Here is a 143,102-nt window from a genome sequence, read left to right on the forward strand (position 1 = left end):
GCATCATGGCAATCCAATATATTTCCAAAGCTTACAGTTCACTTCTAATTTGTCCTAAAAATGGAAGGCCAAAATTATTTGGAAATCAATGAAGTCAAGAACAAATGTCCTTTTGATCTTGCAGGGAGGAAGGAATGCAGCTACCAAAGGTGGACATTACAAGGGAATACCACTAGAAAAAGCTATCTGAACTACTTAATCTAAATATGTTTGTTGCCCATTACTTGTAAGACTAAACTGCTAGTGATAGTTTGAAGTCTTCAAATGGATAATGACTTGAACTTAACAGATGCTTGAACTTGCAGGGTGCTACTAAAAGAAATACTTTAAAAATTAAAAGCTAAAGTAGTAAAAATTTTAGGACCACAATTAGGATCTTGTTAAAACTGAAGCATTTTGCTGTGACTTTCAGTGAAAGCAGAAACAAACATTTTTGTTTCTTCTCGTGATTACTAAGTTGCTGGTACTGTAACATTGATTAAATTAACCCTGACAGTGCAACCCTCATGCTTAAATTGTTCTAAAACTACTTCCAGTTTTTTCCTTCCAATAATTTCAATAAATTATTAGAGGAAAAAAATACATAGATATTTAGAGGGCAAATACTTTTGAAAAACCGTTTTACAACCAGTACCACAAAATCATGGATTCAGTGCAGCAGGTTTTCTGTCTGTCACCTAAAAGAAGTTTGTTAGTTCCAGAGTCTGCCATGACTAAGAGCTGTCGTTCCTTATCAAGTTCAGCTCTGAAAGCCCAAAGCTCAGAAAAGACAAGGTGACTGTCTTGCTAGAAAAGTCCCTGAGGGCATTTGGGTGAATATCAGACTCTGAAGGGCAGCTTAGTTCCTCTAGACGAGTTGCTTCTCTCAGGCCTGCTTTTCCAGGGGTTAGCATGGATCTGCTCACTGAGAGCTTCATAGCAGATAGAAACATCCTTCCAAGAGTCAATCAGAGATTTTAAACAAAAACATGACAATATAACTTAGAGGAGCTCTTGGCAGAACTCAGCAGCTTGGTGTCATTTGAGTATTTGGATGAAGATGTCTGTTGACGTGCAAGCAGAGCAGAAACAGCTGCCAAGACAAGGTTTGGGCAAATCTCCTGTAGGTACATCCTGCAAGACATCTCAGAGTGGGTAATCATTTCAAGTGCATTTTGACTTGGCGAGAAGAAAAGAACAAAAGCAACATGGAAGACTTTTAGCCTACAATAAATTTGTATAGGACATTGAGAGACCAAGAGAAACAATGGAAACAGACATGTTAGAAATGGGTATCTGTTCAGGGCAGTAGTGGGGGGTTTGAGATTTGTTTTGTTTTGTTTTGTTTTGTTTTGTTTTGTTTTGTTTTGTGGGGGTTGTGGTGGTTTTGGGTGTGTGTGTTTTGTTTTCACACACTCCTTGAGGAGACATGGCTTACTTGGCAATGCTGTCTTTGCTTCTTTTATCTGGTCATTGCACCCATAGTAGCTTTCGAAATTACAGCTGTTTTCAAGCAAATTTGAAATATACTTCAATTCCCATGAACTCTGTGGCACTTACATGCTGGAGATTTATTCAAAATAGTGTCCCAACGAAAAGCAGGCAGGATACACCTGGTTCCTTGGAATAAGGGTGAGGTTCTTGAGGGGAGTAAGGCTTGGTAGGGGGAGTGAAGGATACAAATTCATAGTAAAGTTTCATTACTTCTGCTCTTTATAAATTAATTTATTTTTCTTTGGAGAAAATTTAACTTTCTTAAATTTTGTGCAGCAGCTGGGAAGGAAACATGCAAACTTGTAAGATCACATCCTTTATGTTATAAAGAGATTGCCTCATGAATACTTAGAAATATTTTATTTTCTGCAAATTCAATTTTGGATTATTGGGATGGACATTTCTTGAAATAAAATTTTGAGAGATACAAACTATAGTGAGCCATATTATTACTAAAGTCAAAAGGTTCTTGAAATTTTTATCCATTAACTAGTTCTAAATTGATTATCATATTTTTATAGCCTTAGTACAAGTTTCCAGAAGCCACAGCTGGTTTTTATCTAGAATATAGAAAGGTAGGATTGCCTATGTATGAAGGGACCCTGAAGGATCATCTGGTCCAGCCTTTCATAGGAAACAGGGCATAGATGAGATTATTTGCAACCTGTCCCACCACATCTTGAAAACCTCCAGTGATGGAGAGTCTCCAATGTCTCTGGAGAGGTGGGTCAGTGACTGATTGTTCTCACTGGCCTAAAATGTGAGATTACTTTAAATTATTAATAATGTGTTTTACATACCAAGAAGATCTTTCAAGGTATTAGATTAATTTATTCCCTCTAGTTAAAGAATGATTAGCTAAGTCTAATTATCCCAGTTATTATAAAGTTTAATAAAACTGTTAAATCCACAGAAGTCTGCATTTATGATTCCCTGAATTCAAAAGTATTATATGAAAAGTAATTTATTTCATGAGTTGGAAGATTTATTATTTCTTTAGAAAGGCTTGAGGAAAGCACAGAGGATTTGAAATAAAGACAAGCATGCATTACATGTTGGTAATACAATTATGTTTACACAGCTTATTAAAGAGATGCCATAATGGCTGTTTTCAGCAAGTGTAGAGTAATTGGCTTGAGTAGCCACTTGATGTCATCCCGATGCAGCAAAATTTGTCTAAAAACCATTTAAAACCTTTGATTCAAAGAGAATTATTGTTTTGGTGAACTTGGCTCATCTACATCATTAAAGTTTTTTAAAATTCTCTGCTAACCTTAGTTTTTCTTTTCTTTTTTAAAAAAATATTTATTTTTATTTTCCCTGTGGTCATGGAGAATCTGTTTAAGAGGCCTTATGAAAAAATGCTTAGTATCTTTTTTTTTCTTTGACTTTAGATAGCTGTAAATTTTTCAAGAAAATGTGACTCACTTATCTCTCATGTAACTATGTTGATATCTACAGTTAGGTTGATTTGTCTCAAATATTCTATCAACGTTATATGGAAAATGTGTAGGAAATCTTCCAAGACTTTGAGTGATAGTTTTACCTCCAAGATCATTCAGCTGTGCTATGTCACCTCTGTCCTTTTTCTCTGAAGAACGATAAACTTTACAAGGACAGTTATATTTTTTTCCAGGAAAAGTTGTTTAATGCTTTGTTTTTGGCATCCAGCTTGATTTAAAGGAGCAGAAGGTCTCACTTGGTCACTCTGCTCTTTTTTCTGGTGAGGAGAGGAGAGCAAAGAAGAGATAAACTTCAGATAAACTTCATAGGATTCAGAACAAAATTTTATATGGACTTTTTCAGAATTAATTTTCTCTGATACTTTTATCAGAATAAAATATCCCTGATCTCTCAGTGTCTTTCTCCTACCACCATTTCTCCTTCCACCTAGGTTGATACCCTAGATAACCTAATTTTCTACAATTTTTCTGACTTCCTAAGACTTGCTCTTTCCTTTTAACTATTTTTAAGTTCTTTATCCTTTCACCATTCTGTGGCTGCTTGGCCTGCATTTCCTATTACACAAGTGTCAGCATTTTCCCACACTACTCCCCTGGAGTTGTAAAATATTTGTTTTGACAGACTGCCTCTTTGTTCTCATGATTATATTTACAAGAGTTTACATGTTTGTGCTGTCATTTGAAACTTTCACAGATTCTACAGCCCATTGTGTAATCTAGAAGATTATTTACAGTCCGTAAACTGGCACAAGAACATCTTGGTTTTCAAATTGGAGGAATGAACAAGTGTGTGCACAAGCTCACTGGCAATGTGAGAAACCCTGTGTAAGAAACTGTTCCTGCAGTTTCTGTCCATGTTTGTGATGCCAGAGCCTTTCCTGGCAGCTGCCTCAGGAAGATAAAGCTGAGACTGAAAGCATCCAGGTAGGTGTTAAGAAGGTGATGAAGGGTACAGTAGAACTCCTATAGGAACAAAGAGTGATTGAAAAGAGCAAGGATAATTCAGTCTGAATAAGGTGAATAATAGGAATTTGATTGAAGTGAGAAGATTAGTAGGAAATGACTACTGTCTTCCTTTTAGCTCTATCTCAACGTATGAAGTAAGGAGATAAAGTGAAATTAAAGGATAAAGGATTTCTTTTTCCTGGAATATAATCATTCATTGGCATTTGCTGTTTCAGAGGACATGGAAGCAAGTCAGGGGCGATTGTAGCAGACTTTTAAGGGTTCATTAACAGCAATTAGTAATTTTTTTGTTCCTTTGAGTAGTTTGAAGAATGGACAAAACAGATACAGGTTTAAAACCAAGGACCTTGGGCATGATGGCAAATAAAAACGGGCAGTGTATGAATTAAAGAGAATATAGTCTACTTGAACTCCCACAATTTTTTATGGCCACAACCACATTTTTGGTTGCCAGAGTGAGACAATATGGTTGTTTTCATCTAAGTTTATATATAAACAATTTTCATTTGCTCTTCTCATTGATAGCAATTTGGGTAAGATTCATCTACTTGAACTTCAGCACTTTCAGTGCATGTATTTGTAAATGTTAACTCTTATGTGTATTTCAGTGAATGGCAACAGACACCTTTAAAATAGGTCAGATGAGCTGTGTTCTATAAGTGAATATTTCTCCCCCTGCTGCATATTACTTCTAATTGAAAAAAAAATCAGACAATACTCTACATGCAGGTAGCTACAATGTAAGCATGAATATTTAGGCTCAATGAATGTTATATTGATCACTGCTCACAGCTGCTCACAACTGTATTTCATAGTTGCAGTCTTGCAAAAGATTAAGAGAGATTATCTATAAGAGAGCTTCTACTTGGTGTCTCCATTCCATAAATTCTTTTATATTCCCACCTGAGAAGCTGCTATTACAAAATCACACACTTTTTATTATCCTTGCAGATATGTATGGATTCATTCCTCTATTTATATTACAAAGTTGTAAATGAAACTATTTTTGGCTTGCTAAGATCATTATGCACAAGACTTGGCTTTTTCGTATTTTTCAGAGTTAGGGAATAGTAGGTTTAAATGATGTAAAGTCTCTGTGACTTTCCAGTTTCTGCTAGTCCACATGGAATTCTTATCTTGTAATAGTCTGCATTACTCAATTTTATAGAATATATCTCTGCTCCCTCAGACAATACCTTATATTTTTTTAGATTGGATCTCTTTTTACACAGCAGCCCTTTTCTGTCTCCTGATCATGAAGGGAAACTCAGAATAGATGCAGATGCAATTTGATACTCTGTGTTTCACCTGAATGGAAGAGCAGATGAGAATCTGCCTTCCAACAGGGGCAGATAGGCACCTACCAGGGCATTTTCAGTGTCACCTGGGTCACATTACGTCAGACATGAGTAGTAACTTAGCTGCTTTAGGTTTTGTGTGTGCCTGGCTGCCTCATCATCTTGGATGATTCCTCTCCACTCTGCTCCCATGCAATAGGGGCGCTGCATTTTCTGAGTGTTCCATAATGCCTCATGTGTGCTGGCAGGACAGAGCTCACTTAGGGCACTGCTCTGTTCTTCTCACTGAGGTCCTACAGAAAAGCTCTGGGATTCAGAGAGCTTTAAGTGACTTCTCCAAGACTGCACAGAAAACAGAAGTCTTGCTTCTGCAGAATCGCTGCAATTAATGCTGTCAGAGCTGAATGGCTCTTAACTGTGTGTGGATGGTTATTACTTTGTTATTGCAGGATTTTGCAAGCATTGATGCATCTTAAATTTAACCTTTTCTATACTTCAGTAGTTTCAAATTACTTTTATCTATTAAGCACAAAAGTTTAAAAAGTTGGCATATGTAAACTTGGTTAATTTAAGCATTTAGATGACTTTAAACAGTCAAAATTTATATGTCCTGGATGAATAGAAATGTGAAATTAGATAAGATTTCTCAGTTATAAAAGAGAATGAAAGCAGAGAATGACAAATTGATGTATGAGAAGCAATATATGAGATGTGCCAGATAAATTATCTTCTGATATGTTAATGAATCGCAGATAGAGAAGTTCACAATATAATGATTTATTGAGATTTTAATAAAGTAAATTAAAAATTGAAAGGTGATCTCAATGAAAGAATCCCCAGGAATCTTTTGAAAAAATAATTAGGAATTTGAGCTTTTAAAAAGGCTTTTTATAGTCATAGACCTTTATACTCACATATAACACATTTGCATTTTAAATAGATGCATCTGAAAAATCTACTGATGCTACACTTCTCCTTATATTTACATGGAAATAATGAATTTTAAAATACTTATTTAGAAATATGTTTTGCATACTTGCACACACTAAAAAACCAACCATATTTAGTGCCAGATTGTTTTTGACCACCCAGAAAATCCTGCAGGCCTGTTTTACAATGACAAGTAAAGATAAAACACAGACAGATGTAAAAAATATTTGAACAAATAATGTATTTGTGAGTAAGACTTCGTTTTAGTTAAACCAACACAGGTAAGATTTCTTCAAAGAAAACCAATTCTCTAGTGCTCTTTTTTCTGTTTTGCTTGCACACAACACAAGCAACTATGTGGAAAAAAACCCAAACTATTGTTGTGTCAGGAGAAAGTAATTGTAGCTGTCAGTTCAGCCTGCTAGCCATTCTAATTAACTGGGTGAAACTTGTACAGCCAAGATATATATTTAAAATCCAAGAACATCCACCATGGCTTTATTTCTTCCAAAAAATATTCTTCATGTCTCAGCATCTGATTCAACATGTTTGGCTGTTAATGTCCATATATCATTTTCTATATTAAAAGCATATTTTATGAAATAAATTTATTTGCAAGATAGTTCCTACAATACAGAATATTTCCAAACCCATCAGTATTCTAATTACATTACAGCAAGTATTTAAACACTGATTAATCTTGAGAAGTAAAAATCATCTTCTATATCTACAAACAACAATATAATGGATGAGATTGAACACATTCAAATAATATATTTACAAAAAATGCATGAGAAATACTACCCCACTAGATTTAATCTAGCAAATGTTCTCATTATATGATATGTAATTTTTTTCATTACTGTTTAACTTATTATTTCTTTTCTCTTTTAAATTTAAGATCTATTTAACATTTGTTGATTCAACTCCCAGCATCAAAGTAAATCTGCATAATTTTAACTTTTTCAACATGAAATCTAGCACCACTTTATATTCCCCGTGTACAACAGGAATGCTTTAAACTTTGACTTTTACTTTGGGGGTTTGAAATTTCTCTCAGTGCAGAAGTTTTTTTGAATGTCTGCTTTTGGAGTAAAGAAATGCATTACGTTTTCCACTCTCCTTTTTCAGGCGTTCCCAGTAGTTTGATATTCTACCCCCCCACCCCCAGTATTGAAAGATATGGATCCATTGCATTTGAGAAGTTTGAAAGAGACTTTATTTTCTGTTCCATTTTTCTTTGTTGTGTGATAGCAGAAGATCAGGTTGATAAACCACCACAGGTACCCCACTGCAGAGAGCAGGCTCCCTGTCCCTGGGGAGGTTTTGCCCACAGCAGAGGTGCTGGCTCAGTGGTGCTGTTCTGTCAGCACAGTCCAGGAAGATGTTTAGGGAATAACTGTCCTGGTGTTTGTAGCTGGTGCAGAATTCCCTACATAAAGGGTGCTAATGGTCATTCACATCAAAAGAGGCATTGCCTGCAAAAGGAGTGTGGCTTTTTAATTTTTATTAAAAATTCTGTAACATCATGTAAAGAAGTTTTACCAGCAGAACTTGCCTTTGCTTTTTGCAACATTTTCCCTGGTTATGCATCCAATTTAAGTACCGTAGAAGGAAGTCACAGTAAATTAACAGCTGGCTGGCATGCTTGGAGCTTTGAGGAGAAAACTACTCCTTCCTTTTTACAAAAAGCTTGGGAAAAGAATGCAGTTGGTCTTCAGTTACTTGGTTGCAGTGACTGAGGTAAGGGTAAACTGAAATAGATGAGAATTGGATGGAGGAGAGATTAGGATCTACAAGCAAACACTGCTGGCTTCCAAAGACTAGAAGGAAACCTCACACTGTAATGTTCTACAAAGTGTCACAGTACAGGTATTTGGCTGAGGATAAACTAAAAAATTATCATGAAATTGTTGCTTGCCAGCTGTTTAAAATAATTGGTCTCTCATTTGTTGATGGGCTTTTAAATGCAAACTCAATGTCGTTCTCATCCATAACAGAACTACTAACTTCTGGGTATTACTCATCAAGAAAACTCACCCATGATGGCTATCAAATCAAACATTTATTAAATGATGCAATTTATACTTCATTCCCATACACAGGATGCCTGACAGTACTGGAGCATTAATACAGCCCTAATCAGGTTTAACTCCTTTATTATATAAATATATAGCAAAGATGCATGACTGAGTAATAGCAAAATCCACATGAAATGTGCATAATCCAAAGAACTCTATAGGGCAGAGACTGAAATTTTTGAGCTTCTGTTCCGTTGAACATATCTTTTTAAAGAATAACATGTCTCATTGCAAGGGGAAAAAAAAGAATGTAAGGAATATGTATCACTGGCTATTATCAACAAAAGAGTATATTCTGTAGATAACAAAAAATTTTCTGTTTACAGAGCTGGATCTAAATGTTGTAAATTCCCACCATGACCCAAATTTAGATTTAATTAGCAGAAGAATTTGACTTTGAATTATGCCATATAGCATAAAATAAAACATGGAACTGATGAGTAGGTGATGGCCCCTGTGATTTATAGCTGTTTACCTGACAACCTTTTGCATTATCTCTCTCTGCTACTGCAGATCCAGTTAGTTCTCCAGCTGATAAGCTAGAAATAGGAAGTGTGTGATCAATCTCTCTCTTACTTTGCCAAACCCCCATGTTTGAAGTTCAAGTATCAAGGTAATTGCGCCTTTTTTCGAGCTATTGGAAATTATGAAATATATTAGTGCAAGTATCTTGCCTTACTCTTTTTTAATTAAAGTATATGCTTATGGTTTTGGGCCATAGAAAGAGAAAAGCATGGAAATATGACTCTAGAACACCCTGCAGTCTAAAACAATAGAGGGTTATATCAAACTGACGAGCATAAAGAAATCTGTGATTTTTCTTTCAGTCTTGCATTTCTTTGGGACTGGTTTCATTTCCTAAGATACCTGGGATGGCAAGTGGTGCCAGAATATTTCTGAACCTAGTTATTTTCTTGCCTGTTTTTGCATTGTGTCTCACAGGGATCTGGTTTGGTTCCTGTGCTTATGTGGAAAGCACAATCTGACTTATTGAGAGTTTGAGAGGAAGATGGCCTGGGTTACCATTAGCATGATTTATATCCAGCTGCAACCAAACAAGATTTGCAATTGCTTTCCATTTATACAACTGAAGCCTGTGATCTAAATGTGAGATCAGCTGAGAAAAATCCCCGCAGATTTACCATGTGTGGTGGTTTGGGCAGGAGTTCTGGAGAAGGTGTTGTTCCCCTGGCTGTGCAGGTTCTGTCCCTGAGGCTGTGCAGGCTCTGTGCAGCTCCTGACCAGAGCACTGCAGCCAGCTGGGAACTTGATGGCAATGGCAGTGAGACCATGCTGGCTTTGAATTCCCTGATGAGCATCAGGATGCATATCTTTGCGAAGTGGCAGACAGATTAATGAAATACATGTGGCACTTTGGGCAACTTGTATAAATGATGTGCTGCCTGCAGCTGGTTCACCGTGAAATTTGATTGTTGTGAGGAGAGATCAGCAGAAGGGAGCGCGACTCCTCACGATGTTTTGCTTTCTGCCTCGGCTGCCTGGTAGCCCAAGGTTTAAGATTTTTTTGTGTTAATATTTAAAGTCCCAAGAGGATTGCATCCCAAGTGCATTTTTGAGCTTTTGATGGCCTGCATTCCATTTCAATCTTGCTGGTTAGGAGGGAGAGGTTTGGGGCCTGAGGGCTCTATGAAATGAACCAGCTGAGAGCATACAGTATCTTTCTCTCTGGAGTACTGGCTGTGTGGAATTTTTTCCCTCCGGACCTCAAATGTGTGATAAATTTAGTGTATTTAAAAATATGTTTGCCACCTAAGTTTTGCATTACAATATTATTAGTTGTAATTATTTAACTGTTAGTATTTATGATTTAAAGTAGCAGACTAAGGAAGAAAGGCTGTGGGAATATCCTAGTCTTATTAGAGTCACCACTCTCCCTTGGACATTGGTTATGAAATATTATTAATTTGGCATTTTCAGCTTACTTTCCAGCACTTTTAAGGATCTCTAAGAGGCTTCTATGATTGCTTATTTTAAATCATAAGATATTAAATACTTCAGAAAAATAATATTTTTATGCTCTTCATGTGTAAAACCCACAAAAGGCAGCTGCTAAACATGCTGAGACTCTTTCTAGTGGTACCTTTATTACTCCATCTGTATTTCATCTGACTGTCATAACTACAAGAGGAGTAAATCCAAATTCATCCCCACATCCAGTGAAATTCTGACAGGTTTACTTAACTTGAGCAGAGTATAGTTGTACCTGAGGTCCTACTGAAGACACAGGTAGTGTGAATAAAACATCAGAATATAGCACATCCAAATCAGGGGTCCAGATCTGCAACTTCAGCTCAGGTGTTTTGTCTGTAACAAGTAGGATTTTTTTTCCTGGTCAAAGGCACAGAATCAGGCTCCCATTTGTTTTGTTTATTTTGATCTTCCTATCAATAAGGTATTGGAAATGCTAGAACATTTATTCAGACTTCTCTATTGCTTTTACTTTTAGCATTGTATTACACTATATAGAAATTGGTTAGATACAGTCTTGTAAAATGTTTCAAGCAGTACGTCACATAAGGCAATTATGTAAAGTTTGTTGGTTGCTTTTGCCCAGTTTATTGCCACTAAAAGAGCACTGCTGCCCTGTATTTCCTTCATATTCAAAGAGATCTAAATGACCATCAGTGGACAGCAAAGAAATAGTAACTGAATACAACTTTGAATCAACAGTAATGAAAAAACTCTTTTAGTTATTCAGATGTAACATTTTCTAAAGTAAAACAAATCTGTTTAAAATTATTTCTTTCTGTTATTGTTAGCATTGAAAATACTATATTTATTTTACGAACTGGTGGCTTAATCAGCACTGAAGGCATGTTGGGAAGTGTTAGAATATATTCTGTCATTTGGCTCAGCTTTAGGCAATTATACATGTAAATATAATTACTATGGTATTCTTTTTTAAAACATATTAGTCTCAAGTTTGTGATGAATGAATCTGCAACGTGTTTTCTCGACACCTTTTTGAAGTGAATTAATCCAATATTAATTTATTTTAGATGTGCCAGAAGCATCATCCTATTACTAATAAGTCGAAATAGACAGCAGGAAATGCAGGTCCCTTCCCAGCATTGCCAGAATGCATCTCTGTGTGTATCCAGCAATCTGGGTGATGTGTTGACAGAATGAGGCCAGAGATGCAAATAAAGGAATTCTCCCCCCTCCTCTCCTTGCAGTTTATTGCTTGTCATTGACTAACTCAGTGACTAGAATTTCTACAGAAAAATCAAACTAAGAGAGGAACAGCTTCTCTATTAGCATTACTATCAAATGTTTAATTCGTGTTTTAGGCGATAAGAGTATTTATGTTTCAAAAAAAGCAGCTATTTAATTTGGTTTATCAGCTGCCTAAGGCTGAAGTAGGATTCTCCAGGTATATAAATTTCAGGCTGGATTCTTAACACAAATTAGAGTAGTTTTACTGCAGTTGCTGTAGTGGACTGTCATCAGTGTCACTTTACATTAGTGGAACATGACTCCAAATGCTTCTCTTAAACACTCTTTTTTAAAATGGAAGGTGATTTTTTATACCTATTCTCCCAAAATATCTTTAATTATGCTACTATGTGTGGTAGAGTTAGTTATTTTGTCTTAATCTCTTGCAAGTTTCTAATCTGATTCCCTGACATACTAACGCAGCACAGAGACAAAATAAATTTATTTTTGCAAACCATAGCGTATGTTTCAGCTTTTACTGCTCTCAGATCAGGAAAGCTCAATTTAGGATCAAAACTATTTATATATATAAAAAACTATATAAAAGAAAAAAACTATATAAAAGAAAAGTCAGAATTCATTAATAAATGAAAAAAGTCCCCAACAACAATGCAATCAAGCACTGAGAGAATTTATAGATAGAGAAAATCAAAGATAGTGGGTGACTGGCAGGAAAATTGCATTTATGTGAAAAAAGGATTCTGGGTTTTAGTATGAAAGTGAGGTAACATAATCCTGTTGCCTTTGATCATAATACACAAATGATCAGGATAGGGAGTCATGCAAGCATATATAACTGTACCCAATTTTTATTTGATAAAAAGGAGTCATGGGCAAAGTACTCTAAGAAGACAGATAACAAGCTTCTGTATTTTCTGGCTCATTGTATCCTTTCTGTAGGTACAGAAAGCCAGATTAGTATATTTTATTCATGCTCACTTGGGTAACTTTGTTTATCCAGAATAGTTACCATCTGTGAAAAACAGTGCTTTGGACAAAAATAGAGGAGGATATAAAATCTAGTTAAAAAAAAAAATAGGGCTTCCAAATTTAGTTAGCTGTTACCTATGGAACACATACTTCAATTTGGCAAAAATCTGTCCTGTAGGTGATTTGAGGGGTAAAAAATCACTCATTTCCACACAAGCACTCTACCAAACAGAAAAGGATTTTTCTCAGATTGAAGCCTGAACCTCTGTTTGGTGGAAGGGGGAAACCACTCTTCCCAAGCTCTCAAAAACTGTTCCATGCAGACATTTGGCTGCTGAAGCAGCCCTGCTCTCTCTAATCAGGAACACACAGCTTGGTAAGATTCAGCAGGTACCCATTTTAAATGACTATAGTTATATTTCATATACCATTTTTCCCACTCATCTGGAAGTGTGAGACTTGGCTATCCTCGTGCCTAATCTTTGTATTTTTAATGCAAATGATGCATATTGTGAACTGTACCCATATAACATTGAAATCAGCTGGCAAAAAGGGTATTTCCTATGAAAATATATTTTCAAGGGAGAGATGAGAGGGTGCAGTGCAAGGCATAAAGATACTAAATGGGAAATGAATGATGTTCTGGTGCTGCTCAAGATGTTGTAACTTTTGAATAGTAATATCTTATTTAGGTCACTGAAACCAAAGTATTTTTAACTTCTTGGATGAAATTGAATTTTAAAATTCCATGTTTGTTATTAAAAATGTAGAGGAGGATTTTACACTCACACACACATACACACACACACACAATTAAAGGAAACTAAAACACAGAGAAAGTTTATTTTTTGAAAGTATGAAAGGCAGTTTTCTCGAGCCCTGTTCTGGTTTGCTTCCTGTGCATAAGTAAGCCCTAAGTATATAATCCACTGGCTGTTTTCTCCTCAGACAATCTCTGCATCTGTTTTATTCATTTTGTCATTGTGTACACCTGACAAAGAGCTTCAATCACATAAACATTGGTTGCCTGGGAAACACATAATTAATACGACAAATAAGTTACAGATAGCTCATATATAACTGTTACCTCTGGTCTGGTATGCCTTCAGCAGCATCAGTTTAGAGCACAGCTGTAGATTCTGCCTGTTTTTGTTTTAGACTCAGTGTATTTTGTAAGCTGTGTATGATGCATGTGTGTAACTACAGCATATGTTGTTTATGAGCCCTTAATCTTTCGTCACTTGAGGCAGCAGTGCCCTCCCGCAGTTTGCAGAGCTCCAGCTGCATCGCTTGTCTGGAATTGTAGATTTGTATCGCGGCTGAGTATAGAAAAGGTATCTTCAATCTTCTCATGACAGCTGCACAGCACTTTTCTAGGCTGACAGTCCTTGTCAAATCAACAAGAAAGCTGCTGCAGCTAGCGCTGCTGATTTTCCACAAGGCAGTTTAGAATGACCAACATTTGGTGAGGACAATTGTTACTTCCCATCCAATTTACCATAGCATCACTGTAGAATTTCACCCAAGGTGAAATAGGCACAATATCCTCAACCTGTCCTACAGCACTGTAGTACTCTCTAATAAGGAGAAGTATAGTGTTTTGAAAATGTATATTAACGTATATTCCTAATAGCCTAATGATGCTAAATTTCACTCAGGCATGTAGGATACCTACCTAAATCCCTGAAATGGCATCTTACTTAATCCTGTGCATTGTCATACCAGGCCAATCATAATTTTTATTTCTAACTGTGCCATATTGTATCAACAAATACTTAGCAGAAGAGGGCCTTCAGCTCAGCTTTTATCGTGTCCTAGTTGTCCTTGTCTTATTTTCTCCTATTGCAAATTTGGGTGGCACATCCCTAATAGAAACTTTATGATGGATTAAAAAGGAAACCTTATCCAGTCTAAGTAGCAAAGGGAATGGGTCCTTAATTACCTTCCCTTTAGTTATTGTCACCTGATTTATATCTGTAAGCCAGTGCTTTAGAGTGACAATGTGTGTAGTGTAATATTTTTCAGAATAAGAAAAAATGTAACATGGTTGTTTTATGTAATGAAGAGAGAGAAATACAGAGCGACTGTTAAACTATTATCTGTCCCTATATAGAAATGTTTTTCCCTGAGAACTGTAGTAAATTGAAGTAATATTCTTAATTCTGGCATGATAACTCTCTACTTTTATTGCAGGACAACTCAAACCATCTTTTTATCTCAGAAGAAACAGTACAAAACTAAGAGAAATGGCCTTTGAGAGAAAGACTGTACCTCTGGTTAAGAGTTTACATGAAAGTATTTTTTTTAACACTTACTGAGAGGTTTTTGTAATGACACTGAAAAAATATACAAAGAGAAAACATAAAACTATATTGCATCAGAAAATAGACCTCACAATACCTGTTCCATGGGCTAATATAGGAGAGTCTGCATTTTGCATCACATCTATTTTCACAGAAAACTATTATTTTTATCAGTCTGGTTTAATCTGTTGTATTTTCCCTAAGCAGCAGATTCACCTTCAAGGACTAATTTATACATTGCAGTTCTGTTAGAGTCTTGGTTTCCAAAATGTTTTCAGGAATTGTGGTAAGCTCATGTCACTGTTAATTAACCTTAAAGGCAAGACAATACAATTCCTCTGTAATCACAGAATAATACTACAGTCTTTTTAGCTACTGTTGGTTCTAACTTTTAAATTAGTTACACAAAACAGCAAAACAATTTATAAAGTCACATTGAAACTTGAAATAGCCAAAATGGAAACTATTTGGCCAGTAAGTAAACATTGCTCATTAACTGCTGGTAATGATTAATGTGTTAGGCAAATTATTGCAGATTTTATTTCCAATGTGTCTCTCCATTTCTATGACAAAATTCAAGCTTTTGAAGGAAATGAAGACCAAATCCATAAGGATAGAAAGTAATAATCTACAGTAGTATAATACTTACTTTAGTAATTTAAATATTTCTTTCTCTGTAGGGAAGAGTTACTGTACAATTCTTACTATGGGGGTGAGTCTCTCCTTTCCTGTTTTTATTTTCCTGTTAAATTGTGTAAGTAAACTGATAAATCATACTTTTGGTTTTGACCACATAGATTAAACAAGAAATTATAGGGATTATAAAAATATTGAAATTTTTGTCCAACTCATGAAAGCATCTGTATTGACAAAATAAAATATCAGTCAAATTCAATAGAAACAACTTATTTTTAAAATTTCTTTTTGATGTGCATGAAGACAGAAAACTCCTTATGTGGATATGCTTCCCTGCAGTAGTCAATCTGATAGGTCTTCAACAGATAATCTTCATTGGATTATCAGTTTTGTATCAAGAGGGTAGTGAAGGAGCTGATATGGAGCAGCATGCAATGATGTGTGTGGCCTCTAAAATCCCCCACAATAAAAAAATCTGATGACATTCCCAAGGGAACCCCTTTAACAATTATCCTTTAAGAGAAACTCTAAATGCTCAGCTTTCAAGGCCAAGTTGTGAAAGACCAGAAGCCAAGGTCCAAGGCCTTTGAGCAGCTGGATAGAGGGAATAGAGCAGAAAAATCCAACCCTTTTCCTGGTAAAATAATGGGTTAGGGTACAACTTCTTGGAGGAACTTCTTTGTTTCTTTCCCATTAGTAAAGTACTAGGAGTTTTGGGCAAAATCATAGCTTTTAAGTTTCCCAGTAATTTCCTTTAGGTATTATAGTTAGTACATATAGTCCAAATTAAAAAAAAATAAGATATTAGATTAATCTAGATATTAAGTATGTGCTGCTTATCATGGCTAAACTGATCCAGTTACAGCTGCTTGATGTGGTTAATTCTCTGTAATATTAGACCAAAGCAACCATAACTATGGCAATTTTGCTAAAAAAGGAAAGGAACAGTATTTAAAGTGAAAACTTAGTGGAAGGTAAAACATCAAAAAGCTGGTCAAATCATCATAAATTCTGCAGTAGTCTTGCACATGTAATTATATCATCTGTTCCAGATGCTCCCAAAAACCTTTGAAACAACCATGACTTCTTTAAGGGACCTTTCCGCATGAAATTTACTTTTGCAAACACCTTTTTAGCATCAGATAATGAGATGAAAGTTCTTTGATGACCAATGTAGAAAAAATTCATTTCTAAGTTGTGTAAATTCATGAGATATATGTAATTTTTTTAATTGAGACCTGTCTTGTTAATAACATCTTCTTACTGATTGTAAACCTGCAGTTCTTACCAAAAAAAACCTGACTAGTTTTGAATTCCAAGTGTCAAAAACGGAGTACTTTTTATTTCAACATTACTCAAGTACAGCTCAGTGGATTTTCCATTAAGTTGATCTGATTCCCTTCCTGAGCATGAGGGAAGGAGGGTTTTCTTAAAGAATGCAAGAATGGAAAAGGTCAGGATGGCATGAGAGAGTATTTTTAAGACCACAAAATGAGAAACTGATTGAAAGTTTGCAATGTAAAATTGCAGTCTAACCTCTGTTATGCAGAGGTAAAATTGTGTGGGTTTTGACCATTTACCAAAACAAAACTTATGATGCAAATCTTGATTTACATAAAACCAAACCAAACCCACCAACCACTAACCCAGATTATGTTATGCTTAATATACTTCTCATACTAGTAAACTCTAAAATGATCATTAAATTCATTCCATCAACTCTGTTCCTCCTGAAATGCTGAGCAGGAATGAGGAGTGATAACAAATCAAATAGATATATGCATCACTAATCCATACAGCTCAACTTTCCTTGAAATGTAAATTCCAGAAAGGGACTTGCATTTTCAAAGATGCATACAGCTTCTGCTAACTGGTGCTCCTGCATTCAGCTCATTTAAAGATTAGCTGTAAACTTCAGAGAAGAAAGAGAAAGATTTGATGCCTGCAAGCATAAATATAGAAAGACATTAGAATTTTCTCCCTTCCTTTTTCTTGGAAGACTACGAAATTTAATGTGGCATATAGATATGTGAATTCCTCAATTATTAGCATCTACCTGAAACTTTTGTTAAAGTATACATTGTTTTCTAATTTTGTTATTGTAAGAAAAAAAATTAAAAGAAGGAAAAAGAAAAAGAGAGTTTCAGAATGTATAGAAATAGAAAGTGATTTATTTCTGTCCGATATAAGCTACACTTATGTTGCTCCCTTTGACAATGTATTTCTGAAATGAGTGGACTAGAAGGGCTTTTGTAGATCACTGAGATTGCATCAATCAGAAAGAGCCAGCCATGGTAGACAATATTGGGAATCTGGATTTGGGTGTTCTGTTATCAGACAAAAGTGTTGTGTCCAAAAAATAGATTTATTCTGATAAAGAATCACACTGTTAATTCAGAGTTCAGAAATTTTCTGGTTTAGCTTTTTACTTGACTAAAGAAAAAGAAGATACTGTTAGACTGCACAACTGTTATTGCAGTTTTCCTATCCAATGTTCTTGTAGAGATGGTAGAAGACAAGAATAAACATCCTGTTCTTGACTTATTTGAAACAAATATATTTGTATTTCCACAGATTTCTATTGACATTATACTTCTTAGTGCCTAAATTGGACCAATATTAATGATTAAGAAGCCAAAATCTCGGAAAATGTGACAGAAGTAAAAGAAAAATTTGAGACATCTATAGATACCAGAGATGTAATAAAAAACCCCATACTTCAAAAAGGTAATTTCAGAGATTAATTATATGCTAATTAAAATAATTTTCTCTTATATATACATATGCAAGTAGTGGAACAGATAAAGAATAAGATCTATTATATTTTTTTAACACTGTATATTTATTGAGAGAATATTTGATGGAGGCTATTTCCACATAATCTGAGTCTGATTCTCTCCAGATTCAGAGGAATGCTGCTACCTGCCTAAGTAGCCCACTCATAAAGTATTAGATAAAAATCAGCCCTGCAATACTTACCTTTTAGCCTGGGAAGTGGAAGATTCCCACGGTAGGAACACACACTCCTCTGGGCTGAGCAGTGCTCAGGCAGAAGGACACAGATGCAGGACCCTCAGCAGGGTTCGATGGAATTTGATGCTTAGAGTTGATTTTCTTCTTTGGTATTGATATATCATAAAATGTTTACATGCAAAAGCAGAAAAGATCAGCATAATAACATTTAAAAAAATTACAAATAAAATCCTAATGCAGGGCTATAGATGGGTGTGGTTCTTCTGTGTAACCTCTGCCATAGTAAGCATACTGAACACTGTGTCTGAGATATGTAACAAAAAATGAGGTTATTTTAACGTTGAGAGTATCCCATGGTCTGCATTAGAAATGGCAAAATAAAGCTGCACCATGCTTCAGGGGGCAAGCAAATAATTTTTTTTTTTTTTTTACGAGAATCAATGTGCCAATGGAGATATATAAACCAAAGTCAGGAGAACAATAGAATAGTCACAGAGTACAAACATAATTCATATGGTAGTACTAAGAGCCTTTCCATTCAAGAGCAAAGTGACATAATTAATATAATCAAATATGTGTACAATTGCTCATATTAATAATTTTTTGGCTTTTTTTTTTTTTTTAGTGTATAGAGTATCAGTGTTCCTGGGATATTTTAATTTCTTTACATTCAGAACTCTCATGTAAACCTTCTTCAAAAAGTTCAGATTTTTACTTTGGAGATTTTTCTTTTAAACCCAAGATAGTAAGGGTATGGTTTAATACTAATGATATACAGACAGGTAGTTTCTAATTCACCTATTCAAAATTACAGGTGAAATAGATTCCTTCTATTATTAATTGATTAAGTACTTCAGCATATTAAAGAGGATGAATTATTTATTGGAGCTACTATGTATGCCCCTGTTTTAACATACAATTTAAACTTATTTCATGAAAAATTCTAGAAATCAACACCACTATCATGTGGGATATAAAAAATACTAAGAACAAAAAATACAGAACAGTTAGAATAATAACATTTCCAATATTTACATTTTTTACAGTTAGATGCATTTTCCCAAAGCAGCAGAAATCTTGTAGAGATACATCTTTGCTAAGTCTGCTGAAGTTAATATATTTGCATGATGAAAGATCAGAATATGACTCCCAGTACTCATACAAATACATAAAACCGATTTTTCCCCACATAAAGAGTATCACTTCAATGACTCAACAGATGTGTTTTTCCAATGAAGCATATAACCAGTATGTTAATTCTCACAATACGAGTCTTTACAGTTTAGAAAGGTATGTCTGAAAGTTTGTCTCAGGCCCTTTTTAAGAAACGTTGACTCCAAATGTGTTAATGCCAGTCAAAGGAATGATTAACCATCCTGTAAAATTTTGCATTGTGCTCTCTGAAGTAAGAATACAGTTGCTCTAAAACAGTGCTGTTAACAAGAGGATGGGGACGCCCTTTGGATTCATGTAAACATCTCTCCCTCCCATCACTTCTAATGCAGTAGAATCCCTTGGTTTGGTTAAAATAAAAATTAGAAGACATAATTCGGGAAGGAAGATTTAGAAATCTTTCAACTTTTTGTAATTCAGGAAGAGGGTCCTTGATTAAAGTATTGCCATCCACTATGTGAATCTGATCCAAACTGAAATGCTTAAGCCACTTTTCCATATGAACATCATATAGACTTCTCTGAATAGCTTTGTATTTGGTATTAAGCACTCCATTCTTAATAACAATATCTTCAAAGAGCTGAACAGGCTTGTGGCTTTCTATTCTGTTGTAATACACTTGGGTATAGTCAGATATAACTCTCTCAGTGGGATCTCTTAGAATGAGCAGCAGTTTAATGGAGCTATTCATGTCATGAATTCTTCCTGGAGCCTGTGGTGATGTAAAATAGCCTGGTGTTTTCTCAATTGTAATTTGATTTCCATAAGAAAATGGCATCAGATTTCTATACCAGTCTATTCCTTTCACGTAATTTTCATCCCAGTCAAAGAAGTGGACTTCTGTAGCTGCTACCACAATATTGGGATGGATATCCAACATTTCCAGCAAAGCCCTTGTCCCTCCTTTGCGAACGCCTATGATGATTGTCTGAGGTATTTGTCTGCTCGTGCCAGGAGGTCTCACCTGTGCTGAATAGTGCTCACTTTTATTGCTGAATAATCCCACTTGTGACTTCAGTGTTTCCAGCAGTGCCCCATTCTCAGAGGGAGCACCCCGAGCATGAGTCAGCAGAAGATAAGCTGACACCAGTAGGAAGGCCATGTGGAGAGCAATAATTATTTCAAGATAATGTTTTGCTTGACTAAGGAAAGAGTAGGTGAGGCTCCTCTTGAGATGGTTGGCAGAACCTGTGGTAAGCACACAGCAAATTTCTGAAGCATCTGCAAAATAAAATGAGACAAGTCAGTGTTTCTAAACTCATCGTCAGTTGAAAATTCAACGCAAAATTCAATTCACCTATCTAATTTGTGATCCCAGTAGAAAATTTATAGGGAAGTTATTTGCTTTTCCTGACTTTATTTCAGAAGGGGAAAAAAAAGACACGTGTTGGGGTTTTTTTGTTCTTACTGTGAGTGACCAAGGATGGAAACTAACCTTTCAACAGCTTTTATTTCCTCTAAGAAGAAGATTGTAATTGTTTACCTGATTTTAAATTGCTGACCATTTGTTGCTTGCTTTGATTTTCCTAATTATCTTCCATATATATTACATATTTCTCTTGTTATAAATATTGTACCCACTATGATGATAATAATTCCAGAGAATGCTTGAATGTCAACACCTTTCCTCAAATTCCCTGCTAGAATAGTATATTCTTATATAAATAACAGACCTGGATGATGGTGCCACCATTTGGGTCCTAGCGAGCTATGGATCACACAAAAATAATTCTGCTTAATTAAACACTGTAAACAAATCACAGGTATAGGCAAAGTTTTGGAATTTGAGCCCTTTAGAGCAGAAAACTAACTGTGTCAGAGAAAGAGTAAAGTGGCTAAGTTGGATCAGTGTGGGAAAAAATAAATTATTCAGGGTGGATGGATTCTTTGCAACTATCCAAGTGTTGTGATGTGTCGTTGCATAAGTGTTGGAAAAATCTTGGCAAAAATCAGATCTTCAGACAGCATTCTGCAGTTCCTCCAAAGAGACATCCAGATGCTTTCTGGGCACTCAGATTTCTGCAGGGAGCAAGCCTGCCTGAAGCTGAATAGCTTCTTTTACTCAATGCACATTGCATATGATCATTTTAAGAAGTGGCAAATGTTAAATATCTTCAAAATTTGAAAAAACTTCAGATTCACAGGTATGTGCATGGGCACATGTGAGTGAAAGAAAACTCCTCTGTAATTGTGTAATTGTGGTACTAACATTTTAAATCTCTAGGTAACTCTTGTATATAATGTTTGAAACATATTGCTTACAGATCTCCCATCACTACAGCAGTAATAAAAAATTCAGATCAATGCATTGCCTGCATGGAACTACTGTGCTTGGATTGCCTGTCTCTAAGTCTGAAAATCCTACAGGACTAATTCCCATTGAGAGGATTCTTGAGTTTCACTCAATTTCTGAGCAATTATAGGATTTTAAGATTTGTAGGATATATCTGCATTCTTGTTTTGTTTAAAATGCAGCATGCAAAAACAAGCCATTACGTACAGTGAAGCAGCAGTCATTCAAAAAACAATAACCATTTTTGGAATAATTTTGAATTATGGCTCATATTTTAAAGTAGTCTCAGAAATGTTGCAACCTTAGCTCCTTCTCCAGGGCTCACTGTCTCTTTCTTTTTCTTAATATACTGGTCACAGTACTTCATCTCTTAGAAACAACCTTAGAAAACACAGCCAATTCCCATTTGTCATGGCCCTGAGGAGCATTCAATATTTCTATTTAAAAATTGTTTACTTTGACTCTTACTTTACAGGCTTAAAGATTTTAGATTTTTGATAATAACAGTCTAGGCAATGCAGCAGATTCATTAAATCTCCTTTCTAAATCATCTTAAAACCTTCTCCAGCTTCTTGGATATTTAGGGAATGACTTTTGTCAGCCTCAATGAGCACTAAACTCTCAGATATATAGCAAATATAAGCTCAAAAATTGTCATTTAAAAATTAAACTGTGACCTTTAGTGAGGAAATCTGTGGAGTGCATTCCCTGTTATGTCCAAGCAAGACTTAAAGGGCAACTGCCTCTTCAAAAGGAGAGAGTTTCAACTAGGAAAAGTGAATATACAATTACTAAATATTGGAAAAGTCTAAGTACAAATTTGCTTTGTAATGACAGACTGGAACTGTTCTCCTATACAAACTTGAAAGGAAGTTTCAGTTTAAAGATCACATTTTTTTTACTAAGAACTTCATATGAAAGTTCTAGTTGAAGTTCCCAAGAGCAAGGAATGCAAGAATTTTTATGGGAATTACAGGAAGGAAGAACAGGTATCTTCATACCAAAACCATTTATAGTTACTCTTCCTTTGGATGGCAAGTTTGGGAAGTGCTAACCGTGCTGTTTAGAACTGCCAAGGAATTAAAATACATTCTGGTATAAGGGCAGCTAATACTGGTTTTGGAAATCTCCATAGGATGCACAGCATGAAGTTTGAAGCATCACACCCAGGATGATTTCTGAAATGCCAGCCTTCAAAGAAGGGACTCTGCTTTAACAACTTCAAGCCAAATTTTTCATGATTCACAAGGTTCCTGAAGAGCTCAGTCTGAGGAAAGGCAGAGTTATGCACAAGATGGTTTCAGAAGTAGAGATGTATGACAGTGGGGCAGCTCTCCAGACTGTGATGGCAGCAGGCTGGGATTTGGGAGTGGGAACCAAGGGAGCAGTTATCCTTCTTTTAGCCTGTTCAGAAATCCCAGTGTTAGTTTACCCTCTGTTCTTCTTCATTGTTAAATTAAGATTCTTTCAGAAAGACTGAGGGCTTGTTTCTGTTAAAGTCTTAGCATTTTTCCCAACTTACCTCTTTCATGCTAATACAGCATGATATACATTGTAAATGCACTTACACAACTATACATTAAATTACAAGTGCTTTGAACTAAGACAAGACCGGCCTTTAATGTCTGCCAAGCAAGGAATTACTTAAAAATACCAAGATGGCAACACAGAGTTCATTATCTGATTTAAATTCTGAAACTATCCCATTTTAAAACAGTTTCATTTTTGTCAGTTTCATGAACTGGTTCTTGACAGGTATTTTAGGCAAATTTATTTAACCAGAAACAAAACTATTTTTAGATTTTTTGAGAATAAATATTCTTGAGACTAACTAGGTCAACAGCTTAAATTGAAAAAATAGAAAGGAAGAGGGAAAAAGCAGGAATTTCTCTGAAATAAACTAAAACCAGAGAAAAAAAGAAACAGAAGTATTTCATACTGCTACTCTGCAGTAATATAGACAGAGATGTGCTCTTTCTAGATCTGGTGAGAAATGAAAAAATTCTCAAATTCACTTTTTTTATTTTGTTTAAAAAATTCAAACACATTAATATTATTTTATCCCTAATTAACTGGATTTTCTCATTTCATGCACCTAAGAATCAGGTGCAAACACTGAAACCCAAAGAAGACTGTAAGCTGAATGAGAAAGTAATTTATCACTGAGGAAAGATAGGTCTTCCAAAATATTCTCAGGTTCACTTGTGTGAGTGCGAGTCTGTTCAATTTACCATCTGAAACCAGCAGTTTTCTGTAAAACACACTTAGAAAGCAGGTAGAAGAAGAGATTCTACATTTTCTATGGACTGAAGGGTTGTCTAAAAAATAATAATGTTAGTTTAACCAGTTTTCAAATTAATTCATTGTTTTACAAATTTCTTAGAATCATTGCTCGGAAAAACCTTACCCAGGAAATACTACAGAAAAAATCAAATTCAGAATGTGCTGTAAAACTGGTGCTGAAATAGATCAAAATTGCCTTTGGGAGCAATTCTATCAGAACAATGATCCAGCTTAGGCCCAAGATATTTGACTGATTTCAGTGAAGCTCTAAGATGTTAGATCCTGTCATTAGGTAATAATTGCTACATAAATGTAAAGGTTTTAAAGAAGATTTATCATACATAATTGTAATGTTACTTGAATAATTTTTATGTTGTTGCTTTTTTATTCCTTTATGCAATTATGTGTACATTTTTAGAAGATATTAACTGCTTTTTATAATGAAAACAATATATTTTACATTGGTGCACTGCACCAATGAAGAATCTGAAAGTATTCTCATGAAATAAACCCCACAACACATTATCAGAATTACAGAGCCTTATTATTGTTTTCCCCTATTATTTGGTAGTGTTGGTGCTGTTCAGTAGCATAAGGAACATCAACATATATGATACTTATTAAGCAGAGATGAAATTCAAAAATGAATTCATGCTGCAGAAAGAACTAATTAAGTAAATAATACCTCAGGCTGCTGTTTGTTTTACTTTTTTAAAACCTTAGAAGAGACTGGAGAAGCTGTTATGCTGGCTGAAAAATCATTTTAATATTACAGAAATGAGCTAAAGACCCTTTACTGCTGCACTCTAAAAACTCCTAAGCAGCTTATGATTTATCTTGCTTTGGGGTAAAGTACAAAATCATAGGGTAAACCTAAATATATTATTATTACTGAATTGTAATATTATTAGTTCCTAATAATACTTCCCACTGCCTGTAATGTTTTTCATTGGAGAATTTTGAAGCACTCTGTGTTAATGAACTGCCTGCACCTTATTAAGGCCCCATTCTCACCTTACAGGAAATTGCAACTGACCAATGTATAGATCCAGTTCAGGAGTGCAAACGCTTTGGAAAGTCAGGTTAATGTGATCAGCTCAAGGCCATGTGGCAGGTTTATAGTCCAGCCAAGAATAAAAACCCCAGGGCTTCTAATTCTCCATCCAATTCCCCTTCCAATTCCAGCATTGTGCCATTCCACAGCAGCCTCTCACAACCCTTATGATAACCTATAGTTGAATTACAGACTGAACTGAAAAGAAAAGTGGTTCCTCAGTCTTTCAGCACAACACTCACGTATTTTGTGGAATAAAGCTGTTTCTTCCCACTTGCTCCTCGCAAAAAAAAAAAAAAAAGAAAAAGAAAAAAATGGAATCAAGTACAAACTCAGGATTTTGTTGTTTCAAGGTATTTGTGCATAAATACTTCTGTTGGTGACTAAAAAATGGATCAAGAGGAGGTGATCAAAGCAAGTATAACCAAACACCAATTTTTGTCTTGATTTTTAAAAATTTATCTGATTCAAAAAAGAGTACTATTTTTCCTGTTAATTCCTGTTACACATGAACTCATCCCAACACAAAGATCAATCACTGAGAAGAGTACAATTCAAATATGTTGCTGGCACAACAAACGTGTAACAGCTCAATTATATCTATAATTAAGAACATCTTTAATAGTGACAATATAGAAAAGCTATTGGAGCTTAAATGTACTCACAACCAAAAGTCATATAAGGTGAACTGTTTCAGAAATTTTTTGAAGGACAATCATACTGTGGTGACAGTTACTGTGGCTAGCACAGGTCTTTCTTGTGAGAACATTTTGCTGTGTTTTATAAACAAAGATAAAGTCTGGATGTTTTTCAAACACTGTCTCGAGACTTGGACAGTTCAGGCCTGGCCAATTAGGCCTAGGGGGAGGTTTCTGGCTGACCAGTCTGGGCGACCTCTGAAAAGTCTATATAGATATGGAAATCAAAATAATAAATGCCTTTTCTTGCTACACTGAGAACTGGAATCCTTTTCTCTGCTAGCGGCTCAACAGCGACAAGTTACATCACTGCAAAATATCAATATACAGACTGGCTTATGTAATAAATAATTCTAAACAACAACAATATAATTCTAAAAATTTTCAAATATCTGAGATTAGGCTGGTGACTTTCCTTCAGTAAAACTATAGTTAGCTGCATAGCATAATAAATGTAAATCTGCACTCAGTATGGCTTATACATTTTTTAAAAACAGGCAAATGAATTATCCAGGGCATATAGGACACATTGCTTAATAGAATCCAGTATCAAGGTATTCAAATCCAATAAAGCAATGACTAATTCTATTAATTCTAAGCACTAAATATTAGAAGTAATACTATCATCAAAAGTCCTCTTCATAATACCTAGATTCTTATTTATAGTATAATTTGTGAAATAATGGACATTTTAAAATACTTGGCACATGTTCAATGGTTGAACAGAAAAGTATCCTCTTTAATATTAAATGAAAGGCTCACAGTTCAGCTACTTCTATCCACCACATGTGAGATTTGCCTAGGCAGAGTTCAGGAGACAGTGAGAGTACATTTCTGAGTGTGAAAAATGTTTAAAATATTTGAGAAGTTTCCTGAGTAAAAACAATTTTGAGTAAGTCTTAATTTTGTTACAAACAGTGCAATTACTTTAGGTTTATGTTAGAATGAGATCAATTAGGTGCAATTGAATAGTTTTAGAGCTGTGTCCCAGAAGTGAGATTTGATTCAGAAGAATCCCAAATTAACTATTCCATGAAACTAAAGACTGTGTGGGAAAGGACAGTTATCCCAGAACAAGGTAACCCTTTATAGGGCATTGAACTTTTCTGTGACAATTTCACTCTGTGCTCCATTCCCAGACTAAGTGTAATAATAACATTTGCATTGTTGTTTCTGGGCTTTATCAGGATCAGGTAGGAGAGGTCACTCAGATCCCATGAATATCCAGGGATGGACATGAAGAACATCTCCCACCTGTAACCATGGAAAAATGTCTGCTACCAACTGGAGAAAGCAAGAAAGGGCAAGAGGAGTGAAATATGACCCTGCAGTTTTGTCACAGAGCTACAAGCTGAGCTCCAGTGACCTCTTTTCACACGAGGAACAGAGGACCAAGTATGAAAAGGAGCACAGACTCAGAGTCAAACAAATATTGCAGCAGTTCATATTGCTGATAATGAACCTTAAGGGTCTTGTAGGCACCTAAGAATTTTGTTCACTTTCATCTTACTCAGACTATGGACATATTTTTATTAGGGAGATGCACAAAGAATTCCTAAATGAGGTAGTACCTAAAAACCCATGATCCCACAGATTGTCTAGAAATGCTTCCTTACTGTTGTAACACCTTTCTGTGTAATAAAAAGGTTTAAAGGTTTCTCTTTAAGCATCAACACAAAAATATATGTTAGAACAAAGAAAGACAAAGACGTTAACATTTTAAAGTCCTAATATCAGCAGTGAATTTATTTGTGTCAACCTTTTCTAATGATATTGCAGTTTTATAACAGCCAACAGTTACTACCATACAGGAATAAAAAAAGGAATAAAAAAGAAAATAGCTGTTTGGTGAGTACAGATTGAAGCTGCAATGTAACAGCAAGTGGCTGCAGGCTTCTACCAGGTACACAGACTGTAAGGGATTGAGAGGAAAGCTAAGAATGGTTAGCATAAACTATAAACACCGTTAAATCATTGGCAGGTGATATTAGCAGATAGGAATTTTGAAAAAAGTTTGCTTCCCTAAGGCTAACATTACATTTCCTAATTCCTTTTTCTGATAACGCAAGATAGGAAATTGCTTGATGGTAATATGACTGCAAATATGTAGCAGTACAGTAATACATACAGTATAAACACACAAATAAATTTCTGAGCTAAATAAACCTTCTGCAGCTGTAGTTTACACATTTACATTTTATGGTATCTTTGAAAAATATCGTACTCAAACCATCCACATAAAAGTCACAGAATTACAATTTCATAAAGGTCTTTAATATGTTTAGTCCATAAAGCCAGGTACATTCTAAGGATACTTCTAAATAGACATAAATAAAATTCTGTTTCTATTAAAATGTAAAGAGTGGATAGTGGTCAGATTAGCACAGATGAGATGGCCAATTTTATTTGTCTAATCACTCTACTTATCACATTGGCATATTTCAAATGGAATTGCATTACCATTTTGTTGAATTAAACTTACACCTCTAATAGTTAATTAAGCATCTGGATTAATATAAATTGAAGTAAAAAAGATGCCATGCCAGTTCTTCAGCCAAATAGCCATGAAATTATAAAGGTGTAAGATGTACTGATGTGTGGCTGATAAGTAGCTTTTATGGATATTTCTACGATACAGCAATAAGGTTAAACTTCAGCCTCTCTACCTCTGATATGATTAATTGAATATTATTAACTTTCCCACACTCATTGTCACAAAGAGCACCTTAATGCTCACTGATGTTTAGGAAATAAAGTTAGAATTCGATGCAGAAGATTTATGAGAGATCTGTCTTTCAAAGGAAAAGATTCCTCAGAGGGTCAGAGGTGGCAAGAGAAGTATTCAGTAGGGATGAGGACAGCTTAACTCTGTGGCACAAACCAGCAGATTCCTACAGGACATCCAGGTCAAATAGCTGACTGTAAAACTTGTTCTGCTCTTGTAAAGAGCACATATTCTTGGTATTATAACAAAAACACACCCAAAAAATCACACACACAAACCCCCACCTTGAATGCTGTCCAACAGTGAGATATCTCAGATGAGCCAAGGTCAATCTCTTACCCTCCCTTTATTTCTTTTTTAATAACTTTTCTGAGGCTCTGGCATTAGTCCCAGGGAAGTAGTGATATGATGTTGACTGATAAGAATTGCTCTGTGGGGCCCTATATAAATGCAGTATATCCCCATTATACAAGGCATGAAGCAAACTGATCCTTCCCCTGGTAAAAAGTCCTGCTATCCAACAATCAGCAGCTTGGAGATGTCCTAATGGCAAATGCAAACAAGTAAGAGAAGGATCCAACTTCTTGGCTCAGGGTTACACTCGAAAGCACAGATCTAAATTGAGCTGGGAATTCACCCAAAATAAAACAAAGCAGCTAAAAGGACTATCAGAGTTGAAATCTTTTGGCCTTGTAAAGGATGACTGAACAAAATTTAAGAAAAATAACAGCTCAGGAGCAATTTTTTCTTGAAAGAGTGACTGCAGAACAGAGGATGTGAGAGGATATAAAGAAGCAGAAAGCACTAATCAATGAGGGACTTAAGACTGAAAGTTTAATTTTCAAATTTTGCGTACTGGCATAGGCCTCGATAAAAGACAAGATCAAGATAAGGATCAGAGAAAAACAGGGTGAGGATGAATGTTCAGTAAAATAATGGGATTTACGAAACTAAGAAACATACTAAATGCACACTGAGTTTACATATGCTGAGAAACTTGGGGCACCATGGAATCCAAAATTATACAAAAAGGACCTCACAGTCCATTTTTCTCAAAGTAAACAAACATGTACAGCCTGTAATAAGAGACTCCAGAAAGCAACTGCTTAGCAATTCTGAACACTGACTAATAAATATATCAGTAAAATACGTAAAAATAAATTAGCAAAATAAATATATTAGCCAAAACTCTGTTTTACACTGGTTAACAAACTGCTCCTAATAAAGAAGGTAAATATACTGCAGTACAGAACATGCAAATGTATTGGAAAAGAAACAAATAGATAATGCTTTTTTTAATAGAATCTCAATGCCTTCATAACATGTCCATCATGAAGCTATGTCATGTTCAGCCCAGCAAATAGCTGTAGAGATACAGGAATAAAAGGAATTTAGGAACATTTGAAAATGCCTGGTAAGTGGAGTACAACACATAAAACAGCCCAATGTGTGACACTCACGCGTGTCTCGCACTGCTCCTCAGGCTGGCACTGGGAGGCAAGGATGACAGCCTGAAAACATGGAGTGAGTGAAAAGCAGATTATTTTCTGGCTATTATGGAAAAGCAGATATCTTTGCTCCTTACCAAACCTGTTTCCACTGCCAAAGTATCTCATTAAAATACAGTAAAAAGTACTCACCACTCCAAACGGTCTGAGAACAGATAACTAACACCAAACAATTCTAATGCTTTTCTCCAGGACTTATGAGATTTAGTGGAGTCCCATCGGACTGTCTTTTGCACTTAGAAAAGCTCCTATGCAGTGAAAAATTTTCAAACTTTGATATACAGACTGAACCATGTAGGCATGTCAGTAGTCCATCCAAAGATATACACACACATGTCAAAAACCTTTACACTTCAGTGGAAAACCAAGCAACTCCCTCTCCTCTTTCCCCCCAGTCCAGACATTTATGACAACTTCCCAACAACAACCTCTGCATCTACAAGTTTAAGGTGTCCTCACAAAAAACACTTCTGTTGTGACACCACTGCACCAAATAGCTCGGTTAATTCAAGCAGAACATGTTCCTCACCATAAAGCATCACTTCTGCCCCACAGCTCAGTGTCATGGTGCACCCAGACAAGGCTTCCACATTTTTCCTTTAATGCTGCTTCACTTCAAATCAGTTACAACTTCTCAGAAAGGCTCTTTGATGGCTGGGAGTGCCCATGGCAATTTTTTGGTGCCTTTAAGCTCTGTCAATTCTCACCTAAGTCTTTAAGATAAAATCGTATTTAGGAATCATCACATACATTTCGGATGTGGACTTTATGACTTCAAATTTGTGAGACTTGTGACAAATGGTGAGGGTTTGTCACATTAGAGACTCTGACTAGAAAAAGCACAATACACGTTGTTGGAGACAAAATAAGAGTATGGTAAGATTAGCTCTCAGATTCAAATATTCTGTTTACTGATTATGATAATAAAATTTATTAGTAGTAATTTTTTATTTGAAATTATAGTACAAATTTGGAAAACATCTGTTGCACCTAGGTATGTTATCATGACCTTTTCATATTTTTCTCCTTAAATCTGGATGATCTCTTCAGTACTCAGGTACTTGGTAAGGTGCAAGAAACATCTATAGCAGAGAAAGGGGAAGAGGTAGGGAAAGGCTCTGATATATTCTCATCATTAACTGCATATTAATTAGAGCAATAAAGAGCTAGAATGTTCAAAGTCATTCTCTTAAAACTGGGTAGGCTCTACAACACATGCACTTTCATTTATTCTAAATTCCTTGATTTCAGCTACTCAAGGAGATAACAGTGTGACAGCAGATTGGTCTCACAGTGCCACAACAAATGGACATTTCCCCAAGGACCAACACTTCAACATAGCACAGAGGACAAAGGTACCTCCATTATCTTACAGTCTCCCTCTCCCTCTCCCTCTCAGTATCCTTCTCAAATAAAAAAGAAAAAACCTTCAAAGGACACAATTTTGTTATTCTAGTTCCAGACTGGCAAAAGAGCTGCAGTCTTTCTGTAGGAGGAGGTGATCATTTTTGTGATCCTTAATTCCCATTGCCTAGCTGCAATTAATTTTTTCTTAGTATATAGCTTATGACCCACACATTCTGTACTGTTCTAGTCCATTTAATTTTTTCCTCAGGAAATTGAAAAAAAGAAAAGTTGATGACCAGTACTCATTTCTCTTTTCCCTGTTCTCCATTACCTGAAAAACACTGTCATATAAAGGAAAGATGTAGATGCTGGTGTGTGGTGGATTTTTGTGCATCCTGACCCTTGTTTATTTGCCCCATAAACACCTTTAGCAGTCCCTATGGATGGTGCAATAGAAAAGAAAATAATTATCTACCTGTACCTTTTATTCTGACTACACCTTTTCCCCTTTTGAATGCATTCTGAGTTTTTGCAGTGTTAACAGGGTATTATTAGCAGTTTTTCTGCAGCATCCTTCATCAGTGTCTTAGCAGTTACTTTAAACATTTTGAGGAATAAATATCAACATGTGAATACCAGTTAATTTGCAAGTTCAGCGGGATTCATAGATAAAAAACAGAAAGTGAAGCACCAAACCAGCACTTTCCAATCAGACTGCCTAAAAACAATAAATTCAGAACAATGTTCTGGTGACATTTTTCACAGTGGATAGGAGTTTACTCCTTTAATAAAATGGAGATGGAGTTGATAGTGCTGAAGCTAAGACTAGAGAGCCTTAATCCACTACATAAATTGTGGTGCAATTTTTGAAGATATTGAGCACCTGAGGGGTTTTTTTGCATGTTAGGATGGCTGAGAACTCTGCTGAAGGTTTTCTGTTTTCAGGCACTGATACAACAATTTTTCAACTCAGCAACATGGAAGAAACATATGCCAGTATGTGCAGAAATTCTCTGGCAGACATTTGCAGCCTCCCTCTTTGTAGCTGATGGTGTGTCCAAACCTTGTCCCATTTCATAAAAACTTTTATATTTTGAAAAACCTCATTCACACACAGTAGTTCAGAAAGACTAATATGAAAATTAGCTAGGGAAAGAGGATCTCTGGTGGAATCTCCAAATTGCTTGTACAACCTATCCATCCTGCTGCTCTCAGGGTTCTGTACCTCACTGTTTGGCCATTGCCACATACAATGGTTAGAAAGCACAGTCATAATAATATTTCCCCTGAGCCCAGTTTGTGAGAAATGTGTATTTCTATTTAAAGCAACATCATGTTCGATTTTGTGACAATAAAGGATGTTTTTTCTGCATTCTGATTGGGAGTGTTCATTCCTCTTACCTTAAATATGTGCTCACAGGGGAAAATAAATCTGGATCTGAAATTTAATTTGTAACTATAAAATATGGAATAGTTATTTCTGTTTATAGCATACTAAAAAAGGTAGTGCAAGTACACAGTATAAGCTACTGGTTATTGATGCCAGCTCTGTTTTAAAGCAATGGTAATAGCTTTTCCTCTCAAGGGAGGACAGTATTTCTTCTGCAAACTATAAATCGTATATATTATTTTACATTTTGAATGCTGAATTTTCATCTTAGATTTGTAGTTTGACATCTCTTAGCTGAAATATTTTCACACGTATTTCCCACTTATTCTTAATGGCATCTATCAATTTCAAGCAAAAAGAACATTAATATTAAGAGCAGGTTAAATTTCTTCTGGAAAGTTTTTTATCCAGGGAGGTGACATGGATGTATTTGGAAAATTATTACACCTAGTAATACTTTAAGAGGAATTATAGTCAAAAGAAAAAGCCACTGTGAGTTTATAGCTAATAAACAGCTTAGAGGAAATTCTTGAGATCAGAACTGAGATGCTGGGATTAAACAATATTGAAGTGTCAGTGTGTGAGAAATAAAGGGTTCAATTACTGAAGGTGAAAGAGTCTTAATTGCTACACTATGGAGCTTACCAAAATTATATAAGAAATTGGGCCATAGTATGTCAAAAAATCATAAAATAAAGCTATTTCCTCTGACATTTAAAAAATAGAGTGGATATAACTGTCATTCAGAGTCTGGAAATATTTCAGTCAAATATGAAAGTACCAGGAGAAATAAATCATGAGGTCCAACCTATTTCATAAAACATCATGATCTGCTGTGTATGTATGAGTATACAAGAGAAATTGCATCTGAAGTACTTTAAATTATAACATGTAACCATCTTCTACTAAAAGCATCGCAAAACCAGTGGTGAAAGAGGAAAGTAGGGAAAGCAATGGAAGTGATGAAAAGCAAAAAGTGAAACATTTGTAGGAAAAACCAGGTTGTTCATTGTTTTAGTGAGCAGGGTTAGGTTCCATGCTTGTGCAAACACACACATACATACATTGCACACAGAGAAGTAAAGAACAGACAGTAATAGAAAATAATATAGTCAAATTTAAGAATTTAATATATTTGGGTTTATGAACAATGCAGCTGATGCTGATAAATGTGGATTATGAAAGTGCATTGCAAATAGATAAATGTGTGTACACTGGAAACATGTTCAGGATCAAATGTTCGAATGCAGAGGAACTTAAATTTGTTACAACATAACAAACCTTAAGAAAATTTGGATTCTACTCTAGTGCAGGCATGAAGGGAGGCAAAAGTGGCTAAGGATGGTATTGAAGTAGATGCAAGTGGAAATTTAATTTATTGAACTTCAGATTCTGCCTTTTCTTGTGGGGACTGGATCAAACATAGCTTGGACAGTTAAGCCATAACAAAGTGGATTTTGAATTTACAGTTGATTACATACTTTCCAAATAGAGCAACTTACTCAGACTCTGTGATTATTTGCATGGGGACTTAATGCTCCGCAGCTAATGTGTTTTAAAGCTTACACCTCAGCTTTCTCACAGTAATTTCCCCTTGAAGACAAACCTTGAGAGTGAAATTTTTCAGAACAATTTATGCTGGTCTCATTCTAGTCCCACAGAAGTCAGTCATAGAATCCTTTACTTAGTGGCAAAGTGATGAAAATTTTGAAACATTCCCCTCTCTTCCTCATCTTGTGCTTTTGGGAATTGTGTTTCTCCCCTTGCAGTGATATTACAAAGGCAAATTCAAAAACCTTGAATGTCTAGGTGATAGAAGAATAGAGGAAACCATAAAATAAATTCCTTAAGATTGAAATGCTGAGTTGCATTGCTACAGCTGAACAATAAAGGAAACATAAACCACAATGCATGTTCAGAAATATATCCAGGTTTTCTGGAGAGATTTTAAATTACAGAGCTGACAAACTACCAAGCAAAATCAGCCCACATATTGAAAGATAACAATTTTAAACCTATGAAAAATACTAAAAATTCACGGTCATTGATATAAATTGAGAGAAATTGCACTGAAATAAGAAAGAAAATGGAAAGAAGCTATGATATGCTAAAATTAAATCTATTTATTTGGATTATAGCCCACTCCCATATGAACAAATATTCTATTTTGCTGAGCAAATTTCTACCCTGCTTTTAGATTCCATTGATCATGCCAGTAAGATAGCATGGGGTAAAAAACAGATTGACAAAGTTTATTTGTCCTTCTGACAAAGTACTTCACTATTAGTTTCAGGGTGGAAAAGCAAAGAGTCAATGTGGATTAAAAAAATAGCTCAGAAAGCAAAGTGTAGGAATGCACAGGAAATCCTCAGCATCCAGTTAATTCACAACCTTGCACCAGGCATCTCTGTAGGAAAAGATACAGGCTGAGAATTTCAAAGGAATCCAAGGAGCTCCAGTTGCTTATTCCTTTGAAATTTGAATTTCAGACTAGAGATGGACACCTAGATCCCCCAGACTTCCTGAAAAGCCTTACCCTTAGGATTCTTCGTGAAGCATTCAAAAATCTCAATGAGAACTTCGGTTTGATGCACTGAAGTGGACAAAACCCAGCACATTATTGGTATGCCAATGCAGTAGGAGAAAATTACAGTACAATTTTAATGTATTTTGGTAAACTCATGGTTCAGAGTGACTAGAACAGTGTTTCATTCTGGTCAATCTCTCTCAGAAGGAAGAGGGAGTTCAGAGGTGTCTGTCAACAGAAGATTGCAAGCATAAATAATGTATTAATATAAGGAGATAGTGAAAAAATGCAGAGTCTGTGCTTTGACTGCTACGTTAGATAAATGAACTAAGATAACCTTTGCTCATTCCCTCACAAGTTCACAAAACATATTTCAGTGAAACAAAAAGGCAACAAAATTAAAACTGACAAAGTTATATGCTCTGAACAACACACAATTAATCTAGGAGTGTCATTGCCACTAAATATTACAGCTGATCTATGTAATGTGAACAAAAGGAAAGCAACCGCCAACAGAGAAAAAGAGCATTTTGAGTTATATTTCAAAATAGAGTATTTAGTTTCTTATATAAAAATATATTGTAAGAATAGGTTTAACAAGAGCGCCAGGTGAAACAGAGATCGATTTGAGAAAATTGCATTTCTAGTTTCATAATAACTAGGAGGTATATAATACAGAAATATGTAGCAACTTACTCATGATGCTTTTCAAAGAAATTTCACATAAATAAGTCTAAATTATTTTAATGTATTTGGATGTGTTGGTTTATTGAGTTCTGTGGAAAGAGGGGGAGAGAAAAATCTCCATTTCTGACTAAATGACAATAGTTTTCACTCTCATCACTCAAAGTCCAGTTTTTGTCTTTCGCTAATTTAGTAAAGGCTAGGAAATATACAATTAGAGCATTCAGTCTAACATTGATATTGAAAATAGGAGCAAATTTGGATTTACAGCAGACAAGGAAAAGCAGAGCAGCATGCCAGACTAGAGTCACAAATATAAGAAGTGAAGCAAGCTGACACATAAAGTTAAGAACTGAGATGCTTCTATGTTTTATCAACACCAGGGCACAAAGTAACATGATTAAGTGATTAAATTTAAGAGGGCATGTGATAACAGTCACAGATAATTTAATTTCAGATTGGAAGTCATGGTTTCTAGATTCTAGCCATTCTTACTGATCTCTAAACTTTCTGGTGCTTCATGTTCAATCAAGACATCAAATTCTAGGCCTCTTTCCTCAGATCACACCTCACTAACACAGCGAATAACATCACTGTGGTCCACGTATATAATCCTTACATCCTTCCTGCTTTTTTGCTTGGATGGGATTAATTCTTGGACAGTTTCTAACTCATCAAATCACATGAAATTCTTCAGTGCAGAGCTCTTATCTAGCTCCACTTGTGATTTGTACAGTTAAACACTTTTCTTCTTTTCTACTTCTACTTGTTTCTATTAAACTGCAGCCTGTTTTATGTGAACCTTTTCTTGGAGATAGCAACAGCATTTTGACACCCAGTCCTGTTCTCCAGTATGCTTGAACCCTTCCTGTCTTAAAGCTGCCCTTATCTCCCCCATAATCCAAGTAACTAATAAAAGATAACATCTATTGGGTTTTTTATGCTTAAAAATTGTGCAGTCCAATGTGGCTTTTTGCCAATAAACACTGAACTTCTCAGCACAACTTTCATTCAAGATGTATTAAAAAGAAAGTACAGGAATTAAATACAAGGCAAGAGTTGATATGTGATTAAATGCAGGAAAAGAGACATGAATATATGCAGTGAGCAAATTAAAATATAATTAACCATGAAAGGAACATAATTTCATGTGACAAACAACAAACATGTAGAAATCCTATCCTATTCATCTCAATGGAGATGTTAATTTCAGATTAAGTCAAATTAAAACAAACAAAGAAGAAACAAAGCCAGCTCCCCATCTCTGAAACTACATGAAAATCAAAGCATGTTTGCATCTTGGCAGTGTTTTTAGCTGAAATATTTGTTAAGCTTCACCTAAAAAAGGCTTTACTTGGTTGAACCAAGCATTTACTCATGCTGTATCCCCTCTCTAGCAGTGGCCCATCAGGACCCTTAAGGGAATGTACAAACCCAAGGCAAACACACAGAGATTTTTCCAAACACACTTTCCTGGGCTCCAGTGAGTCTGAGCTTCAGACTCACTTCTTCTGAGCTTCTGGCTCTCTGGAACAGAATCATGAGCTTTGTAGTCCTTAATGGTTAATATCAGTAACCAGTCTTACCCCTTTTTGAATCACTCTAAACACAGCTTGTGTCAAGGATTTCCATGGTGTAAATACATGAAATGGAAAAAGATACTTCCTTTGGGTCAACTTAAGCACACCATCTGCTGGTTTCATCTGATGCCCAATGTCCTGGCAGCAGAGCCAGTGAATAATCATCCATAATCGATTTACTCTCCACTCAGGAGTTCATAAACTTGTTGTAGCCTCCTTTGATTTTCTTCTTCCCAGACTGAAAGCTTGTAGCTCTGCTTGTTCCTTGTTTGAAAGGTTTATTTAATCATCTCTTACTCATCCTACTCATTCTTCTCTTTACCTATTCAAGATGCAGGTGCAGTGCTGTGACATTGATTGTAAGCATGATGGTCTCTAATTTATTCTATTTCTTTCTAAAAATGTATAATATTAAATTTGCTTTTTTTTTTTTTTTTGCTGCTACTATTTTCATAGCTTACAGTGAAGACACTGCGAATAGATTATCTCACCGTGAAGTTCTTAAAAAATAATTGTCAGTTTGAAGCTCATTCTTAGGCAAAAATTTTTATTTTTTTGTCCTTTAAGAACTACTTTACATTTATTTACTGTGATTTTCACTTGTCACTTTATCACTCAGTATCACTGAGGTACTTTGCAGTTGGCTTTCATTTCTCATATTCTAAATAACTTACTATCAGCCACCAATTTTCCTGTATAAAGACAAGTTCAATCTAGTAATTTTCTGTGAAAATTAGATTCTGACACACAACATATCAAGACTCCATAGACACAGAAACATAGGGCAACTCTTTTAGAAACTTCCAGTACATTTTAATGCATCCCTTGTAAATTAATATTAAAATACATCCCTACTAAATAGAGAACCTTTAATATACAAGATTTCACAAGTGCAAGATTTCTACAAATTCAGCCCTTATTAACAAGAGCAGTCAGGTACATATCAACTGATAATAACTACACCAAACAGCTCAGAATAGAAGCATATAAAATTTATAAGTACTTTAAAATATGTGTGCTAAATATTTTTCAAGGCAACAGAAAATATTTTCTCCTATTATTTGCTTTGAAAGCAGATATTTGCATATGTGGTTACATTATCAGCACTTATTATTTTAATATGTCTACTCTGAATAAGAAAATTAACCATGCATGTACATCTGAGGTAAATAACAGCTTATGTTGCCTACATGTTACCAGGTTTTAATCTTACTGATGAAAAATTTTAAGCACTATGGCAAATAAAGGCAGTGCTTTAGTCCCAGGCTGCAGGGACTTTCACTGACCTCTTAACTATCCCTATACTAAATTGCTACTTCATTTTTAATGAGTGTTCTATAAATGGAGCAGCTGTTTGTATTCTGAATCTGCAAATGTTGCAAAATTTCTTAAAATGGGTCAGTTTCAAAACCCTATAAACTTTCAGTCTATTATTAAACAGTAGTATTTAAAGAACACTCTCAAGAGCTAATGCTTAATGGTAGACATGTATTTTAATGACAGAAATATTAAATAATAATATCAAATAACGTTGATTTTAAAAAATCAGAACTCAGTAACATTAAACCCAAAATAATAGATGTCTTCAACTGAACAACAAACACTGACATTAATATGCATAGATACAAATTGTTATTAAGCTTGAAAGATGACCTAACTTTCAGGCACTGTTCGAGACTCAAGATACTTCAAATCTGTTCTACCAGTGAAACTACTGCTTCACTTCATAAGAGATACAATTTCAGTTAATTCTAGCAATCTTAGCATAGTTTCCAGTATAAAAGCCACACTGTGTTTCTTGTACCATCTAAGCTACATTAATCGTACCTACAACCTGTGCTGGAGATCACCACTGCAAAGCCATCTGCATTCTGGAGTTTCTAATTGATGTTCCTGCTGCAGAACACCAAAACTGAAACACTTAAATGTTTAACAAAAGTGGTTTGTCATTGAGATGTGTTTGAAGGGCTGCTGGTAGGACACAAGTCTGGGCTCTGGGAGAGCAGTCAAGTACTTGATTTGTCTGGTTGAGAACTAGTTTTCCATTACTAGACCAGACCACTTCAAGAGTAAAACTTGTGTTCCCTCCTCCTTACCCAGCTTTTCTATCCATTATGCTTTTTCATATCCAGTTTAATTAACAGCTACCTGGGGGTTTCAGTTACTGAGACTGGGAAATTGATAATAAATTGCAGGCATAGCTGCATAGCCATAAACGTTGTTGTTGCCATCTATAGCCATCTTGAAGGTCTTGAAGAGTCTTGAAGGTAACTCATTCCATCATCCTCATTCCATCAACAGGACCAGGCAGACAGTGAGAGGCTACAAATGTACATTTCAAACTGCACAGAGCAGTCTCAATTAGCATGTGATTTGTATCACCAGCTAACACCATCATTTAAATAAGAAAAGTTGCTTTGGAAAACTTGCAAGTCTTGATCTGTGCTGCTTTGCTTTTATGTCTTTCTTTCATTCAGTCTCAAGGAAGATCTCAAAATGCATAATCCCATTAAATGGCAAAAATCTCCATAATTAATTAGGAATCATTATCCTTTCTCTTCTGCTTAAACAAATAAATCCCCCAACCTTAAGAAATGGAAGTGGGATAAAATAGTACAAATAAACTTTTGTAAGTGAGTAACTTCCATGTACATCTCTCCAATCTGAGGCATCACAATGCCACAGAGTCACAGAACACTGAGGTGGAAGGAAGCCCAAGAGGTCACTTCGTTTGCCACTCAGCCCAAGGCACAATCAACTACATTGAAAACATTCTTGACAGATGTTTGTATAACCTGATCTTATAAAATTTCCAGTGGTGGAAAAGCCATAGCTTCCTGAGGCAATCTACAAAAATATTGTCAAAATTTGCAGCTATTATTCAACATAGCAAAAAGTCCTTACTGACACTGGTCTGCAAGACTAATTCTTTCCAGTTCTAATCCATAATATGGCCCTCTTAAATTCATGCAGATAATGACTATGCACATATATCTCCATTACTAGACACACAAATTGCATGTTGGTTTTCATATTTATAAAAAGAGAAGTTCTGCATAACTGATCACAAGTGCCCTTAAATTAGTAAATTACAGAGAATTTCACAATTAAATTGAATTCTCCAATACAGTGTAGTGTATTCTAAATAAATTTATCTTACTTTCATATTATTTGGATACAGAAGGACAGACATTTTCATGTACATATATATAAATATACACACACATACCCCATGGGTAGACTGTGGTTTAATACAAATTTGTAATGCAAAACATTCCCAGGTGTCTAGGACTGTAGAAGCCAAAGGTTCTAATGGTAAAGAAATTAGCACCTTCACAAATGAGGATTCTATGGTCAAGCCAAGCCAGATGGCTCTTGACACTGGTCTGCATACGGACTTGCACTGGAGGGTCAATATTACAGTTTGTTCATAAGCAGGAGTTGGGAATCCCTGTTGGTTGCAATAAGGATGAAGAATTAATTCTCTCCTAACAACATAAAACTCAGCAGGATTTTACATGCAAAGGCAACAACTCTTTCCAGAATTTAATACACATTAACTAAGGCTTCTGACTTTTTTTTTTCCAACTTTGTATTTTTTTCCTCTTTATGAGAATAATTTTACTAGACAAATTAAAATTTTCATGGTGGTAGAGAGCAAAAGATCTTGCAGTTACAGGAAAAGGACTGCTCTAAGGGTTTAGTTCCAATATCTGGAAGAAAAAGAGTAACAAAAATAGATCAGAAACTATTTTGAAAAGTGGGAAAATGGACAATCTCTTTTTTGATTTTATATCCCCTAGAAGAAAAGTTTTGAACTTACTGAGTTAAATATTGACAACATTCTACCAATAAGTGTGTGGGGGCTTTTTCAAACAGCTGGAACATTATAGATTTCTGCAAGTTCACAAGCCCTGTGCTCACATTTCCAGCAAAAGCTGCTGTCTAATACAAAGCTAAATGCCCCAGGGACATTGAAGTGAACATATTTTTCTGCTGGTTTAAGCACACCAGCAGTCATTTGTAGAGTTTACATGGCTTTCTTGTCAATACCTGCTGGTCACAGTTGGTGAAGAAGCAGTTTCACTTATGATCTGCCTGCTAATTAAGCCATGGCAGCAGCCATTCAGAGTGACATTTTCTACAACCTGACACACAAAAGGAAAGAATCAGATATATTCTCAGAAGACTTCGATCTTTAAATTGTGTGGATTCTGTAGTTACTGGAAGTGAAAGATAAGATAAATTACTTTGCCAGATTAACATGCAACTTTTCTGATGAGCTATAACATACTGCATGTAGGATGAAGGCTTTAACCCTGATATTACACAACACAATTCTTTAAGAGAAGGAAAGTTTAAAGGATTTGAAGCTATCCCAACCTAGGCCAAAAATCTGTATTGTCTTCTGCTTCTCCTTGTTTTCTTCAGTGGTTCATAATCTATCCTTTTCTATTGAAATCTTTCACCATCCAACTGTACTTTATTTCTGTTGTCCATTGCTTTAATTGCAGGAGGATTGCAAAGTTGCTCTTTGCAAAGGTGCTCTTCTGCACTCAAAACATCCCAGAAATTATCAGTGAAGCTACTTCATTGCTCTGTTTCAACTTCTTTGCTTCCCTGGCCTTCAAAAGACAGTTTCCTCTTTGCTGAATGATTATCATCTAACATTTCATTGCTGCCTTATTTTACTCCTCCTCCTTGGTTTTATCCATGTGTTGTTCATGCTTGTATTTCACAGGCAGAGGTCTTTGGCATTTGTACAGCCCCACCCAGCGGTCCCAGGCTTGAATTCCAAGACACATTGCAGTACAGTAAATAAAATAACTGCTAAAATATTAGTTTCCTTGAGATCTCACTGTTTTGCAATGCCCCTCCATGCAGAGTGGACAAATCTGGAGTGTCTGGTAACCAAATCTGACTACTAATGAAGAGAAGGCTGTTTAATCTGTGTAGGTAAAGAAATGTAATACATCAGTAAGAGGGAACCTTTTCTGAGAGAAACCTTAAGGTGGCAAAGGCATTAGCGTAACTACCAGAGGTGTCTGCAAGGCCTCTTCCCACAGAGCAAAAACTCCCACAGAGCAAAAACCACTCCACAAGGAACATTACCCCATCCAAGCATGTTTTTTCAAGCCATGCCAAAATTCCTTACATAAAATACAACAAATGTTTATTTATACCTGATTTGTAATTGCAACTTTTCAGTTCTTGTCCACCTGTGCTTTACATTCATCTTATCTAAAAATGGACATTTGACATAATTGAAAAAACAAAGCACCTTTCTCAATTTTGGGCAAGAAATATAGCAATAAAAATTTAACTTTTTAAAATATGCTAAGGACAAGAACACAATAGAAGGTGCTTCTATGCAGCTTGTAAAGGCAACGGGGACAAAAAGGTTTAGAAAGTCTAGTACTTTATGTTTTATTAGAGACAAACTAAGGATTCTGGGATAGATAGTGGGAAAAAAAAAAGACTACAAGAAAAAAAAGAAATATAAGATTTCATTTTAAAGACTGGTACACTTTCCCTGGCCTTTGGCCATTTTTCTTTTAGTTTCTTAATAGCAAATGAGGTTGAGCTACTAAGCTCTCTGGAGATAATACACAATAGAGTTAAATAAAGAATCAAAATTGAGGCACAGGGAAAAATATATTAGAAAAGAAACCTACCAAAATTTTTAAATAAAGTAGTCCAAAGAGTTAGAAAGCCTTTAAATTTCAATTTCATGGTGTTGTACTGAAAAATGATCCCCTGGTTCTGATAATTTTTCCGCTGCTGTTTTTCCTGGTTTGTTTTTTGGGTTTTTTTAATACCTTGTCACTTCACTGTTGTCTATTTTTTGAAATACACCTCTTAGCTGAGATTTTGCTGGACCTATAATGAAATATTTTCTGATGTGAAATACTTGCAAAATGCTGCCAATATTCACTAATAATTAGAAAATGTTACAGCAGGCAGTGCTGCCAGTGCATGAGTAGCCTCACACATGAAATCCTGCATCAGAGAACAAAGAATAAAAAGTCTTTGAGCTTCTTTCAACATCAACTGCTACTTATAAAATATCTGGATTTTACTAACCATGCTTTTAAAAAATACTTCAATGAAAAAAAGGTCACAAGAAAGCCACTGGTACAATTTTTTTTCCTGTTGGAGATTTTTGTGCAACTGTTACTCCTGTGCAAAAATCCACCACTTTTTATGATGATACAAGAATGACACAGTGTTGTCTGTAAAGCTAGTTTTGCCCTGAGTGAGAACTTTCTGGCATCAAACTGGATTAAAAAGAACAGATGGTTGCAGAAATATAATTAAGAAAAAGGAAAGGAAGAAGAAACAGATATCAAAGCATCACCTTCTCTTTCTCTGGATTTCCCCTGAAAGAAGTGGAAAGGAAGTTTTAAGAAATTTAGATCATCTAATCCACATAAGATTCAATCAAAAATTAATATATCAAACACTTGAATTATAAAGAAGGGACAGATGCTCAACAAGGACTTATTTAGATGCTGCTGAATGGTCAGTATAGGCATTCTCAGGACCTGAATATAATTAAACAAAAGAAAAAGTCTTTACAGGTAGCTACAAATTATCATATTCTTATTCATTAGCAATAATTAATCAAACACGGGTTGGCTTTAAGTCTTGCCTTTTTCCCTATCTGTCCTGAAGACATGGCATTCCTTCTCTTTGGTTAAATATGGAATTTTTCCAGAGCATTAAGAAAACCCAAGCAACCACCCCTCCCAAAAAACCCAAACAAAACAAAATCCAGAAAAAACTGCTAGGTAAAAGACAAGTAGTATTTATAATTAGCATAGAAGCAAATGTATTTAAAAAAAACACAAAATACCTTAATTTTAGTAATTCAAGCGTTGTTTTCTTATAGCTCTCAGACAGCATTTCCTCTCAGGAGAATTTGGGATTACACTTCCTATCTACATCTGGGCTTGGGCTTGTTGACAGCTGACACCTTGCACTAGAGTAAAATATAGTTTATAAACAAAACAGCCCCCTAAGAGTTAAGGTAAGAGCTACAACCATAGCAACATAGGCAGATACATATGGAGTTGCCAGGTATTCTCACAAGAAGCTGCAAAGTGCACCAGCATCACCTTCAATGCATCCTACACATGAACCTGTGTGTGCAGGGTCTTTCCTGCAGTTTAATAATGAGTTGTTTCCTCTGTGATCATGAAGGTTATGCTCAGTATTCTGCAGTAAAACAACATTTTAATTAAGTCATAAGAATATCAATTTCATTCTAGTCTTTGATGCTCTTAGAAACAATTATAAAGCAGCGAGAATTTCAGAAAACAACTGTTAGTATTATTGAAATTTAATCAGAGATCAAAGTTATGAGAAAAGGTAAAAGCATAAGAAGTTTCTCAGAACAGCTGAAAAACCTCTACGTCTGTCTCATTAAAAGTACAATACTATACAACTTTAACAATGTGCAATACAGATAATGCTAGTAAAAATAGCTATAGCATATGGTCTATTCTGTGGCACATCTTCAGGGGTTCAAAACAACAAACAAGAGGTACAAGTGTGATTTAGGATGCTAATAATTAAAAATATTGACTCTTGTTGCTTTATAATAACGAGTCAATATTTTCAATTATTGTTGCTTTATACATTTATAATAAAAAAGTTATCTACAATAACTACCTTTATAGTCCTCTTGTGTCAAAGTAGTATCTGTACAAGTCACCATAGATGGGAGGAAACTAAGAAAAAGAAGATTTGTATATTGGGATTAAAGAACATACCATTAAAGTACATGTAACCTTTTTGCTAGGCTTGCACTTGGCCATTGCAAAACACTTCAGTTTGTAGTGAAACTGATGTATTCATCCAGTTCTAGCAACAGTATTTTAATTTGAAAGTTGGTAAGTAACGGTGAGTATATATAAATATAAATAAAAGATTACTGTGTAGTGTCTAAAGGCTAGCTTTGTTTATTGAAACTATAAGCCCTTCTCTTTGCCACCACTGATTTAAATCACTTTAGCAGCAATGGTTCTACTCAAAATTAGCCAACTGCCTGAAGCTATAAATTGCTGCCTTTCTGTATGTATTATGTTTCAAACCAGTCACTTAGTGAAGCAGCTCATGAAACTGATGTGCTTGTGACACCTTTAATGTAGGTCATTTTTCTGAAGAATAAAGAACAAACCCCAAAATTTCAGAAATATCACTTGTTTTTTAATTGCTATTTGTCAGACAAGGAAAAAGTGAGTAAGCACATTACATTTAGGCTGTTAAAAAGGGAAGCTTATATATTTATTTATTTGTAGAACTGGTAGGGATCACTGTCTGTCACAATTACAGCCACAACACTTCATTCCTGACAGGACTTTACAGTGTCTCTGTTAGCCCACAGCATGGTCTGTGGGACTCAGGGTTATCAATCTGATAAATCTCAATGTGCTGTGTCAGGTTTAAGCACCACCAACTGCTCGAGCACATAAACATCAGCAGCTACCAGGGGCTCTGTAGTACTTTATATCCATGCCCTACACTGTCCTTCCTGATTTTCATTTTAAGAAGTCCGTTTTCAGTTTCATTGCTCTGGTACCAATAATCAAGTGGTTAAAAGTGTTGCCTGAAGCTGTATCCAGTGTCCCAAAAAGATAATTTGAGAAAAAGACGGCCAAGCCAAAACCAAGTCAATATAAGACATTAAAAAATATTTTTTATAATCTATCTGGAACAAAAGGCAATCTGGCAAAATTTTACACAGTGTTAATAAGAAGGAATATATATCTGTAGTATTAGTTTATATGTGTATTTTTCTTCAATTTTCCTGAAAGCAAATCCTAATATTAAAAAAACAAATTATGACTCCAGGAGAGATTTTAAATATGGTATTTTTAAAATGATAGATGAGATAGAATTAAAGCCTTCTTTTGACCTAGTTGCAGGTACAATAATAATTAAGCCAGATGGTAAGAGGCAGGGCAAACTGAATTAATTATTTTTTTTCTACTCATGGATTTTGTTTTCTTTGCTGGTTTTTTCAGTTGTTTTTGTTTCTAAAAATATGTTTACAAAGCAAAATTGAAAGAAAGATGTGAACAGGGATGTTTGTGTAATCACATGATGGGAACAGCTTCATCTGACTAGCTAGTTTCAGTGTTCTGAATTATACATCAGCATTACCTAAATATGGCCCTTGGCATCATCAGCTCCAAATGATCCTGGAGAGAGACATGAGATTTTTGCATGAGCTACAACTCCCCAAGTTTACTTTCCCAAATAAGCAAAGAATGCTGACGCTCTGGTATACACACTTACCTTACCTGTAAAGGTCTTAAATACCATCTCAGAAATGTTTGGCCATCCCTCAATATACACTGTTTTTCAATTTAGTTACTAATCTGTTATCCTGAGTATCTCCAGTTACAAGCCATAAATCTTTAAATGCCTCTAAAACTTTTCCATCTCCTCTGGAACATTTAGTTCAGGCTTATACTGAGGCATTATCTTAAAAAACAAACAAACAAAAAGTTTATTTGGTTTGTGCACCTAGCAGAGTAACTTTCCATTAACCTTACTTGCTTTATAAAATCTGAGATAATAAAAACCAAAACTTTTTTTTTGTTACACGACTCAGAATACTTTGCCTTTTTTTTGTCTTGGAACAATAGGAACTGATTGGAGACATAACCCACAACTCTTACTGAAATGTGTAACATGACAGAAGCAAAGAGACCCATTGGCTTTGCAGATGGAAAACAGACCATCAAGATATTTTATTCTCATTTCAGCAGCTATATGTTTCTGAATAAAAGGCAATTAAGAACATATCATTAAAAACAATTATTTCTTAAAAAATTATTTTAGCTACTGTTCAGTTGGCTCCCTTTAACTTGCATCTCATCCTTATATCATCATATAAAACTTATCTACGTGAGATTATTTTTAGTATTTTCAGATAATAGTAAATGAACCAAACCCAAATCCGAACACTTCCACTCCAAACCTCCCTTACAGTAAAGAACTGTTAAATGTTAATTCTGTAACAAGTTTTACACACACAGCAAGAGACAAAATGGTGCAGGAAACAAGACTTTTGGTAGACTCTATTATCTTGGCATACCACATATGCTGCAGATTACAGATTCTCATACTTTTAAGCAAGCCTAGATAAAAAAACTGCATTACCAGCAGCATTAAAAATCAACATCCCGTTCTGGAAGAATTAATCTCTTCTCAGTTTCAACATGACTAGGTTTGGTTTTGGCAATTATAGACCTTGTTGCTCAACAGTTGTTTAACAAGTCAGATGCAAGAAGTGTGCTCAGACCTCTCATCCCATGGCCTGTCTGGCTTCTCAGTCACTTCAGTGGAAGCAGCTGCAAGTCTTTCAAAAGTGAGTTAGAGTGCACTGTGCAGATTTAATAACTGCTTTCCCAACAGACTAAAGCGCTCCTGGTGTTCTAAAAAAATAAATGAGAGAACTGAAGTTCTCTAGCAATCCCTTGGGCCAATTACACAGATCAGAGATGGAATAATTCAAAGCATGATGAACCTGTCTTTTCCATTCTTATCTTGATTATTTTAGCATGAAAAGAGTTGGTTCTTGCTAAAGGTGGAATCAGCTCAACTACAGCTGACCTAGACAGCTACATAAAATTACAGTGTTCTCCAAATTTTTTCTGATTAAGAAAAGAGACACATAGTAGAAAAATGATCAGACACATCTTGGTGTCTGATGCAATCTTCCTTATTTACAGACTTAAAGTTCTGCTTTTCTTAGCACAGCAAATCACAAGCAAGCAATTGTTTCTGTTCCTTGCTTTTCTCCTTCATCTACTGCTCCATCCAAAAGCTCTCACAAAACAGTGTCTGAATTCACACTTCAAGTAGTCATTTACAGTAGATCATACCATTTGCTTCATTTTTCATTTTTGTGCCACTTTCTCATTTCTCCTAAGAATTACTTCAGCAAAACCCCTCAGCTACATGTATTTCTGAGTGACATACCTTTGTTCTGAGGCTTCTTAAATGAAAGACAGGAGGTAACCAGCTTCAGTTAAAATTGCTACAAATAGAGTTTCAATTATTCTGTCATGCTACCTAATGTGAAAAACAATGACCCCAAACTTCTGCAGAGAATATTCAAAACATACCTTAAAATACTAAATAATGCTTTGCCCGTTTTAGTGTCTGTCCATTTATCCAGCTACTCTCAACTACTGTGACTGCAGTATCCAAGAATTGCACTAAATAACTGGGTCCATTTCTAATTTTTACTGAAGGTGCAAGCAATCAAAACTATGAGCACTCTTCTGTGACACTTCTGTTCCATGAAATTGTTCCTTTGTTAGCTTTCCAAGGAGATAAATTTATCCTCCAGTGGGATCCTACTCTCACTGTCAACAAATTCAAACACACGATACAATAAAGTAATAGAGGTTTTTTCTAGAGTGACAAGAACTAGCTCACACAATCCTGTGCCGTGCTATGTTAATACTCTACTCTCACATTAATCTTTCTGACAAATAGAGGGGGAAGACAGCATATACACCAAGATTATATAGGAAAACATAAAACCAAAGGTTTCAATTTAAGAATTAGAATGGCAGGGTGATATTTAGGACATGCAGACTGTCTTCCATGAAAAAACATTCACAATGCCCAGGGGAAAAAAAACAAAGCAAAAAGAGAAAGAGAGGGATAAAAGCGAACTGGTTATTTTACAAAAGCAAATAGAAAGAAATTCAAAGGGAACAAATATTATTTCTTTACAGTAGCCTCAGAAATGACTGAACACAGAATTCATATCAGATGACCACAAATGAAGTTCAGGGGAAAAGATGGGCACAGTGAGGACCCTCTAGTTCATAAGAACTAAATAAGAGGAGCATGCAAGATTAACTTCACGAGATTAATTTTGGGTAGCTATATATTTTATAATGCCAGAGATAGAATTTCTCCTTTGCACCATGGACATTTTTCAATTTCTTTTCTTCAGCCTACACTGTTCTCAAAATAAGACAGTCAATGTAGGCAGAAAACATCTATTTAAACTACCATTTGGCCAATGTTCTGGGACTAAAACCTTGGCTTAGGGCTCTGTCCTTCTGACTTACAGTTCAACACATCAACACTACAGCATTATCACATTCCTATAGCATCCATGGATTTCTCCTGGAATTGGCTATCACTGCTAGAGATTGCTAATTTCTAACCTGAGCTATCTGTTAACACATGGCTGCAGATGGATTTCAGACACCAATTATATGGATGATAAAACACTAGCTTTTCACAAGGCTCTACAGTTGAGCCCTTTCTACTCACAGCTGCTGGCCAACTGTTGATTATTCACAGCAGAAAGCTCAGCTTTTCCTCTGTCAGCCAATCTGAGCCCCATCTATAAAGCCAAGCCCAGTAGATCAAAACAGACTCTCAGTTCTTGAGTTTTCTGTGCCAAATGGAGAATGTGATGAAGGGCAAAGAAAGCTCTACTTAGAAACAGTGCAATGTACAATCACTGTCTGGTCTGTAAAAGAGATGAGCAGGAAAATAGATGGCACAGAGCTCTGCAGGCAAAGACAGTTCTCTTTTACACTGGTGTCATATGGAGAAACTGGATTACCACACAATAACAAGTCCAATAAGCACAGATTATGAGTGTAGGATAGAAAGTAAATTACTGCTAGACTAATCCCAGACATTCCTCTTACCTAGACTGCATTAAAACAGGAACATCTATCTTTCCAACCTATTCATATTCTTTGCTCCCTCCAGAAAAAACACTATATGATTTTTTTTCTTATTATGTTCTATTTACTCTCTACTGTCCTCTCCAAAGTAACAGTTTCATATGCAGCAGATTAAATCTATTTGGCAAGAAGGTACACCAGTGTTTTTAACTTGTCTGCATTTTCACTGGGAGATAAAGTGGATCTATGACTTGAGCACATGCAGTAACAACTCTCAGATAAATACACACAGTACACCTTACTTTGCCAGATAGTATCTGAGGTCACATCAATACAAGAAAACTCTGGAATATTAGGCCAAATTAAATAAAAAATATTGATCTATGTGCACACATTTCTCAAGAAATATAATGGCCATTCAAATAAATACACTGAATGGAGAGAAGAGAGAAGTGTTATATATGTATTGAATTAATAAAATTTAAATAAAAATTATTAGTTCAGTTTAACTTTGAAAGAATTGTCTAGTTACCTTGGAGGAAAACCATTTCACTCAGCCTTATTAAACTCATTCTCTTGACATTAAATAAGAAGAAACTAATGTATAAAACTTCAAATAGGCAAAAGGTTTTCCTTATTGCCTTAACAATTAGATGGTAATATTCACTTTTCAGAGCCATCCCACATTAAACAGGAACATATTAAAGCTAAGTAGGTATTTACTCAGCAGCAAAATTTAAATAAGATAATTATTAAAAGGTCAAGATGAAATTATTTCATACTTGGATACTTATCTAACTAACTGGAAGGTAAAATTTGTATTCTGAGGAATCCAGAACCTCCAGTAGTACAATAAATTAGTTCACTTAGAAAGTAAAATTCCTCAGATAATTCATAGAAGGGGAAAGAAGTTTTCCCCTAGCTTTCTCTTGAAAGAAAAAAGAGATTTGTTAGGTGAAACAAACTCTGCTAGTTATACAGATTTCCTGCTGCCAGCATGGTAAGCTCTGCCTTACAACTGGAATTCCTGGAACATGGAGTTCCCTTAAACTCAGTTAGGAGTAGGAAAGACTAATTCTATTAAACATAATCAGCATTTTCTCATGTAATATTATGTTGAAGTATTGTGTTGAATTATGTGGACAGGGACATTCCCTCCAAAATTTTCTCACCAGCCCTGTGCTGATATAAGTACATTTTAAAGTGCTAGGAACAAGCTCACCTCAATCACATGCTATGATAGATTTAAGTCCCTGTGCATGAGGAACACTGTTCATACTGAACATCTCATTCAATAGCTACAAACTTAAAATTTAATTCTGAGTATCACCCAAAGCTTTCTGTATAACAATTCACAGGCTTTAGTTGCTCCATCTGTTTAAAAATATAAGATGAAAATAAGATTGAAAAAATAAATGTAATCTTATTTTCCACATTAAAATCAACAAATGAAAAATTATAAAGTATCTGTTGCTATTAATAGCTGTGCACAATTAACTCATTTTGTAGGACCAGGATCAACAGCACATGACTGAACAGACAGAGAATGTGTCAAAATATTAATGGACATGTAATACACCTCATGCAGAGATAACTGATGTTTTTTGATTCACAGTTTTTAAAAATAACTTTGTAATCTAAGCATTCTTTTTTTTCTGAACATTTTTATCAAGGATTCATTTATAGATAAATGCAAAATCATCTCAATCTGAACAATACTTGCAATTTAAGACCTATGTAATTATTTCCTTCCTCACATATATACATATATACAAATTGTTATTTCCATTTCATAAATGAGAATACCCAGAATCACAAAAAGAAAATTAGAAATAGCAGAGTAGCTCATATTTTTTAATTTATTGCATAAATTAATATGATCAGCTTGTACAGGAATAAACATGTTAAAACATGTATGGTATTATCCACAATTGGCTGCAGAGTTAATTGCCTTAATCAGTATATACGATATTATCTGATTTCTTTAATGTCAGTTTTACTGAATATTAGAGTTTTTACAGGAAAAATCAAAATGCTTTAACAGCATTTCCTTCTAGTGCAAGCTAGCACAAATTTAAATATCTCCCAGCAGGCAACATAGAGCTCTGTTCGATGCTCATGTGTTTCTATTGGCTTCCATTTGATTAAAGGAAACTGCTTCACTATAGAAGCAAAGTAGAACAATTCCTTGGTGTATTAAAGCATCATGTTCTGTGTGTGTGACCACACAAGGATTCAAAAGAAGAATGAGACAGAGCTCTTCTCAGAATACCAGATTATCTGACTTTGAGTAATGACTATTTAGTGAAGATTTATGTTATTTCCATTTTCTAAAGCTCTACGCAAAATTATCATAACAGCTCTCCTTTCAAGAAAAATTTAGTTTTGAAACTTCTGTTTTCTATCACTGGCACTATTTGTACTCTCAGGATACAGGAGATAAAGTAAGAGCTTTAAAAGGCTGCCATCAACCATTTAAATAACTGCCTCAAACTCCCATAATTTTGCAGCTAGGGGATTCAAACAACAGTGGAAACACCACAAACATTCACTCGCTAACTTGCTAAAGGGGCCCAGCCTCTCAGGAGTGTTTGCAGTGTACAGCCATGGATCTTACTTTAGGTTCCAGAAACTTGGAGCTAAGATAAGAATGCAGTAGAGTATGAAAATAATAAGCCTTTTGTTCTTCTTCATTCTCCAGTGCACATGTCAGAATTTGAATTTAGAAAACCCTAAAAGCACAAAAAAGTCTATGTGTTGTAAGGGTATTTCATTACTCTACAACAGGACGGAAAGGAAAATACCATAGCCAGAAAATCAGTGATAGAAATGTTACCAAAACTACTGAAAGATTTCACATTCTGTAGTACTGAACAAAATCAAAGCCATAAAATGAAATTCTGTAAATTAAATAGGTAGATTTAAAAACCCCAACAACACACCACCTAACTCAACTGAGCTATTTATTTACAGAATAAACTAAAGGTAGCATGCGATGCAAAGGAAGCAGAGTCATTTCTTTCTGAGACCAAAATAACCTATTGTTTGGGGATTAGGTCTAAATGATGTGTGACTGTGGCAACCTAGAAAAAAAACCCTTAAATATTTATTTTCATATTACATCTCAAGAATCTAGCACTAGAAAGTGGCAAAGTTGACAATTGCAAATTATTTTCCATCTTAAACTTGACAGTATTTACCTTTATAAATGGAAATACAGTGCTGTGAGAACTGATGTAAGGCAAGTCTGGAATATACTCAGGAATCTGGCTGTTATAAGATATGAACTTCCTTCATCCTGAGAATTATCTACACATCCTTCATATATGACAAGGTCACAAAATAAAATATTCCATTACAATATTTGTGTAAGGCTTATTTTATAGAATTAGATTATCTTGAAAAAATAAACAACAAATTCTGAAGTTCCAGTCAAAATTCAATTTTTTAAAATTTTGTGTTACAAACTAATGTTTTCAAGACTTGACTGCCTTTATTTAATAAGGTCTGCTTACTCTATGAAATGCAGGGAACAGCTTAGCTGAGTAACATGGCATTTTTGTGGCTATGATTTTAACTAGTCAAGCCACACAAATAGATGACAGCTACTTTATTTTAAATCTTACTGTTGAAGTAAAGTGAAGTAAAGCTGTAAACTTTTTTCCTTCCAAAAATAATCCGCAAATTGATTGCTGTCAACTGATTGCTTGAGGGAAAGTCTGTCAACCAAGGAGGGTGGAGCCAGGAAAGATAAGCTCCCTCTTTCCATGTGTAAATACCTTTCAACAAAAAATGGAAGCTAAATCTTACATAGCCTTTGTCAATTAAAGATCTATTCCGTGTGAATATTTTAAAAAATGTTTTTTATAGTATCCAATACTTTTATTCAGGAAAAACTACATCTGACTATACTTTGTTATCAAAGAGACATGATGTTATTCAAGTGATCTGAATGAAATCCTGTGTCTTTGTTCCTTAAAAATGAAAGCATATCTTGTGAGAGCTGATTCTGGCTTCTGAGGGATATGGTCTGCCCTCTATACACTTCAAACACGTTTATACCAAAATTCAAACTCTTAGCAGGTTTTAAGGCCTAAAATATATTTGCCCCATACCATTAATTTACAGAACACCTACCTGCCTTTAGAGATTATAATGAAGATCCTTAGCATCTATAAGGAGTTTTTTACCTTGTAAACACTATTTAAATGCTAGATTATGACAACGACAGAAGTAGCTCAGTTTATCTCCATCCAGAAAGTAAAATGTTGTTTGTATTTGGATTGCCTTATTAATTAATGTCTAAAACCCAGTATCTCTACTAACTGATATTTTGCCATTTACCAAAACAATCTCTCTCCCTGATATCTCACTTCAGTTTTTTTCAGATATCCACTAAGACCCCATTGAAAATAAATACAATCTTAGAACATATTTTTCTGTTGTCAATTACGGAAAAAAAAGTCTACTGTTTGCAGTTTATAAAAAGTTAAATTCAACATTTTTTTTTACATTTTTAAACAGTTTATAGGATGACAAAATGTAAGACTTTACTTGCAGAGACAATGCAAAATGGTTGGTGAGCATTCTGGAGAATCACAGTCGGAAAAACTATTAAATAACTTTCTCCATTGTTCTGCAGGTAATGTGTAACATTTTAGTTAGTAACTTTATCTGCACCTTTTATAGCATCAGTTGAAAAGGGTTTGCTCTGTCCTTCCAATTTAAGCAGATGTACAGTGTTAACAGGAAATTTAGACAGCAACAAAAAGAAGAACAAACAAAAGCAGTTATTTTTCAGGAATTTAGATGATGAGCATATGCATTTATATCGATTTTGGAAATACAAGTAAAGGCTAGAGCTGCATACTTGCACAGGTGCCCATTCACAATTTTTCAATTCCCACCTGTTCACTGCAGATAGATTCCAAGAAGCATTTCTCTCCAAATTCTGGAGGCATCCTGACAGGCCTAAGCATCACACAGAGTAGTAAAATTCTCCCATTTTTCTGATGGAGCTCCTACAGGATGTGAATTCAGAACAAACTGCAAAGACTGGATTGCTTCTCAAAATCAGTGTCAAGGTATCAAGCCGAAAGTGCAATTAGCTCTTCACTGTCCCTAGGACACCATATCCTCATTTCAAGGAGGAAAAAAAGGAGAGTCATCATTTTCAGTATTTTAAGCACTATCTTTGCAGTATTCTGTAAGTGGAAAGCCATTTGATGAAAAAGTTGCTTTTCGTCATTCTTCTATGTGCACACACACAAAAAAATATGTATTTTTAGCTAAAATCAAATGTATCAGTCTCTTGATAAACCAACAGAAAACTCCTTCTCTTCAAACAACGTTGAATAAATTTTCCTGCAACAAAACAGCTTGATCCTAGACCAAGCTTAAATAATCATAGCTTAAGCACAGAGCACTGAGTCTTACCCTAGGAATCTTAAGTTTTGCTTGCAATGAGAATAGTTCAGTGTCCTTTCTCACTGCTCTTGGCAAAGCAGGTGAGTGTGGCATAAGGTACACAATTGCTTCATCTGAATGAAAGACCATTTGGCTTCAAAAACATCAGCTGTGGACCATATAATTCACCTCTATTTTGCAATCAATTTCAAGATTACACATTTCAAATTCCCCACAACCATAGCAAGCCCAGAGGGTCAGTCTGCCTTTAAAAATAAGGTGATGAAATAAATTTAATGCAAAAAAAAATGCAGAGCCTGTTTGACATATAAAATAGTATCTTCCCTGCGTCAACCATATGGTATGAGTAATTCACAGTCATACACTGAAACATAGACAAAAAGAAAACTGTCAACTGGTGCATGTGTACACACACATGCCAGTGCTATTAAACCAGAGCAAGGATAGATGGTGAAGAGCTATTTTTATCTGTTAATTTTCCTGGCTAAACAGCAGGAGTAAAATTATTGCTGATGTAAGTAATAGTAACTATTGTTACTAACAATTACATTATTACTAATGAAGCATGAAAGTGAGATGAAATGAAAAGTGGTGGAATTGCTGGGCTTGGAGGATTTGTGATCAGTGCCACAAAATTCAGCTAGGGACATTACTGACTCTGCACCCCTGTTGATACTGGGGCCATTTTCCTTAAAGACCAGAATAATGGGACTAAGGGCACCCTCAGCAAGTTGGCAGAGCATATGAAATAGGGAGTAGTGGTGCTGCCACTAAGAGGCACCCCAACAGACTGGAGAAATGAAGTTCAGCAAAAGGAAATACATGTTCCTCACCCAGGGAGGAATAACTGTTCACTGGGAAAATCTAGGGACCAACCAGGGGAAAAGAAGTGGGCATAAAAAGATGGGGGGGTTCTGGTGGGCAAGAAGCTGAACATGAGCCAGCAAAGTGCCCATGTAGCAATGAAGGTCAACACTCTCTGTGTTAGGAAAAACAGTGCCAGCAGGCTGGGAGTGATGATCCTTCCCCTCAGCACCAGCGAGGTCACATCTGGAATAGCACCTCCTTCTTCTGGGCTCCCCAGTACAGAAACAACATGGTCATCCTGGTGTACATCTGTTACAAGGACACAGAAGATATGAGTCTTGGAGCATCTGTCACATAAGGAAAGGCTGGAAGAACTGAGTTACTTCATCCTGGAGAAGGCTCAGAAGGGATCTGAATCAGTATTTACAAATACCTGGTGGGAGGGAGAATCCAATCCTTTTAAACAAATATTATGGGAAAGGAAATTCAGAATCTATTCTCTCCAGATTTCAGTAATGAATTTGATATGCTATCACCCAGCAATTATTTACCGAGTTGGAAATATAAGCATAACACAAAAATAAAGTTGAGATAAAGGTGACAAATGGCAGCATATTGGACAGACTTCTTTAAAATCCTTCTCCATATTCATCTCATTATATGTCTGTGAACACTGTGAAAAGCAGAGGTGTTTTGATAAAAACTGTTTACAGGAAGCCCTCTTGAGACAGGTGGGGTTCTTGCTAACTTAGAGAAGAAATTGGAGGAACATTTGCACAGGCATATTAGAAATGGCAAAACCTTTAGCAACTTGTCAAAGCCACAGGATTACAAATAGCAGAATTTCTGTGATTATTTCTGTGATGGTCTCTTATAATTTGAGAGCAACACAAAAAGATAAATTACACACCCATTTGCTACTAACAGATTAAACCAGCCTGGCATATCTGTAAAGCAAACTTGATATTCACCAGCATCTGATACAGCATTTTCAAAAGAGGTGGAGCATTAACATTCTTATTCAAGACTTTGAGCAAACACTTCAGGAACAAGTTTCAGAATTCAGCAGAATCCAGTTACTAGCCTCTGTGTCTTCCTATTTATTTTGTTTTGCCAGACAGACTAAAAGGTGCTTGCTCTGCTTGTTTGATCCTAGTACATAAAAGCTGAGGAAGACACATGATCGATGTTTATAATTTATTGAGGGCTACACACCTAGGAATGAGCTGGTTTTAAATAACAATATTGAGAGATTAAGAAATAGGAATCAAAGAATATACTTTGGCTGAAAGTTCAAAGAAAGCTCTAAGCATTAGGAGAGAGGTTTTGAAACACCTTTCCAGAAAGAGCAACAGGGCAATGTACTTAAAGTAGACTGTGATGACTTTATGACTGGAATTAGATAAGATGGTTGTCTAACTCAGAAAGGTCTTTTCTTCAGCCCTAAATTACTACAGTGATCAACTACTCCCTATCTTGCTCCCCTCCTTCCCAGACATTTTGTTCCCATTATTCCCACTAAAGTTCAACTAGGGCTATGAGAGGACTCCATGCAGTTTGTTATCTTTAAGAGAAAACAATCTTAAGACTTTAACTCCTACCCCTCTAGCTTAAATGGTTTTACAGAATATTGCATCAAAGCAGATGACTAGAAGCTCTCCTTGAGATCAGAAGATTTAATCAGCAGCTAAACAGAGTGGTGCACTGCAAATACACTGAAATGATATTGCCTCTTTGGGTCTTCATTAAATATTTGTCCTCCTTGCCAGTTTAATGGATTTCTGCTTAATATATAAACAGTCAAAGAAGGAATTTGTACTCCAAGCATACACACCTCAAATGCTGTCTCTATCCAGAACCTTGCAATTTAATTTGTTTATTAGGACATACAGCTACCCCCACCCATCAAAACATGGTATTTTTATGTTAATCACTGAACAGCCCATTCAGAAGTTTTTTATGGCAGTGTGTAAAGCAAAATCAACTACAGAAAATAGAGAGAGCATATTCCCATGACTACAGCTACTGGCCAGTAGTCACGTAGTTATTTGTATAGCAGTAAGTGAACACTGAAGCTTTCAGAGCTACGTCCATCAATAAACGAGCAGCACTGTGTTTTCCTGACCCAAAAATCATGCTCAGCCTGTTGCAAATGTTTAAAAGGTAGGCAGGTCTGTCATTCACTGAAGTCACCAAGTCCACAATCCCTTGTATCAAAGAGAAGTCATTATTGTAAGGCCAATAGAGTCTGGTGAGTGCAAACACATTTCCCTACCTCCTTCTGCTCGACAAATGATTTTTTTTCATTTTAGATTAGACAAGAAGCAAATGCTTTTCCAATATAACTTGATCCAACACTTGACAGCCAAACAAAAATGTACACTGGACTCAAACTTACGCAGTGACACATTGTTCAAACCCCAAATCAGAACTTCCATGTTTCACTTATGACTTACACAGCCAAAGCACAGGCCAGAACAATGCCAGTCCCACAGAAAAAGGTATTTCTATTATAATGCTATCTCAGAACAATAAACATTCCCCAATTAAAAAACTTTGGCCACTATGTGGATTGGTGTCCATGACCACATTTCCAGTTAGAGATAGAAGATTTGGGAAAGAAAACAAAATTGTTCTCCTGTTCCAAGTTCAAAGATGAATTCCACTTTTATTGACTGTCATTTGACCTCTACCACCTCTTATTCTGTGACAAACCAGGCACTCAAAAACTGAATCTCTTTTAATTGGTTGGTTATAGACTAGACCATTTCCACCTTAAATGCCATAAAAATGCTGTAAATGTGAGTATGATTTTGTTTAACAATGACCTGCAGTCTTGGATTTGACAGAAAGACTTGATTTCAAAATGTTTTTCCCCACCTGACTAGTCTCCTTTTAAATTTTTGTCTTTTTATTTCTGGCTTGAGCTTATTTTTGTCTGCCTTATTTTGTTGCTGTAGAACAGTGATATGAAAACTACTGCATACAGGCTTGCTTTCAAAGTGAGCATATTGAGTGGTTAGCCTGGCTCATATGTTCTTGCTTACCTCACAGATTTCTGTGTTATTATTAGTTTCTTCTACTAGCATAGCAGTCTTTTGCTGCACACATGCACACACTTTTACAATAAGCTCACAACTTATGAAACTTGCAAATCACATGTGCTGTCAAAGCACACAAACTCCTTAATTCCCTCATTCTGATGCAATGTACAGGATCCGTGTATAACACACAGCATCTTTTTAACCAGAAAGCAATATTTTTACATAAGCGGAACAAAAGAACTTAATAATCTTTGCCATTTACAGTATTGTCAAAAATACATTAGGCTACTAAGGCAATTAACCCCAACCTAAATGAGTTCCATCGGAAATGACAAAACCTCAGTCTAGTTTTGCAAGCAACAAAACTAGTCAAATATATGAAAATTCACTGATGCCACGAAACTAAAGTATGAGTAACTTCTACAATATGAAACCATTATCTCATCAGACTAAGGTCATCATTTCACATTTTATGAAGAAATACCTGGCACAGGAATAACACAAACATCTTACTGAACAGTAGGTCTCCCCAGTTCAGCTCATTTAGCAGGCAAGTGTCAAGAACTATTACAGTATTGCCTCAGAGGCAGTAAGTGAAATTCTTAGAAGTAGCTTTTCACATTTTAAAGCTTTTTTTCAAAGGGTGGAAATAATCAAAGCAGACATCACACAGATTTTAGTTGCTGTAGTTGAGAAAGTCAACCTTTTCAATGGAAGTTGTGGTATCCCTAGCCCAAGTTGTCCCCATCCTGTATCTCAGAAAATATAGGCTTGTACACACTAAAAACAGAAGGTAAAACAGCTTGGTTGCTCTCAGCCTTTTCATGTGTAGCAAAAATAAGAGGACATATGTGATTCTAAAGCACCATCCACCACTTCCAACTCTGCAAGAGATTTCAGGCTATAACGTGTAAATCATTACTACATGCTGTAATAGTGCTTTCTATTTAATCAGGAGAGAAGAAAAATCCCCTCTAGAATTACAATAAATAACTACAATTTTGTTTTAAATGAAACGATGTAGTTTATATCTGACCTGGGTTTCAGTCTTTTCCTAGTGGGAAATATAAATTCAGCATTTGGATACATAATCCTACAGCTCTCAGAAGAAGCCGACTCCACCGCGAACACTTTACATGATTTATAGCTCTTCTCCAGATTCAGATGACAAGTCTCGGCGGAGCAGGTGCAACGGGGTATTTTTTCCTTCCTTCAGACATCATTCCCGCGTACGTAAATTAATTAGCAAGTCTTCCGCACTTTCGCGTAAGCGGGGAAGATAAAGCTAATGGAACATCAGCATTTGGTTTCTCACGAGGAGCGGGTGACCCGGCGGAGGGAGGGAGGGAGAGAGGCAGGGAGGGGGCTCGCTGTTACTGCCGGAGCCACAGAGATTTTGACAGCGTCAGCGGCGATAAAGTGAGCCTGGCGCCCGCGCACTTACGCCAAGAGAGCGATTTTTAAAGCACGGGCAGGATTTGGGGGAACCTCGGGGACGCGAAGCGAACATACCCCCCACACCTCCCGCGGCAACACGAGCATTCCTGTCCCCCCTGCCGGCGCGTTGGAGCGGCCATGCCCTGCCCTGCCCCTTTCCCGGCTGCCGGGGCACGGGGGGCGCGTCCCGACTCCCATTACCTCCTCCGGAGCCATGGAGAGCGCTGCGGCCGCGGCTCGCCGGGCGCGGAGCGGAGCGGAGAGGAGCGGAGCGGGGCGGAGGGGCAGGAGCTCCCCGCGCTCCTCACCCGCCGCGCCGAGAGCCACTGGCACAGCCCGCTCCACATCAGTGCATTAACAGCAGCCACATCATGATTAATTCATCAGTGCCAGTGACCAGGGGAGGAGGCAGCGCGGGGGCTGGGGAGAGGCAGGGCGCACGGGACGGTTCCTTCTCCCGGAGTTCGCCCCCGGCGCAGGGCTCCGCCGGCGCGGAGATAGGGACAGAAGGCTGGATGCTGCGCCAGCGCCCCGCTCGCCGCGGTGCCCGTGCCCTGCTCGCTGTGAGGGAGGGCGGGAGTGTCCCTGGACAGGGCACCGGCCGGAACCCCCGCCAACGACCGGCGGGACCGCGCTGGGAGCCGCGAGGGGAAGAGCGAGGGAGCCGATCGAGGGAAGTTGGGAAGGCTCCGCGCCCCGGAGCGGGCTGCAGTCACCACGCAGCTGGACGCAGGAGCATCCTCAGCTCCGCGGGAAACGGGAGCTGCAGCCCCTCCTTGTCTCCCGGCTGCCAGCAGCCCGCCAGGTGCCTTGGCTGTGGAGCGGAGCCCCGACCTGCCGGCGCGGAGAGTCCGGCCGGGCTGTACAAGCACCCCGGGCATCCGTGTGGCCGCGATCACGGCAGCAGGACTGAGCTCATTTGCACAAATGTGTCCAAAACCCCTCCTCAGCCTCGGTGAAAACAACTGCTCGGCCACGCGCCAGTTGCCGGAGCCAGGTTTCTCCATGCAACGCATCACTGGTGTGAGCTTGCCTGGCTCTGCTGAGGCAGCAAACTGGCTCCTTCCCCGCTCCTCCGGCACGGAGCTTTGCTGCCCTGTCTTCTGAGGGCAGTGCCGATTTCTTCAAACACCATTTGTTAAACTAGCAGTACGCTGGACTTTCAGTTGTTTCACAGAAGGGGCAAAAAACCACTCGGACTTTAAGGGTTTCAGAACAGTTGTTAAATCCAGGAACCCCTTTGCATTTCTCTGCCTTCATGTTCCACTCCAAGTACAGGTAGAAGTCCTCCAAATCCACCATCCCCCTCTCACACTTAGTAGAACTTTACAACACCAAGCAAGAAGCCACCTTACCTTCTTAGGTAGCTCCCTAGTCAGATGATGAAATTTGAGTAGAGCAGATGATTTATAACCTACTTATTACTGCCTCACTTCATCTATAAGATCAGGTTTGCCTTCCTGGTAGCATTGTCATGCTCCAGGGGACTGTATTTGAGTAGGATGTTATCAAGGTCTAACAATTCTTTATTGATCTGTGCCAGGAGCAAAAATCACCTCTTCTGGATTTTAGATTAGCAAAGAATTTTCAGTCAGGACTCACAAAATCCTCCAGGTTAACACCCAACCTGACACAGCAATATACAGAGATTTCCAAGTATCAGACAGAGTTCATGAGCTTCACATGGAAAGATCCCCCAAATTGTCACAAGCCCTAAGACAGGTAATCATAGGCAAAGAGGTTTAAAGCTGTGCAAGGAGGAAGAAGGAAATAAATGAAAAGGTAGAGCAGTTTTGTGGGAAAAATGCATGACACCTGTTAATTTTCCTTTTGCATTATGCTGTAGATTTGTGTTACTCATACCCAAAAGAGTAATTAACTCCACAGTTAGGGTTGTGTTGTGGTTTGCACTTATAGTGGGACTAAAAATCTCTTGGTTCAGTACTTGAATGCCGCATTTAGATTACACAGCACAATAGCACTTAATAATTACAGTAAAATTTTCTTTTAAAAAATAATCTAAGTTGCCTTCCATAGAGAAAAATCTTAATTGTCCTCTTTTTCCAAATTTTCCCATTTTCATCACATCTGTGAATTCTGAAAGTTCCTATGTACATTGAAAGCCATTCTTACTGTAGGAAAAGAACACAGGTAAAGCCAATATTGAACTTTTAAAACTAAGCTTGTGAAATCATTATTTACCACAGCCCAATTACACTTGACAGAGATTTGTCAGTGAAAGCCATTTCTGATTTTGTTTTTAAAAGAGCGTGCACTGAATTAACATTCTGATGAAGTAAAATTTTTATTCTCATGTCTGTCTTTCAAGTAGATTTCATTTTCTTCATTGTTTTCTGACTGCTTCTGGCTATATCATATCCACTATATTACTTCATTGCACTTAGTACTGGTATTCCAACATAATCACATAATAGTAGCTTGAATTGTTCTACCTACCTTTATTTGGGGGAAAAAAAAAGCATTTTATCAGAATCAAAAGTTTCCTGCAAAAACTGATGTACTCATCTGAAAATAAACATGGAACTGGATTAAAAACTCTGAATCTCCAATCCAAAACCCTGCTTTTCAGCAGACATTACCCAACATCTTCTGTAATCCAATGCTTCATCTTAAAATCAGTTCATTTCACTCTTGCTAGTGAAGGCAGTGCTTGAACATCACTCTTCTGATTAGAAATTTTCCCATTTGTTTCTCTCCTCACAACATTCTAAGTATTCTTCTCTTCTCTTCTGTTCACCTATTGATATAGTTGATGACCAATACTCATGTTTTTCTTCAATTGAGACAGATCCCCTTTCAATCTCTTTTCATAAAACCAGTTCTGGATTTCCTTGATGATGTCTATGACCTATTACAGTTTGAATTAGTAATTTTAAAATTACTAATGGACATTAGTCTGACTGATGGACAGAGTTTTATATTTGGCATTCCAGTAAGCTCTTACTAGTAATGCCCACAATGGTCTCTTCATCCCCATCTAAATACTGAAAAAGGTGGTATTTGCTTTACTTTCTTTCATGACTTTCCTATGTAGAGAGCTTTTGGTTTTTTCTGTGCTCAATACCAACAAGTCTTTCCCATGCCATACAACTTTTGACTCTCAAAGTACCATATTATAACAAAGTTTTTATTGGGCTCTGGTGCATAATCTTGACTTTTGTTGCCCTATAATGCACCACAGTTTCTTGGCTCCAATATTTTTTGTGTGCTATTGACAAGTTGCAAATCAACAGCAAATTACACATTTTCTTCCATTACACAGAAATATTAAGACTGATTCTTAACAAACCTAGCAAACCCCATTTATACACTGATCTCTTTTCAGCATAAACTCTCTTCCTTTTCAGATCATTATTCACTGCGCAATTTTTATACCATGGTTTTATCTTCCATTTCAATAGTTGCCTATGCACAGACACCTGCTTCCAGGTTATTAGCATTGAACTCTGGAGAAAGCAAAGGTGTTTGATGAAATGGTGCATGAGGTGTCAATTGTTATAGAGATTGGGATAAAGATGCAGTAGAATTAAAAAGACAAAGGAGAAATGCAGTTATGACTAGCCTGGTGGAAGTCCAGTCTATCTGCTGTGCTGTGTTTCCTACTTAAAAATGGCCTAGTACTGTAATTTGAAGAAAAATCACCATGGCTAGAGAAGGGGGAGAATGAACCTATTTTCTATGCTTTTCAGTTGTTTCTTCTATTTTCGGAAATTCTCTAGGTTCCTTATTACAGAATTCAATTGCCTGGGCAATTTTATTCATGTGTCATCTCAGTGACAGTTGTACAACTATGTAACCATCAACATATGCAACACTTCAAAGCCTGGGTTACTTATATTGTTGTTATTTATTGAAGTAGAACTTTATGTTTCTACAATATGATTAATACCCTTGCTGATACCTTATTGGTATAAAAAGATGAATGCATTGTTCCACTACTGCAACATCTGAATTTATATGGACATAGATTCATTGGAAATATTTCAAGTAATACAGTTGGGTTTTTTTAATATTGTGGATCAAGTTTCAGTGCTGACACATCTAGACATTTGGTCTTGGTGTATCTCTGTCTCAAATTTTGGATGAAATCTCAATCACACAAAAATCAAAGAAATTCTACTAGTTAATTCATCAGAGCTAGGATAGCATTCACTGAATTTTCTCTGAAGGTTCAGTATATTTGACATGAAATCCCTAATTACAGTAGCTTATATAAAATATAAACCTACGTGTGTCTAGGTTTATTTCTAGAAAATAAATTATATTGAAGGAAGAATACTTTATGATAGAATCAATCCTGATTTAGTAAAACTAAAAGCAAATGATAATAGTACATCTATATGAAATATCCCTGGCCTGAAGGCCACATGACATTTCCTTGATTCAAAGCTTAATATTCAAAGCTTGGTCACAGTTATTCATCTGCTAAGGTTCATGAAGTTGGTCTGATTTATGACTAATTCTGGCCACTACATGGAAACTGTGGTTTCAGATGAATTATGATTTTTTTTTTTTTTCAGTCTGAGGCACAGATGAAAACTCAAGGTATAAAGAGTGTATTTTGCCTTGATTTTCAATGAATTTTCAGTGAATTAAGTATCTGACAAATAAGGAGGCAGATCTACCATTTGGTACTCAAGGCACTAGTGTTCATTAAGAGTGAGTTTGACTCAACTTTTCCTCATTCTCCAAAGAATTTTTTTCTCAGCTTTATAAAAGTCAGATTATCTAGACAAATGTGGATTGCAGTCTATATAAAACTTAAGGGAACTTTGTCACATAAAAGCTCAGGGCTTGACATAGGCAATTTCTGCTATTCCATACAGTAACAACCTCTCAAATATTTCAGAGAAAGGCATCTTCTCTTATGTTTATCTGGTCATTGAGTATTGCAATTTCTGACACCTTAATTTTCATTAAATGACTTTTTCTTACTGAAGCCATAAAGACTGTTAGAAATTCTTATTTACACTAAAGAAATAGACACAAATGACTGATAGGACATAAATGATGTTGAAGGGTGACAGACTTATTTTCCAAAAGGAAGGCAATTCTGTTATTCCTGAAGGGTTTCTGAGGCACTCCAAACAAGTGTAGATGATTTTTGAAGCTGAAACACTTTGCTATATACATTATTTCTGATTTTTAAAATTGTCTTTTATTTTAAATACCCTCACTCATATGTCCATTGTGTTACCCTAAATTGTGTCACCAGAGGCATTGAACTGAAGAAAGAGAGAAAATAGGAAGGGTGACCGAACAATCACAGCAAGAAATAAGATGATCCAAAAAACCACATTACTCCAAATTGCTAGTCCAGCTGAGTTGTACCTTCTGCAGACTCAGAACAGACTGTAACTAAAATGCAATTGCTTTTGTAGTTCTGTCATCCTGAAAACAGTCCAAAACTATCTATACAAAGCTAGGGCAAGCTGCAGATAAGGCTGGTGTCTACAGCAGACAATCTCTGAGCATCCTCCTGAAGCTGTGTCATTTGCCAAAGTGTAAAGCAGGTTGCAGAATTGCCCTTCAGAACCTCAATGCATTTCCTGCTTCTGGAGCAGCAGACGAGATCACGGGAGGGAAAACTCACCACACCACAATGCTGAACCAAGACTGTTATTGTTTTGCTAGCCCTGATGTTTCAGCTGAAATGTGGTTTATAATGCCGTAAAATGATGGGTCAGGTAAACCTCATTGCAGCTCTTGGGTATAGCTGTCCCTCTTCATTTAAGAAAGATGTAAGAAGTCATTATGCTCCTTTGCTGAAGCAAGTAACTGAAATGACTTTAGTCTCTAAACCCCAAACACAATTACATGTCTCTGTACAAAACAAAAGCTTGAAAAAGTCAGGTCAGAATGTGAGTGAAGTGGGTGGAGTGGTTTTGCTGTTTTTTAAGAAGGATACAAAAAAAAGTGACACAATGTATGTAGGCTATGGATGTAGGACATGCATAAACATGGAAAAAGAGGAAATATGTAGAAGCTCATGTCAAATTACTGCCAAAGAACAAGTATCAAGGAGTAAACCTAGACAGGTTTTGGGCTGCTGGCACAAATTGACATGGGTTGAATCTCTGAAAAACAAGTCTTTTTCAATATGTGTAATTTCTACTATGCTCAGGAAAAAGGATTTTTAAATGTTGCTTCTTAGAAATAGGACTGCACTGATAAAAGGTCAATCTCTATTAAGAGCTCCCCCTTCTAGTGGGAATAATCTACAAACCTCCAAGTTTTGACCAGCTGTTGGGCACAGTAATAAAGCTGCGAGACAGTGACAAATCTCAGATGTAAATATACATGTTGTTATTAAAGTTATAAATCTCAGCTATGAATATACATATCATTATTAATTGATTTACAGAATTCCCACCCCATATTTTCAGAGATATGCCTTCCCTTAAGTTGTTCCTAAGAATCATTTATGCTTTGGGAGCTGTAACTGCTATATCTAGCAATCTTTCAAATACCCCAAGGACCAGCTAAATAAAAAAAGACATTTCTATACAGGAGAAAAGGATTTTAATTCTCAACTTTTATATGAAGATTTAGGTGTCTGTAATGTCCCTCTGTAACCTCCCTAACACACCTACATCCCCTCTCCAGCAAGTCTGGAAAAATTAGAGAGAATATAAGCAGGCATCTCCTAACTTTGCCCCCAGGTGTCTTAGAAAAAGCTTAGAAAAGGAGAGAGTCTTTTGGGGTAGTGGGCTGAGAGTGGCTTGGAGCAAGAAGTGAAGAAATACTCCAGGGCCTTGTTCAAGGAAATAGGATTTTGTAGTTTCTTGTAAACAAACAAAAGCATCTCAAAGAAATAGCCAAACAAGAGGACCCAGCTTTACAAAAGCCATCGAGTTTTGACCCACTGTTAAACTCATTAAAATATAACTATATTCCTGACTTATACAGACCAGGAGACAGTTATCTCAAATTATCTTTCCCAAAGGAAACCTTAAGAATAATCCAGATATTCCAAATGATTAATTTTCTCAGTGCGTAAGTAACTGCTGACTTCATTATTAATCAGTGGGTTGTTTCTATGCCTGTAAATAAATGAAAAAACTTACGTGGAAGATGCAACACGCTCACAAATGAAACAAAAATATTGAAAATGTCCACCTCTGAGCTTTCTAAATCTGAGAGTATCAGTCAGGACTCACAAAATCCTCAAGGTTAACACCCAAGCATGGAATGCACGTTTTTCACTTTGCTAAATAAATGCACAGCATGGTGTAAAATGGTCACATAAGGACAGTTTAAAATAAACACACATATACATATCATATGCAACAGCAAAAAGAGACATCTTGCAGAAGACAACAGTGATTGCTCAAGTGCTCAATACACAAAAATTGAATACTTCACATGCTGGAACTGATCAAAGGTCCAGAACTCTCTCTTCAGTGTACAGTTCATCTCCTTTCCTATCCTTGGCCAGATGGTTAAACACTCTAAATGAGTTTGTGTACAAAGTGGTCCTTTCAGAGGAACATCGTCCTACCTTCTGGCAGTATTAAGGTACTAAAAGTATTATTTTCTGAACCAGATTTTCTGCACAGACCTGTCATGTTTCATAGCTACTGATGGATTCAATGAAGGAAGAACACAAGCAATTATTTACCCTTTCTGAAGAAAAACCATTGCAGCTCCTGAATCTTCTGTGCACCACATACAAGACCCTGGGTTTCCTCAGAGGTCTCCTATCTAATTACTCACCAAGTTCAACTTGCTTAGCTCATGAGAGCTGACAAAATCACAGCCTGATGTGGAGCAGCTGGGATTTAACTTTCATTTATAAAACTTAATTGGGAAAGATTTTTTTCCTTCTTTCCGTTTTCTCCATCTCTTCACTCTTAAAATCACATAACTCCCTGCATATGCATGTACAAACACACAAAACAAAGAGTAAAAGCAAACCACAACAGTCAGTGAAGTCACTTGCTATAGAAATAGCAGTGCTGGTATTAGCACTTCAAAGGGAAAAGCTATTTTAAAATTTAACTGCCTGGCAGATGCAGCAGATATAGAACAGGAACCAAAGAGAGGTAAGGAGGGAGGGAGTGTAGGAAGAGGAGAACATAAGTGGGGAAGGTATATAGTTTAGGAATATAGTGTAGGAATAGTACATTAATTAAAGGTAAAAATAGCCAAACTGTATACTGGCAGTGAAATGTTGGCAATGTGGAACCCAGTAGCAAAATTCCAGTTGTCTACAGGGAAATATATTTTTCACTCTGTATCAGTAGTTTTACTCTTATGTGCTAGAATGTATCAACACAATTTCTCAATGTATTTATTTCCTTTTAGTTCATTCTTGCCAATAATTTATTCCATAGTAATTCTACAAATGTTGTAAAGGCAAGACAGGAACTAACCCTGACTACTGAATTTTCTGTACTAGATTGGAAAATCAGGATAGAAACCTGTTAGATCCTATGGCACAAATTGCTGTTCACACAGATAGTATTATACAAACCCTAAACAGCCATTCATCATTTATTAAACTCCTGTATTTTGAAGCAACTGCTACAAAGTTTCATCCCCCTCATTCCTGGGATTTGTTACCATCTACTACACTGCTGAACTCCAGAGGCAATAATGATTTCAAAGGGAGGGATTAAAAACCATCTGTTTAGTCTGTAATGCAAGATATATGGGACAGTTAGTCAGTCTACATTGATGCATAACTGATTATTCTTCGTGCTGAAAAAATATTCATGGAAAAGTGTTTTATATACAGTCAGTCTGATTGCTGTGGCAATATTGAATAACCTGAGCTGGCTCATTAAATCCATGCATGATAGAATTTTTCTGTTTCAGTTCTTTGACAATAGTAGTAATAATCACACAGATAAGTCATTAGGTTATTACAACTCTCTAATTTGCTCTTAAGTCTGATCTGAACAGAGTTCAGATAGCATGGTTAAAAAGTTACTATTTCTGCCACTGTTGTTTCAGGAGATTTTTCTGATAAAGGGCATTAGGGCAAGTATGCAGAAATATACCCACATCAAAATAATTCACAGGACAGCCTTTGCCTTGATATCAGCAGTCCATTGTGTAAGCACTGTGTGGCACCATTTCACAGGAAGCTTTGAAGGAAAGGAGATGGATCCTTTTTAGGGCTCCTAAAACAACTAAGGCAGATGCAAACACTTTCACAATGGGGAATCAAACTCCATGAATCATGTGTAAAGTTTTCTTGGCATATGGGATCAGAAACAAGCTCATAACTCCAAATGGGTGACCCTGTGGAGAAGCTCTGAATACAGGGAATAGCAAAGGATAACCCATAAACTTATGGGATCATAGCTGAAGGACTGCACTTTGCACTGTATAAGGACTGTAAAAAGATGATGGGCACAAATGCAGGTTATGCTTTTTTGCAAATTATTTTGTTTCTCTTTGAAAGACAGAAAAATGAGAACAGAATAGTCAGTTGAGAAATTCCTTACCGATTTTATTTGTTTGTTTTTCTCAAAGTTGCTTTAAACTCAGCTTTCTTCCTGTAGGTGCACAAAAAAAGTGTTAGATGGGGATTTTATTTATCCAAACATTATGGAATGGTTATCATCTTCTCATGAGGATAAAAACTCACTGTGGCTTAAGACAGTGAAAGACAAAGGAGAGACTAACACGAAGAACTAAGTAAATCTACAGTTTTCAAGTGTGCAATCTTAGCAATCAGCCAAACGAAATAGAGAGATGATTACATTAAGAATAATCATAGACTCATACCTTTATCTTATTCACTCCATCTTTTATGTGTTTTCTCTTACTCACTTCTCCATGTCTGTAAAGTTCACACCATTTAAAGTTCCTTTATCCATATGGCTGGGTTAAGAGTTATTTATTTAAATTTTAAAAAATCAGTGGTTTTGCTTCATGGCCTCAAATGTTGAATTCTTTGGCTGAAAAAAAGGCTTTGTAGCAGATATGTTTCAGGGAAAAAACATTTAAAATTAAATCCTCATGGTTAAAATAAAGAAATTTCTCTATAATGCCAGTTATTTAGTGTATAAAATCATTTGGCCTTCATTTTCACATATTTAGCCATAAGCATTCTGGGTTAAATAAATCTGAATGAATGAATGCAGAAGGTTCTAAACATAAAATGATGCAAAAAATAATACTTGTAATACTTCTAAGTGAGGTACTTACACTTTGTTCAGCTCTCAAACTACTTTATAGGCTTAGTCCATTTCATGGTAGCCTCAAGACTGAATCTGCCCCAGCTCCTTTAATACACTGCAGATTTCAAAGTTAAGAGTTCTCAGCTCTTGAACTGCTTTCCCACTGAAAACATTTTCATTTGTTTACACATATATCTCTGTCTACACACATACATCTCTGTCTTCATTCGTAGAAGTCAGCAGAGGCTTTGTCACTGAAACCATTGGACACTGGAGGTGAACAAGGAAATATTCTGTTTATATGGAGGAAATAACAGTAATCAAATAAAAAAAAGTGTGGCCCTTGACTTCATTTAGGTTTTGATATATGGTGTCTTTGTAATAGTTTTTATGTAGTTTTTGATATTTCAGTTAGATTTTTTTCTTGGTAAGTATATTTAGTAATTGGGTCATTTTAACACTTCAGAGCAGTATGGAATATTTTAACTAAATAGAATCCACCTTTCTTGAACTCTAAACCATCAAAGAAGTGATTATTTTAGTCTTTAAAAGAGCAGGTTAACCTTAAAAGAACAACTTACCATACTTGTCAAAGAAAAAGAAATCACCTGAAACAAGAAAATAATAGTATCTGTATTCTTCTGACATAAATTATGTGTTTTGTTGTTGATTCTACTCTCAAATAATAAGCATAATCCTCTATAGAGCAACCTGGCCTTCAGTTTGGGGTACATAACTCATGTCACAGTCAGTTCTTTCACAGCTGTGCCTGTAACAGTGGAGACCTGCTTAATTAGACCCCCCTCCAAAAACCACAAAGAATAATTGCATTCCCAGGTTTTTAGGTACCACATACTGTTCTGAGAACAAAACTAAAGGCATAAGAGCAAGTAAACCCTCCACTAATAAGATGTAATGTTTCATGGGCAAAGGTTACTCATGCAGGTTAACACAGAAAATAATGGATTTGTTTACCTCAGAATTTTTCTGCAGACAGACTTAATTGCTTAATACCTCTACAAGTAGAGAGAATTACAAAGATTTAAACATATGCCTTCAATTTTGACACGTCCAACCTATGCAAAACTGAGGCCTGATTTTTCAGAGTGGTTTGTGCATCAAAACCCAGCTGATGTTGAAGTGGTAACTGTAGGTATTCATCCCCTGTAAATAATATTCTAATACTAAATTTAAGTATATAATAAATGCATTCTCCAACAAAAGAAGTAGAAATCTTCTGATTAGAACTGAATAAAAGACTGAGTCCAGGTCTACTGAATGACACACTAAATCAAATTATATTAAGAGGATATATTGACACCATATTTTACCAAAAGACACAATGTCAGTCTCCTGTTTTGAGCTGAATAGAGGAAAGCATCTTCCAAACAGGAGCCATGGAATGCAGTGATGTAGGGTGTTGTAGCTTTGCTTAGTGCTGTACTACTGAAGTTCTAAACTGCTGGATGGCTCACATTTGGCTCATGTCGCTTCAGAGCAAGGGCAGGCAAAAATTACATTTGCTTTTAAAAGCTCACATCAATATACCTAAGAGTGGAAGAAGAACTAACCTCAGATTTTTTTCTGAATATGACCAAAGATTATTATTATTATTATTATTATTATTATTATTATTAACCTTATTTTTATGTCTGCTGAGGAAGGTGATGTTTTGGTCAAGTTGTAATGTGGGTAATTTAGTTCAATATATTCACAGAAGTTTATTTCATGATGCATGCAAAATCATGACCTAAAACAATACTCAGATATATAAACCAGAAAATTTTAAAAAGTACATTCCTCCTCTACCCCAAAATTGGGCAAGTTAACAAAGGATGAACTGATTACTTCTCTTTGAGATTATATATAATTTATGATGCCAAGAACATATGCCACCTGTTGACAATGACTAGTAATATGACATTTTCAGCAATATAATAGCAGTTAGACTATTACCAAGATGCATTGAACACAATGGGCAATTATGGTAATTATGTCGATAATCACAGAAAACAAGGTATACTGAAGATGCATTGGTTATTTCATTTATGTATTTAAAATCTGAACAATTTAGAAGAGCTTTTGTCTATTTAGAAAATGTGAAAACATTTTATCAGTGTGACTCTCAGTGCGCAGCTTAGAACAGTGTTTCAAATGTATTTGAACATGAAGCAAATATTTGCACCCCACATCTTCTAAATAAGTGTCTCTTAATTTTCACTGCTTCTTCCTAAGTGCAATATCTTTCAATAGCAAAGAATATTATGTATGGGAGCACAATTCACATAATAAGACAAAAGGAACCAAGATAGAAGATCCTGGAGTAAAACATCTAAGCTAAATACACAAGGCCACAGAAGTCCTGACAGAAACTGCTTCTTACACATGGCAGCACCATGTCTACATCTGGACCAAGGACCTATCAATAACAAATTAATGCTCTTGAGTTTCCACATGCAGATGTATTCAATGGATTTTTCAGAGCACTGTTGCTTTTTAAATTTGTCACAATCTTGAAATAACTCCTCCTTATGCACATTTGATGTGAAAGAATACCTCTAACAGAATAGTTGAAATAACTATTAAGTCCCTTTTAGGTTTTTTTTTTTTGTTGTTGTTGATGTTGTTGTTGTTTGGTTGGTTTTTTTGGTTTTTTTTTTTTTGTTTGTTTGTTTTCCTAAGTGTCTAGAAGTTGCAAACTACAGATTAGGTGTATTTAGAAAAGAAGGGTTTATATCTCAGAGCAAAAATAAACAGTCCTAAAGTTAAGGTAAAAGGAGAGATTCTTAACTTATTTACTTATATTTCTGTGGTTCAGCTAACTAATGAATTCAAGTTCCAAGGCTGAACTTTAATCTGTTATTTGGGTTTTCTGGTTGTGATTTTGTTTGGTTGGTTTTTTTAAGACTCCTGGGATCTCTGGGAGGGACCTCCACAAAGAAACCTTGTTGAATTTTCAAGGACAGTGTTAAGAAGTCAAAGTTCTCAAATACTGGTGACACTATTCCATGTTCAAGAAACACAGGGAAAGCCCTGCTTAGGAGACAAGTTCCTCTTTTTGATAGTCTAACCCTGTGGCAAAAGTTCATTGTCAGCTGCCTTCTCTGTAGCAAGTGGTGCCACGAAACACTTTCTCTGCCTTCCCTTTTTTCACCTGGCTTAAGTATCTTGTCAAAACTAGTTTTCACAGCTAGGTTCTCAGGGTAGCACCTTGCGCCTGATGACAATGAAGGAAGTGAGATAAAAATTCATGAAGAAAGCCAAGAAAATTCCAAATACCTTTTATGATATATCATGTCAAAGCTCAGTTCATATGATAGGTCAGGAATCTGGCACAAAGCACTCAACCTCAGCAAGTTTTAAGGTACTTTGAGATGTCCTGGCACAAAAGCTTGGAGTAAAATAGAACTTTTGAAGCAATCATTCTGTGCTTTGTAGAAACAACACCTCAGAAAGACTCCCAGGAGTAAGCTGATGATTGTGTGGCCTTTTTTTGTTAAAGTCAGTCTTAACATTTTTAAGTTTTTAATAAGCATTTTAGCATAGGTTGCTAGCATGGGAGCTGCTCATTATGAGCTAATTGTTTCAAAGAGTTGCTGAAAGGGCTTGAATGTTAAATATATGCCACTGTAAGCAAATATTCACAAGTCTTTCAAAACAGATATTTGAAAAATGGTAGGCTGTCTGCTCATGGTATCAGGTCACAAAGGACATGAAGAAGTGGGATTTAATAATAAATATGCTCACATCTACAGAGATGCTAATCCATGGTGGGGTTTTTGTTAATTTTCAATTAAATGTATAAATCAATAACACAAATACTTTTTGTAAGCAAGTTTACTGCAAACACTAGTAATTCCTGGCTTTCCTCTGTTCTCCCATTCACCTCTCTCCACTGCTTTCCTACCCAACCTGTCTGGGCATGGCCTTCCCAGTCCTGACACTCACTCACAGCCCTTGTTTTCTGCTGTCAGCTAGGGCTCTGCCTGTTTTCAGCGCTTGTGCACACATCCTTTGTCTTTCCTTCTGCCTTTATCTTTCTTTCTTCCTTCCTTTCTCTTCCTTTTCCCCTTTCTCTCTCTCTCTCTTTATCTCTTTATTTCTTTCCTCGATAATAATATTGGCGTCAATATGTCTCAAACTCTACAACCCAGAGTGGCAAGGTTGGGTAGGAAGGCATTAAGGGTGCCATCCATTACAAATTGCAGCAATACTAAAGCTGCCAAAACACACATGGCACATTCTGCAAAACGCATGGCAAAACCTCCATTGTCCTCTCTTTGGCCTTTTGTTATTGTTTTTCCTCATATGTCCCCAAATACTAGTGTTCTGTTGGCTGATTCCTAGACTAGTCCCTGGTACTGACTGGCTAGGACATGCAGCAGACTGCATTAAAAAAAAATTAAAAAGATGTTATTAAATTGTTAAACTTGCCTTACAAACTTTAAGAACAGGTATTTCTTACTTTTGTATTTTTACTTTTTATTCCTACGGTTTTGAGTTGTTTTCTTGTGCTACCTTGCTTACAGACAGTTTTGTTTCTCAGTCTGATATCTGGATACCATATGGTTTTATTTATAGTGGATACATTTGCTGGTACTGAATCATGTGGCGCATCATAATCCTTGGTGGTCACTCAGGCATCTGGGGGAGAGATCTCTGCACTACTGAGCTGAAAACCCAGGTGTCAAGCAGAGCCTTACACCAGGAGATGTTACCATTACAAGGAAGACAATCAAATGCTACATGAGTGTCATATTTTACTCATTAAACAGATGAGATTTCTGATCTGAACCAAAACACCAGATTGAAATGGAACTAATTGTTGTACTTCAGATCTATGACTAATTCATAATTCATATTACAAAATTCAAATTTAATGCATTACTAAATAAATATGCTATTACAGCATTCTATTTAGCCTGAACTTATTTTTCTACTAGCTGAACCTGGAGTGGTTTGGTTGGTTAGTTGATGGTTTAGAGTTGTTCTGATTCTTTAGTTTGTTTGCATTTGAGGATTTGTTGTTCTTTTTGTTTGTTTGGAGGGGGTTGTTTTTATTTTGGTTTTTTTTACAGGTAAATTCTTGTGTATCTCTCTCCCCTCAGAAAGCCTCTCAGCCTTTTATTATATTGAATTGGAGCTAGGATGGTCCTTCAGATATTGTTCCAAGAGGGAAGTGGAAGAGCAGCTCTGCACAGACAAGCAAAGCCTGATCTTCAGTCTCCCTGAGTTATATTTTTCTGTATTTCTACATTTTAACCAGGATAATTCATTTATTATAACCTCCTATGGCCTTTGATGCACCCAGAGCTTTTTAGCTTGTCTTCACAAATTCTTCATGACTCTCTACTTCTGTTCACCACTGTGCCACTATCATTTTTCTATTATTATCCCTCTTCTTCTCCTCACGATGAACCATCCACAGCTATGGCAGAAGCTTGAAATAAGAAAGGGAATTTGCTGAATCAGCAAGTGCCTTGAAAAGTATTATTGGAAAATACTTTGCTGCTAGGGCAACGAAGGAGAAAGAGTTTCTTCCCTACCCGAATGTCCAAATCATACTCCTTTGATTCCTTTTAATATGAGAACATTCACAGACTAGTTTTCTCTGTTTAACACTTATACTGAAGTACACCTTGATTAAATATGCCTTCATTTAACTCTTTCTTTAGAAGATGGGATTGAACTGTCACAACTTATTCCTATATTTGATAATTTGTCTGCTGCAAGCTGCAGAAAATATGAGTCATCTTTTGCAGGCAGATTTTGCCCATCACAATGGCATAGAGACTCCATTTTTTTTTAACATTTAGAAATACCAGTCTTCAAAAGCAGAGTTTGAATAGCAGAGATGAATCAGAAACACCAGTCATTTTCTCCCTATCGGCCTGATTCCATTAGGAAAATATGATACTAGGTGAAGATTTCAGTCTGCAGAACTGAATCCTTAAAACTTTTTATCATTTTATAGAGACACTGTTGAAGTTAAAGAAAATATCTCTAATCATTGCTACTTCATCAACCTGATCTGCCACAAGAGGGCAGAGGCTTATGTCACTCAGCTTCATCTACTGTCACATGAGAATGTCAGGGATGTTTAATGGAAAAATATATCACGTTTAAATACCAGGGTGAAAAATGAAATTCCATTAACTATTTTTAAATGGCATTAGACTAAAAAACCAAATGCAGCAACACAACTCTATCATCTCTGCTGCAATGACTACAGCCGTCATAGCTTGTTTATAAGGCATTAATTACTGTGCAATTATGCAAAATGCAAAAAAAAAATTATGCATACATACACGTGCATAGAAAAATATGTGTATGGAGCAAGGCTTTGTTAGTTTGAAAAATGTGACAAGCCAAGATACTGAAACCTTTATATAATTAGGGTCAATTTTTCATTGTAATAAATGGCTAGATTTTGAAGTGGGAAGGCGTTAGAAATCCCAAACTATTATGCTAGTCTTAAAATAGTTTAAACTCTCTGTATTTGCTGAGCAAAATTGAGTGAATCTGCTACTATAGGCATAAATAGGCTTTCTTTTAGAAAAGACAGTAAAAGAAACAATAGACACATGATGTCAATTGCAGCACTCTGCTGCCTTGCTGCTGAATGGGTTGCAGAGAAACTCAAATCAATAATGTATTATATTCTGCACTGGTACCATGCTTTGATGGAAAAATGAGGAAATTATAAAATCCAGCTCAGTTTTCACACTGGGGTAATTTACGTTGTGTACACCAACTTCCATCACCTTAAAATTTCTTATAAATTGAAGTTGATGGAACTATGACTTAACAATTTGTGGGCTTAGATTCTGACAAATCCCACCCCTGTTTTTCACTACTCATAGTTGCTTGTAATTATATTCACACTTAAATAAAAGGTTGCTATATTTTATCAGCTGATTCCCCTGCAATGAAACCTTCAATATCACTCAGTGATAAATTTGTCATTAAGAGACACTGCCTAAAAGCACAGAAATTTCTTTTTCTTCTTGCTGATTTCGCAGCTGTAAAGTGAGAGCCATTCTTGCCCCATCAGTATTTTTCCTGAGCATCAGCTTAGCAAAAGACTACATTACAGAAGCAAGAGAGGAAAAGATTCTTTTCAATTTTAGGTAAAGCATATTTCAACAAAATACACATTTCTATATAATGAGACTACATATATGTCTGTATAGTGAGACTGCTACCATGCTCTTTGTTCAATGTCTTCTTAAAGATACTGTTTGACACAATTGGTGGGAGGAGATGCAGCAAAAATCCCTGCACATTGACAAGCTCACGAAACTGATGGTGATGATTGTAATTATCAAGGACAGCATGAAGCAGGTAGTTACAAAATTCTGATAAGAGGACTTGGCTAGCACATTGCTCTGTCAAAAATGAAGACCTATCTATTAGAGGGGTAAAAAAACCCAGCAGTCTCTTATCCACCTTTGAAGAATTTGGGGAAAAAAGAAAACAAAACAAAACAAAAATACACAGCAGAAAAAACCCCTACATTTCTCCACTAGGCAAAGAGATTTCATATTCCAGAATCAGGAATATATCCATTTTCAAAGATATGAGGTTCCCTTTAAAACTACTGGCGATTTTTTTTTTTTTTAAAGAGAGGATTTGTGTTTTTATGATTGGAAAACTAAATATAGTCTGTTATCTGGGAATCTAGATAGCCTGCAGTCCCTGGGTCTGCAATTTCCCATGGGCTATCATGGAGACAATGAGCTCAGGTGAACTGTTGGGAAACTACACAGGATTTTACCAGAAACTTGCCTGGTTTCATTCAAAAACTGAACACAATTACTACATTTCCACTTTTTCCTGACAAACCTACACTGTCTGATAGAAATGTTCCACCAGAATTTTTCCAACCAGGCCTAGTATGTTATAAATTAACTTGTGACAGCATTGACATGGTTAATGCAGCAGGGATGACAATCAAAGGATTCCAGTATATTCTTCTAATTTTGGACTAAGCCTTGGACGACTGTTACTACCACATCAGTTGAGATTATCAAGTTCATCTGATTCCCAGCCCCTGCAAGAATACTAGTATATAATTTTTTTTTTTTTTTTTTTTTAACAGATGTAGCAATAGACACTGAGAAAACAATTTCCTGAAAAATCAAGTGTATTGACTCAGGATCAAAAGGAAGGGGCAAAGTGTTTCTAGTTGAGGCAGCAGCAAAAACCTAGGTGGCTGATTCTATTAGATTGATCCAAGGAGTCACAAGGTGATCCAGGGAAATTTGGTACCCAGGTTATCCTCAGAAGTAAACAAAGACAGAAAAAACCTTAGAAGAATAGACAAAACAACATTCTGTGGCAGGGGATGGGGGTGAAGAGATCCAGTTCCAGCCAATGCACTGTGAGCATAACAATGAGCCAAAAATGCCACCAAACGTACTGGTGACAGTGCAGCATATTAAGGACCTTCACACATGCATCCTCTGCAGACTGGAATAATTATCTGCAGACAGGCACTTAATTAGTTGGGACTCTCTTTTCCTGAAGATTAGCTGGCTGATGATACCTGCCTTTTTCAAAACAACTCATAAATTAGGCTAATCTGCTTGAAAGCATAAAAGATTTGGGTTTGTACACCTTACCTCTGCAAATTCAAATCCATGCCTCCCACCTCCCAGGCACACATCCTTGGAACCAGAGTGTGGGAAAGCTGCTTACAGCAGTAACAAAAATCAGGCCTAGCACACGTTAGTTTTGTTAGAATACATCAGGAAGTCTATTTGCATAGTTTCCAAAAATAAAACTGTATAACAGACACCTTAAGCTCTTCTGTCAGTCTTTTTCCCATGTCAGGAGATGGCACATTTTGCTGAGTAAAAATCAATTGTAAATTCCCACAGATCTCAGCTGAGACAGGTTATCACTGCAAAACAGTAATACCAAAGACAAAGAAATGATATAATGTGTTTTCCTTTTATAACTGGATTCATTTGTACCTTTTCATATTTTTAAATGTCATTTCTATATCCAGAAGGTCAGCTATCATTCTTATACCCTTTAGAATAAGACAGCTGTGAAGGGGACTGATTAAAAAAAGCTGTCATTTTAATGAAGTTTCCTTCTCAATTGGTTTTCTCAAAGAAACTTGCACATGCATAAAATCTCACAGCCTGGCCTGACTCAGAGCCATTAGTTCTGCCAAGTATAAAATACACCCATAATCCTTCACAACAATGTATAAGACATATTTCTGCTGAATAAACATTGCCAGTTTTATTAATCTTTTTGCTACTTAATATGCCTTTATGTTAGACATTAACTTCTCACACCATTCTCTTCAGAATTTCTAATTTCCTTGGACCATTTTCAAAAATCTAAACTGGAATATTCTTTAACAAATATTTAGTATCAGTGAAGCTGTAAACACAGAGAAGGATCTGAAAGGACTCACCTGATGCAAATTTAGGACACTGCCACTAGCACAACAACTAGATCATTGCAGTGAAATATGAAAGAAAGTGCTGGGGAAAAAAAGATATGAAATTGTTATAAAGCAGTGATTTAAATGAGAGTCAAATAAAATTAACAAAAGGAGATTTGGCCTTGTTGGGAAAGGAGAAAAATGTGATTAGTAAAGGGATATCTGTGATTAGCCTACATCTACATTTTCAAAAATTTCAAAAATTAATATTTTTCAGACTTGATCTGACCTAACTTATGGGAACAGTTTCGAAGGAAAGTATATCTAGTGTGTTAATTTAAGTTGAGTAAGGCAAAAGAATTTACTTTTTGTAGACAGAATTATTTCATTTCAAAAGATACAATGAGAGATAACGCAATGAGAAATAATACAAGTATGAGGTATTAATGACTAGCACAACAAGCATTTTGGAGGATTCCAAGTATTTTGCCCTTTTAATAACTTTTACAACTAAGAATTAATCAGAAATCTAATTTGATCAATAGTCTTCAAATGTACATAAACAAAGGGTTTTGTTTGAGAATAATAAGAAATTGTTGATGTTCAGACTACTATACTTTCAAACCATCTCATGAAGGGAGAAAATAGAGATTGTAATACAACTCCAGTTATAAATCTTTAATTTACAAGGCTTTTTCTTGGAAACCTGGGGAATGCTCACCTATTACAGGTCTGAGTTTTAGATATTAGGAGTCTGTGCTGCAATACTGTGATCTAATTTTTTTAAAGAATGGATCATAATGCTATAGACCAACAGTGAAAATAATTTTGCCAAGGACCAAAGATAGTTGGGAGATCCTGTGAAACATTAGAAGATGTTAATTATATGGCAAATGTCACAAAGAGACAATAAAAGCAAGACACCAGAGATTTCACCCATCACTGAATTAATTAAAAAACCCCACAAACCCAGTGAATCATTACAACAACTTCTATGCAATACAGTTCAGAGGGTTATGTTTCAGCAGCATGTGTACTTGTCACCCTAATTTTAAATCTCCTTGTAAGGATTTGACCTTCATTTGAGGTTACTGTGCTCGTGCTCCTAATTACAGAAATTCACATTTCCATTCAAAGTGAGCTTTTAGCTTTCTAGCTGTTATTTCAAGCAAAGACACAAATTTGGTTATATTGCCTGAACTCTGATGCTAGTTGAAGCCATGATATCCATGATATTATAAGTAAAGATATACGAGAGTGACTTTATCAAAACAAAATTCACCATGAAAGAATAAACTGGGACCAAATCTCTATTCTCCTGCAAGATTTAAGAATAATTTACTTCTGGATGCAGTGTAATACATCATCAAAAGACAAGTTTAAATATTTCACAGGGCATCTCCGAATGCCTGACAACAGAGATTTAGGCCCAGTGAACTGTGTGACTGCATTTAGAATATACAGACAGTAGCCTGTGTTTTAAGAACAGCATAATCATAATGCTGAGGCTGAGGACAGTATATTTTACTGCTGCTTTCTTCCTGGAATAGAAATGATATTTAAGGGACTTCTGTCACCTCTGATTACTAGCTCAGAACAAGGACAGATGTATAATGAGCCTTGCATTGTGCTGTGGGACTCATCCCAAATTACTCGGTCACCTATACATTCCTATACTTCACCAAGAAGGAAGTTTTCAACTGACCACCAGAAATCCCAAAATGGGATGCTGCTTTACAGAATGAAAATACAATTGAATAGAAATGGTAAGAACTCACAGGGAAAAAGCCCCACCTCCACAACAAAACTCACAACAAAACAGGGCATTGTATTTTAGAGGAGACAGTGATGGGGGAAAAAAAAGCTGGTTAATATATTACCTTACACTTGGGCTTCCAGCACATCCTCCTAAACTGTGACTTCTGCTATATTGTTGTATATATTATAGGATCTGTAATAGCCTGACAACTCAGTCTTTATTTAAAATTCTCTATGCATTTTGCTCTAAGAATTGTAGCCATTTCTTAAAATAAAGTTTGGTTCTCTTACAAAAAACAAAAGTTACTGATTTATGTCAGCTACTTTGAAAGCAATTTGTCAGCCCAGTCTCATCATCCAAAGTTCACAGATCTGGTGCAGAAGCCCAGGAAGGATTTGGGGCAAGGACATTAAGTCTGCCCTAAACTCCAAACAGGAAAAGATACCAACTAATCTCAGCCAGCCATTCTTCTGATCTTCTACTACACCAACCTCTACCACAAAATTCCGTCAAAATTTGTTCTTAATCTCGCCACAAGCTGGAGAATGCCAGAAGGGTTGTATCTACATCACCTCTTGGCAAAACTTTGGTCAGCTAATGATATGGCCTGTTCATTCAGCTCTCCATTTCTTTTCAGCTGCCAGAACAATGCAGAAGTTACAGAATAAATCCTATTCTCTTCTGATTTCTTCTTGGAATGCTTCCAGGAATGATCAGAATACTGATAATTCAGGAGATTCCCTTAAACCAATGGGAGATAGAAATGCACATGGTTAGTTCTGTAACTTCCATATTACCTGAGGCCCTGTCTTTTCGAACAGTGAATCTCTTCATCATCTCAACTTCCTATTTCATCTTCTTTGATTCAGTTAAAAGTGGTCAGGGAAGAAAGCCCAAGTGAACTCTGTTGTCTCCCTCCAACATATTTTTTCTCCTTTCACAGCCTGAAGACATAGTTCCAGCAAATAAAGTGGAATTTATTATTGCTGTGCTCTCAAAAATGCTTCCCAATGAAAGTGCAAGTGTGATTATAAAAAATACTTCAGATTAAACAGAACATTCATAAAAATCTAAACCCAGCTCTGTATGAAATATTGTCACATTCCTTCAACCACTCATACAACAATCATCGTTCTTTGGATTCAAAAAGATTAACAGCATTTGTAAGATGAGATTTAAGTATCAAAATAGTGATGAAACATCGTGATTGTAAATGAATGCAGTAGACAATGTTGAGATAAGTGTGCTCTTGTCTCTTCATTTCCCCACTTTAACCAAAGCATTTACAATCACAAATTCTACTTTTCCCCTCATCTTGTTTAGACTTCTTCTATAATTACAACTGTATAGACAAAGGTAAATTTTCAGTGTGAAACCATTATTACAGCAGTTACAGGATGGAATTTATTAGAACCATGGGCTCATACTGGAAAATAAAAACAAAATAAATTTATTTGCATTTTCCTTACAGAAAAGCAAGTGTTCTATCAATTGCTATGACAGAGTTCTTGGAGTTTTCTCAGTTGTGTTGGATACCTAATTGTTATTTGTACCTTTGAAACTCTGTCAGTAAATCCTTAAGTAATCTGTCTAGAGACCAGGTATCATATGTAAACAGCTGGAGGAAGTAATTTAGTTATCATTTCTCCATCTCTGTATGAAAAATAAAGCACATTGACATCTCTGAAGAAAGAAAGAAACTAAAGATTTTGGAATTAAATTCAGCTTAGTTTACAAATTTATAGCACAATTCATGGAATACAAACAGATCCGCCGAGTGCTTAAGTCCTGATATTTTATTACAAATATTTATACTTGGTTGCTTTAACTAAACAGGCAATAACAATTTACAAAAAACTTGAATCTCATTCTATGTAGTTTTCAAAACCAGATATGTACTTAGATGAAAAAAGAGTAATCATCTTAACAGACACTTCTTGAGGTTGTGTGCAGCAGTTACCCTTCTCCAAATGCACATCAAAATCCAAACCTGCCTGAATCAAAGAGACAGAAAGTCACATCTCTTACCTCATGCAGTCACATTAAACATCACATGGCTCCCTCATGTCATTTCTCAGAACTTGGAAGGAAAGAGCAAAGAAGGGAAGAGGAGCAGTGTTTAGAAGTGCTCTCCAGGACAGAATGACAGAATATTTTGCTCTGTGTAACTTTGAACTGCTGCTAAACAATAGAAGAGAACAATTCCCGTAATGAAACTCCTGATGATGTTACTTCCTTCCAGTGCTTAAAACCCCCCCAAAACTTTAGATATTTGCCTAGTGTTGGGGAAAAAGCTCCACTGATTCCAAAGGTTTATCAGACGTAATTCAGAATATGAAATACAATACCACTTAATTACCTAAATACTGCCCCCTTTATACCAGTGTCCAGGGCCAAACTAATGGAATAACATAAGCATGACTATTGTTTTATTAACAATTTAAATTTTAAAATCTTTATTTCTCCAAGCTGATTTATTATTGTAGAAGAGAACTCTTTATCCTTCACGTATCATTAAGGAATCTTGGGATTGATGTTAAATTTCTTCTAGCTGTATCAATTGTCCATATGTATGTTTGATTGATAATACAAAGAAAAAAAACATTAAAAGTTGGCCTATCAGCTCAGACATTTATGTAGCTATAAAAAGGTATCAGTCAGTGATTATTTATTAGACATTTCTTATTCACTACTACTGAACAAAGGAAATGCAGACCATTATTTGTCACATTTCATAGAAGATTATTTATACATACACAGGAGATACATCTATCTGTCATCTATCTATCTATCTATCTATCTATCTATCTATCTATCTATCTTTCTATCATCTATCTATCAGTCATCTATCTATCTATCATCTATCATCTATCTATCTATCTATCTATCTATCTATCTATCTATCATCATCTATCTATCATAAAGAAAATCTCAGTAATGTACTAACCAATATGCATCATGTGGTCCAGCACCTAAGTTTCTCTTTGGAAGGGGACAGGGGAGGGCTGGTTTCTCTTTGTTGCTGTGAGGTCTAACACACAGTGCCATGGATGGCAGAGGATGCTGCAGGGAGCTTCATTGTTTATGGTACTTATGTTTATCCATAATTGTCAAGGCTGCCTAGGGCTCATTGTAGGCTCAGCACAAGCACCTCTTCATCTATTTCTATGAATCTAAATAATATATAGATCTCAAAAGTCTGTGTCTTTGCACTATCCCAAGACTTCCTCTCTGTTGTCCTTTATGAAATGTGAATTCTTGTAAGCATAACTCAGGATTATTTTGCCTGTGTGCATTTGTTTGCATTCTTCAGCAGTATGTCAATTTAACTTAGCTCTGAAGATGTCTCAATTTAAGAGAACATTGGATATTATAAAGAGTATTATTTGCACAATGTTTCTGTGGCCTCTTTTGGCCTATGTCCTCTGAGGTAAGTTGAGAATTAATGAGGAACATTAATGAGAATGGAACGAAAAGGTAGTGCCTCTGATTTTCCCTACATAAACATCATTTCCTATGGTGAAACTATTGAAAACAGGCTATTCCAGAGCTTCTTATGCCTCTACAGAAATGCAGAAAAACTAAGGACATGAGCTATGAACTATGAACTATGAACCTATCCAATGTGACAAAGTAAAAAACCTTCTTGAAATGAACATTATGGAAGGAACAGTTCAGTGTTGAAACTGAGAGTGCTGGGGAAATTTGAATACATTTCTTCCACTGATATTTCATTTTTATTCAACTGTGAGTTATTATATTTACTGGTTCCAAAGTTTCGAGCTAGTTGAGTGCAATGAATTCATTGCACACCTAACATGTTTATAGAAAAGGAGAATAGAGAGCAGACCTCTATCAAGAGTATAAACAATGAATGAAGAATCAGATCACCATCTGTAGAATTATACAGCAATAAGAAAAGCTCAAATAGAAGTATAAAAAATAAAAATATAACTATAAAAGCTTAGGACATCACTCAATCAAAATCAAAATCATCAGATTAGATGATGAAATTTTGCTTCTGTTTAATTTTAATATAGGTCAAGTAGATGAGCTATAAAAGATAATTAAATAGTGTATCAGTTTACTTAAAAAAAATTCCCCACAAAAATTAAAATTCAGTCAGTCTGTTGTTTTGAAGTTGGCTATTTCATAATGATTGCCTTTCTTTTGGGGCAAATGCCCATGAGTATCACCCAAGAGTTCTGCAGTAAGGCCTAGAGCAATAAATGAAAACAAAAATCAGTGTAAGGAGAGACTGCAACTAATAAATATTTGATCAGATACACAAATTCACACAGTTTGATAATGCCTTCAGGAATTTGCCATAATTTATTAACTCCTGCAATGTAAATGTCTAGTATTATGTTCCTTAAGAAACAGCAAGCCAATAAACAGCTATAATTTTCCATCATTTTATCTCCAGAAATACATACATCTGAAATACAATAGGTTTATATTTGTGTGAATAAAAAATGAAAATAATAAAATATAAAAATAGGTGCCCCTGAAGCATAGAAGCTGTAGAGTCATTCCCAGTTTTCTGAGGAATGATGCATTTTCAATATGGGAATTAAAGCTGTTTTTAACAAACTACTTTGAAAATCAGTCCTAAAGTAAAAAATATCTGGACATTTAGCTTGGCAATTTAAATGTCAAATGCTACTTCAACAAAACACACTTGGGGTAGGTTTTGCATTTAACTCAGGGGTAGCTGCAAGAGTAACATCACAGAATCAGAGGGTACAGCACAAAATGTGGTTTTCATGGTTACATTCACAACGCTAAGGTGTTCCCATCGTGGAGGAATCTCTGTACAGTTTCTGCTGCTGAGGGTCAGACAGTGCTCCTGCAGCTCTTACCTTGCTGCAAGGCAGCGATCACACTGAGATGTACAGGCTGCTAAAGAGGTAAAAGTGCTCCTTATCACTCTTGAGAGAAAGAACAAGTGTTTGCGGGTGTTTGAGGGACAGACACATCACTGCAGTGCTGCCAACAGCTGGTGAAAAATGGGCCAGCTGTTAGTCAGCAGCATGAGCTTGAAGAAAGAGTTTTCCATTACTGTTTCATCAGAAGGGGAAGGAAAAGACTTCAGTTGTTCTCAGGATGGATTGTAACTTCAGACTTCTCATTACCAAATACAGCAACTGGGAGAATCTAGGTAGTCTTGATCTTTAATGTGGATTTTTTGGTATGCCTTTCTGTATGACACATCTTCAATTGTCACACATACAGAGATATTTATTAACCGTATCATGTCACCCTTTGCCCTTGCAGCTATTCCTTTATGGGGGCTTTAGAAAGGAAAGATCCTTCTTTTTTGTCACTCTAAAATGAAATCAGGAACCGAAATGCATTTCAGTCTGAATAAATTAATCCTAAACCAAGCATGAACAGCACAAAAACATTCATCCTCTTCACAGTTCTGCACAGTACACTTGCCTGCCTATGAACGCTGTATAGTTCATGTCTGCAGGAAGCAACAGGGAAAATGCTCTGCTTCTGCAAAATTAAAACTGCTGTACATAGATGGACTTTTCACAAATCAGATACCACAGGGAAATCCTAAATGCTGTTAGGAAGAAATTACTACATGAACTGATGTACATGCTAGAGAGTGTTCATACATTTCAGATTAAAGTTTGTGCTAATCAATCCTAGCTAATTACATAATATTTTTTAGGAAAAAGAATGGGTTACATTTTCTGCACGGTGTCTTAGTCACTGAAGCTGTCAGGAACAGCATTGTAGTCTGTTAATTTATAGTCTATGTATTTACATCAATAAAATGAGTCCATTAATTAATTACATGCAGATTTTTTTCTCCAAATTGCATTTTTATCAAAACAAATATTGGCACAGGATATCTTCAAGTTATTCTGTTTCATTGAGTGCAGGGCAAGTGTTTAGGGATTAATAATAATAAAAGCAAACTGCAAACACTTGAAATATTTCTATTCCTATTACACTTGCACTAAAAATAAATCTGTCTCTCCATGATGTAATAAAAACCCCAAAAATCTGGTTTGATTGATTTTCATGCACAAAGGTAAGGAAGCAGTAATGTAGGTAAAACACTCTTACTTGAGCATGCAAGTTTCTTAGACTAATTCTTGCAGATATTTGTGCTGGGCTGTTTGAGGTACACATAACCCAAATGATACATCCATTTTTCCATGTTTTTTAAATGCAAAGCCTTCATATTGTGTCTGGGATCAAAGTTTTTTTGCAATCATATTCTATATAAACTTTGCTTGATTTCATGAATTTGGAGCAGTCCATAATTTTTGATAGGCAAGTCTTAGGTTAAGGAATCTGTCACGAGCAGTAACCTCTAGTATAAGAGGAATGATTCAGTGTTTGAAATCTACAGTAATTTCACTTTTGCAGAAACTGGGCAAAAACAGAAACTTAAGCTAGCTGGAAAATGTAGTAGTTTATCAACTCCTTGTAAATATTTTATACAAATATAATACATATACACATTTAATTTTCCTAGAAGCATAAATTGCAGTAATAAAGACCTTGTCACATGTTGTAGTTTAATTCCTAAATTTATCAAAAGCACAGGGAAGACACTGGCCGAGACCTTTACAGATAATTCTGTGAACAAAGAACTCAGCTGCTATTAAATTTCAGTACCTACTATGTACTCCTTTCCATCCTGGGGAAGATTCCTTTGGAACTAAAGGTACAGTTCAGCACATTTTACACAGAGACAAAATAAGTGTGATAGTTCAAATCTCCATACAAAATTTTGTCCCACAAGTTAATATCAGCACTAGAAGAGACCATGCAGGAAGTTTCTAAGGAAATACTACATGAAGGGGCTAATATTTTTTAAATCCCTATAAAAGGTGGCATTGAAATTAAGCCAGAGATGTGCCTGATATGAGCTATTACAACATGATTGTTTAGAGAGGAGATCCTTTCACCTGAATCTGGGTGGTGCAAAATTTTCTGTGCACACAACAGAATTAGTCACACTGGGAGTTTTTGTTGTTGTTGGGGTTGTTTGGGTTTTTTTGTTTGTTTGTTGGCTGGTTGTTTCTTTTTTATATATATTTTCTAACTTAACAATCATACAAGACCAAAATTAAACAGGTGATAGGAATTGACACAACAAATGGATTGAGCACTTTTTAAAGGTTAATAGCCGTCTCAAGGCTCTAAAAAAACTCCTTAAAAGTCACTGTACATGATGTACAATTAGATGGCTGAGATTCTGCAAAATTTGGCATATGTCAGAGATAAGATTCCCTGCAGAGTTGCTCTGACTGCAGAGTAGACGTGACCTTTTAGGGTCATAAAAAACAATAGTAAAGTTAAAAATCATGCATTCCCAAGTATTTCAGAAAAGTTCTAAATGCTTCAAAATACAAAAATATGTTGCCCCAACAGCCAATCAACTTTAGTCCAGAGAAAAACTCCACAGAACTAAACTCACCTTGGTGAACTTGGTCTTGCAACATCCTCAGGGCCTTTGATCTACCTTTTAAATTGGACAGGGTAAGGCAATCCAATACTTTCTTCTGATTGAGCTTTATTTCAATAATGTCTTTCACTTTGCTTCACTGGAACTCTAAAAAGAAACAGATAATATAAGAAAGTAATCATTATCCTGCAAAATTCTTGATTTCTTCTCTGAACTTGAACCAAGGGCACCAATAAAGTGGATTTAAATTAGCATAAACTGTTGTACAGTTGTTGTAACAAATATCAAGTTAATTCACTGCCTGCATCTGCTTCTCTGGTAAACTAGTCGATCTGCAGAGTGAAAACAGTTTTTTGATTGGGAATACATTGTACTGGTCAAATCAGCTTTTGTAGGATTTGACCACAGGCATTTCTGTGTTTTGTTTCCAAGGTATCTTTGTATTAGAATAACTTGGTGAAAGGCCCACAGTGGCAGGAAACACTGGCTATGGACAATGAAATCCCACCATAGATGATTACAACACTTCCACTGACCTAAATGGGCTTTGGATCAGACACCTAGGGAGAGAAAAACATGATGGCACTGGCTGAAAATATAGTTTCAAACATGGTCTACCTTAAAATTGGACACTGCAGACAATGCCAGAGCAATTGCAGCTGAGACTCTCAGTTGTACCTGAGGATTTGCTGTCAAACTTGCTGTATAGGGCTGGAGGATTGATAGGAAGATGCTGAAGTTTTCAGAACAATGTGGTATTAATGAAATAATTATGACTGAGGAATACCAGGTGGCATTTGGAATCAGTTTCCATTTGCTATCCTGCATGGTCTTAATTGCAAAACAAAGTAAACAGAACATATCAAACAGGGGTTTTTTATGGTTACTGTCAGAATGTGGGAGTTCTTTTTGCAGGGTTGGCCTCTTCTCCCAGGCAACTAATGACAGGATGAGAGAAAATGTCCCCAAGCTGCAACAGAGGAGGTTTAGGTTGGACATTAGGAGGAATTTCATCACAGAAAGGGTGATTGAACATTGGAATGAACAGCCCAGCCCAGGGAGGTGGTGGGGTCAGTGCCCCTGGAGGTGTTTAAGACTGGACATGTCCCAGAGTGCCATGGTCTAATTGACAGGGTGGCATTCATAGGTGTGACTTGATGACCTCAGAGGTCTTCTGCAACATAATTTATTCTGAATTGCTTCACTTACTTGTGGCAACAGAGTAGGTTGATAGTTATTTCAACTACACTGAGAAAACAAATTCACTGCCTTTCCCACCTTACTAATGAGATGTGAACGAACAGTGGAAAGGATTGCCGTGAGAGGGGCACATTGATCATCAGTCAACCTGTAAAGATTGCGGAAAGCAAAGGGTAAATTACAGGAACTGAGGAGCTTTGAAAAATACATTAACATCTTTCTGCTGCTTTGGAAAAGGTATCATTCTCTTAAAAGGCAAGTTAAAACGAAAGAAGTGACAAGACATAGAAGGTATGTTTGGCCTCAGGGCAAGTGCCATCTGGCACTCTTGTTTAAAATGAGAGTGAAGCAGTTAGAGAGCTTTGGAAGTGAATGTTGTAACAGGAAAAAATGTGATACATTTCAAAAGAAGGTCTAAGAGTGAGAGATTTTAGATTTTTTGCTTGTTTTGTTTTAAACCCTGTGTACATTTTTTAAAAGGTTAGTGAATGATTTCCAAATACCACTGCACATCCATGCATCAGTGCATTGTTTCTTTCACTGTGTTAGTGACCTATCAGTGCTGAGAATCTCCATCTTCAGAGGTTTCTGAGCTGATCTGAACTACAAGTAATTGAAATGTCTTTGAAAATTACATCACGAAGGCGAGAAGATATGTGTCCACACTGGGAAAGCAGTGAAAGTAAGGAAATTTTACTGTTAATTGGGAAACCAGTGTGGGGCAGAAAGCTTAAGTTTGTGGCTCGCATTCTTGTGAGATGATTCAATCAGCTGAGAGGGAATTTAATAAGCAATGCTTTGAAGTAAGGAGGCAAGCAGACTATAATCCCAATTTCAGGTGAGCTCAGATAATATCTGGTATATTAGCCTAAGCTGAACTTTACGCTGTAGCAACTTGACAGCTGCTGATGCCCAAGATAGCTCGTTTACAGCTAGCTTGGTTATCCCTGTACTAGATTTAAATCTGCACCCTCATGAATAAACTGAACTGACATGAAAAAACCCAAAACCCACAAAGTAAAAGAGGACATTTTTCAGTCGCTTATGTACAAATCCTATGAGACTCCATAATAACCAAAAGGAACAAGAAATTCTCATTCTGGAAAAGAAATTGAACATAACTGGCATTCCTGAGACTTGATGTGATGATTCATGACTTGAATGCTAATATAGCTGGTTATTGCATATTGAAAAAAGATAGACCACATAAAAGATGTATGTATTCAGCATTCTACATCTCTCTCTCTTAGAACTCCTGGTAAATCAGGCTTTAAATGCATCTAGAGGAAAATGTTAACAATGCCAAAGTAGAAATCTGTTACAGACTATCGGATCAGAAAGTCAGAGGAGTTTCTTTCAAAATGCATGTCAATGACGTGTTCAAATAAAGAAGTAAAACTATTTTTACATAAACTAGGAGCTATATATTTGCAGTTTTGTGTATGCAGTGATAAAGAAATATTTACTGAATAAAACAAAACAAAAAACCAAACAACAACAAACACCACAAACAAACAAACAAACAAACTCTACAAATTTTTACCCAACACATGATAACTATTTTGGCCCCCAAAGTTATGGATTAAAATTGATTACTCTCAAGAAGTCTGTCTAGTCCAAGTTTTTACATCCTTGGTCTTTACTGGTGGTAACTTTTCTAAGATGCTGGAAATTATTCATGAGGTGACTTCATGGAAAAAGTCAGTGAAAAATTATTCAGTTGCAAGATCCATACCATAAGATAATGGAAGGCCAAAATAATCTGCATAACACAAAAATAATTGCTTTAACTGTGGCTTCAATTTTGACGAAAGTTCATCATAGCTGAAGGCAGTAATTTTTAATTCAAGTCAATATATCAAAAATAGGAAAAGAAAATATTCACTAGGAGTAGAAACCAACTTGGAGTTTGCTGATAAGACATTAGGAAAATATATGTCTGAAGAAAGGAAAATAGGGATGATATTTTAATCTGTATTACATTATAGTTAGATTATGTCATATTAGGAGGGAAAAAATGTATGTTTTCAGATAGAAACTGGGGAATTGTTAGAGATGTGGTAGAAAATGTATGAGATATTCTGTCTTGTCAAACTGATTTAATTCTTGAACAGAATTTGATAAAAATAACAGAACAGATACACTTACACTAAATAGAAAAAGAATTACTAACTGAAGAACTAGAAAAAACCTTTCTGATGAAGTTTTTATTGTCAGTATAAATCCTGAAGCTACTCAGTACTTCTACCAGTGAAATAAAAAAGAATAAAAAACTTTTAACAAAAATCTGTGTACGGTGGAAAGAGTAGAAAAGGTATCTAATGATAGAGGCATGGCACTTATATATTTCAGTAATCAAGTGTACTGTGTATATATATTCTGATAACATTATAACCCTCCAAAGCTTATCCAGTCACATAAACACATAACACTGGAATAAGACTGTGACTGTGCAGACAGAACAAATCCATTTTCTATCAGTTCTGAGAAAAACTGATGAAAATGTTTGCATTTTTATCCTTCCCAAGTGTGCTCTTTTCCAAGACAAAAATGTCTTTTAATTTTGATATGCGTAATTTTTAAAACACTTGATTGTTTAGATATTACTTGGTTTTGTTGAATTGAAAAATCAAAACATGAAAGGCAAAAGTGTGGATATAAAATCTTAAACATTTTGCATAAGAAGAATCAAATGTTAAAACTTTTTAAAAAGATCAGTTCTGGAACACATATATTACTTTCCACAAAGTGCTCTGAAGTGTTCTAATATTTTACAGCTAAAAAACTGCAAACCCCAAAGTTCAAGGTTCTAACTTAGAGTGTTTCTGCTTCACACACGACTATTTGAGGACCATTAGTGCTGCCTGGAATTTTTACCTTCTCTTGCTATTCATTTCTTGTCAGCAAACTCTCTTCTCACCCTGGCTGCTGCTCAGCAGTGTATCTGTTTTGTTAGACATGTGACTTCGTTCAGTTGCCTTCAGAGTGAAGGATGGAAACTCAAGTAACTGCAGCTCCCAAGTTTCCAAAGTCTTTTCCACTGGGGGCAGAAGCATCATTAATCTTTAAATTTATGTATATAACATACAAATCAGCTTCTACACATGATACATCCTTCAAAACCAGAGAGCTTTGGAACAGAAAATCAAATTCACAAAAAATCTCTTACATTAGCAAATAAAGTCTTACATGTAAGTTTAATTGCATGTGCTCTTATAATTTTACCCCCCTGTACAGAATTCAAGCCCATGTTGCATTTTCCTTCATCTTCTCATATATTTCTGTCTTCAGCCCTTCTTTTAACCAGCAATATGGAAAACACTCTGAATAAAAGGAAAAATACAGTCTTGTTTTTTTTTTAAATAAAAGTCCTGAATATTTCTTATATATTTGGAGATAATGGACTGTCCATGGCTGACCATGATAATATTGTCAAGCTTGACTTGCATACTTAAAAGTAGTCTTATGGGGAATAATAGCTGGTCTGAGAGTTAGCAGAGGGTGGCACCTCTGGGTTGTATCACACTAACTAATGGCCATTAGCTACTAATGGCCATTGTTACCCCTTGTCACCAAAGTGAGCTGTGCAGCATGGAAATCCTACTAAAAGGCAACCAACCTGAAGTTGAAATAGTAAGAATGAAATCTATATAACAAAATGATTTCCTTTAATTTTCATCCATTGAGGTACATTATGTTTTCACTTAATACCAGGGCAACCTAAGTTGACCAGGATTATGTGACAGGAGAACTTGGCTGATTAAATTACTATAAGGTGATTCACGTGGTGTTAATAGTGTGGACATCAACAACAAATGGTGGTGAATAACGAAATAAAGAGAGACAAATAACATAGAGTTAGCTGAGGCTAATTTTACCAGCAGGTGCTGATTACAATCCATAGCTATTACAGTGCTGAAAAAGAAGCATACAGTAAATGTCTCTAATGCTATAAGTTACAGTCTGCATGTTACTTAAACTGTATGCAGTTATCCTGTATTCTGAGGTTTCAGCAACAACCTAATTGCTAGCCATTTGCTCTTTTAATGTTTACTTTGAGAGGTTTTTCTGGAAAAAGAAGTTAAAAAAGTAAAAATAGTTTTTTATTTTAAAAAGTAAAAAAAGTTAAAAAAGTAAAATAGTAGAAGGAATTATGCTTGGATGCACAATGGCAAGGTCACAGGTACTTAGGAGTATTTACCTTCTGTTGATTTTATTTTCCATCTGTGTGTCTTAATAGCATTAAAATCCTTGAACCACCATAATAAAATTGATGAAACAAATACAGCTATAAAATCATTATGTCATCTGATGGCAGCTAAATTCTAGATATGGGTGAATGGTATTTTGATTCTGGATGTAGGCACGACCAGCTCAGCCTCTGAAAATACAGCCTCTGAAAATATTGTCACTACCAGGTTGTCTTCTTTTTGTTCTTCTCCAGCAGTTAAATTTTAAATAAGAGTAAACCTACATGAAATATTCAAAGATTAAAATGCTATCTACTGGAGAGGCATACTGGTTCTTCACAGCATTACAGAATATTCTCAACATTCTGTATATTTTCTGACGCCATTAGTATTTTGTAAGATTTTATGTAATAATGCCAGCTCACTATTGATGGTGGCAACAAAGTTTATCAATTATGAATTCACCACTTCAGTTGTCATGGGTGATCCAGTGAAAAAAAGTTCACTGCTTTAAAGGCATTTTTTAATTCTCCTTGCAATTAATTGAAAACTAGGTCAACAGGCACTCCAGACAGACAGTGATATTAAATGTGGGGAATTGTTACACAGAAATAATTAAGCACTTGCTATATTGAATTGTGATAACATTCTTTCAACAGTAAGCACTGTCATATAAATTTGAGAGCAGGTTCTTTTGCTTCATGTTATAGGCAGTTTCAGGACTGCAACACAATGAAAACATCACTTTTTTTTTTTGTACCTCAGTAATTGCTATGTGATAGACATGCACGAGATAAACATGCACACATCCCACATGCTAATGAGTGGACTTAAATATAGAAACTAGTAATTATATTTTTCTTATTTTTTTTATTACCTTAATTGGTAGTTAATTTATGCACCTGTTTCAGATGCTTGTACATAGCAATTAAAAATGACCTCCAAGAAAAGCAGGAATGCTGAAAAATGAGACAGGATGACAGGCTGGCAGTTACTAAGTATAGCCCATTTCTGTGTTGGGAAATGGTCTTGTAAATACAGTAATTATATGTAACGGAAACTTTCACAAACTTTTCAAATTCAACAGTATTAAAATGTTAGTAACAGACCTCTCAGTATTTTTCTTCCAAATCCCTGTTTACCACTTTGTGACAAAATTCACTCTAGGCTGAAATCTGATGTTTAACATATTAATCTGAAATGCAAAAAACTTGTTTTGTTATATAAAATCTGCCCTTTTTTCTCATAACATTAAGCAATTGTTTATTATGTTCCAATTTGAAAAGTGAAGAAAGAAAATGAAAAATAAATTGGTTCAGTCTATGCCGAATGAGTGGACTAAAAACTTAGTGTTAACATAGAATTGTGAGGCTGCATAAAGGTAATCACAGGACATGTACAATAACATTAACTCTAACACAAACGTCCTTAAAGCTGGCAAAGTTGTGAAGCATTGGCTGCCTCCTATTAATAAACACCTTACAATAGGGAGCAGTGCATAAATGCAGGTGTTCATTTCATGGAAAAAATTTATTGATAATATTTGAGATACAGAAATACCAATGTACATAGTATCCACAACAGCTTTATAGATGTGGGACTCCAAAGGCTACATGCATTGTCTTTTGGGAATAAGTCTGCCACACAATACTTTCACAGATGCATTAACATTTTCATGTGTGTCTGGTGTCAGGGAAAACCATTTTCCTCACTAGTAGCCCCACTAAAGTTACAGAAATATGCTACTTGAACTTTCACCTGCACACTTTGGTCGAGACAGAACATGTTCAGGATTATCAGTCTTAAATGACCTCCTCGTGTTGCTTTACCTCTGATCCACTTTGGAATACCCTTGTCATGTCAAGGACATCTATGGAGGTAGATTCTGAGCTTGGTAGAAAACTCACCAACAGTTTTTTAGTTTTCTTCTTGCTGCAGCTGATTTCCTCCCTGCTAAAGGGAAGGACTGAACTCTGCTGTGTTAAGAAGACAATCTTTCAAACTTATGTAATGTCCAGTACTCTACTGTGCAGTGTCAAAGGTCTTTCAAATCACTTAAAAAAACCCCATTAATTCCAGCAGGATGATTTCTTATGTATCCTAAGGTATACTATCCTGCTGTATGAACTGATACAAGAATGTGAAGATGGTGGACTGATGTCAGTCTCTGAATGTTTGTGATAGCATATAAGGAACGGATAATAACCAGGCCTCTCTACTGTGTTTTACCTGTCTTTTTCCAAGCTTATCTAAGCTTCATAATTCAAACAGAAATGCTGAACTTTAGATTGGGGGCCACATTTTCCTCAGTACTTGTATAGTAGCTAATACAATGGACTAAAATCAAGGTTTTATTGAAAACTAAATATTAAATAGCAATAGCAACTCAAATAATACCACCATCTCTCTAGAGCACAGCACATTGATTGCCTTATACCTTTCATAGGAGAATTTTAAAAGCAAAATAAAATGTGGATTGATTGTACTTCAAATATGGAATGGCATTAGGTATAGTACAAGCATGGCAAAATTTTCTCTAAAGGAAAATGCACACTAATACCTAAAGCCCACTCTGTTCTGCTTCCTTTTTCATTATAGCTGATGTTTCATTTTAGCATATGCATTTGAAACTCACTTTGTGTTTTAATGGAATGCTCTGGGCCAAATAGATCCCTGGTGTAACATTGCTTGTGCATGTCAGACAACTATTACAATTTTTAATGGCACGAGTTTGGGGTGGCTGCATTATTCATGTGGGATATATAGATAAAAAGGTCCTAAAGGTCACCACACAAATTTAAAATACTTCTGCTGTTCAGAAATGTATTCTTTACATACATTTAAAATGTGTGCTGATAGGTTTTGCTTTTTTAATTGATGAGTACAGATATTATTTATTTTACTCTCTGTCTATGAGGTCAAATTTCATTAGCTACTATTAGCAGGCTCCAAATGAAATGAAGACTACAATAAGCTTTAAATTAGAAAGCACAAAAACAAAATTCCAGTGTCGTAGCAGATTCTCATTCTCTTAAAAGATTAATGGAGAAGGGTTGTAGAACAATTTCTGTATCCTGTGGCTATTCATTTAGCATACTCATTACGCTGGACATCATGTTCTGTTTGAGCATTTGCAAGAACTTGCTCTATTTTTTAGCAATAAAGCTCCTGAATTTTCTTCATTATGAAAATAGCATTAGGTTCTACAGGGCTGTCTATAAGAAATACTTGAAAGAGTTCATTATATTTCCACATCATTATAACAATATCCTGGAGTTACATTTTATGTGTTGTGGTGACTCTGTGCCCTTTCTTCTTGCAGCTCCTGCAACAGGAGATGTAGCCAAGGAAAAATTACATCGTCTCTATATTGCTTATATGTTATTCCTGTTCTCCCTGGAGCTGTGATTTCAGATGTGAACTGGAGGAATCCAAATAGGTCTTATAATTTACATCATGAACTAGACCATCTACAGGCAGCTCCAGCCTTTGGTATGCAGAAACATGAAGTAGAAAATCATCCCAGAGTTTCACAAAATACCATCTGACAAGAGTAAATGCTTCCTTTGAGTGGGGGGGCTACAGAAAATGTCCTTCATTTCATGTTGGCACCATCATGGCTTTGCGTTAACCATTGAGTGACCCATTACAATGAGCCATGGCCATGAGGACACTGCCAACAGCATGAGGACTGAGCATCATGAGCCACACCTGACATGCAAAGAGGATCTGAGTGCAGTTAGTCTTGGTGTGAACCATGGATCAAAACTGGCAGGGAATGCTACCTGAAACAGCTGCAGGGAGGTGCTGTGGTCTAATTGCATCAATATTTGACTATAAAGACTCTTGGTGGTAGAGGCTTGGGCTGGGGAGAATGATGTTGTGTGGACACCCAAGAAGTGTAGGAGCAGAGTGCCTGAGGTGAAACTACTTCTGAATTGGTGCTGAGCCTCTGCCTGAGGCTGCTCAGAGACTGGTCAGAGGGAGTGTCACATTCTCCTGGACTTCACTGCGCTGATTCACTGGGCTGGTAATTAGAATTGGTTAATTGTGTGTGTATGTGTGTGAAATTTTTCTGACACAGCCTATTTGTTGCTCTGTCTACTTACACTGAATTTAGGAACATCATAATGTTTAGTGTTTCATTTCTCTCAGTGGCATCATTCCATTCCTTTTTGCAGTGTTTGAGGATAGAACAGACAATTTAGGTTTTGACCACTTTTTAGAAGCCATTGACCAACCCTTGCCTTCAATCTCCCCAATCATATTTATGAAATGCCTTCTGAACTGGAGAAACCTGAGCCATTTCCACATGTTGGGAACATCTTGTGACATTTACATACAAAAGTATTTGGAGAATAGAATATCAGCCAGAAAATGAAGTTTTAAAAGATCCTAGTGGCAGATACGCTACAGATACATGGGTTTCAAGAACTGGAGCAACTAGTGGTAAAAGTGTATTGCCAAAGAGCAAATGTCACTTAGATACTACTTCGAAAATTCTGCTTGTTTTAAACATATCCAAAAGTAGCTAACCAAAATTCTTTGTAATCAGGATAAAAAAAAAACCCTGCTGATCTTGTTTTTCAAGAAATTATCCAGTGTTAATTATTAAAAAGATGACTCACTATTTCCACAATTTCCTGTAAACATACACATATTTCATGAGATCCTCTGGGAGAGGAATATTTTAGAAGCATAAAGCTATAAACTTATAATTACCTCTGCACTTTGGAAAAGTCTGACACACATGGGCTAAACATTCATTTTTTAACTGAAGATTTACATTTTTACTGTAAAGATCAAATAATTCTTTCATTCATACCATTGTGTTTTAATCATAACTTCTTTAGCTGTGCTTCAGGTCATCCAATTTGTGTATGTTTGCTAAGAGAATCGGGTATACAGAAACCAATTTGTTAATCAAATCCCTTCTCACTCCTTTACTTTTCCCTCTAATGATCTTTACATGTTCTTGGTATTAATCACAAAAAACATATGGGGTGCCCTTGTTAAAAATTCAGCTCAAGAATTCATTATGACCTTTTACATCTAGACCCTGATTTAAGAGCCAACAGAGCTAAAATCATAAGATAGTATGCTGCTATAGCACATTAAAAGGTCAAATTTAAATTAGTTCAGGTTGACATACTGTTCTTTGTCTTAGGGAAGAATCAATTATGAGCTTCAGTTAAATATATAACTCTCACGACTTTTTCTCAACAGGCATATATTGATAAATGCAGGCCATCATTTTGCAAGTATTAAGAAGTACTTAACATCTACGTCCTAATCAGTCATATCAGAATCAAGAAGTATTTAATATTTGCAAAATTAAATATATGCACTGGTGTTTGGGGGACTGATGTCTCCTGCAGTAAAGATCTGATATGTCTGCAACAGTTTTTTCCAGACTACCTAGTTCAAAGGCAGACTCCTATCCTCAGCAGAGAGCAACATTACACTGATTACTTAAGGTAGCTTTAAGAGCTAAGGTACTGAAGGTAGAATGATTGGTAATTACCTTCGATGATTCTGTCATGGACAAGGGCTGACTCTGAATGTTGAGTTCAAAAACTCTTTCCTTCTTCTCCATTCCTTTGTATGAGGTATCTGTGTCAGCTGTGAAATGTCTGGAGAACAGGCACCTGGTGGAGACTTCTTGATATTTTCCTATACCTGCCATAAAATAATACATCTGTTGTGTTCAGATCTTGCAATGAGATCCATTTTGCCCATGGTAGTTTACAGCAAGGTCAGTGTGTCCCTTTAAAAACTTCTCTTTATGAAGAAATGAGTTCCCATGTGCCTGAAGTTCCAAATTTTAAAAAAAAGTGTCTCATCCACAAACCACTGTGTGTCCATAAACCTATGCATGCACATGTGAGTGTGTATATACATGTATCTATACATACACATGTACACACTAGGAAAAAATGTAAATAATATGAATAGGGGCTCTAACAGTTGTTTCAACTTGTTTGTTCTGAACAATTACTTTATGCTCTAGTGGACTTTTTTTCAGTGTTGGACTTTTGCCATTGACTTCAAAGGAACCAAAGGCAGGCCACTGAAGAAAAAGCAAATTTTGAAACCAATAAGATTGAAAAAGCCTGTCTTTGAAAGTCATGATATGAAGCTCAGAGTTTACTCTCCCCTATGTAGAAATAACCTGTAGGGGGGAGAATGGGACCTTTAGATAATTAACTATTCAGTAAGTCTTAAGCAGCTCAATAGCACTTTTTATCTTCAAAGTGCTTTTTAAACATTAACTAAGTAATCCTCTCAATCCTCTGAAGTAAATAATTTGGCATTTATTATCCTGGTGAAGAATTGCTATAAATTAAAATAAATGCTGAAAATAGTACTTTTCATGTATATTTTTTTAAACTAAAATAGGGGGAAAATGCAGAATCTCAGGCTCTGCATTTGCATTCCCATGGTACTTACTCTGTTTCAAGAGTTATGGCTCCAAAGTAAACATAAAATCTGTATGACTGCTCATTGTCAGAGAAAAACCTACTGCAGAAAGTAGCTGCCTCTGAACTCTCCTGCTCTCCCAGACAACTATACTCTTAAGTAAACTCTTCTAGCACATGCTTTAAATAGCCTTCACTGTCATGAACTGCCCTGGTTTGTGGAAGAATGATCTGGCTGCAAACTCTCACAGTGGAAGAAATTTTGTATAGATAAATGTAAATTAGTGCACCTGGGGAAAAAAAGCCAAAAGATAGCTAGAAGAAAAATATTACCAAACAGAAGTAAGATCTTGTTGTTGTGACACACAGTTCTATAAAAACATCAGCCTGACAGCCAATATAATTTTAAAAAGTAAATTAAATGCTAAGAATTATTAGGAAATGTTCACTGGGGTTTCCTTTTAAGCATACATTTCACTGGACAATCTCACCATTCCTGCACATTTACAATTACATACACAAATTACTGGAAAATAAGCATCTCATATAGATTTCAGGTTTTGGCGTTTTTTCTTAGCAATGGAACTAACATTTCCCACTTGTTTTTTAAGCAAATGGTGTTTCTCTAACAACTGGAGTATCATGCACACTTGAGCCTCTCAGATTTAAAGTTGTGTCAAAAGGACTGAGAAAGAAAATAAACCTAAATTGCATCATCCAACAACTAGGTTTGTATAGGTGAACTTTGAATGTTTCAAACTTGTAATTTTTTTCTGTCTCTATGGCCACTGTATAATGTAAGGATTTTCAGGGTCTACATTCTAATATTGCTCTCTTGCCCCCTCCCAAATTGATTTAAATTGTCCTTATTTCCAGTACTTTCTGTTATGTGTACGGTTTTCCTTAATATTGCAATGTTTAATTCGACATATATTTGTATTTTCACAAGAACATCTTCACCAAGACCTATTTCCCCCAACATTTTAGTGTATCAACTTATTTTGGTTAAAATGTCAAGACTGGTAGACACTTTAGTAAAAACGAGAAACCCCTCACTATCTAACATCCTGCAAAGTGAAAGCAGTTTCAATATTCATGACAGGAAAATAATGTCTTCCTCCCCCTCCAGGTTCAAGTCTTAGCCATTGCACTGATAACAAGCAAGATACTAATGAAGTCTTAGCCATTGAAAGGAAACCACAATGGATGCAGCTCACACCTAAAGTTTATCTGCAGTTTGCTTTCTACTCAGCAGTCAGTTTACAAGTTAAAATTTCCTTCAGATCCAAACACTCTAAAAGAAGGACCAGGATAAATAATTTCTTAGAAATGCTATTTCTCTCAGTCTGCTGGTCCAAATTCTACCCCAGAGTCAAGTAAGTTGCCATGCTGTTAAAGGTTTTATTATTTAAAAGCCTTAGCTACTAAATTTTACATCCTTGATACACATTTAGAAATAATTTTTCCAATTGATAAAAATGTTAAAAGCACATATAACTAGAAACTCAGAGAACTTTGAAATTATTCAGCTGTACAGAATAACATAAGTATAATTAAATCTGCTACAACTTTAAATAATTGAGTTTTTCAGAAAGAAAAAATCAGTAAAAGTCATCAAAAATTCCTCATGTCGTATAGAACAATTAGATACTGGGAGAAAAGTATACCTGTTAAGCTGTTGGAGACAGGAAGTAATTTTAGTATACTTGGGTTTGGGATATGCACGTGAGTTCATACCTTCTACATAAACTCAAAGATGAATACAATTAATGGAATATCCTTTTCTGAAAGGCATCAGGAGAAGTTAGAGAATGAGCCAAAAATCAAAAAGAGAAATATTAATTTATAAACAGTGGATATGCTTCATGTCAAAAAGTAAGTCAGTGCTTGACACATTTAAACAAAAATTCCCTTTTGAACAACTGTTTCAGTCTCCAGTCAAACTCTTGACACTGCCTGCTATTAAAGTTATGATACTGAATTAAAAGGACTCACTAGTTCAGTCACTTATGGAAAATACAACTACTCATAAGTAGAATTCCCACTGTACTTTATAAAGTTCAGATCCTGACCAGAACAGTGACAAGAAGTACCCATTTTTTAGCCATACTATCAAAAAAAGAAAAAGAATGCATAATTACTTATGGTGCAGCATTAAGGCTTGAGGCTTAGAATGAATAAAACCAACCATAATACTTTAAAAGGACTTCCTTAACAACGGGTCAACTGACTCACCATGTAACTAATCTATAAAAGACACTTCAGTATAATCTTACATGAGCAGAGATATAAAATATTCATGGGGTGCCTCTACATCCAGTGTGTAACCAGGATAGTGTTTCTGGAGATGCCATTACAGAAATATGATATTCAAAATATGAACATCTGGTAATCAAATGCATGGCAGTGTAGTACTTACATGAGAAACATGATTTATTCCCAAGAAAGACTATTAATTCTAAACACAGGGCTTCCAGACTTTCTGGAAGACAAAAACATGAAAGAGGCTGGGGGGAAAGTAGAGGTATGTGTATCAGGAAAGAAATCAGATATGAAAAATTGCTATAGTGAGCCTCGGAGAAATATAATGAATCAATCTGGGATTAAGCTACTAGATAGGAAAAAGAATAAGGACAGCACTAGGGATGTTGTATAGACCTCCTGGGCAAAAAGAGAGGTGAGAATAAAATTCTGCTTAAAGATAAGGCATGAAAAAGAAGGTAAAAAAACCCCACAAGGCTATATGAATTCGTAATTCCAACCCTCTAATTACCAAAACCCTCAGAGACACAGAGGAGGAGAAATATGGGAATGAAGATGTAGTGAATGATTTGATCTGAATTAATTAGAGACACAAAAACATGTTGAGAGCAAAGACCCTACTGCCAGGCATATTTGTTTGGCATTAGATAGTGATGATGATGGCATTAATACTTTCAGAAAATTGAAGTATTTTCGAAAAATAAATTCAACGTGAGGAGTTGATAGCTATCTGTGTTTCAGTACAGTAAAACATGGAATAAAATCTTCAAAGAAAAATCATTCCTACAATCTACTTACACAGACCAGTTGAAAAAAAATAGGAAAAAATGTGCTGAGTAATGAGCATGAAAGACAGTTTCTTCATCTCTGTAAAATGGTTCAGCTCCATTAACTTTTTCATATAGTTCAAGACAGGAAGGATCCATTAGATCATCTATTCTGACCCTGTATGTCATAGGTCATTAGATTTCATTTTCAATTCTACTCAGCTTAGTAGTTTGCATTTAGCATCTTGCAGAAAAATATCTACTCTTGATTTGAAGGCAGCGAGATGGAGAGTCACGTTGCCCTTGGCTTTTTGCTCTGAAGGTTAAATACTATTGCTGCAGTGAAATTGTGCCTTATCTCTCATTTGAATTTCTTTGGTTTCAGCTTCCAGCCAGGAGTTTTTGGGTTTTTTGCTAGCTCAAATAGTCTTTTAATAGTTAGGGTTTGATGGTTTGTTTTTTGGGCTTTTTTTTCCTCTTCTAGGTCACAATTAAATCACTTCTTCTTTGGGAAGCCATACAGAACAAGTTTGCTTTTGTCGTGTCTCTCTATAAGTCAACTTTCTCCAGCTTTAATAATTTTTCCCTCTTTTTTAACCCTTCTGTTTTTAGCAATCCACACCCTAGTTCTTGCACTGGTCAAAGTAAAGTTAACCTCTGTACCCACGTTCACACACCCTTTGTGAACAGTTTGCAGAGAGCAAAGAGTACAAAGCAGTTTCACAGAGCATCCTGCTGAAGTTCTGTTTGAGCTGCACTTCTCTTGCATATCTTGAGACTCTGAAGCTCAATTGTCCCTAGTTCCTATATAATCAAGATACAAAGATAAGTTCCTTCTGAGGATGATCCGTATTTCAAGTGAGCTACATTCATTTACCTTGTGTAAAAACAGAGTGAACTCCTCATTTGGAAACTCTTAGGTATTAATAAAATATTTTAGGAGTAGGAGATTACACAAAGACAGCTCTCTACAATGAAACTAGAATTTTATTATCTTTCCTTGAAAATTCTACAGCCAATAGGATGCAAAAAATTGTTCTAAACTCATTACCAACTTCTCCTCTGTCTCCACCATTTCCTCTGTATTTGATAAAGGGCTGTCTGAAAATTCTGGGAGTCAGGATCTCTGTGCTGTTTGGCAAAGTATTTACCAAAAATTATGAATAATTTTTTTCCTCCTCCTTCTTGTCTATCTTTGCTTCTGTAAGTAGTAATAGGTTCAGGAGAAAGGGTAAAAAAATGCTACACAACCCTTTGCTTACCTTCACATGCCTGCTTATCACTTACTTTGAAACTGCTGTCAATACCACCCTTCAACCAAGGCGCCAATGGTGCTTCAGCACTTAATATAAAATATTGCAGTCCATCAATGAAAATTGGTGTTCCATAAAGAGAACTTGTAGAGCAGGCTGACTCTGTATATGCTATTTATTTCTACTGATAATTTTTCCTAAGTAATTTCTAGTTCTATTTTGCTCAATCACTTGTGAGTTATGAGGTTATCTGTAACTCATAGAAATAAATTATAATAGCAAGAGTTATATTTTTGTAAGATGTTGTTTTAATAAATTTAACTCGTATAATTTGGATTTTCCTCAGAAGAGGATATACATTTGTTTAGGACATATCAACACATCATTCTTATAATGCATATTAAAGTAACAATAAGGTACTCATAAGTACTTCTACCACTAAATGTAACTGTGTAAATAAATATTACACTGATTTTTTTTATTAACATTAAACTATAAAACAATGTGCATCGAGAAATCTCTCACTGAGCTGGCAAAAATGGCTACCTTAGGCATTTCCCCAAGTTACCTCTCTTTATTGTTTGAGGCTTACATTCTGATTTTGTCATGTAGACTATTTTAATTGTTCCCAAAAAATTTGCTTCTCTCCTGCACTGAGCTAAATGGTGCCTGGAAATGAATAAAGGAAAAATCAGTGCAGTCTGTGATGTTCTTTCTTTTTTTCAATTCCTTGACTAATCAGAGGTATTTATTTATTTGCTTGGAGACCTTACTATATCTGCCAAAAACTAATAAGTTGCCATGCCAGAAATTAAACAATATGGTGTTTACATGCCCTGCAACCACCTTTTGGTCCTACCCAGGCAAAAACTAGTTTCCTAAAAATCAGTTACAGCTCTGAGATGAGATGGCTCAGCTCAAAACGTTGGACATGTCTGTCCTTTCTGATCTTGGGCTAGTTTCTATTATCTCATGATTCAATTCAAGCAACCTTTGGGTGACCACAATTTTGAAATGCCAATACAACACTGATAAGACTGATGAGAGTAAGAAGGACATGTAAGCACTGGGCTTCTCTATTGGGTGTTGCTTTAGCTTTTCCCCATTGCAGGATCCCTGTCCCCTGGCCAACCCATAATCCACAGGGGATGCAGAGCAATGCAGGTATTGGCAAAATAACCTATCAGAGTTTTAAAATCCTTTTAGTGAAAATGGTTGACCTCCAAACCCCCATAACACCATCTATAAAACCCTCTAAAGGTGATCTAAACTGAGTGATAGTGAAAGGAAAATAGAATGTTGCTGAGGTAACTTCTGTTCAAATCAGATTATACAAATACAATTCCTTTAGGAATATTCTCCATAAATCTCTCCAGTGAAGATGAGAGAAAGTAGTTTCATTGCCTTCATGAAAACAGAAAGTCCTCTTATTTGATAGTGTAGTGTATTTTTCTGAGTGTTTTGGCCAACTACAGAACAAAACATCCAGAACAAGGATCAAAATTAAAATTGTAGGTAAGTAAAAATATAAAATGAAGGAATCTATTCTCAACTTAGTGAATAAATTGAAAATACTTTATAAAAATGAATTAAAAATATTGGTAATAAAATAAGTATTTTTATTAGTATTGATATTGCACCCATTTATAAACACTTTTGTATTTTAATGTAGTGACATAATTATTTTTTAATTTTTTTGCAAACATGAAGTATCACTTAAAGACTGTTTTTCAAAGACTGTTATTAATAATGGCACTGAGAACCATTATACACTCATAAAGTTTTCAATTCAATTTCTTGTCCTTGATCACACAGCAGATCTTTGAAGAGTACTTAGACACCACTGATTTCTTTTCACTGGAAAAAAACATATTTTCTAAACCAACAAAACACCATTCCCTGGCACTCTACACCAAGCCATTTAAGACTTGCAAGATGTAGCCTATGAGTTCTGGTTAATTTTTTTTTCTACTTAACTTTCTTAATCAGCTTTGCCTAGAGCACTTAGTGAATAGTCTGCCGAACTCTGAAGGCAAAGTACCAGAAATAAGAAGTTTCTGAGATAGAAAACTGTCATTTTCATACTGCCAGTGTTCTTCCCAGTGAGCACAGAGGAGGCCACGATGGTGACCAGAGGGCTGCAGCCCCATCCTGTGAAAACAGGCTGAAAGAGCTGAGGCTCAGCCTGGAAAAGAGAAGGCTGCAGGGGGAAGGGACATTGGAACTAAATGATCTTTAAGGTTCCTTCCAAACCAAAAGTTCTATGATTCCTCTTGACAGAGGGATGGAGAATCATGAATTCCTCATCTTCCAACAAGGAAGTGTTTGTATTGCGGCTCTGGATATAGAGGTTTTTGTTCATGGCACAAAAGTCTATTTTTGCCATGTATTCTTGGAGCCAAGTTTCATCACACTCTCCAACCTCTTTGCAAACAGAAAAGAAGCTGTGCTCACAGGAATAACAGTAGGAAGAGGATGTTTCTGTTGGAGAACTGGACTTGCCATTACCTGTTTACTTCTTTGGCATGTGAGGAACATCATTGGACGAACGTGGTGTGAGGAGTACAAAGCAGATTATGCTACACTTCAGCAATTCACAGCCATGCAAACTCTCTTGTTAACTATTCCAAGTCACATGGGCTGTTTCAGAGCCTGGATAAACTGTAGGCAAGATGGGAAGTAGTTGACTTTTAAAATTCATTCTTTCCCCCTTCTTTTCTTTCTCTTTACCTTCCAGTTTGAACCATAAAGAGTCTGAGAAGATATGATCTTATGGCTCATGTATGTTTTTAGGCTGTCTCATGAAACAGAACGTAAAATCTCATGTTAATCACAAGAAAAGCACAAGCTTTTTTTAAAGATTGGAAAACACTTTTTTTACTCTTAAAAATTTGGGTCAGATGCCACCTGCATCTTTCTAGGTAATTAGCAATGAGAAATAGCACTGAAAAAATAAGTAGGTAGGAGGTATTTCAGAGCATGCCTCTAAGGGATAGCAATAATTTAATAAGGGATAACTAGCTTAGTACAGCATAGGGAAAATTCTACCCTACTAGCTTTGTGGATATTATAGTGGAACATACAAATTTTAACAGCAGATGACATTACTGATTTATATTTTTAGAAAGCCTTTGATGAAGTTCCTAATGACAAACTCCTACTAACTACAGACTTCTACAGTCAGATAGTGTGAATCATTTTGTGCCTAATTAAGACAAATTTAAAGACCCAGCTCACTGATCTAGCTCACTGGACAGAGTTCTTGTTCCACTGAAGTCAATCTTCAAGATTTTTTTTTTCTTTTTCAAAACAAACATAGATTAAAAAAGGAAGGAAATTTTTTTCACCTAAATTTAGTCATCTTGAAACAGGTTGACTGAGCTTTTTGCCTATGATTCCTCTTTGGGTATTTAAGATGGAAGCACTGAACCTTCTGGCAGCTCCTCTTTTGCTCTAATAGTTACCAGGGGAATTTTGGTGACTAACAGAGTGACAAATAACTTTTTCATGTCTGAATTAAATCTGTTAATGAATCCAGGCTTGAAAGCCTTTCAGCAGTCACTGAGTCCAGTGAGTATCAATAATAATTATTCCTTCTGATTTGGGATTTAATTTACCTGTATAACCATCTTCAAAATGGAAGGTGCAGATAATATAGTGGTACAAAAGAGTTGGTGTACTGCAGGATGCAATTTAATTTAAGGGGTGTTATTCAGGTGATCAGACAGTATACTCTCCATTTATTGTAGTAGAACATATTCCACTAATATTGAGGTATATCTGAATATAAGGGAATGAAGTGCAATAATTCTTTTCTCACACAAACAAGTCAATTTACTTATTAAAGACTGATTCTTCTAGGAAGAAAATGTGCCATCTGTAGATGAGCATAAACTAATTACAAAAAGGCTCAAGGCTGTTGCTTATTTATTTCAAATTTTTGAAAATCCAGAATTACCCAGAAACTCTGTAGGGAAATACCAGAAGAGGAAATTTCCACATATATGATCCAATCTAATGTCAAATTTCATTTTATTAAATTGTCAGAACATCATCATGCTGATAATTTCTAAGTGAAGTAGTCCTCCAATATGCAGTTAAGTAAATAAATAATGAGAACTTTGTGAGGTCTCTTATATCACTGGGTACAGTTTCAAAATATATTGAAAAACACCTAAGAACAGGATGCTATCAACTAGTTTCCACTTTTTCCATTCTTCTTCTAATATTCAGATCCAGTCTATTCAATTTGTGATCACATATGGACTTAGTCTGTAATTTCAATATAATACAAAAACACCACAAGGGCCCCCAAAACTCTTGTTTTCCATGAGATCACTAAATTGAGGGGAGAGGGAAGAGAAACCACAGCTGTACATTTTGAAGACATCCCACTGTTAGGCAGGCATAGCACCTACTATTACTCTTTCTCAGTCTTAATACTCAGATACTCAAAGTGATAGGGCATTTAAATTTCTACTGCTACCTGCCATCATCAGTTGAGCACCTTTCAACTCTCACTGAAGCCAAGGAGAGATGCAGAAACCCTGTACCACACAAGGTAAATTCCCACTGAGCCATCAGCTGAGACCTGATACTTTGGAAACTGCAGATGTTAATGGACTCACAGGCTTTAGGGGCTCTGATTTCATCATAAGTTTTGCCTGAGTTAAGGGTAAACAGGTTGAATTTCTGAGAACATCCCCTGAGATGCTGAGCACCTGTGTTTCATTTTAAGCAAAAACCACACTGTAATACAAAAAAAGAAGAAAATACTCTCGAGTTATGCCCTGAAACTATGCTGTTCTAACAGATATGCAGGACTGAGGTCTGACAGAGAAGTATTTGCATGAAAGTCCAAGGGCACAAGGGTTTACACAGAGAGAGGAGAAGGAAAGAGGAAATAATGGGAAAAAACCACCTAGTTTTGACTAATCTTGTTCAGAAACTAATCACATGCTGTTACTTGTATCAAAATACATCTGCAAGCTAATGAGATGGTGCATATTATTATGCAGCACTTCAAGAGTTCTGGCAGTTTGCAAAATAAATTAAGACAGAGGATTTGCCCCCAAGGAATCTACAGTGTAACTTTAGGTATGACACAAGGTAGCAAAATGACAGGGAAGGAAATTGGGTACAAGGATGATAAGTGTAAGACCGTGTCATGGTGTGCATGTTATGATTTCTCCAGATATTTTAAATATAATTATTTCCTTTGTCCTCTCTTTTAATGTTACTCATCTGCTTTGACTGACACTTGTTGGTGTGCAGACACACCTGAATTGGAAGGGATTTTTTCTGTACATGCTCAAATATGTGGAGCCAATTGTGTTCAGACTTATTATTTTTTGATGTACAGTTGGTTTTCCTTCAAAATTGGAGTGCTAACATAGCTGTTTCTGTTACTGTTCTTGCAACCCCATTCAGCTTATCATCTACAGAAAATGGAAAGCCATATGAAAACTATACCTGCACTTACTTAAGTGCAAAACACACAACTATTCCAGGAAAATAACAAAAAAAAGTTTTTAATGTGATACCAGCTTAATTTGAGACACCAGAAATTTCTATTTTCCTTTTATATATTTCCCTCCTTTAAAATATCTGTAACATTTTCCTTATAGACTTACTCTTTCTTTGCATAAAAAGATAATCTTGCCTTTTAAGCATTTTAATGTACCAAATCTGCCTCTTTTTTTATTTTGTTCAATTGCTAAATCATGCACGAAACCATTGTGTTTAAAGTGCATTATTCAAAAATATGACAGAAGTTACAGTCAGAAATCTCTTTGTATTTATAGCCTTGTGTAAAAGGCTAAAGAGTACTCACCCTCATTCTATTTTTCTCTAGTCCAACTTTTATTTCTGTGTTTGAAATTGGTGGGATGACTGACAGATCAAATAAGCAATTACAAGCAAAAAATTGCATCAGTTGTGCTTATTTTGGAGAACAATTTTCTCATTGTTGTATAACCAGTAAAAGAAAGGGACAGATATTCTTTGAGATAGTTTAAAAATGAAAGGCAGACAAAAAGGATAGTAGATCAATAGAGAAATCAGAGACATTAACAGACAGATAATATGAGACCTTTGAGTGCTGAAAAGCTTCCAAAATTCCATTTTCAGGCAATGTACATAAAGGACTAGATAAGGTAAAAAGAAAAGATAGGAAAACATAAAATTGGAGATACTGTTAATTATATACGTATTTTGCAATACAAAGGGAATGACAGAAAATATTTCAAGCCAAATCCACAAACAAACCCATCTAAGAAAGGGAAAAGGGAGGGAAGCATCTTACTGGGAATGCTAACTAATGAACTGGATATTATGATCCTGGGACTTCAGTCAGGATCAGCACAAAATCTTTGTTCTTAAGAATTAAGATGCTGACCTTGACTGACCGGCAATGAGTTTGGAATCCAGAGCAAACAGGACAATGACAAAATGTCTTTTTCATTGCTCTGCTTTTTCACCACTTTTTCTCTCTGAATACATAGATTCTGGATGAGCATGGACCTGCTCCTCAAACTGAGAAATAAAAAAAGTGCATAACCAGTGGAAGCAGGGACATAGTGTGGATGTGTAGGGATGGGATTAGGGAAGCTAAGTCAAAGATGTAATGGGATTTGGAAAGAGATGTGAGGAATAACAAGGGGTTCTCTAAGTACCTAGGTCTGAAAAGACCAATAGATCTAACCTGCCAAAGATTCCAGGAAAATTGCCCAGAATGTACCACAGCTGATTCCTGGCCCTTTTGTGCAGGGTAGACTCCCATAGAAAGTAGAGGGAAAATGGATGGTGAGTCCTAAACATACCTGAACAAGCAGGTGAGCTGCAATGGGTGTCTGCATTTGCACTGAAGTGTTACTGAAACCAGCAATTTCAACATTAACCCACACTCCTGGATATAGCACATATTATACACTATGAAAAAAATATGTAGCCACATGAAACAGTTAATTTTGGAGAATATGTTCCATGAATTTAAAATTGTGGACATGACTAACTTGTCTTCTTCAAGAGATGAGTAGAGGCTATAGTTTAGCGAAAATTACTGGCTGAAAAAAGTGACAACAAAGTGATAACAATTGCCTACAGATTACTTTTGAAAGAGTGGAAGACTCTATTTTTATAGCAAAAGTTCTTCCTCCAAATTTTTGATCCAGTACAACAACAAAATTCAACTTAAACATTGCACTATGAATAGCAGGTAGGTAATTTGTAATGAAACTCAGGCAACACACTTGGAATGTAAATATAGACAGAAGGTACACCATGTAAAAATAAGTCTTTGCTGTATTATGTAATTCAGGCTATCATTTTAAAATACCTGTTTTCACTCACAGATGAAATTGGGAAAGAACACTCAGCAGAAAATAGACAATTTATCCATATCTATATATTCATGGACAAATAAATGCCAAAGGTCTGCAACAACTTGCAGCACAAATTTATAAATCATGGAACCAAGTGTGGTTGGCACAGAACAGAGAATACTGGTGATTTCAGTATCTCCAACTTCTACTAAATCAAATGTTTCTTTTAAATGCTGTATTGGGAAAAATTTGAACCATGAATGGTAAACTAGTCCAGTTTTGAGGCTTTTCTTTGCAGTAGTACTCTGCATCCTTGCCTAACAAACTAATTTTTCAACAGTTTTTGGGCAAAATCTGAAGACATGGAATGTATGGCCACAAAATATTTGAATCCTACAGGACTTTGAGGCGGGGAGGGCAGGAAAATAACAGTTCTACTGAACTCTGACAATTGATTTTGTGATTTTAATTTTACAAAGGGATAATGGGGGAAGTCCAGAATAGCTCATGCCATCCCTTCCAATTTACTTGGATAATTTTTCCCACTATAAAATGGAATACCATTCTGTAAGTATTGGATACAATATGGCATAGAATTAATTTCACATGGAAATTAAATCTGAATTATTTAATTATTGATACACTAGTCAGTGGAGCAGCAATACTGTCTATATGCTAAAGCTCAATCAATAGAACTAAAAATTAGAGGTGGGTGAGCTGGGAATATACCTCACCTACTGCTCTCCTAACACTTCCTGTCATTTCAAGTTGAAAATAACCAAATGAATTTTCACAGGCAATTAGTTGCTAGAAATACCTGTGAAAGCAAGTATACTCCCAGTGTCTCCAAGTAATTTAGACCAGCAGGTGTTGAGGAAGTAGCACATCTTCAATAGCACACAAGAAATTTCCATGGTATGACTAGTAAGTCTGAAAGAAATTAACTTCAGGAGGGGAAAATAGCCTATGGTTTCTGTCTTATATTTAGCAAAGAAACAACCAAGTACAAAACCTACCCAAACAAAAGCCATGCCACTCTTCAGAGACAAGTAAGCCCTTCTCAAGAAGATATTTTATAATGCACCACTTAGTGTTAATTACACCATAAGAGTAACCCATTAACATACACCCCTTTATTGCAAGACACATAAGTCATTTAACTACAATTCTGCTTGGTTTCCTTAAATGTAGAAAGTACATATGTAGGCTTGTGTATAGAGAATTCAGACAAGGATTGTTGTGGTCTTGTGGTTTGTGCAATATCAGCTTCATGAAAACAAGTCAGTTTGCTTTCTTTTATACTACATATTTAAAAAATACATAAAGGCAACATTTCAATGTGCATCTGCAAGATATCTGTAATTGGGGGGTGACTGAAGTCAATTGAAATTCAGAACTTTGCCCAGACAACTTTCCATATCTCATATTATAGAGATTTTTTAGAATCTGGCTTACCTCCGGGTATTTTAATCTTGAATTTTTATCCTTAATTTCTTAAACTGATTTTTAGTTTACAAGGAAAAAGATAAATAGCAATCAAAGTCCCACATTTCCATCCCTTCATTCCCAAAGAAAACATGAAAGCAAACTTTGCTGTCCTGTGTCATTATGTCATCAAGAACACTAGCCTGAGAATTTGTTTACTAAATACTTTTTCCTTTTAGTGTTTATACAAAGTGAAATGCATCAGAATGGGAGAAACCAGTTCTAAATAAAGGAATACAACAGGAAAGTACAGGAGTTTTATTCTGTGGAGAATGGATTGCTATGGCAACAGGATTAAACAGTGTTTAATAAAGCATGGTGCATTTACAAAATTAAAAAAGAATCCCATTCAATCTTTAAATAAGGAATGGCTTCCAATACTTTTTTCTAAACTTCCTCCCTTTACAGTTTTGAGTACTTTTTCTCCAAACAGAAATTTATGACTGACTTCTGCAAAATAAATCTAATATGTAACAAATGTAACTTGATCTTGATTTAAGCTATACACTAAAATTCTGTTTCAAGAACTGTAGAATATACATGGGATTTATTCTTACTTAGACCTGCTAAACATCTTCTGACATACAATCAGCAAATTCATATCAACATGCTGTTGAGAATTTCACTTCACTCTGCATTGTAAGCAAAATTTAGTATTTGATTTCTTGGGTCACAGATATATAAATCCAAAATAACATCATTGAGGGAAAAAAAGCAGGAGAAAGGACCTTCCTGGGATTTAGTAAAAATCTCTGCTCTTTTCCACTCTGTGTTTCTGATGGTGAAACTTTATGTCAGCTCAAACACACAGGAGGAACATGCTTTTCAGGAGAAGGTAAGAATCCATTGATCAAATGAGGAATATATTCCAGAGCTGTCTGGACACAATCCTTGGCCATGTGCTCTAGGACATGTGCACATAACAAAGTTATGAGGTCCACCCTCACACATTTACAGTTAAAATGTTGGCAATAAGGCTCTAGATATACTTAGGAACCTCAAGTACAGAAGTACAAAGTCATAAAGTTTAGTTGATTTTTTTTTTCTTAGTTACAGCATCCACAAAGCTATGAATATTAGCAAATTATTTTAGGGAACCTGGAGAAATAGGCTGAGAACTTGATATTTAAAACATCAGAATTCTATTTCTGTATAATAGTGTGATCACTTATCAGCTGCACAAAGATTCCCACATCAAAGTACGATAGATACAATTAATTATTTTAATTCAAGCATTAAACTATTATGAATAATTAAAATTATTAATTTCAATAAATATCTGATCACACGATCTGTATTATTTCCGCTATTATCCTTCATACCAAAAAGATACGTTGGTAGAATACTTGATTTGTAAGTCTTAGATTTAATCACAATTTATAATCTGTTTGAATTTCCATGTGTATACTATTCTAAGAGTATTGCTAAAAAGTTATTAAAACTTTTTTTAATACTTAAATTTTCTGTAAATCTTGAAGGAAACCCCCTATCATTTAGAGTGTAGAGTAAATAAATCCAGGAATGCTGAGCTAGCATTTGGTTGAGGATAGAATATGGGATATGAAACAATTTTTCCTGTAATATTACCAAGATTTACTTAAATAATAGATGTGTTTATAAACAATTATTTCTCAAAATTAGAGGATTTTCTGCCCCACCATCGTAGTCAGATTCATCCTTTACCACTGAAATAGAAGACTAAGTATGTAAGACTAACTATGTAAGTTTTATCTAAACTGGTAAAATATTAAAAATCCCTTAAATTTGTTTAGTATCCTTCATTTTCAAGGCCTTGTAGCATAGGAATGTGTGGAATGCTAAAATTTAAAATTGGAAGTTTAAAGGGAGTAATGAAATATATTTGGAAATAGAGCAAAAATATTGTGATTCTTCCAGTTGTTTCTCCCTGTTTAATATTCAATTTGAACATTACATAAGCCTTGTCAACGTTTCTGCCTTAACTTTCCATCTACTCTCGACACAATGCTTTGAATATTTTCTGAATATCAAGTAAGAGAACCCTTTCTTTATAGCTGTGTTGTAAAACTAATTGTTCCCTCAGGTTATCCCATTCATCAAAATCAGATAAACTGTCTAGATATACTCTATCATGCAAAAGAGTCTAGGGACCAGTCAGTCAAACTAGAAAACCAATCTGGTTTTAAATTACAGTAATCTAGATGAATTCCTGTTTTGGTATAATTATATTTTCTATTCTGACTAGGTTTATCAAGTTCATTTTAACTCTAGAAGAAAGTAGATGAAATGGAAGAATTGACAAACTAAGCTGTTTTTTAAAACTCTCCTAAAATACTTCTATAAATATTAATTGAGTAATATTCCCACAGACTTAGTATCATTATTGGACATCTGGAGGCTGTGACCTCTGTATCTATAGGAGTCCTAGACAAGTGTGTAGTTCAGTGCACTGAAAAACTGCTGAAAGTCCACCGTGAGTATTTCACCAGACTGTTTCACTTACTGAGTCTATTGGGATTAAGAAATGTATGCAGTGAAGTCTCAGAGTTATGATTTTATGCAATGTGATTCATACTAAAACTCCACTGCAATTTCCCAAAAAGACAGCTCAATACTCCAATGTACTAAATGAGTAAGTTAATGTTAATAAGCAACATGGCATTGTTTACTAACATCAGGCATGCAGTCTGTGCTTGTGCAAAAATATTGGCCATTAAATGTCAGCTACCAAATAACTATGTTCATCATAAAGAATTGAATTCTATCTGAAATACTACTTTAGTGCTTTACCTTCTTTCCCTTGAGAAAGATAGAGTAAACTAATTACAACATGTTGTATTTGAGTATGAAGTTATATCCCTCTCATTTCATTTTTATATGAAAGGAAACCTTTCCTGATAATTTATTTTTTTAAGCTATTTCAAGCGTTTGGTTTTACTGTAATTTAGAAAATTAGCTATCTATACCAGTAAATTCCATGGAATTATTTCAAGAAAATAAAGACATTTTCAGTAGTCGCTTCTGCTAGTACTTATTCTACTGAATTATTTAGCAGTTGATCAAAAGGCAGTAGAGGCCTATTAAAAGCAGAGAATAAATAACAACATAATGTAGATGGCTGAACATTTACCTGGTAAGTTTTAAATATCTCCAAGGATGGTGTCTTCACAATCTCTCTTGGCAACAATCCAGAGCCTAAACACTGTGATTTTTTTTTCTTATATTCAACTGGAATTTCCCTCGCAGTTTGCCATTGTTGCCTCTTGTCCTTTCAATCTGCAACTCTTAAAAATGACAGAGGGTGGACAGTTGGCTCAGCACCTTTTTTTGTTTGTTTGTTTTGCTGCCTTCATGGTTCTATGAATTTGTAGTTGTCTATTTTTGTTGTGTGTTTCTTCTTTGAACAGCAAAACATTTTTGTGTGTCACTGTTGAGCGGCTAGCAGAGAAGAAAACCCAGATTCTCAGTGTGGCATAGAAAAGAGAGCTTTATTATTTTGATTCCAACTTATATAGACTTTTCAGAGGTCACCCAGATTGGTCAGTCAGAAACCTCCCCCCAGGCCTGATTGGCCAGGCCTGAACTGTCCAAATCTCGAGACAGTGTTTGAAAAACATTCAAACTTTATCTTTGTTTATAAAACACAGGAGAAAGTTCTCATGGGAAAGACCTGTGCTAGCCACATTTGTGAGACAAAGTGGATTTGTTAAGTGGATTTGAATATTTCTATTATGCAAGTATTCAGTGGCAAACCCATAGTGACACACTGCAACAACACACATATACCAGCAATGAGTGGTAAACCACGGAAATATCTGCATTTCTAGTAATTATTTCAGTCACCTATCGCTTCAGAATTCAAAGGTTTATTTCACAGAGCAAAGTTTCATTTAGGTTGCAGCTTCCTTTACTTGTGTGTTACTTGGGGCTTAAACCAAAATCACTCTCCCCTCCTTCCTGGTGATTGCAGCAGAAAGGGGGCAGGAGCTTCAGCTTTCTTTCTGAGCATAATGATGAAACTCAGGTAGACAGAAGTGTGCATGTATTAAAGAATGAGGAGATTCTCAGTCTCCTTGTCACCTACTCTTGTATTTTCTGGAACTTTGCCAGACAATATTTTGCTGCAGAAAAGCAATTCAAAATGTATGAAAAACTTTGCTGTCGGTGACTACCTTCACACTTAATCTCTATGTAAGTGCAGAGGCAGAGCTACAAAAAGAAATCCAAGACTATTGCAAATCAAAGCAGCAAAGTTGCAAAACAGGTCTAAAAATACATCTCCTTTCAAGTTGAGTATGTAATTAAGTTCTTTGTAAATAGTATGTATACAGAAAGGTGTAAAAATAGGAGACATTTATAAATCACTTTTTGTGGTATATATTATTATTTTGATCTTTTGTAGTTTATTGATATTCCATTGAAATCCATCATTATATATGAAATCAGAATATATTATAGCTACTTTCCACTACATAATGTAAATTCTTTCCAAATTTCAGATGTGATTGTCAAACATATTTGATTTGTACTGCTAACAGTGTGAACGGGCAGGGAAAAAAAAAAGAAAACATTTCAGGAGAACAAGAAAAACCTTCAAAGCCTGTAAACATCTTGAACTAAGCTGTGAATGATTCTTATAAAAGATGTACTCAAACAAAAACAAAATTTCTTCTTTTCAGTCCTTCAGAACTCAGTCAAAATAGGGCAAAACTTTACCAGGTCTGTCTATTAGTCTGTGCCTAGTTTGTCATAGAACTACACTTCAATTCCAAAAAAGAAACTTCAGCACAAGGAGATGGCAAAAATTGCATTTCATTCTTTTCTTTTCCACCTTCTAGCATTTCATTATCTTAGAAATCCATTGAATCTTATGATGGATGTTGTCCGAACCCTTTGAGTATCTGACAGTCCAGCTATCCCTTTTTACCATCTTAAACATTGTTAGATTTTTCTGTCAAAACAGTTATAAAATCCCAGAGGGCCAGACTGAAATAATTACATGGCATAGAAGCATCTCTCTAAAGATAAACAAAATATGCCTGAGAATGTAGTTGAATGGAAACCTCTTGCACTGGTAGGAAAATGGCAACCTAATAGCAACCTAATGGTAACTTATCAAACCTCTGCTTTACCTAAGTGTATCAAGATCCTATTCTTCCATAATACAGAATGTATTTTTTGGTAACCTGAATTAAGATTAGTAGCAAAACTACTTCCATGCCAGAGCAATAGCATTTTCTATCATTACAACTACAACTTATTTAGAATTTAGGCTGTAAAAAGAAAATTGGAATAGTTACAACGGTTATAAAATGAAGTGTGAATCAAAGTTTGCCAAGTCTCTCTTTCTAAATCATATACTTTTCATTTCTTTTAAAACCACGTACCTCTTGCGGTGCCCTTTGTAAAAAAATGAGAATGAATTTTCAGCCAAGGAGCTGGACTGTGAAATATAAAGACCAATAAATAGAACTGCTTCATTAGAAGAGTTGCACAAAAAATGTTGAAAAAAAAATCTGTTTTCTTTTTAACAAGAATACCTGCAGGTTTGATAATTTTTCAAAAACTCAGTTTAGTGAAAAAAAACCAACAACAAAACAAGTTGTTTCTTCAAAACTTTACCATTTTTTGAATAGAACATCTCATTTGTTTGGGTTTTTTTAATGTACAAAACAAGTTCAAAAATTCTAGCTTAAGGAAAATACTGTAACAAACCATAATGCTCTTATGCACATACAAATTTTTAATAAATTTTCATAAGAATTTTCAATTGCTTTTGTTCTATATTCCAGAAATGAAAGTTTGAATTAATAGAATAAAAATTTGATTTTCTTTTGGCATTAGTTAGTGCCTACCTCAATAGTGACTTTGTGCATGACCTTGGGAAAACTTTTTAATCTCACTCAGCTCTGCCTGGGAAAATAATAGTTCCTCGTGAGTGCTACAGATTGTAAATTAATTGATTTCCTGAGATGTTCTGATATTACAGTGGTATCAGCACAGCATACCAGAAACCATTGGAGAATAATTCTTCAAGAATTCTAGTCCCACCGTTTTTTCAATAAAGCCATGTCATAACAGGTCTCAAGCACAATATAACTGGAGCACATTCTCTTTGCTGGCTTTCTGCCAGGAGTGGATTTCACCCTTGGTGAATTTTATTGCTTTTTTTCATGCTAATAAATCCATAAGACAGCAGCACTCTAAAAGAAAGGAAAAGCCCACAATTTCTGCATCTTAATAGTGTATTCACTTGCAAATTACAGAGATGATATTTGAGGGAAGGTAAGAAAAGAGGATTATTGTCATCTGTCATCACCTGACGCCTGCGTCATATAACAGAGTTTCACATAAACGTGCCCATAATCAATCCTGTAACTTTTAAAACTTCCTTTATTAAAAATGAAACATAAAAAACCCAAACCAAAACAAACAAACCAACAAAACATAAAAATACCCCTCCAGATTTAAATACCTGAAGGAGTGAAAATACACCCACTGTTTCACTTTCCCAAAGTTCCCAGCTAAAACCTGAATTTTTCTACCCTCAGATTTTCGTATATTTATCAGATAGATTAAAGAGCTCTTTACCATCAAAAATTTCCTCTCCATGGGAATATCAATAAATATTAAATTGCTTCTAAGGGTTTTGTAGGGATTTTTAAAATAAAATAACAAGATAGAGCTTATTGTCTTTCGTTCCCTGTCAGGTTTTCTGACTTTATATCCTTGTTGTGGCTCCTGGAGATATGTTTTATGATTTTTCAGTACCTGTTTTAAAGCATAGAGGGCGTAGCTTTAATGGTCTCATTAATGCCAAATACAGCATCACTTATTTCACCTGGTATTTGCCTACACTGAAACAAGGAACTGGGCTTGCCACAGCATTACTTTGGCAGATCTTGTATTTCTGGCTGTGTTCTATGATCCCCAAATTATTTTGGTATCAGCACTTTCTCAGGAATAGCTCACAACCAATAAGTAATTTTAAAAGAATTTGTGGGGGGCACACTGGGATGTGACCAAATGCCACCAGATGGTGAGACCACCAACCTGGAGATTCACATTTTTTTTTCCTTTGTAACCTTGGAAATCTCTCTTTGGGCTGAGATCCTTAATATTACTCAGATTTTAATCCAAGAAAATGTGTTAATGTGATTTTTTTACCTAAACACTTCTGAGATGAGTGTTCTGAACTTTAGGGTTGCAATTCAAATTCAGAGTCATGACACTTTGTCACCCAGGATCCCCAAGGCTGCTGTGAGAGACACTGCTCCTGGGTAACCTGGCCATCCAGAACCTGATTTTCCTCTCAAGATGCCTGTTTCTCTACTGACCACAGATTTCTAAACTCCTAAGACCACCACAACACACACAAACCTTCACACACTGCTAAATTAAATTCATAGAATGTATCCATTTTTCAGATGTTATACTGGAGATTTATTGTTCCACTTCTGCACATTATCAAAGAATGGTTGCTGTGATAAGAGATTGTAGCAATAAATCAGAGTGATGCCATCAAGAATATACTGGAGACAGGCATTTTATATTGTATTTAGTCTAAACTAGAGCCTTTTCTAAAAGTTACTCTATGAAAACCTTTTAGATAATTTCAATAGAATAACATGGAAAAAAAAAGGTAAAAAAAAATGGATCTCAAAGAATGTCTCATTCCTTAGGAATTTTCCAGAACAAACCTTTTTGTTATAAAAACAATCAACAGTTCATACGTATTTAGCAGTAATTTTATTTCACTTTAGCAGTATTTAATTGCAGATATTTTGCTCCTTTGCATCACATAGACAGGAGGTTTTCCTTGAACTCTGATTCCAGTTAGAGATCCCAAGTCCTTCCTTTCCAACCTTATTGTCACATTTGTGGGTTTTCTTCGAATCTTCTCTCATATTATAACATATACATTCTAATATTATGACACTTTTCTCAAAGTGTGGGTTCCAAAAGGGAGCCTGTATTCCAAGAACAGCTATTGTGCTGTTCATACAAAGGTAGTATCCATCTTTCCACCACTTTTTGTTACTATTCTGCTTCTAGGCCCTAAGTCACATTAGCCCTTTTAATTTGCCATCGCTACAATGTTCAACTAGTTTTCTACCAAAAACTAGAAAGATTTTGGCTCCAAAGAATTTTCAAAATCAGTGATTCCCAGTATGCCATCTCCTGTGTCATAGGTGGAGCCAGCATTCCTAGTCTCTAGATGGCTTAACATTTGGTCATAAGAAAGTCATGTTATTCCTTCTCATGATGGACTAAGAAATGCCATAGTTGGGGTTCTTCTTACTATACTAAAGATGCTTATTATAATTACTTAATGGAAACTCTTGATTTAAAACTAAGATCTACATAAGGGAATTAAAAATTACCTTGCTTACTTGATTTGTTTTCTGAAGTAATATAAAAATATGTAATTAAGCAGAATCGAAAATTTTGCCACAAAGGGAGCATTTTGTGCATATTATACAATGTTTGAATTACTGTCAAAGCAACCTGCTGAGCAGTTCCCTTTTTTTTATCCCTTTGTAATTCATAATAAAGCCCAGTGACATTACATCCCTCAACAGCCTGAGTAGTTTTAACAAATTGTAATAGGAACACTAAATCAATTCAATTCAATTTATTTAAACAAGATGAAAACCCTGAGGAGACCTTCATGCATTCATTTAAATGACAACCTCCAAAATTAGGACCTAAAAATAAGCAGTGGGGGGAAAAAAAGCCAAAACCAAAACAAAACCCAAATAAAAGTAGCTTAAAAAATATATCCAGTATGTGTTTTATGTTCGTTGTGGTACATATAGAACTTTATAAAAATGAAAAGTTGAATGCAGATCACTGAATACTAGTCAGTTACTAGTTAAATAAATTATAATCAGGACCATATCTCAGAACTTGCAGTCTTACATGCAAGCATGCAAACATGCATGTTTCTATAGATTAATCTATGACAAAATGTAAACTAACACAGATAAAATCCTCATATCAGCATAATCAGTTCAGTCTATTCATGAGCCCTTGATGAAATCACAAAGGTAAAAAACAAAATAAATCAAACTGAAATGTGGCACATTTTTTGAATTTTAAATAAAATGGCAAAAGGTTACACTGTGTACATCGTCACTGAAATGAATTTGCAGCAATAAAAACCAGGAAACTAACCCTAAATGTCTTTCACAAGAAAGTGAAAGACATCATCTCTTACTAATGCAGAGAAAAAATAATGTCTTATTCAATAGTAATTGATAAAGTAATTATAAATGCATTAATAGCTAAAAAAAACCAAACAAAAATCCCTAAATATTTTTTAAAAAAAGCCCCATGCAAATCACATATTTTGCAAAAAAAATTCAGAATTCAAAGTCAAGATGAAATAGAAACAACCTGTTAAATCCAATTTTTAGGAAATCAATTGCACAAAGTTCAAAATACAGTTTGCTTCAACTGAAAGGTCTGTGACAGATGGCCCACTAATGCAGACTGCAAAGTCATCTGCATAAAAGCATCACTGGAATCTATAAGGAATCACAAGGGCCACTAACGTGTCTGAAGAGAAAAGAGTATCATAATACATGGAACCCTCTGGGGCACCTTGTTAATTATTACAGGCTCACATTTCTGTGTAATATTTTGTTCGTTACTCTAGAGCTAATTTACAGACAGTTTGGTGTAAAGTTCTGGAAGCCCAAGGCCAAAAAAGAAATTACATTAAAACCTTGTGAAGGACGGTTTGAGAGTTGTCATTAGTGGAAATTAGTTTGCCATAACTGGTGGATAACTAGAGACTGAGAACCAGTTCCAGTCAAGAAACAGCAGATCATGTAAACCTGAGGGCTAAGACCCAGACTACAAAGACAGGGGAAAAACATCCCATTCATGTTAAAGGCAGTGGTGCCATTCATTCCTAACCTCTATCCTAATACTGTATTTCAGAAAACACTATAAAATACGAAGAAAAAGGGAACAATTTATTCTTTATTGCTCTTCTCTGACAAAGATAAAGAGCTGATGCCTTTTAGAAGCAACATATTCTGTGCAAGTTCTCCTAAATTTTGGGAGCCATTAATATCAGCTATTTCCTTCATTTTTTCAAAGGCTTTGGAAAAATCTGTAGTTCCTGCATAGTAACACCACTTGAAGCTTATGGCTTGACAGGTTAAGAGCTTTGAAAAAGGCCAAAGTTATCTTTTATGTTATTTATAATATTATTAGGTGTATTTTTAGCCAGACATTTTTTGCTTAGGTTTTTTTTTTTTTTCTGCAGGATTAGAAGCAGTGACTAAAATGTACTGTGATGAGAACATTTAAAGGTCATTGCTAAACAAAATCTACTGCATCTAAAAGAAAATTTTAACTGTCATGTTATGGATAATTTAAAAAGAACATCTAGTAAACTACAATAAAACACATTCTCCCTCATTATTTCTTTAAAAAGTGACTGTCTGAACAGTTTCAAGAGTTATCAGTTGTAGTCTCTGATAAATGTTTTAATCAGGAAGATGTATATAGAAAATATTATGTGAAGCTTAAGTGTGGCCAAAGTCATAATTCTCCACACATATATAATGCAGTTTGTTGTTCATACTGGGAAAAGGAAAATCATTTGATCCTTCTTTTACTGTTTGAATAATTTGCATTGTACATGTGTTATGGAGGTGGAAAATACCAGGGTATTTCCCTTGACAGAAGTTTCCACTGAAAGACTGTATCTGCTTTGGAAAGTGAGATGCTGTCTATATGAAAAAGTTATGCAAGAACTATCAATAATAATAGCAATCACTATTAAAATAAATAAATTAAAATATAGAAAATGGCTGCTAAGAATGAAGAAAGAAGAATGAAGAAAAACACATTTCTAATTGGAAGTCGGGGAAAAAAATATGTGCTTTAAAAGGGTTAATCTGCTTTTGAAATAAATAAATTATCTCTTATGAAATTGCTGAAAAAGAAAGTTTGAAAAGCTTGTAGATAAATTTATAAATCTCAGAATAAAATCAGGAGGTGGCTGACTTATACTGGAAAGCTTTCATGCCTACAAATTCTTGCTTATTAAAACAGTTGAGGACAGACTTGAAGGGTTAAGCAGAAGGAGAATGATCTTCTGAAATAAAGCAGGGATCTAACCCAGATGGAAAGTGTATGCACTCCCTCTGGGTTCCTTCCATGCCCTTGGGATGCCAAGCTAATACTATCCCAACTCCAAAGATGCCACATCCCCAGAGGTGGAGCACAGCACAAATATTCATGCAGACAATTCTCAGAAGCTCCTCCTCTTTCCTCCCTTTGATCCATGAACACTGAAAAGCCAATATTGCACAGCCTGTGGCCCCAAAACCTGTAAGGACTATTTCCTAGTACCCGTTAGTATAGCCTCAACATTATTCTGCTGTATTTACTTATAAATTCATCAGGCAGTCTGAGATTCAGTCTTTGCACAGTACTTACTCTTACTAAGCAAGTTTTCTGCCCTTGTGAATACTGAGAGAACATCAGACGTTAACACATCATTTACTCCTTGCCATAAATCAGGAACTTCAGCAGCAAAGGTATCCTAACTTGTGAGGTGAGAGCACTGCACAAGGGCTTCTGCCCCAGCCTGGCTTCCCAACAGGCTCCTGCTTGCTGGGCACAGCCAGAAGCCACAAAAGACCCCCCAAAAACTTTGCTGTACTATTTAAAGAAGCAATCATCTGTCAGAGTAAAAATCTTATTAACAATGTATTAAAAATTGATTACTAATGAAGTGCACATCTACCAATTTTTTAAAGTCAGCTGATCTAAGTTACAAATGGGATATAAGATTTGGCAAGCATATGAGATGGGGGGGCAGATTAATTTTGTAGCATCTAAAAAACTTTGAGTTATGTTTGAAAGGTTTTTAAGTGAGACTGTCAACAGATGCGATCCAGGGATTGAAGTATAATTTTTTAAAAGTATGCAGAGCTCCTTCAACCACACTAGGTTTTTGCTGAAGTGCTTCAAATAATTTTTCATAGCTTAAAAAAAAAGAGAAGTAGATAAATGACTGTAGTGATGAAACTACAAAGAGAATCTGTTATTTACGAAGCTGTTGTACATTACCTTTGTGCTTCTCTCCCAAGGGTGTCCATGAAATAATTATAATAGAGGTAGGTTTTAATGTTAAAATAAATGCAGGTGAACTTTTTTAGGTACCAAAAAACTCAGTGTATTACAACAAGACCCAAATTTTTTCATCTCAGTTCATGATCACTATATTGTCTTAATATCTTCATAACCAGAGACTTGTAGCCTTTGAAATTTGTGTAAAAACTTAATGTGTCTCTTCTAAAAGTGAGTGGAGAGCTTACAGGGACACCTTGCAACCTCAAGTATGCACCTTCAAGTCTCTACAAGAAGTTACAGCAGGAGTGAAAACATCTTTTCTCTTCACGGCAATCATTCCCTATTTTCCTGCCACTCCAGATCTCATGGCTTTTTCCACTAGCACTAAAGGGCCACATTCCACAGCCATTCCTACACACCCCACATCCACTGCACACACAAAGTATGGTATTGATATGCATCCCAGTCATTCCCAGGGTCACTTTTAATGATTGCATTAAGAACAGCTCACTCTCCCATGTCAAGTTTCTAACTGATTCCTGTCAGTCTGAAAGGCCAGGGGTAGGGTAGGAATGTGGTCAGACAAAGGCCACGTGAACCCTGGCAGCTGCAAGTCTCTGTTCCTGACTGACATTTATCCCCACCAAGCCCTTGTTGGCTCATACAGCAAAGGTCACTCATTTCTGTCCTTGTCATTAATTTTGCTGTTTTCTCTGTAATCCCTTCCCTCCTTTTGCCTTGCAGGAGAAATTTGTAACAGGTAAAGCATATCAAATTCTGGTCACTCTGAGAATTTATCTAAACAGCACTAGATGTAATCAAGACCCAAAGGAGATCTACTGAAAGAAACTCTGCATCTTGCAAGAGCAGTTGATGGCAACTCAAAAGATGCCCAAGACCATAACATAGTATTAAGGAATTAAAATGAGGCCAGTGTGCTACTGGTCTTGTTATATAAAAGAAAAACAAAAATCAATTCAAAACACTGATCAGTTATTCTGTGCCATTTCAGAATTATAAATTGTGATAAAAGTAATTACACTCACATCCTAGTTTCAGGTAGATATCTATTTAGTTACTTCATTCTATTCAATTTGTTTTAAGGGATTGTTGACATTCATTAAAATCTTGTTTAAAGGCTACTAATTTCTAATGCAGAGGAAGTGAGAAGAGCTCATAAACAGTCCAAAATGCACTGACATGCTGCAGAGATAGGGTTTCGATCCAGGTTGTTAAATTCACTAACCTTAATGTTTTGGTAGTGTACTCAGTATTTTTCTTCAAGTTCATTGTAAAAGCTCTGCATGTCCTTCTCTTCTGTGCTTAGCATAAATTTCTAATAGTTCCAATAAAAAGTCCAGAACATGATTAGACACCCTTCTGCTTGGCCATCTAATCTGACAATTTTCAGAGCAGCTCTTAACACAGGTATTACATTGACATGCCTGAGGTTATGCAGTGTGTATACACTTCAGCATTTGCTTTTTGTGAGCTACATTGGAAGAAAGGGCTGCAAATAAGCACACAGGATGTGCTATTTGTTCTTAGTTGCCTCTCTGTTTAAAAAAAAGAAAAATCATTCTTGGCGCAAAAAAAGCAGAGTCTAAGTGAGCCAAAATACACTATAAACATTCAAAGTGAGTACCAAACCAATCAGTGTCCAAAACCCATTCAACCCTACTGCTCCTATTTGCTGAACAGGTACTCTACCAGACCACAGCCAATCACATATATTACAATAAAAGAATACTTAACAGAGAAAAAGGAGTACTTTTACAAAATTTATTACATTCCTAAATAAATTTTATTTGCCTCAGTTACTGTGACTGGGCAATCAGTATCTGGAGACAGTTCATGTTAACTAGGAAATAAAATTATTTTGCAACAGGATTGTGCATTGTCTAATTTCACGTGAAGTATGAAATTAATTTTATTTTTATGGCATAGGGAAATAATTATTTAGTACCTGTGCAATGCAAAATAAAACAAAAAATAAATCTCCAAATACCATACAAGTTAACATCCTAGAGACGTAAAATGTCTTTAAAATGTAGTAGTGCACAGAACATAATAAAACATGAAGAGAAAAAAATACAAACAAATCTGCCATACCAAGCACAGGTCTATTAAAACATACTTCTCACTGAAGATGTTAAAATTATGAATTATTAAAATCTATCCAAACAACACTCACCAAATGCACAGTATGATTGAGGTGATCACTCAAAGTCAAAGCATAAAAAAAAATCTTAGAAATAAATACATTCAGACACTATGGTTGAAGAAACCTGGACTACCTATCCAGATTGCTGGCATGAGTGAACCATACAACAACATTTTAAGGAATTAAAAATGGCATTTAAATGTTTTTCTCCAAGCATGGTGTTAAAAGTAAAATTGAAGGAAGGAGTAAAGCAGATAGGAATATAAAATCTAGAAACAGATTAGCTGGGACATTTAATGAATTACATATTGCTTTTAGCCACATAAAACTCCTGCACCACCATCAAAACTGATTTTCACCCAAGCAGTCTGTCTCCAGGCCAAATAAAAGGGAAGACATGAGTCCCTGTTAAAGAAGGAAAGCACTATTAAAAAAAGAAACCACACACCACAAAAAAGTCTTTTATGTTGTGGTGGAACAGGAAAGAAAACACTCAGTAAGGTCAGAAACCTCTAATGCAACCATGAATGGAACAACAGGAAAAAACAGAGGCCAACTGCTCTGCCAAGCTACGACTGTTTTGCTAGACTAGTTAAATAGGTATCTCTAAATAAATAAATAGTGCAAGTTCATGCAGTTCACATCCTTTTAGATGGCTATTGTTCCTGTCAGGAAAATTCAGCAAACCATCATTCACAGCATTACCTGAAAATCATAAGTGAGAAAAGGTGTTTTTTCTTCATTAAAAAAGAAAAAGAAAAATTAGAAATTCGTTGTGGTGCTGGAGAATTGTTCTGATCTTTGGGGATCCCAAACAGACTTCTAGAAGTTTAGTATTGTCTACACTGGAAGGAAAGGTTTGCGCAGTAGATCAGGTAAATGCAGTGCTTTAAATAATATTTTTATTATTTAAATGTGCACTAGTTGCCTTTATCCCATCCCCTCAAATAATTTTCCCATTTTTACATTATTTCCTGCATAGATTGAAATTAGGCATATTTAAGATTATTTTTCTTATTTACTTCTCTGAAATTGTAGGACTTTCCAATACGTAAAGTCACTGTCAAAGAAACTGACACACCCCTTATGAGCACAGGCTCATTCTCAAAAAATGTTGTGTTATCAATTCACAAATTGAGTTAAGAGTTAGGCACTTGGATGTAATTTTACCAACTACAACTTTACATGTGTTTTTTGCTCTTGAATGTCTACTGAATTGCTGTCTGAAGAGGCCTGTGAACTGAAATAACCTCACAGAGATTCAGCCTCTTCTGCAGGTGTTGGCTCTGAAATGGAAACCAATAATGTCAAGCTTTGCTGCAAAGTGGAAAATCACAAGAGACAGGTATTATATCCTCCGCCTTACATACATCAAGGTTGTTAGAGCTATATAGAATTCAGGTTTTCAGAAATAATACAAGATTTTATGCTAGAGCAAAGAAGATAAACAATCCATTATTTTACAAGAAATAAAATAGCTTCAGAATGTATTTCATACATCCACCAGATGAGAAATACACCATTTGTCTCCTAATGTTTTATTTAGAATGTTTCTATTGTTATTTTGGTAACTCGTATCTAATTTAAACTAATTTAAAGTAATTAAATTTAAAGTACAAATTTAAAGTAATTTCAGAGCAAACACTTTTAGCTGAGAATAATAATATTCTGCTAATATTTTTTAAATGCTGTTTGGTTTTTGTTTTGTTTGTTTGTTTGCTGGTGGCCTTATTTCTTCCAGCTTACAAGAAATAAAGAGTTACCAGCTGTTCAAAAAATTACTACAATTCCTTCTGAAAGGTACATGGTACATTATCCACTTTCATTTTATGTTATTGACCATTTATCTGCTATTTAGTCCTCATATTTGCGCTCTGTTGAACTGAATTTAAGTGTCATTTAGTCATTTTGATTTCTGATTGGCACTGGTAGAGAAAATTATAGGTTTCAAAGCATGAGTAGAACAGTTACCCACACAGTTCTCTGCAAATTACTGCAGGAAAGGCTGGTGTTTCCATTTGCCTACTTTTCATAGAAGTTTCAGGAAAAAACAGCCTCCTAACACAAAGATATTTTGATGTTGTTATATTTACACACAGTTAATTACATAATTTCATGGTTTTTCTAAATAAATGTTAATTTAGTAGTGTAGGAAAAATAAATTATATTAAACCACAAGATGGTGAGAAGGCAACTTATAGAACTGCACAAATGTACCTAAATCTGTGCTTCAGCTGGAGAGAACTTGGGAAGATTCCTGTTGAGTAGCAGAATAAATTTCACAAGATAGAAAAAATTTGTTGTGTCCGAAAAAAATCATAGAATTATTGCCATTTTATGAAAGAAAGCACCATAAGGTGATAGAGGAGCAGAAGCAACTGTGAAACACCCTTTAGCTGTGATGTTCATCCACACCTTCTCCCAGTTCCTGCACATTACTGACTCACAGCTACGGGCTAGGAAAAGAGACGTTATATGTTGGTTTACAATTAAAAATGAACACGACTGAGAAGTAGAATTACCATCAAAAACGATGGAAGAATACCTGATAAGATACTGATAAGTTTTTGTTGAGGCAGTCTTAATTCCCTTGTCATTCTTATCAGTGAAATATCTCCCCCTCAAAAACACAGCACCACACCATAGAGGACCCTAACATCTAAAAAAACAAATAACACCAAACCAAAGAAAACCGCCCCAGCCAAACAAAAATAAATAAATGAAAACAACCAAACAAAACACCCAACCCCTTGAACTCACTGTGACTGAAATAACACATTTCTTCAAAAGCAGTAATATAGACATCTTTTGTTTTACAAAATTTGTTCAAATCTAATTAAAAAAACCTTACCAGCTGTTAGCTTTATTATTTGCAAAATCCTGCCAGAGCTTCTGAAGCACTAGTTTGTGCAAAGTCATCTCAGGAATATACAGAAATTTGGGGAGAAGTGGTTAAATTCATATGAGTTTCAGAAATCTATTTCTGAGAAAATGAAGATTATCAAAAATGGAGGTCAAGATGTAGAATTATAACTTGCAGTTTGCTAAAATGAACATTTTTCTAGAAGAATATTCATACCCATAAACAAATAAAAACCAAACAGGTATCTGAGGTGGCATCTCTGTATCTTTCAGACAACTTAAACATGCAGATCATGAAATCATCACGCTACTCACTGAAGAATGCTCATATGCACAGGTCTCCTTACTCATTGCTTTTAACCCAAAGAAATGCTTTTGACCCATGAAAAAATGGGAAATGTCTTTTCATAGCAGAGAATGATTGCCAAAGCTTTACCATGGTAAGAAACAGACCATGAAATTAAGAGAAGAGGGATTTTAAAGAGCTGGCTTCAAACATACAATATGTAGCAGCCTGTCGAAGACAGCCTTAGAAGACAAGGTGGCATTCATCCAGTGAAAGTATAGTTGTCTTTAGTCTCTGCCAGCTGCACATCTGCAGGGCATTAAAGGGGAAACATGGGCGGAAAATGTACACAGTTGTGAAGGCATCAAGAGCCTCACAGCAATATTCTGCACAACTGGACAGGTAACCTATTATACCTGACCTTCACCATACACAAATGTTGCCTAGGCATGGGGACAAAATCAAGATTGATTTGTGTACATGCCTTGCTCTTATTAACTTCAAGAGTGGGTGCCTGAATATTTTGGAGGAGCTGGGCATAAGCCAAGTAGAGTTTGAGCACTGAAATAAGCAAAGTAACACACTAGAACTTACTAGTACAATTCCCCTTGCTAATGAAAGGTTTCTTCTGATCTATTTTTCCCTTGCTGGTTTTTCTTTGAGTTTCACTTTGTGTAAAACCAATTATAGAGTAACAAAGTAAGCAAATCCTGAGAAGATATTAAAGTATGACTGATGAAATCAGCTCTGAGGTAAAGGCTTTAAATCAACATCACCATGTGAGCTAACAGGTAACAGTAACCAGCGCAAAAGAACAAGGTGTTTTGAGTGGCTTATGAATTTTGAGGACTGGATATAAGTTATTCTAAGGATTAATTTTAGGGTTGTTCTTGGCTAGTGCAATTTTACAAGACTGAGGATCAGAGCAAAATATGGAGAGCACCAGATAAGCATAGAATATGCAGTCATAGCAGTCTAGCACTGGTATGCAGTAATAGGTAAAACTTGAATTTCAAGAGTTATCAGCTTCCAAGGGTTTATTATGGCAAGCTGGCTCCTCTTTTTCCAGAACACATCCCATCCTCCATTTCCAACCTTTCACCTTCACTGGAGTTGTCCTTTTCAAAAACTCATTTTTTCCATAAAATTCAGGTGTTTTAAAATAGATTTCTTCTTCTAGATCAAGAATAGATTTTCCATTTCACCATACCCTTTCCATAATACTTGTCAAATGCTCAGCCACTTAAGGCTCTGTATCTGTCATCTAGTGCAAGAAACAGATGGTATGAAAATGAGAGCATAGTAGAGGTGAACAGCCATTCTAACACCAGTTAACCATGGAATAGCATGGCAAGTAGTTGAATTTTAACATTTATTCCACTTCTAACTTGTGCTAAACCTTCATTTCAGGAATTATAAATGGACTGTGTCTTCCACACCATCTCCTGTACAAGAAATCAAAGTTTTCCTGTGTGGTCCTTGTTCCACCACGGTAGAAAATGCACTCTCAATACTATTATAATTGCATTTAGCAGAAGGGAAATGGCACAATATAATGTCACCTATAAATGTACTTTCTGTAAGGCTCTTACTTTTTTTACACTCTTCCCACGGAAACCTTTATGTTTATTTTGTATATGTTACACTGCCCTTTGTGTTCTTCAAAAGCAGAAACTTGTTGCTATGGCAACAGTACTTTTGGTCATAACCTGAAAGGAGCAAATTTGCAATCAGGAGTTAAAGGAAAAAGAGCCCTCAAATGTAAAAGATTTCACACAAATTCCACTAGCAGTTTTTCCATTAGCATTAGATGGTCAATTGCATTTTCTCAGCTTTGAGGATCTACACAGGAAGGTGTGCAGTTTTCTTTCGCTGTGGGTCAGTGACAGATCACAGTGAGCTGTACAAAAGGAAGGCATCCAGCTGAAGTGAACAACTCAACTGGACTCCCTTTAAACTCAGACAGGCACCTCTAGATGCATTTCATCTGAAAAGTAGGTGGGATTAATATTGTGACTTGTAGAAAGCTAACAGTAAGGCAGTCCAAGCATCGCTCAGAATCCATCCTCAGTAAGCACTGTCATTCACAAAGGATATTCGGTGCTGTCAGAAATAACATATTTCTAAGGTTAAATATTTATTCTGATCTCTTAGTATGCACATATTTCTAGTTAATTCCCCACATATTTCTATTTAATTCTCCCTATGCTATTTTTACCAAGTGTGCTTAAAGCAGTTTTGTTTCTGCTTAGAGGAAGTGAATTGGAATGCCAAATAAAACTTCTGTCATGCGTATCACAAATACAATTTGTCTTACTCCAAAATAATCAGAACCTACATTAAACTGCGTGCATTCTTTGTGCATTCTTCTGGTGAGCAATTAATATACAATTTAGACATTATTAAGTTGGGCTCCATTAAGAGTGACAACACAGAAGTATGAATTTCAATGAAATATAATTTTTTCCTCTCTGCATTCACAATGTATGATTTTTCATGATCCTAGTCTTTTGAATTTCAAGAAAACAGACTGCAAGAAATTCCATAAATAAGAATTAAAACAATGGTCCAACAGAAAACTTTTTGATGAACATGCTACAGCATATACACAAGAATCTGAGGGTAAGTGAGGGAGACAGGGAAAGGTCATCTGAGTTAACACAAAGTAGAATCTGACTTAAAAGTACCCATCATTCTCACAAAATAGCTATGAATGTAGGGCACTTGCTGGGTACATGAAAAAAAAATTATATGTAAAGACAAGAAAATGTTTTAAAAAGGTAAGTGGATGCTCTAACTAAAAGAGACAACATGAAGTATGTCTAATAATGAAAAATTATTATCAAGTGGTTGTAGACTTTAAAGAAAAAATACTTTTAACACATAATTAGTTTTCTGAGTAACATAATTCGTTTTCTGAATTTTCTGACATATGATGTCTATGATGATGCCTATGTCAATTCATCTCCGCTAGCTCTAGGACAGAGCCCACATACATCACTTATCTGAAATTAGGATCTGATACAAGTGAGGCATCCCATCAGGCAAACAGTCGCTACCAAGCAAAATGTACGAAAATGAGGAAAAACATTCAGAGAAACAGTGAGAAGGAAACCTCAAGGAAACAAACTGTGTCTAATACAATGGTACCTAATTTTTGTATCCTATGAAGATCAATGATGCACGACTATCATAATCATGTTTGCATTGCAGACAGGGAATCATTCAGAATCATCCTCACACAGAACTGGAGAACCCTGAAAAATAAGACTGAGTCAGCAATAGTGAAAGAACTTGCTTACAGTCTGAAGAGCAGCTATGAGGAAGTCCCACAGTTACTGTCTTTTTCTTTTCACAAATTATGCCCCTTTCTTTCCTAAAGGCAGAAACACAGAGTACTTTTAGCTAGTAAGGTAGAAGATGAGAGGTTCAGCACTTTGCAGTTCTGAGACTCTTTAGCCCAGATACCCAAAGGTAAGAATGACAACCTAGTTGCTCAATATTAATGGTAAAAGTGAGAAATCCCTGCTGCAAAATTAAAAAAAAAAATCCACTGAATGCATAACTTGGCATTAAAACTTGACATTAAAACCTAGACTCATAGCTCATCTGTCAGAAAATTTCAGTCAGTAGCCAGAAGACTAGATTTTATCCCCAGGTAGGTCATGAGTCATTTTAGAGCTTTCTACCTCACATACACTCAGAATCAGAAAAAACCCCAATACAGCAGAGTTGTATAACTATCATACTAGATCAAGAAGATACAGACTGATTCTGTTCCATTTGTCTGACTACATATGATTCAAGTGAATGGGCAGAAAGAATCAAAAAGGGCTAGTGAGTAGAGCTTTGGAGAACTGAGGGTTTACAGTCTGAAGAAGAAAAGGCTAAAGCAGAATATAGTTGTTGCCTTCCAATATATTAAGGAGAGGTGCAGGTAAGAGTGAAACAAGTTCCTCTCAGAAATGCACAGTGAAAGGACAGCAGACAATCGCTGTCTACGTTGGTCTGTCTATCTATCTGTCTATCTATCTATCTATCTACCTTTAAGCACTGGAAAGATTCCAAGAGAAGTTGTAGAATTCCCAGTTCCTAGAGATATTCAAAACTCAACCAGATACGTGGCTGTGCAATGTAACCTGGCTTGTAATTTAGCTTTGCTTTGTTCTGGGGCATGTCTAGGTGACCTTCAGTATATGTCACCAGCAAAGGTTTTGCATAATTCTTAGTCACAGCAGACTTAGACTTCACTACTTCTATCACCAAGTGTGAAAATACCCTCTGGGGGCTGAAGGGGTGAGAGCATGAAAACAGTCTCCTGACTGAAAAATATATTTTGAATATTTCTGCCACTTCATGCACTATTGAAACAAATACCTTACTCTGAACTGTGTAATTTGTGTAACAAATGACTCTATTTTTGTATCTATCTCTCTATCTAGATGATTGTCTTTAAAATGCAATCTCATGACTAATACAGGGAGCACACTGTACTTGTACTGTCTCCCAAGAGGGACAATACAATTTCTGGAATCTTCCCAGTTGTGCTGTTTCTGAAAGAAGGTGGGGACTGCTTCCACTTGATATTTATATCAGTGCAGGCTTTAGATCAGTGGGTGATAGCATCATTTATAATATATGAAAAATTCCAGCCAGCACTGATCAGATGCTTTTTGTTTTTTCTTCCCTGCCATTTTTAATACAGGTAGTAAAAGTACCAGTACAACATAAGAGGGGAAAAGAACTGTAAAGTGAAAAGAGATTATGAGCCTTCTCCTTTTAGCACTAGCACACAGAGTGGGAAAATAAATAAGCAGATTATAGCCCTGAGAATGCCGAATATGTTGTGGACAACTGGAACCCATAAAATTCTATAGTAAATGCAAGACAACACTTAGTACCACAAGCTTGCAAGCCAAATTCATCAGGTCAGTGGCCAGTAGAAATTTACCGCACAACTCTTGGCAGTACTCTTAGACCATTAAATGTATTAGTCATCAGGCAAACAGGTAGCAGTTTCAGTTAACTTCTGGAAGTAAGATATAGTAAAAATCAACAGAAGATGGGAATGAAAAAAATAGAAAAAGAACAATAGTGGAGACACATCACATGGATAAAGCTACTGTATAAAACTAACTGGCAGCAGATTAATGAAAAAGCTGAGACACAGCTAAACAGAGCACTCAGAGCTAAATAAAAAATATTACAAAATCCAGACTTCTTTAAAAAAAATAAATAAAAATTAGGTCTATCAGCTTTAAAGGGACATAAGGAGCTTCAAAGCCCTCATCCACAACAGCAGGAAGCAAGCCTATTTGTCATGGCCCAATCAGCCACTGCATCATAGCCAGCAGTAAAGGCAATTCTCAAAGACAAGTGAGTTAGTGCTGCTGGGTTAACACAGTCCTTATTTGGAAAATGAGTTACCAGCCCTGCACAGCATCCCTGCAAATCTTTGTGAAAAAGTTTAGTGAAGTGCAGACAAGTCACATGAACACTTTTCTACAATTTTGGCAAATTAAAGAGAAATCTGGTTCAATAATAGTTCACAACAAAGCAGACTGGTTTTTCTCATGTTGAGTAATATAGGTGTAAATTTGTATTTATACATGCCCCTTATTTTTAAATTTGTATACAAAGCAGTAGAGTTCCAGTAATTGGGTTGAATGTTACCACACTGAATTTTCAGCAGCATGCCATCCAAATGAGTTTTTAACCTATTACATTTTATTTCTGATACAGAGATTTAAACTTTAAAGAGATTAATAACAGGTTTAAAGATGTATTTTCCTCTATTTACAGTTCTAGCCACTATGATTTATATTGTTTATGTTGCAAATATTTATTTATGTACTTCAAAATAACTTGGAAGCATTTCTCACATCTCATTACAGCTCCTAATTACCTGCACAGAGAAGGAAAGAGGGTTCTTTCAGCTCCTGTTCCTGAGCAGAGTCAGTCACTTAGACCAAAGTGCTACTGCAGGCATCACAAGATGACAGTTCCAAAACTGGTACTTGATTCCTTCAGAGAAGAGGTTAGACCAGCCTGGAACCCCCCACCATACTGAGCAAAAGGCAACCTGCATTGAAGCAGTGATTCTAAGAATAGATTTATTTTGCACTCTGGTTTGGAGCCATCCACCACATTCTGGCATTCAGAGCAATCTGTAAAATTGAAATTACCATTCTACTTCAGGCAATGTGGTCATCTGACTGGTCCTTCCAATTTACAAACAAGTTTAGAGCTAGCAGTCACATTGTGGCCAGCAGCACTAGCAACTCTAGAATTACTCTACTGTAGACTGACTCTAATGATGTAAGCAAGTGATCTTTAGGAAATTTTGGCTAAGTCTTTGCTCCTTCTGTTTTTTCTCTACTGTGGTATATTCTAGGTTTTGAATTTTTAAAAAAATTGCATTTTTAAGGTTAATAATTTGGCTCCTTCTTTCCAACTTAACTATCTGAAATATAATACACCTTTTCTTCTTAGTTTTTCTTTCTCGCTGCTGAATGTACATTTGGTAATTTAGACAGGGGGACAACACAGTTAAATAGGGATGCAAGTCCATTGTTTTCCCTACTATTATTTGAGGACATTCATTATAAGGGTATGTCACATTAATGAACAGTGTGGTTCATGCCACCTGCATAGAAACATTATCAGCAACAGCAGCTCTGCAGGTCTCAAAATTTCTCGTCACTTTGGAATGTAGAATCAAATTAGCAAAGCTGTGCTCAAAGGATGAGATTCTGTAAGCTTTTAAACATCTCAGACAGAAATTCGATTAAGATTAATTCAAGCCAAGCAAGCAATTTTAGAGGCGTTGGAAGCAATTTCCTTTCACATCATGGTTGTGTGCTGCTGACATGAATGCCTGGAGAAAAATGTGCTAAGTTACCAGAAACAAGATCTTACTATGGAGCAGTAACTATGTATGTCCTTGTAAGCTTAGCTTTAAAATATTAATACTACAGTAACAAAACTTGTAAAGAAACATACAAAATATTCTTCATAAATCATAAATAAATGTACTCTAGTGACAGGGCATTTCAAATACCACAATCACATTTTCAAGCTGGTTTGTGTCATCAGCTTCTAAAGGTGAGACTCTTCAAAAGAATTTGCTGGATGAATAAGATTTAATCTAATGCCATTTTAGAAAAATGATAGCAGTGCTCATCAAATTATTAGTGCACTGGTAAAGCATTTTGAATCTAAATCCCTCACCACTTCCATTTATTTTATGATGTTGAAAAGGTTATCCTTCAAAAATTGTCAACCAATTCGTATAAAAGATTTAATGTTTTAAGGATAGATAAGATGAAAACATGTCATTATATCTTTGAAAGAAGATTGATTCTAACAGTGGTAAAATTATCATTTTTCAGGAGATGGAAAAAGAATACATGGTTTTTCACTTCAGTCTCAATTCAACATAGGCAGCCTAAAGCTATGTAATTATTTTCAAGACATTAAAAAACTCAAGGAAAAGAGACTGAATTTTTTCCTATTGAAATAATCTTGTGAATTTAAACCTAGGAATGCTTTTTAGCCATTTTCAATTTGTACACACACCCCCATCTCTTTGGGTTTTGTTTGGCTTTGGGTTTTTTCAATAGAGAGGCAGAGTCCCACATTTCTAATTTAAAGGTACTGACAAGTTGTTCCATTTTCTTAGTCACCAAAGAGTTTTTAAAAGCAGTGGGTGGAACAAAATAAAGGATGATTAATAAAACCCAGGCTTACATCCTGACAGTCATTCCCATAAAGACATAAGAGAATGACTTCTTAAGCAAAAGGGAGATTGCTTTCAAGCAAGGATAAGTAACCATGAAAAGAAGAAATACATTGTTGGGAAGTATACAAAACTGAAAGACTGAAATGAATAAAAAATATGTACAAAATTCTAAGAAAATGTTGAAACACGAACTAGTATTCTGCAAGTTGGTTTGCATCAGTCCTTGCAGAAGGATTAGTAAAGATATGAAACAGAGAAATGTTCTGTTTCACCTTCATACTGAAAGCATTCTAGCAGTGTTTTCTATGTGGTTACACAGACAGGTAATACAAGCTAAGTACACTCTTCAGGGACAGGGTGGGTCTTGAAGATTATTTGCCCCAGTCTGCAATGGCTGAAGAATTTTAAAACAATTTCTTAGCAAGCTCAAACAACTTATCATGTTTGCCACAAGCAAAGACTGATTACTGTGGTAATTTCTCCATTCTGGATCAAGAGATCACACTCAGCTTTCAATTTCTTTGATCAGAGTCTGTCAAACCGTGAGCACTGGATTCTTTTGTCCTTAAAGGATTCTGTTAGCAATACTTTCAGCTAGGTAAGATCTCTGTAATGTTAAAATACCATTGCAACCATCGTTCATGTGTCTTAGATCTTGAACTAAGCTTTAGCCCTCACCCCTCTTAACATCAATCCACACAGCCCTTTATTAGAGCTACCAGACAAAAGTCATGGTACAAGAACTCCTAACTGGACAGCATACTTTTACAGCCTTAAGATTTATAATTGTGGAAGAAATAAACTGGTCACCTCCTTTCCAGTTTACTCTTTCTCACAATGGAAAACAAGCTTTAGACACATTCTAAATCTGATAATTCTCATTGGCTGAAGGCAGGAGATCAGCATTCTATTACAGTTGGATAGAAAATATATAATGACCTTTCTTTATGAAATAGAGAAATGTTGACCTCTTCATGCCCCTAGTTCTCTGCGAGATGGTCATAGGAGTCCAAAATTGTGCCAGCTAACTCTAAATATATGGAATCATAGAAGCACAGAATCATTTAGGTTGGAAAAGACCTCTAATCATGAATCCAGCTGTTAACCCAGCACTGACAAGTCCAACATCCAACACTAAACTATGGTCCTAAGAGCCACATCTACATGTATTTTATATATAATCCTCTTCAGGGATGGCGACTCAACCACTTCCCTGGGCATACTGTTCAAATGTTTCACAAGCCTTTTGGTGAAGAATCTTTTCTAACAGCCAACCTAAATCTCCACTGGCACAACTTGAGGCCATTTCCTCTTGTCCTATCACTGGCAAATTGGGATAAGAGACTGATTCCCATGTTGTTACAAACTCCTTTCAGGCAGTTGTAGAGGGCAGTAGGCTCTCCCCTGAGCCTCCTTTTCCCAGGCTAAACACTCGCAGCTCCTTCACCTGCTCCAGAACCTTCACCATCTTTGTCATCCTTGATGAACTATGATTAGAAAAAGAAGCTCTATTAAAAAACGTGAATGACTAATCATGCTGTAATCATAATTTCCCAAAGACTGACAGTGCTATCTAAAAATCAGCCCAGTGCTTTACAACTTAATTTTTGTGATAAATTTTTCCTATTATTATATATTGTCCACAATCCTTTGTCAGCATCTAGGAAATAAAATGCATTTTGAATCATCAGAGTTAACAGACAAATGTTCAAATGGCAGCCTCATTCTTGGTGGTGTGTAATCCAGATCCAATATTACTCCTGCAATTAATGTTTTTTTCAACCATGGACATGGAACAATTTAGTTTTCAAAATACAGAAATCGATTAGTTCAAATTACGAGGTTTAAAATAAGTGGATGAAATGAAATGGGTTTGTGCTATACTGCACTAAATTACTGAATGAGTCCTCCTGGCTTCTATGGTGTTATGACAAGACTGTAGACAAAATGACCCTAAGCAGAAAACAAACAGTGTTTAGACAGAGGCTGGAACATCATAGATTTACACACACACACAAAATCGAACAGGATGTTAACATAGCTGAAACAAGAGGACATGAGTTATTGATTTGTTTGAAAGACAAGTTCAGGCAGTGGCCAAAATTGGCAGAGTTACATACTGGTGATCAACAAATTTATGGGCACAAGGAAAGCAGAAGCAGGAGCATTGATGCCAGGAAAAATTCAGAGCTAAAAATAACTTGAGTGAGTCAATTTATTTTTTGTATTCCCTTGAATTCTCCTCCATCTTTATTTGATAAATGCTATTTGCTTGAAGCCAATTTTCTCCCTAATTTATAGGGGTTTTGTACACTGATTCAACATCTTTCAATTCAACAATGTTACCTCGTCTTAAGCAGTATTAGGAGTGGTTGCCAACTCTACCAGCTTCAGGCTCTCTCCTATGAGTTTTTTTTCCCTGTCATTTCTACAGAGTAAAGACAATGAGGAAAAATATAAGCAGCAGAAACAGGGAATGGAAGTAAAACCATTACATACACAATCTTACCTAAAAAAGAGCAAGAATGAATGATATCCTACCTCAAACACTTGAAGGTTTTGCACACCTAACAATGAAATCCAATGGTGAGAGAAATAGTATTCCTGAGGAAGTTCTGATAACTTCTTGTGGTAATACTGATCAGCACATAGGAAATGCATTTGCTTCATATGAAGGAGAACAATCAAAGTGTAAGCAAGCACAAGTGGAGAATTTCCTGGTTTTGAATTTCTAAGTGTACCCTTTCTAAATTCTCTACACTTCCCTGAGTGGAAGCTATTCCATCATTTTGATCACCCTGCCTGTCTCTCTCAGAACCTTTTCCAGGTCTACTAGATTGCTTTTGAAATAGCAGCAGAACAGTCCCATAATTACTAAGGTAAAACGTGGATGTAGAGCCTAGCACTTTTATGTTCTTTTGTTCCCTGCTTCTCCATATTGGCCTGACGTATTTGTAGACCTACCATAATCCCCAGCTCTCACTCCTGTCTAGCAATGGCCAGTTCAGAGCCCATTATTTTGAAAGTGATATTAGGACTTTTCACTTTCTTGCACGATTTCACATTTATCTGTGTTGGATTTCATCATTTTACTTCACAGTCTTGTGTCTGGCTATATTCTCTGAAATTTCTTAATAGATGACTTTTTTTCTTTAATACCCTGAATAACCAGTAAACAAAAAAAATTCATTGCTTTTCATAAAGCAATTTGTGAACACTTTGAAGAGCACTGGTCCAAGCACAAGCTTTTGAAAAATTCTGATGGTCTCCTGCCTCTAATGTTAAAACATTTCATGTGAAATAATTTCAGCATTTTCTACCCTGCAGGTGAATTTTCAGATGGATACAGACTGAAGCCCAAGCTAAAACTTTAATGGA

General features: G+C 35.8%; 1 protein-coding gene and 1 long non-coding RNA gene across 3 annotated transcripts; one reads left to right on the top strand and one right to left on the bottom strand.

The window, feature by feature from the left end:
• The first annotated feature begins 3,640 nt into the window (after positions 1-3,640).
• LOC146435290 (uncharacterized) lies at positions 3,641-30,049 on the top strand. The gene is made up of 4 exons (XR_014853196.1): positions 3,641-3,860; positions 8,725-8,824; positions 9,154-9,318; positions 26,979-30,049. It is a non-coding gene; the product is annotated as an uncharacterized LOC146435290 (long non-coding RNA).
• LOC146435291 (heparan sulfate glucosamine 3-O-sulfotransferase 1-like) lies at positions 18,102-61,554 on the bottom strand. 2 transcript variants are annotated; one of them, XM_085065143.1, is made up of 2 exons: positions 61,146-61,554; positions 18,102-20,684 (listed from the first exon to the last, which is right to left on the bottom strand). In XM_085065143.1, exon 2 carries the CDS (start codon positions 20,563-20,565, stop codon positions 19,636-19,638), a length of 930 nt encoding a protein of 309 aa, XP_084921269.1. In that variant the 5' UTR covers positions 20,566-20,684; positions 61,146-61,554; the 3' UTR covers positions 18,102-19,635. The 2 variants fall into 2 exon arrangements, with proteins under 2 accessions (XP_084921269.1, XP_084921268.1); XM_085065142.1 differs by lacking the exon at positions 61,146-61,554 and adding an exon at positions 60,544-61,051.
• Between the last annotated feature and the right edge of the window lie 81,548 nt (positions 61,555-143,102).

Source organism: Lichenostomus cassidix, chromosome 6, assembly GCF_008360975.1.
Source record: "Lichenostomus cassidix isolate B80296 chromosome 6, HeHo_3.0, whole genome shotgun sequence".
Lineage (NCBI taxonomy): Eukaryota > Metazoa > Chordata > Aves > Passeriformes > Meliphagidae > Lichenostomus > Lichenostomus cassidix.

Excerpts from the sequence above, each read along its gene's own strand:
- LOC146435291 (XM_085065143.1), bottom strand. The coding sequence starts at position 20,565 with ATGGCCTTCCTACTGGTGTCAGCTTATCTTCTGCTGACTCATGCTCGG.